Source organism: Enhydra lutris, unplaced genomic scaffold (assembly GCF_002288905.1).
Source record: "Enhydra lutris kenyoni isolate GAN:26980312 unplaced genomic scaffold, ASM228890v2 scaffoldscaffold14, whole genome shotgun sequence".
Taxonomy (NCBI): Eukaryota; Metazoa; Chordata; class Mammalia; order Carnivora; family Mustelidae; genus Enhydra; species Enhydra lutris.
Genome location: NW_019154098.1, coordinates 42,474,031 through 42,608,626, shown reverse-complemented (window position 1 = coordinate 42,608,626; position 134,596 = coordinate 42,474,031). Strand labels below are relative to the sequence as shown.

General features: G+C 38.8%; 2 protein-coding genes across 3 annotated transcripts in view; both read right to left on the bottom strand.

The window, feature by feature from the left end:
• LOC111146624 (RAD54 homolog B (S. cerevisiae)) overlaps nucleotides 1-269 on the bottom strand; it is a 92,419-nt gene extending 92,150 nt beyond the window's left edge. The window contains exon 1 of the mRNA XM_022502260.1: nucleotides 138-269. Coding sequence (XP_022357968.1) covers nucleotides 138-269 — 132 coding nt within the window. The remainder of the gene's footprint in view (nucleotides 1-137) is intronic.
• A 13,551-nt stretch (nucleotides 270-13,820) lies between these two features.
• LOC111146589 (vir like m6A methyltransferase associated) lies at nucleotides 13,821-73,911 on the bottom strand. Of its 2 annotated transcripts, XM_022502207.1 has the most exons (24): nucleotides 73,800-73,876; nucleotides 64,199-64,314; nucleotides 60,122-60,208; nucleotides 58,980-59,028; nucleotides 57,321-57,489; nucleotides 54,056-54,178; nucleotides 53,007-53,279; nucleotides 50,012-51,152; nucleotides 45,485-45,976; nucleotides 44,319-44,473; nucleotides 41,400-41,482; nucleotides 38,594-38,687; nucleotides 37,912-38,456; nucleotides 37,131-37,366; nucleotides 36,399-36,651; nucleotides 33,389-33,606; nucleotides 29,748-29,880; nucleotides 22,221-22,373; nucleotides 21,581-21,741; nucleotides 20,940-21,036; nucleotides 17,887-18,053; nucleotides 17,101-17,432; nucleotides 15,064-15,207; nucleotides 13,821-14,168 (listed from the first exon to the last, which is right to left on the bottom strand). In XM_022502207.1, exons 1-24 carry the CDS (start codon nucleotides 73,860-73,862, stop codon nucleotides 14,014-14,016), a joined length of 5,439 nt encoding a protein of 1,812 aa, XP_022357915.1. In that variant the 5' UTR covers nucleotides 73,863-73,876; the 3' UTR covers nucleotides 13,821-14,013. The 2 variants fall into 2 exon arrangements, with proteins under 2 accessions (XP_022357915.1, XP_022357916.1); XM_022502208.1 differs by lacking the exon at nucleotides 22,221-22,373 and having other exon boundaries at nucleotides 73,800-73,911.
• Nucleotides 73,912-134,596: the final 60,685 nt, after the last annotated feature.

The following is a 134,596-nucleotide window of genomic DNA, read 5'->3' as shown; positions in this document are numbered from 1 at the left end:
CTAAGGTTTTTGGAAAACTTTGTTAAAGATACTAAAAATTCCTTCAGGCAGTAAGCGCTATTAACCTCTTAAATGACATTTTTTTTTAAAAAATGCGTGCTTCTCTATATTACGTCTTTTTTTGTTTTGTTTTTTACCTCAAATAATTTTACATCTGGACTCTTTGTAGTCTCTTCATCTAGACTTGGATTACTTCTCCCTGGTGGTATAAATTTTAGTTTTTTGAAGGGATTCCCCTGCAACTGACTTGGTGCGGCAGATCGTCTCATATTCAGCAGTATTGACCTAAAAAAATACCCAAAACAGAAATCACCCATGAATCTGATAGAATTAACTCCAAACTTGAAAACAGCTCATCACTACAACCGTATCTTTAAAAATATAAGAAAATAAATCTGTAAAAAACCTTAGAAAACAAGTTTCGCAGCTAGTGAGATTTTATTTTCATCACAATGGGTTACTGAAAAGAATCTAAGGCTTAAATTGAATGGGTAAATTGGAGCATATGGATTTTGATAATACAATAGATTAATGATAATGTAGTCTTTGACGGGTGCAACCATTAAACTTCTAGGAGCAAGAACATAAATAAAACAGCCAAGAACCAGCAACAGACCTACTTTTTCCGCTTCCAACTACCGTAAGTAGCGGTCACACTCCGTGACTTAAGTCGCTCCTTCGACTTTGTGACCCCGCTAAATGTGCCTACAGACATCATCTATTAATTAACCGGCTAATACCGTGCAGAATAATGTAGATTAGTCCTGGTGCAAACCCAAGCACCACAGAAGGAAAGCCGGCGGACCGCTGAGAGACCACTGCCCATAGTCTCCTCTCCCTGGGACCTTCCCACCACAAACGCACCCCTACCGCCAGCCTCCGCACCAGCCACCCCGGGGCCAACAGCGAGGACGTCCCCCACACTTCAAGTAGCCATCCCCCGTTGCCCCCGCCGTTCCACCGCCTCCCTTCCCTCCTCTCCCAGAGGCCTGCTCCGGCGCCTCTCTCCACATTGTCCCGCACGACACCACAGGCTGCCGCAGCCTCACAAGGCTTCCCCTCCAAGGACATACCGCAAAGATCCGACAAAGGCCGAGCGCCCTGCGAGAAAGAACTCGGGTAGACAGAGAACCCCTCACCACCGGAGGAGGTTAAGGCTCCCGCCTTGGCGCAGCCTATAGCAGACGAGCTAGCCGCGCATGCGCACTACCTTTCAGTGGGTGCGCCTCGCTCGGGCTAGCCCAACTCTGATTGGACTACCTTAACTGCGCATGTCTCTGCGTTTGCCTTTAAGCCTCTGTAGTTAGATTCAGATTTATGGTTCAATTACTCTTAATCTCACAAAACAAACTGAGGGTTGGGGGGGAGGGGGGCATGGGGAGGGTGGTTGGGTTATGGACATTAGGGAGGGTTTGTGCTATGGTGAGTGCTGTGAGGTGTGTAAGCGTGACCATTGACAGAACTGCACCCCTGGGGCAAATAATACATTCTATGTTAATTTAAAAAAATAATAAAAATTTTTTTAATTCAAAAAAAAAGGTATTTACTTGGAAAAATATTTGTTTTTGTTTGTTGGTTTGTTGCCTATTGTCACATGCTGTAGGTGCTGATACAGACCTCATTTTAGAACAGATGATGTATACTTCTTAAATCTAAGAACATCTACATGGATGTGTTTAAGCAAGTAGATGGTCTGCATAATAGTATGTGCTTGGAAAAATAGTATGCAAATATACTTTACCAAAAAGCTCTTAAATTATGCAGCATTTTAGGAATGAAGTGACTTTAGAAACATTGCTAAAATAATATAGGCCTTTAAAGTACCTGGCACAAATAGGTAAACTAAGGTTTTAGAAGTGTTCTGACACCTTTTAATACAGTGACAAGGCAGAGAAATATATGGGTCAAAAGCCTTTTAATATAAAGTTCTCTCCAAGGGCACCTGGGTGGCTCAGTGGCTTAAGCCTCTGACTCTTGGTTTCAGCTCAAGTCATAATCTCAGAGTCCTCTCTGAGATCTCAGAGTTCACGCTCTCTCAAATAAAAAAATAAATAAATAAATGAAATCTATATTTTTAAAAAAGTATCTCCAAACCAGATCACTGTCTGTATTATATATAAAAATATTCCAGTTTAAACAAAACACTTAGAAATGCATGAGTAGGGGCATCATGACTCAGTGGGTTGAGCTTTGGACTCTTGGTCTCAGCTCAGGTATTGATCTCAGCATCCTGAGTTCAAGCCCCACCTCAGGGATGCTGGGTGTGGAGCCACTTGAAAAAAAAAAAATGTGTGAATAGAATAATTTTCATAATTTAGCCTGATTTTTAAAAGCCATTAATTCTAGGTTTGCCTAGGTGTTTCAGTTGGTTAAGCATCCCACTAATGATTTCAGCTCAGGTCATGATCTCAGGGTCTTGAAATCAAATCCCACAATAGAAGCTCACCCTGGAGCCTGTTTAAGACTCTCTCCTCACTTTGCCCCTCCTTGCTTATGCTCTCTCTCAAAAAAAAAAAAAAAAAAAAAAAAAAAGCCAGGGCACCTGGGTGGCTCAGTGGGTTAAAGCCTCTGCCTTCAGCTCAGGTCATGATCCCAGGGTCCTGGGATCGAGCCCCACATCGGGCTCTCTGTTCGGCAGGGAGCCTACTTCCTCTTCTCTCTCTGCCTGCCTCTCTGTCTACTTGTGATCTCTATCTGTCAAATAAATAAATAAAATCTTTTTTAAAAAAGCCATTTATTCTAAAATATATGTGAAGATTTGGGGCACCTGGGTGGCTCAGTAGGTTAAGCCTCTGCCTTCGGCCAGGGTTATGATCTCAGGGTCCTGGGATCGAGCCCCACATCGGGCTCTCTGCTCAGCGGGAAGCCCGCTTCCCCCTCTCTCTCTGCCTGCTTCTCTGCCTGCCTCTCTGCCTACTTGTGATCTCTCTCTCTGTCAAATAAATATTAAAAAATAGATATATATATATATACGTGAAGATTTAAGGAATATTAAATTTTACTAAACTGTGGTAGACTGGGTATCATTTTTTTAGTATTTATTTTATTTTATTTTTTAAGTAAACTCTATGCCCAATGTGGAGCTTTAACTCAGACCTTGATACCAAGAATCACATGCTCTACAACTGAGCCAGCCAAGGGTCCCGGTATCATTTTTTTGTATAAAAAATGTGACAATTTTGGTATTTTTGCAAAATTAGTGTTTTAAATAAAGATATTATGAGTTGTATAACAGCAAACTTTGGGGTTAATTTTCTACAATGAAGAGAAGAACAGGGGCACCTGGGTGTCTCAGTTAGGCATCTGCCTTTGGCTTAGGTCATGATCCCGGGGTCCTTGGATGGAGCTGTGCATCATGATCCCTGCTCCACGGGGAGCCTGTTTCTCCTTCTCCCTCTGTCTGCTGCTCCCCCTGCTTGTGCTCACTCTCTGTCAGATAAATAAATAAAATCTTAAAAAAAAAAGATAAGGACAAACAGCAAAATTATAACTGATTGGCATAATATAAATGAAGTATGGTCCTATTTATAACACAGCAAATAAAATACTTTTCTTTGAAATGGCAAATTTCAAAAGGTTTATTTGTATTTTATAGGAATTATTTATGAGAGGAGAAATCAATCACACTTTTTATTCTAACAAAAATAATCATCATGTTTATTTTACTTCACTTAATTATTTTGAGGTAGTAGATAAAGATGGGCTAGGAAAAAAGGATAGTCTAGAAAGATATCAGTCATTTTAGTCAGAAAGAATACAACTATTTCTCAATACTAACATATCTTATTACATAAATAAGTGATTTGTAATTTTCCACATTTCAATAGCAAAGTCTACCACTTGCATCCAATGATAAAGAAGATAAATGAGTGGGCGCCTGGGTGGCTCAGGGGGCTGGGCCTCTGCCTTCGGCTCAGGTCATGATCTCAGGATCCTGGGATCAAGCCCTGCATCAGACTCCCTGCTCAGCAAGGAGCCTGCTTCTTCCTCTCTCTCTCTGCCTCCCTCTCCCCTTACTTGTGTTCTCTCTCTGTCAAATAAATAAATAAAATATTTAAAAACTTATTTTTTAAAGATTTAAAAAATTAGTTTTTAAAGAATTTTAAAAATTTATTTGACAGATCACAGGTAGGCAGAGGCAGGCAGAGAGAGAGGGGGAAGCAGGCTCCCTGCTGCGCAGAAAGTCCCATGCAGGGCTGGATCCCAGGACCCTGAGATCATGACCCGAGCCGAAGGCAGAGGCTTAACTCACTGAGCCACCCAGGATCCCCTAAAAAATAAATTAAAAAAAAAAAAGATTTTATTTGTGAGCACAAGCAAGAGCAAGGAACGTGATGTGGGACTCAATCCCAGGACACTGGGATCATGACCTGAGCCAAAGGCAGCTACCCCTTTTAATTTATTTTTCAAATAAATTTAAAAAAAAAAAATGAAAGCCAACGGGCACCTGGGTGGCTCAGACTGTTAAGCCTCTGCCTTCAGCTCAGGTCATGATCTCAGGGTCCTGGGATCGAGCCCTGCATTGGGCTCTCTGTTTAGCAGGGAGCCTGCTTCTCCCTCTGCCTCTGCCTGCCATTTTGTCTGCCTGTGCTCGCTCTCTCTCCTTCTCTCTCTGACAAATAAATAAAATCTTTATTAAAAAAAAAATTACACCTCAGGATGCCTGGGTGGCTCAATCAGCTAAGCCGCTGCCTTCGGCTCAGGTCATGATCCCAGGGTCCTAGGATCAAGTCCTGCATCGGTCTCCTTGCTTGGCAGGGAGCCTGCTTCTCTCTCTGCCTCTGCGGCCACTCTGCCTGCTTGTGCCTGCACGCTCTCTCTCTCTCTCTCTCTGACAGATAAATAAGTAAAATCTTTTTAAAAATTACACCTCAAGGATACTTGGGCAGCATGAAGCAATGCAGCATAGTTAAGAACATCTTAATGTTTTTAATTAATTGGAGAGAGAGCGTGCACACGTGAGCACAAATGGGGGTAGCGACTGAGGGAGAGAATCCCTCAGCAGGACTCCCACGAGCGCAGAACCCAACCTGGGGCTCAGGACTCAATTCCACAACCCCTGAGATCATAACCTGAGCTGAAACCAAGGGTTGGATGCTTAAGCGACTGAGCCATCCAGGCACCCCAAGAACATACATCTTAAATATTAAAGAAGTAGACAGAAGAACTTAGAATATAATATTCAGAAATGCAATTTCCAAAGCAATCTGTAGTCAAGTACGGAAGCACAAAAAAATGTAACTAGATTCTACACATATAGTCTAGTACCACAAAAGTAAAGACAAATTTTATTTATAATATATTGGGGAGGGGATGTCTCTGTTATACATAGCTCTTAAGCAATTTCTCTTCTGTTCCCCACCAAACTGAAAAAATACTCATTGCTTATTTCTCACTTCTCAATCATGCAAAGAACAGAATTACGGATTTTGTTTACCTTCCTCCAAATTCACGCTCCAAAAAAAAACTGCCATCACAGAAGTTAGAAAATCTTTCAAATTGTCAAATCTAGTCATTTTTCATCTTCACCTTTTGAGATCCTTTTGAAACATTTGGCACTACTTACCACCACCAAACTTCAGATATCTTCGGGTGCTTCAATCTTTTCCGAAATGTTTTTTTCTCATTCTGCTCCCAAACAGCTGTCTCTCCCTTCTCCCACCAGAAGGTTAAGAGCAGTAACTGCTTTGTACCAACTCATGCCATCTAATGGCTTAATAAAATTCTAGAGTTATTACAGTATCTGAGAAATATCTTTCATATTCGATCCTTCCATTTCCATTACCAGTATCTTAGCTGAGGACATTACTTTTCATTTGGGTCACTGGATCCAAACCTGGTTATCAGAATCTCCTGAAAAGCTTTTTAAAAACAGATTGGGGGCACCTGGGTGGCTCAGTTGGTTAAGCCTCTGCCTTCAGCTCAGATCATGATCTCAGGGTCCTGGGGTGGAGCCCTCTGTCCAGCTACATGCTCAGCAGGGAACCTGCCTCTCCCTCTCCATCTGCCCCTCCCCTCCTCCTTCTTGTAAATAAAATCTTTAAAATCTTTAAAAAATAATACAATCTTTTAAAAAAGCAGATTAGGGTGTCTGGGTGGCTCAGTGGGTTAAAGCTTCTGCCTTCGGCTCAGGTCATGATCTCAGAGTTCTGGGATCGAGCCCCGCATCAGGCTCTCTGCTTAGCAGAGAGCCTGCTTCCCTCTCTCTCTGATTGCCTCTCTGCTTACTTGTGATCTCTCTCTCTGTGTCAAATAAATAAAATCTTTTACATAAATAAATAAATAAAACAGATTAGTAGATCCCTGCGCTACCTCAAATAAATAAATAAAATCTTATTTAACAAAATTAGTAGGTCCCTGGAATCTGCAATTTTAGTGACCTTCCCAAATGACTCCTAAATTTAAAAACCACTGATACACATCAGTGGGTCTCAAACTGTAAGGTGCATCAAATTTTAGCAGAATCACATACAGGGCTTGTTAAAGCACACATTTCTGGGCTCCGGTTTCAATGTCTTAGGTCTGGGATGGTGCCTGAGAATACACATTTCTAACAAATTCCCAGGTGATGCTGAGCGCTGGTCTGAGGACCACTCTGAAAACCACTGATACAGATCTTTGCTGTAATTGCTTATTTGCTCTTTGCTCTTTCTGCTCAGGCTCTTCCCTCTCTAATCCATCCTTGCTGCACCAGAGGAGCTGTCCTTGATTATGATTAATTTATGGAAAACACCTCTCACAGTCACTGGTCACAGTCACTGGTCACTAGTAGATGCTTATAAAGGTGTGCCAAATTTGAAAATGCAGTTCATATTAACAACAAAAATATTTTATTCTTATGGCTGAGCATAGCAAATAATAAGTCCTTCTGTAATTTAGCCCCAATCTCCAAATATACCTTCCCTCCACTTCCTCTGCCCCCCATCCCTGCATCCTACATTGGCCAAAGTAAACTACTCACACTATTCCCTGCATATTCATATAATCTACCACCTCCTTATATGTAAAAATTATTACAACATCCCCCTAAGTGTCCCAGGAATTATTAGAAACTGGACTATCTTCACTTAGAATCTATGTTACAAGACCATTATAAAAGTGTCCCCAAACATAAAGTCTATTTAAAATCCATATCAAAATGCTTTAGTAGAACTGGGTATTTACTCTAAAGATACAAATGTAGTGATCTAAAGGGGCACGTGCACCCGAATGTTTATAGCAGCAATGTCCACAATAGCCAAACTATGGAAAGAACCTAGATGTCCATCAACAGATGAATGGATAAAGAAGATGTGGTATATGTGTACAATGGAATACTATGCAGCCATCAAAAGAAATGAAATCTTGCCATTTGCGACGACGTGGATGGAATTAGAGGGTATTATACTTAGTGAAATAAGTCCATTGGAGAAAGACAACTATCATATGATCTCCTTGTTATGAGGAAGTGGAGATGCAACATGGGGGGTTTTAGGAAAAGAATAAATGAAACAAGATGGGATCGGGAGGGAGACAAACCATAAGAGACTCTTAATGTCACAAAACAAACTGAGGGGGGTATCTGAGGGAAGAGAGTAGGGAGAGGGTGGTAGGGTTATGGACATTGGGGAGGGTATGTGCTATGGTGAGTGCTGTGAAGTGTGTAAACCTGGCGATTCACAGACCTGTACCCCTGGGGCTAATAATACATTATATGTTTATTAAAAAACTTAAAAATTTAAAAAAATAGTAAAAATGCTTTAGTACAGCTACAAATTGGTATAACTCTATTCCCATAACTTCCTCATTATTTCTCAAGCAGGCACTAATTTCTAGGACTTCAGAAATAACAAGTATGTCATATTTAGCATGTTTTTTTCCATGCAGTAGCGGTTCTCATTTAAAATGATATTGCTTACACATTGAAAAAGAAAAAAAATCAAATACATACTTTATTTAATCTTCAAAACTTAGTGAGGTAGATAAAGGCAGATAGATTTAGGACCAGAGGTTAAAGTTTATTAAAGTTGCACAGCTAGTAGATAATAAAGCTGGTTCTCAAATCCAGGCTTTCTGGTGCCTAAGAAATCTAGCATTTAGCAGCATGTCCTATTACAGATTTACTTGGTAAATTTACCATCTCAAATCAAAGTAAGCTTTTATAGTAAACCAGTTCCAATTTCTAAAATAGAGTTATCAAACTCTTCAGGATGGAACCCTCTGGCCATATTTTGCCCTGATCTTGCATTTGGCTCAGATAATGTTATTAATTGCCACATGGGAAAATTGTTTACACAATAATCCAGATTTCTGGCTTCTCTTTAAAAGAATCAGAAGCACATCCACTAGCATAGCTACTATCAAAAATAATTTTTAAAAAACACAGAAAATAACAAGAGTTGGTGGGGATTGTGGAGGAACTGGAATACTTATTGATAGAAATGGAAAACTGTGCAGGTACCATGAAAAACAGCATGGCAGTTCCTAAGAAAATTTAAAAGGGAATTATCATATGATCCAGCAATCCTACTTCCGTGGATATACCCAAACAAATTGAAAGTAGGGTCTTAAGCAGATATTTGTACATCCATGTTCTTAGCAGCATTATTTGTAAGTCAAAAAGTAGAAGCAACTCAAGTATGCATTGACAGATGAACAACAACAAAAAAACGTATATACATACAATGGAATATCATTCAGCCTCTAAAAGGAAGAAAATTTTGACATACTAAAAGATGGATGAAACTTGAGGGTATTATACTAAGTGAAATAAACCAGTGACAAAAGACAAATACCACTGAGATGATTATCTAGTCAAATTCATAGAGACAGAAAGTAGAATGGTGGTTTCCAGGGGCTGGAGGAAGAGTGGCCTGAGTTAAATGGTATATATAGTTTCAGATTTGCAAGCTGCAGAAGTCCTGGATATTGGTTATACAACATAAATATACTTAACACTACTGAACTGTGTACTAAAAACCAGTTAAGACGGTAAATTGTGTTTGACCACAAATAATATTCTTAAATTATAACATAAAATTTAAAACATTTTTTTTAAAGAAGTCAGAAGATGGGACGCCTGGGTGGCACAGTTGGTTAAGCAGCTGCCTTCGGCTCAGGTCATGATCCCAGCGTCCTGGGATCGAGTCCCGCATTGGGCTCCTTGCTCATTGGGGAGCCTGCTTCTCCCTCTGCCTCTGCCTGCCGTTCTGTCTGCGTGTGCTCGCTCTCTCTCCCTCTCTCTCTCTCTCTCTCTCTGACAAATAAATAAATAAAATCTTTAAAAAAAAAAAAAAAAGAAGTCAGAAGATGCATCAGCATTGGACCTACTTTCTTTTAACACTGCAGGCAGTCTCCAGGGCCACCTGGTTCAACTCTCCCAATTTTCTCCATGGTACCGAGGCCAAAATGCCAACTGACAACTCCTCCAGTTTTCACTGTCTGTTCTTCAGCCGGTTCTCACATTTCTGTTACATCCCAGCCACTGCTAGTAGTTGAGTTTGCATCCTTTTCTCTAGCTTATGAATCTACAGGACCCTTATAAAATCTTGTTAATTCCTAATCTATCCTATGAATTTAAAAATAAAAATCACAGGTTTTCACCTTAACTAGTCTTTATACAAAAACAATTCCAAAGATGTTATTTATAGTCTAACATACAATTCTAATGTCTTTCTTTTTTTATTTAGCTATTTTTAAAATAGTTACTTTAAAAACTCCAGGTTTAAATGCACTGATTGGATTATTCAAAAACTCTTGAGTTGTTCTATGTTTATAAACTCATCTATTAACTTTACTTTAAAAAAAATGTTGTTTATATGTGTACTTCCTCCATTAGATTGTGATCTTCTGGAAGGCAGAAAATAGATCTTATTCATCCTTATATTCCCTAGGTTGTCCTAGGGTGTATGGAACACAACAGATACTCAGGAGACACCCTCATTCCTACATTCTCAATCTGCAAGTTTTTGTTTTTGTTTTTAAGATTTTATTTATTTGTCAGAGAGAGAGAGAAAGAGAGAAAGAGCACAGGCAGGCAGAGGTAGAGGAAGAAGCAGGCTTCCAGCTGAGCAATTAAATGGGGGTGCTTGGCTGGCTCAGTTAGTAAAGCATGCAACTCTTGATCTTGGAGTAGTAGGTTTGAACCCCAAACAACTGGAACCAAAAATACAACAGTCCCCTGATGTGGGACTCGATCCCAGGACCCTGGGATCATGACCTAAACCGAAGGCAGATGCTTAACTGACTGAGCCACCCAGATATCCCAGGTTTTTGTTATTTTTATATAAAGCAGTAAGACTAAACTAATGGGACTTGCTACTTACCTTTAACATATGGATTACTACCATATGTGAAACTACTACCACAAATACTATTTTTAAGAAGTACGGCCATGTTAAAGAGCATTTCTTTTTTTTTTTTCTTTTTGTTAGTAATCTCTACACTCATATGGGGCTCAAACACATGACCCCAAGATCAAGAATCACATGCTCTTCTAAGCCAGCCACGTGCCTTCCCTTTTTTCTTATTTTTTAAATATATTTTAAGCAATCTCTACACGTAACATGGGACTCAAACTCACAAACCCGTGATCAAGAGCCATATGCTCTACTGACTGAACCGGCCAGGCACCCCTCTTTTTTCTTATTCTTTTTAAAAGATTTTTATTTATTTGAGAGAGAGAGAGAGAGCGACTGCACAAGTGGGGTGGAGGGGCAGAGGGAGAGGGAGAAGCAGACTCCCTGCTGAACAGGAAGACCAAAGCAAGCCTCGATCCCAGGACCCTGAAATCATGACCTGAGCCAAAAGCAGACACTTATTCACTTATTTTTAAGAAATACGAATCATTCTATCAATGATTTAACTCATTTACTCAATAACTTCTTGTATTATATATTAAATAGAGGAAGTTTTTATTCCCGAAAGTATTCTCCATTTTCATTAATTTCTAAATACCACTCAAAACTTTTCCTGAAGTATCTTATGTAAAACAAAGTAGTTTTGCAAATAACACATATATCCATTCTACCAAAGTACATCTAAATTGATTTTCTAATATTTATTTTTGAAGGTATGTGGTATTCCATATAGATCTAAATATGTATGACAGCAGCCATCCCCAAGTTACCTATCTGGCTCACTTCTGAAATGAAGAAACAGAGTGTTAAGCCTTTGGAATTCCATTTCTATATGATAAATTAATTTCGATCTTTAATTTCATTCAACTTAAAAAGTAGCTTCATTCCTCTCCAAGACATAAAAAAGAGGTAAAGAATTGGGAGCTAGTCATCCTGGTTTTAAATTCTGTTTCTATACTTTTGAGTCAAGCTCTCAGCTTTCTCCATCTATAAAATTATAGTATACCTCCTTTGTTAGATTGTTATAAAGACTATGTTATATATGCATGAAAGGGATAGTCAACATGTTTATCTAAGACTCTTAATTACGGGGCACCTTGGTAGCTCAGTCGTTTGAGTGTCTATTCTCAGCTTGGGTTATGATTTCAGGGTCCTGGTATGGAGCCCGGCATAGCACTCCCTGCTCAGCAGGGAATCTGCTTCTCTCTCTCCTTCTGTTCCCCACCCTTCACCCCTGGCTCCCACTTATACTCTCTCAGATAAATAAAATCTTTGGAAAAAAAAAAAAAACTTAATTACTCAGAACATTTTAAACTTCCTATATTAATTTGCATTTGTTAATAAATTATTACTTTGGCTGGCCTGAATTATTGGGCATTAACATTAAGGCAAAGAGTGGAAACAGGGCACTTGGGTGGCTCAGTCGTTAAGTGTCTGCCTTCAACTCAGGTCATGATCCTGGGATCCTGGGATCAAGCCCGGCATAGCACTCCCTGCTCTGCGGGAAATCTGCTTCTCCCTCTGCCCCTCCCCCTGCTTGTGTGCTCTTTCTCAAATAAATAAAATCTTAAAAAAAAAAACAAAAAAAAAAACAGTAGAGGGTCACCTGGCTGGCTCAGTCATTAAACATCTGCCTTGGGCTCAGGTCATGATCCCAGGGTTCTGGGATCAAGTCCTGCATCAGGCTTCCTGCTGAGCAAGGAGCCTGCCCCTCCCTCTCCCTCTGCTGCTCCCCCCACCTTGTATTTTCTCTCGATCTCAAAAAAATAAATAAAATTTTAAAACAAAAAAAAACCAGTAGAAACAACTCTGAGATTATATTCAACTTAAAGCTAAAAAAGCCAAGTTAATTATGCATCTATATTTATATATCCATGTTATTATTTAATGCAGTTACTTTATTTAAAAAATGCAATTACTTTTAAAAACAACTATTTTTCCATGTATTTATGTCAGACATTAGGAACGAACTTTGAATTTTATCTAATGTGGAAAATGCATCTTCAGAGAGAATGAACTCGTTAGGTTTCAGGATTGAAAGAGTTTTAGAGGGCGCCTGGGTGGCTCAGTGGGTTAAAGCCTCTGCCTTCGGCTCAGGTCATGATCTCAGAGTCCTGGGATTGAGCCCCACATCGGGCTCTCTGCTCAGCAGGGAGCCTGCTTCCTCCTCTCTCTCTGCCTGCCTGCCTCCCTGCCTACTTGTGATCTCTGTCAAATAAATAAATAAAATCTTTTAAAAAAAATTAAAAAAAAAAGAGTTTTAGGTTATCTTAGATTTTTTTTTTTTAAGATTTTATTTATTTATTTGACATACAGAGATCACAAGTAGGCAGGGAGGCAGGCAGAGAGAGAGAGAGGAGGAAGCAGGCTCCCTGCTGAGCAGAGAGCCCGATGAGGGGCTCGATCCCAGGACCCTGGGACCATGACCTGAGCCGAAGGCAGAGGCTTTAACCCACTGAGCCACCCAGGCGCCCCTATCTTAGATTTTTTTTGAGGCCATTAGTTATGAAAAGATTTCCATTACCTTTTGCTTAAATCTTTAGAGCTGAGCTTTCTTTTCCTGAGCTTTTATTTTCCAAACAAACATGCTTTGTACTCTCACAAATAGTTTGGCAAACAGTGATAAAGGGATGGCATGAGATTCATACACTCCTTTGTTGTTTCAGAACTCTATTTTTTGCCACTTATATAGGCTAAGTGTGTTAAGATAGCTCTTGGGGAAAATATGGCTATTTTCTCAAAGTTATAAACTTCATTTCTGTACATTAAGTCCAGATTTTATTAGATGTTTCTGATTCTCAAAAGACCATTATTAGACTATGTCTCACTTAGGCTTTATAAAATAGCATAATAAAATAGCATAAGTAGGTATAAAGCTGAAACACAAAGAATATACATCTTTCTTTCCCCCCCATACATATTTCTTTCAAATGTCAAGAAGAGTGTCATGCTTCTTTCGGTACAGCCAAAAGATTTCTAAAACTGTACACCAGGGCACCCTTGTAAATTAATATAGATGCCACACGATATTTTAAGTTTTTAAGAGAAACATATCTGTTAGACATAACACAAACTACTAGCTCAAGATACTTTATATTTTCAATATTTTTCCATGACAGTATATCTTTGCAAGACCAGGTTTTTAATAGTTGTGATAAAAAGTACTATGCGAACAGCATAGTGGAAGAGAAAATGATACTGATGGTGTCCAAGCTTATTCCAAGGTTTGTTTGTGCAGTGTTCACAGTTACTCATGGTTATGACAGAAATTGTTATTAAGTTGTTTGACCCCAACTGTTAATAAACTTGGCTGTGAAAAAGTTACTGAAACACTAAAGGGCACCATGAGCTGAGAAAGTTACCGGGGGCATGTGTGGCATAGGCAAAAATACACTAAAACCGAAGTCACTTCATTGTTCATTTTCTACCTAAAAAATTCTGTAAACAGTTATATATGAAAGGGGAAAAAAATATATACAAACGTACATACAAAGTTTGCATTTTTATTGAAATCTTGTGTTAGGTATCAAACAAAAACTGCTTTCTTCAGATAAAAATATTCTCTCAGATGTCTCCAGATAACTGCTAAGTTTAAGTTGGTCCTTTAATGTCTTATTTTACTTTTATCGTCCTCATGAAATGTTCATATACACTCAGGATGTTCCCAAAAGAAATTTTATCGTGTAAAGGATCGTACATGACGACCTCTACCACTGCCTCCACTAACAAACTTTCCTCTTGAGCCTCCACTGCCGCTATTTGCACTTGCCCAGGAAGGTCCAAGACCCCCACGACCTCTGGAAGCACGGTCACGAGGACTTGGGCGGTAGCCTATAAAAGAAAAAATATAATTTTTAGTCATAACATCCTTTCCTTTCCCACTATAGAAATAGTAATCTATAAAACTGAACTCAAATTAAGACAGAAATTACTCATTGCCCCTTGAAAATCCGTGTGCTGGTTCTGTGAATGTGGTGAAGATTGTTGAACTGTCCACTTTAAATAGGTAAATTGTATGATATGTGAGAACTGTATCTCATATAAAGCTGTTATAAAAAAGAAAGTGCTTTGGAGCGAAAAGCTACTTCTGATCAGAAGAGTTCCGGACTTGATATAGTAGTGTTTTAGGAAAAACAGGTTACATGCTTATACACAAAAGACAATATTGTAAATAAAAACAGAATATAGTATATGAAGGTATCTCTATTATTAAAATACACTGGTCAAAAAAGTACCGTAAGGATTGGCTTTCACTACTGAAATATAAAAACAGAGCATGGGATGCCTGGATGGTTCAGTCAGTGAAGTGTCCAACTCTTAATTTCAGCTCAGGTCATGATCTCACAGTTGTGAGATTGAGCCCCTGTGTTGGGCTCCGGGTTCAGTACAGAGTCAGCTTGAGATTCTCTCTCCCTTTCCCTCCGCCCCTCCTGCTCATGCTCTCTCCCAAATAAATAAATAAATAAATAAAATCTTTTAGATTACAAAGAACAGAGCACATAACTATGAAACTGCTCAGATTATACGTAGTTCAGAATCCAATGGTGATTATTCCTACAGGAAATACACGTTGGGCATTCATTTGCAGATACAAAATTAAATTCCCTTTAGAATAGTAAGTCTATATTCGAAAATATTTTCTCCCAAAATGAGAGTATATATGACATCCAACAATTTGAAAAGAAGGATTCACCTCTCTCAGAATATCAACTAGAAGGATGTATACCTGTAGAACTAAGTGGCCGTAATGGTGGAAGAGGGCCCCTGTTAAAGTTGCTCTGGCCACCTCGACTTTCATTGTAAGTTCCTCGAGGAGTATTCTGAGCACTCCAACTGGAGCCTCTTGTTCCCTCCCGACGACTGTAGTTTCCTAAACACAGATAACACAGTCAAGATCTACTACTTCAGTTATTACAAAAAATTCAACACTTGGTGCACCTGAGTGACTTAGCTGGTTAAGCATGTGCCTTTGGTTCAGGTCATGATCCTGGGGTCCTGGGATGGAGACCCATGTATAACTTAAAGTATAACTTCTACAAGTATACTCAGATAGTTTCTAAAAGTTTGAAGCATTTTTAAACAAGAATAATGTTTAACAGGGGCACCTGAGTGACTCAGTTGTTAATCGTCTGCCTTTGGCTCAGGTCATGATCCCAGGGTCCTGGGATCTAGCCATGTGTCAGGCTCCCTGCTCAGTGGGAAGCCTGCCTCTCCCTCTCCCACCACCCCTGCTTGTGTTCCCTTTCTCACTGTGTCTCTCTCTGTCAAATAAATAAATAAAATCTTAAAAAAAAGTTTAATAAATCACAGAAGCAAGTCGCAATAACTAAAAGCAGCCACCTTTAACAATCCATAAAACAAGTTCTGTAGGTTTTTTTGTTAAATTCCATAACTGTAGCTTTAAAAAGAGGTAAGATTTGTGTTTAAAGCTCTGCTGTGCAGTGGTCTCCCTAGGTCCCATATGGAGGATGGCATTTTGAAATAAGTATGACACAGGTGTACAACGTTGGAAATGGAATTCAGTAACAGATAAAATCTTGAAGCAATTTAAAGGAGATTAAATGGGGGTGCCTGGCTGGCTCAGTTAGTAAAGCGTGCAACTCTTGATCTTGAAGTAGTAGGTTTGAACCCCATGCTGGCTGTAGAGAGTACTTAAAAATAAAATTAAGGGGGCGCCTGGGTGGCTCAGTGGGTTAAACCTCTGCCTTCGGCTCAGGTCATGATCTCAGGGTCCTGGGATCGAGCCCCGCATCGGGCTCTCTGCTCAGCAGAGTGTCTGCTTCCTCCTCTCTCTCTCTCTCCCTGCCTCTCTGCCTACTTGTGATCTCTGTCAAATAAATAAATAAAATCTTTTAAAAATAAATAAATAAATAAATAATAAAATTACGGGGAAAAAAGGATTAAATATAACATCAAGAAGCAAGTAGATAAGAGATTCAGTGGTGAACTACACAAAAGAATCCCAAGAGGGGTGCCTGAGTGGCTCAGTTGGTTAAGCGGCTGCCTGCAGCTCAGGTCATAATCCCAGGATCCTGGGATTGAGCTCACGTTGGGCCTCCTGTTCAGCAGGGAGCCTGCTTCTCCCTTTCCCCACTGCTCATGCTCCTGCTCTCTCTCTCTCTCTCTCTCAAGTGAATAAAGAAACTCTTTAAAAAAAAAAAAAATCCTAAAAAAATTGTTGGTAAGTGGAACTTACAGATACTATTCAGAATGTATAGATACTTCTCAAAAAGGATAAATACAATTCCCAATGTGAAGGAGAACATAATTAGCCAAGTGACTTCTTTTAAACTTATCACTAAACAGGCAATTAATTAAACATTAACTTAAAGATTTTTTCCTATCCAATAAAGTACTCTGCAAATAGTTAACCACTGGTATGAGGTAGTAGCTTAATTGTAATAACTGAAAAATACTTCATCGGAATCATTTACATCTAAATCACTTCTATTCAGGGACGCCTGGGTGGCTCAGTTGGTTGGGCAGCTGCCTTCGGCTCAGGTCATGATCCCAGTGTCCTGGGATCGAGTCCCACATCGGGCTCCTTGCTCATCAGGGAGCCTGCTTCTCCCTCTGCCTCTGCCTGCCATTCTGTCTGCCTGTGCTTGCTCTCTCTCCCTCTCTCTCTCTCTGACAAATAAATAAATAAAATCTTTAAATAAATAAATAAATAAATAAATAAATAAATAAATAAATCACTTCTATTCAATACTCTAATATGCCAATACTCTCACCCATTAGAAAAGAGATGCTAAAAAGTCACCTTTTGAAGCAGGTGGTGTGAAAAACCTATTCTGACTGTGAAAAGCACCCCGTCCTCCTCGATTGCCTGAAAATCCACCACGAGAAGAAATCTTCTGTGATACTTTGAGCGGCCGTTTGGGTGGGGGTATTCCATCTTGAGGGACCACTTCTTTACTCTCAGCGGCAACAAAGTCATCCACATGCATAGATGGTGGTCTGCTTGTGTTCTGTTTTCTCTGACGAAAAATATCATGGGGTCGTATACCCTGTCCAAATCCTCCCCTGCCCCTTCCTCTTGGTGGCGGCACAACATGGGCTCGTTTGGCAGGTTCAATGTATTCAGATTTCCCACTATTAAAACAAAAACACTCCATGAAAACTTTTTTTTTCATATTTCCAGTGAATATATAAGTTAAAGTTTGTAATACTGAAAACTCCATTTCAATTATTTCTTCATTCAGCTGTGTTAATGGTGCGAATATCTCTTACTCTCCAGGGATACACAACAAAACTAGCTAAGAATGGTACTCACATTCTATAGCTATGATCAACCATTATTTAAAATAATACAGCTCACCACTTGTTCAAACCTTCCAAAGTCTCATAAAGTAGAACAAGGTGACAAATATACTGGGTATATCCTGGTCAAAGTATTATCTTTAAAAAAAAATTCCAAACAATATTCATGACTCATGTATTACATCACCTTCCTTTTTTCTCTATAGTTATGTGGCTATCTTAAAGTACATAACAATAAATAAGCTTCCATGACCACAATCAAGATCTTCAGTATAATAAATTTTACCTTGAAGTTATAAAGGTCTCATGTTTGTGCTTCCCAAGTTTGAATCCTTTAGTGGTCTTAGTTCTCCCTGGAGATGATGGCTCTGACAAGAATGAGCGCTCTAATTCTGAATGCAAGTCAAAGTCACTACAGCATTTTTCAGAGAGCTCAATTAAGTCAACCTTCACCTGCAGTAATAAAAATTAAACAAAATGAGAAATATATCTTAAATTAATTACTAATGTAACATTCTATTATAGAAATTCATATTTCCTATAGATCATATTTAACTCTCATAATAAATAAATTATAGGTCTGCTCCTTTCCCTCATCCTTTCTTTTTTTTTTTAAGATTTTAAGTAATCTTTACATCCAACATGCATGCTCTGCCAACTAAGCCAGTCAGGCATCCCTTTCCTTCATCTTTTCAAAAAGCAACATCATTGGTAGTTAAAGAAAAAAATCTTAGGAATTCAGATGCATTTTGGGGTGGGGTGGGGTGGGGTGGGGTGGCATTTCTCCCCAAAGAAGGGATGTCTGCTGTCTGACAGGAACTTGGGATTTATCTATATAAATTAACAAAGTAGCATCTCCAAAACTCTTCCAAAACAATCTGAAAATAACATACTTTGTAAGCCTCGTATAGTCACAATATCTGTAATAAAAGGATTCTGTGCCACAGTTCAAGTTCCCTGCATTAAGTGAGGGTCTAACCTAAGTTTACTTCCAAAGAAATAAAAATTGTGTTTACTTAAGTTTTATTTAAATTTAGCAAACCCAAGACCCCAAATTTTCCAAACCATGTAAAGTTATAATCTTCATAGCAAGATAGTTGTGTTTCGACATAAAAGTTATGAAACAACAACTTTTTTTTTTTTAAAGATTTTATTTATTTATTTGACAGAGATCACAAGTAGGTAGAGAGGCAGGCAGAGAGAGAGGAGGAAGCAGGCTCCCTGCTGAGCAGAGAGCCCAATGTGGGGCTTGATCCCAGGACCCTGAGATCATGACCTGTGCAGAAGGCAGAGGCTTAACCCACTGAGCCACCCAGGTGCCCCTGAAACAACAACTTCTAACACAAATATTTTAGATCTGTGATACTAAATATGGTAGCCACAACCACGTGCCTATTTAAATTTAAATTAATTAAAATTAAATAAAAAATAAAGTTCAGTTTCTTAGTTATATCAGCAACATTTCATTACTCAACAGTCACTTAAGATTAATGGCTACTGGGGCACCTGGGTGGCTCAGTGGGTTAAGCCGCTGCCTTTGGCTCAGGTCATGATCTCAGGGTCCTGGGATCGAGTCCTGCATCAGGCTCTCTGCTCAGCCAAGAGCCTGCTTCTCTCTCTCTCTCTCTGTCTGCCTCTCTGCCTACTTGTGATCTCTGTCAAATAAATAAATAAAATATTAAAAAAAAAAAAAAAGATTAATGGCTACTATACTGGATAGTGCAGGTTACTGAATATTTCTGTTACTGCATAAAGTTCTATTGGACAGAGCAGTTCTAAAAAAATCATTGAACAATTTACACTAAAAGAGAAATTAAGTTTTGTTTTTAAATTTTTAAGTAAACTCTACACCCAACATGGTGTATGAACTCATGACCCCAAGATCAAGAGCCACATGTTGGAGGTGCCTAGGTGGCTCAGTTGGTTAAGAGTCTGACTCTTGATTTTAGCTCAGATTATGATCTCAGAGTCCTGGAATCGAGCCCTGTGTCAGGCTTCCCTGCTCAGTGGGGACTCTGCTTCTCCCTCTGCCACTCCCCCTGCTTGTTTCTCTTGTTCACCCTCTCTCAAAAAAATAAATAAAATTTTAAAAAAAAGAAAAAAAAAGAATCATTAGGTTCTACTGACTAAGCCATATGGGCACCCCAAGAGAAATTAATTCTTTAAAGCAATTTAAATAAAATTTTATGCAATATTTTTTTTTTTTAAAGATTTTATTTATTTATTTGACAGAGAGAGATCACAAGTAGATGGAGAGGCAGGCAGAGAGAGAGAGAGAGGGAAGCAGGCACCCTGCCGAGCAGAGAGCCCAATATGGGACTCGATCCCAGGACCCTGAGATCATGACCCGAGCCGAAGGCAGCGGCTTAATCCACTGAGCCACCCAGGTGCCCCTGCAATATTTTTTAAAAAGGGAAAGTAGCCTTCAATATATTAAATAGACCTTAAACGTAAAGTAAACAATTCTTTTAGTCTCATATGCAATGAGACACGATAAATACTAATACTCTTTGGACCAGAGAATATCCAAATATATTTATTTTTTTGATCAAGAAAAAAAAATTCATGGTACAGTAATATGTAACAAATCATCCTCCCTAATACAGTCTGAGAAGCATAAATCAGAGTGCTTTAAATTTTAACTGTTTATTTATACTCTTACCTGTTCACAGCATTATGTTCAAGAATATGAATTCCCATTTGTACCTATATTATTTTAACAAGCAAGTTCTTTACATTTCCCCCAAATTAAGAGCCAACTGCCAAAATACTATTCCTCTCCTTAAACCCCAAAACAGTATGAACTGTAATTTTGTGGGATACTTTTCTCTATTTTATACCCTAAAAATACAAGAAAAATGCTTCAGGGTACTTTTAGCAAAAACATACTTTTTGCGTTAAAAAAATCTCATTCTGGGACGCCTGGGTGGCTCAGTTGGTTAAGCAGCTGCCTTCGGCTCAGGTCATGATCCCAGCGTCCTGGGATCGAGTCCCGCACCGGGCTCCTTGCTCAGCAGGGAGCCTGCTTCTCCCTCTGCCTCTGCCTGCCATTCTGTCTACCTGTGCTCGTTCTCTCTCCCTCTCTCTCTGACAAATAAATAAAATCTTTAAAAAAAAAAAAATCTCATTCTTAAATATACAATCACTAACTAGAAAAAACTGAGTGTTCTGGATACCATTAGTGGGTAACTGATACAAAAATAATGCAGTACTTGTCCTCACATGGGCTTTTAACAGCCATACACTATCTAACTTGTTTTAGTGCTAACAATACACACAAAAAATGAAAAAAATCAACAATAACTTTTTTCTAATATTTAATAATAAAATTACTTATACCAAATCCAGATCTGTATCAATCTCTTCAGCCTGAAATGGAGTGAACCACATGGATTTCAACTGATCATCCATGACATCAGCTAGCACATATGCAGTCCTAGAACGAGAGAGGTATTTGGTAAAACATAGAATTCCAAAATCAAATATTTTAGCTTACCTTCTAAGCAAAATCTGTGGAAGGTACAATTAAAAATGGTACCCTCAAGACCATTAGTAAAATAAGTACTTAAAAACCAAGTTTATTATATTGTACCAACACATACAAAACTGTATTTAATTTTTCCAAATAATTCCATCAAACTGAATAGTCATGCTTCAAAAGTACAGTGCTCCCAAGATCAAGAGGCATATAACCTCTAGAACAGGGATCAGTAAACTATGGCCCCCATTCTGCAACCCTGCTTGTATACGGCTGATAAGCTAGAAATGCTCTATTTTTTAAAGTTTTTAAGTTTTTAAAAAAGCCATAAGAAACAAACAAGATGCTACAGAAGAATATGCAACAGAGGCCAAACGTCACCTACAAAGCCTAGAATTTTTACTATCTGGTCCTTTACAGAAAAATAGTTTGCTGGCCCTCTTTAGACCCCAGTCATTAAATAGACATTATCTACTTAACCAGAAAACATTGTTTATTTTACCTATTGTTAAACAGATTCTGGAGAGATTCTGGAGCTGAAAGTACTGGTTCTACATCCTGGTCACCAAGGGGTAAAGGATCGCCAGATGACTCCAGCATCTGCTTAAGTCCAACTACATTGTCCAACAAAGAATCCAGATTGTCATCATCTTTTGAATGTTCCTAGATACAGACAAAACCAGAGTAAGATGACGCAGGTAAAACTTGAACATGCCCATAATCTGATTCTTTAGTAGAAAATGTTATATTTTTTGATTACTAAGAAATTTGGAACACCATCAAAAACTTATCAACTTAATATTAAACATGTTCAAATAAAACAAACATGAAAAACATTTGTCCTTTTATTTCTGAAGAAGGGTAGCAGGGGGCACCCTGCATTCAAACAATAGATAATTCAAAAACTATTGCCCTCTTCCTTAAGATTCATATTAGTATGGAGAATTTCACCCCAATTATTAATTCAAAGAGTATTTCAAACTTTTTAAGTACCAACTGAGGGTTCACTATTTAAAAAGGCCACTATGAAAAACTTGTATAGTCAAAAAGAGAAGATAAATTTATCTTGGGAATGAACTGTTTTTATCTTGTTTCTATTTTTTTCCTTTTTTTTTTTTTTTTTTTTTTTTTTTTTTTTTTACCAAAACAAGCTTCTCTAGTTCAAGGAACAAATTTTCTGGACTTTCTTCTTTGCTTTGTAGAAGCTGTTTTAACTCTGCAGCATTAATACTCATTGTCCGTGATGGATGAGCTCCCTCTACTTCCATGAGACCACTATCATCTCCACAACATCCCTGTAAATGTCACACACAAGTTAAATTTGTGAGCAGAGAAATTTGCAAAGATGCTTCCAAACTTATTCAGATATTTAAGCCATTTGCTGCAATCTTCCCCTCAATATTTTGGGTTTTTACATTAATACAAATGGCTAGTTTTAAGAAAGTCAGCTCAAGGCTGAAATACGTCTCTTTGAATAAGACTCAAAAAATAAACATGTAAACACACATACTCAATTTACTAGCAGCAGATTTCTCAACAAAAACATCCAATGCAAATACAATGGCACTTGCAGGACATGTAATATACTGACTGATACTCAATAAAATGCCTACTATAATAAAGAACTGATGGAACCTAAATTTATCTTTCTGGAGTTAAGGCAAACAACTAAAGAAAACAGTAACTACCATATTTAAGGCTATATGCTGTCATGAAAAAAGTTAATATTTCTTGCTTTAAAAAGTAAACAATATAATATAAATAGTTTTGGCATGACAATAATTTAATATTAGAAAATTCATCCAGCAAACCAAGTCTTGGTTCATGAAAATAAATCTATCCACATCGTCACATATGCTAGAACACTTAAGTAGTTCCAAATCTTTACAACACAATCTTATTTTATTATTTTTATTTAGGTCTAATTAACACACAGTATTATATTAGTTTGAGTATACAACAGTGAATCAGTATTTGTATACACTGAGAACTAATTACTACAATAAGTCTAGTTACCGTCTGTCACCATACAAAGTTAATACAACATTACTGAATATATTCCCCATCCACTGCCCATTTTATTTTTTTAATTTTTTAAAGTTTATTTTTTAGTAAGTTCTACACGTGCAGCTTGAACTCACGACCCCAAGATCAAGCGATGCATGCACTTCCAGCTGAGCTAGCCAAGTGCCCCATATTAAATGGCTCAAAATGAATATGGTCTCTTAGAAGAGACTATATACACATATCTAGATGCAGGATTTAGTATTTTTAAAAAGGCATTAACAGTAAAAATTTTCTTTGTGGAGTTTCTAACATTTGCCTTATAACTGAACATTTCAATCAAAATTACTCTTTTTTTTTTTTAAGGATTTTATTTATAGATTCAAGAGACAGAGAGAGAACACAAGCAAGGGGCAGAGGCAGAGGAAGAGGTAGAAGCAGGCTCCCCACTGAGCAGAGAACCCAAGGAGAAGCTCAATCCCAGAACCCTGGGATCATGACCTGAGCTGAAGGCAGATACTTAACCAACTGAGCCACCCAAGCACCCCAAATGAAAATTATTCTTGGGATGCCTGGGTGGTTCAGTCAGTTAAACATCTGCCTTTGGCTCAGGTCATAATCCTAGGGTCCTGGGATTGAGTACCGCATCAGGCTCCTTGCTCAGCATCAGCAGGGAGCCCGCTTCTCCCTCTCCTTGCTGCTCTCCCTGCTTGTGCGTGCTCTCTCTCTCTCTCTCTCTCTGACAAATAAGTAAATAAAATCTTAAAAAAAAAATTCTTCTTAATAGATTCTCACTCAAACTGACTATGTGCCAGAAGCACACCTGTACCTTTCATAAAACACTAGTCACTATTGTGTTAAGGAAGAGGGTATACAGTTTTGATGAGAAATTCAATAAAGTGTTATCTGTAAGAGTTTGATTTGCTTTGTTTGGAGGTAAGGGTAAAGGGTAGGTTGACAATGGTCTAGCCTGTTTTATTTTTTTAAAAATTAAGGTAAAGGAGTTAAAAATAATCAGAGTGCACTAACAGAAACAGACTATACAGGGTTCTGTTTAAAGGAACTATCTCATAAATGCTGATAAATGGACAAATTAACAGACTAAATATATTTTATAGAAATAAGTATATTAAATAGATTACAAATTATCAAAGCATCTGCTTCTTTCCTCACTGTTATTCGTATCACTTTCACCAAGAGAGAGTTTACCGTAGCTGAGTCAGAAAATATTACAATGGTCATTATTTTTAAAGGTCAGAGAAAATGAACTAAAATAATCTGTTAAAAGAAAGGAGAAGAACTTATGTCCATCCAAAAACGCACACATAGATGTTTACAGCAGTTTTATTCACAACCACCAAACCTTGGAAACCACCAGAATGCCCTTCACTAGGTGAATGGATAAATAAAATAAAAGATAGCCACACAATGGAATATTAGCGCTAAAAAGTAAAGAGCTATTAAGCCATGAAAGATATGGAAGACTTGCTATATACTGTATGATTCCAATTACCTAACATTCTAGAAAAGGCAAAACTATGGAGAGAGTAAAAAGATCTGTGGTTGTCAAGGGTTAAGAGAGAATAGATGAATAAGAGGAGCACAGAAAATTGAAGGCAGTACAATTATTCTGCAGGACACTAAAATGGTGGATATATATCATTATACATTTGTCAAAAACGACAGAATGTTCAATACCAAGTGAATCCTAATATAAACTATGGACTTTGATATGGATTATGATAATGTGTCAATGAGGATATTGGTATGGACTGTGGTAATGTGTCAATGTAAGTCCATCAGTGTACCACTGTAATGCAGTAGGTTGGCAGGTTGATAGTAAGGGACATTAGGGGATAATAGGAGATAGTGGGAAAGACTGTGCAGTAGTAGAGGAGCCTGTGCATGGGGGAGATGGGGGAACAAAGAGTATATGGAAACTTTCTGTACCTTCCACTCAATTTTGCTGTAAACCTAAACTGCTCTAAAAAAATCTAAAAAAAAAAAGCTAAAAAACGATGAATTAAAATATTCAGAACAATGCAAAATTTTCACCTCTCCATACTATCTCTTTTTCACTATTATGAGCAGAAAGAGTTTTGAACAAAAAATGCATTTTATACTTTAATCCACTTACTTTATACTAAAAGCCGTCTCACAAAATCTAGGGTCGAATTTAGCACAATTTGAAGTATTCTGTATACACAATACTATCAAAAATAGTAATAAAGAATTTTTAAGAAGATTTTTAAAAACCATACTATATAAAATTATTTCAGGAAAATGAAAACGAAAATTCTATCAAATTTGTGATACAGTTTCAAATCAAATTCTATTCATTTGTCAAGCACAGCTATTTGTATTAAACACATGCTTCATATTAAATATACTGCTTGTATATTAAGTATAATGTTAATTATAAATATATTTATATAGTATAATTATAAATAAATATTAAATATAAGACTTGTATTAAATCATACAGGACATTGTATCAATACTCTGGGAAAAAGATGGAAAGACATGCTTTCTGACCTATTCAGAAAGAGGGGTGGGAAATGGTAAAAAGGCCTGTAAATGATCTATGAAAAAGAAATATAATAACAAGTTTTAAAGTATACAGAAAGAAAGTGATCTCAAAGGCATCACAAAGAGGGATGAATTAAACAGGCATTATGAACAGATTAGTTTTATCGAGAGAGAGAGAGAGAGAGACCAAAAGCTAAGAAAAGCAGCACAAGGAAAGATGCGTACATGTATGAGATTTAAGGATGATGGCATAGTATAAAATGTTTTCTAAGGAAGAAGTTGTAGCAAAGGTAGCTTTTTGGCCATACAGTAAATAGTGTTGAATGCCATGCTAAAAAGTTTGGAATTTATTTAACAGATACCAAAAGTTATTGTAAGACGGAGGGACATGATCTGAGGTCTGATTTACAAAGACATGAACTCACAAAGAGCTCTTCAGAAAATATGAGAGAAGTTAATGTTTGGAAAGAAACTGGAAAGAAGGCTGATGCAATACTCTGCAAGAAAATATCAATAAAGGTATAAGAATTAATTTTTAAAAACCCATATATAAATTCTAGAGTGAAAAAGTACAGTAACTGAAGTAAAAAACTGAGTAGAGGGGTTCAACATTAAAGATAGGTCAGCTGAGATGATCCATTTTAAGGAACAGACAGAAAAAAATGAAGAGCCACAAGCAAAAACCTCAGAGACCTGCCGGGTACCATCAAGAGCATCATCATACATATAATAAGAATCCAGAGAAAGAGTCACAAAGAATATATGAAGAATTAATAACTGAAAACAACCCAAATTTAATGAAAAACATTAATCTATACTTCCAAAAGGATCAACAAACTATGAGAATAAACTCAAAGAAATTCATACTCAGACACATCATGATTAAACTATTAAGAACCAGACAGAGAATTTTTTTTTTTAAAGATTTTATTTATTTGACAGACAGAGATCACAAGTAGGCAGAGAGGCAGGCAGAGAGAAAGAGGAAGAAGCAGGCTCCCCGCCTAGCAGAGAGCCTGACTCGGGGCTTGATCCCAGGACCCCAGGACCACAACCTGAGCCGAAGGCAGAGGCTTTAACCCACTTAGCCACCAGGCGCCCCAAAGATAGAGAACCTTGAAAGCAGCAAAAGAGAAGTGACTCAGCTAATAAAAGGGATCCTCAATAAGATTAACTGATTTGTCATCAGAAACCAATGGAGGGGCACCTGGGTGGCTCAGTGGGTTAAGCCCTGCCTTCAGCTCAGGTCATGATCTCAGGGTCCTGGGATCAAGCCCCGCATGGGGCTCTCTGCTCAGCAGGGAGCCTGCTTCTCCATCTCTCTCTGCCTGCCTCTCTGCCTACTTGTGATCTCTCTCTCTGCCAAATAAGTAAATAAAATCTTAAAAAAAAAAAAAAAAGAAAGAAACCAATGGAAGCCAGAATTTAGAAGGAAGACATATTTGAAATGCAGAAAGAAAAATGCTATCAACCAAGAGTTCTATAACTGACAAAACTATCCTTCAGAAAGAGGGAGAAATAAGGCATTCCTAGATTTTTTTTTTTTTAAAGAGAGAATTCACCACTAGCAAACTTATTCCACAAAAAATACTTAAGGGAGTCCTTCAAACAAATGACACGAAGGGACATTAAATAGCAACTTAAATCCACATGAAAAAATAAAGAATGTCAGTAAAATATATATAGGTAAAAGGCAATACTATCACATATTCTTTTTAAAGACTTATTTATTTATTTGACAGAGAGAGAGAGAGAGAGAGAGAGAGCGAGCGCACAGTAGGTAGGCGGGGGGAAACAGGCTCCCTGCTGAGCAGAGAGCCTGATGCGGGACTCAATCCCAGCACCCCGAGATTATGACCTGAGCCGAAGTCAGAGGCTTAACCCACTGAGTCATCCAGGCACCCGATACTAACACATTTTTATTTGTAACTCTTCTCTTCTCCTATCTGAACTGAAAGAAAACAAAGTAAAGCAATGATGCTAAAACTGTGTTGAGGGGTTCATAATGTATAAAAATGTAATTTGCATGACTATAGCACAAAGGAAGGGATTAAAGCTATACTGTAGCATTTTTTATATACTACTAAAATTATGTTATATTAATGTGAAGTAGACTGTATTCAATTAAGATGTTAAATGTAATATGCAGGAAAACCACTAATAACTAAAAAAAAAAAAAAAAAGCAAAAGAAATAACAAAAAAAATTAAAATGAGGATGCCCAGGTGGCTTAGTTGGTTAAGCGTCTGCTTTCGGCTCTGGGCATGATCCCAGGGTCCTGGGATTAAATCCCTATTGGGCTCAAGCCCGCTTCTACCTCTGCCTGCCATTCCCCCACTTGTGTGTGTACACACTCTCTCTGACAAATAAATAAATCTTAAAAAAAAAAAAGTTAAAATGGCAAAGTAGTAAATATCTATTTAACATAAGATACAATAAAGAGGAAAAAAGGTTATATAGGAAGTAAATAACAAAACACAGACATAAATCCTATCAGTAATTAGACATAAATAAATTGATTATAACAATCAAAAGAAATTGGCAGAATGTAAAACAAACACAACCCAACTGTATGGTATCTACAAGAGACACATTTTTATGTATGTATGTGTGTAGGCTCCACACCTAACATGGGGCAGAATTCAAAATCCTGAGATAAATAGTTGCATGCTCCATCAACTAGGAAAGCCAGGTGCCCAAGAGACACACTTAAGATTAAAAGATACAAACAGACTGAAAGTAAAAGGGTAGAAAAAATATATACCACACAAACAATAAATAAAACAGAGCTAAAGTGGCTGTACCAGTAATTCAAAATAAAGGTTTAGACATAAGTTATTACTACACATAAGTTATTACTAGAGATGAAGAAAGACATTTTATAATAGCAAAAGCATCAATCCATCAGGAAGACAAACATGGACATATATGCACTTGACAATAGAGCTCAAGATGCTGGAAGCAAAAACCTGACAGAAGTAAAGGGAGAAATAGACACTTCAACAGTAACAGTTGGAGACTTCACTCCCCTACTTTCAGTAGTGGGGAGAACAACTAGGCAGAAAATCAACAATGAAACAGAAGGCCTGAACAACTATAAACTAACTACTCCTAACAGGCATGTACAAAATGTGCCACCAAATAGTGGAAGAAGACACCTTCTTCTTAAGGGCACATGGAATATATTCCAGGAAAGCACATACCCTATACTGTAAAACAAGCCTCAATCAAGTATGATCTCTGACCACAATGGAATGAAGTTAGAAATCAATTACAGAAGGAAATTTGGAAAAGTCACACCTATATGCAAATTAGACACACCTCTAAATAATCAATGGACTAAAGAAAAAATTACAAGAGGGATTAGAAAATCCTTAGAGATAAACAAAACCAAAAACATGACATGCCACAGTATACAGAGGAAAATTTGTAGCTATAAATGCCTACATTTAAAAAGAAGAAAAATACATAAATAAACAGAAAATCTCAAATTAATATAACCTAAACTTCCACCTGAAGAAATTAGAAACTGAAGAGTAAACTGACCTCAAAGCAAGTAGAAGGGGAAAAAAACCAGTAAGGATAAAAGCAGAAATAACCAAGTAGAGAACAGAAAAATAATAGGAAAAAAATCAAAGAAGGGGCGCCTGGGTGGCTCAGTCAGTTAAGCATCCAACTCTTGATTTTGGCTCAGGTCATGATCTTGGCATCCTGGGATCAAGCCCCGAGTCAGGCTCCAAGCTCAGAGGGAACTGTGTTTGAGGATTCTCTCTCTCTCCCTCTGCACCTCCCCCCATTCATGTGTGCACTCTCTAAAAAATAAACAAATAAATCTTTAAAAAAAAAAAAAAATGAAGACACTATGGGTAGTAGTTCTCTATTTAAGCTGCCACATCAGAGTATTCAAAAATTAATGATGCTTAATAAATTTAAAAAGTTTAGTAATTTCTGCTCTTAAACACCTTTTTTATACATCAAAAACTTGCATTTATAGTGAGATAAGGGCACAGAAAAAAAACACTAAGTTCAAACTTCCAAAATACATCCTAAGATACTTTTGAACACAAGTGATTTTTTTAACTTACGATGAACTCTGTAAATTTAAAAATACATACATATACATATATGTACACTTACCATTGTGTCAGAGTTAAGAATCTGTCTCATAAATTCCAAAAATGAAGATGCAAGTTCACCTGTGTCCTTACTAAATGTGCTGACCACTCGTTTCAGTAAGCTATGCAAAGCATTACTGTTTTTCCTTAAAGAACTGTAAATAAATAGAGAGGATATGTCTTGAAATTTTAATGTATAAATCTCATATAAGAAATAAATTATTGCAGCGCCGCGGAGCCTCGGTTGGCCTCGGATAGCCGGTCCCCCACCGTCCCAGCCGGCGGGCCGCTGCACGCGCCCCACGTGGCGTGGCGTGGCGTGCCCTGCCGCCCATCGGGGCCGGGGTCCGGTGCGGACAGCCCCTTGTTCCGGGAAATGGGGCACGGCCGGAAAGGGGGCCGCCCCCTCGCCCCTCACGCAACGCACGTTCGTGGGGAACCTGGTGCTAAACCATTCGTAGACGACCTGCTTCTGGGTCGGGGTTTCGTACGTAGCCGAGCAGCTCCCTCGCTGCGATCTATTGAAAGTCAGCCCTCCACACAAGGGTTTGTAAAATTATTAAAAAAAAAAAAAAAAAAAAAGGAAAGAAAGAAAGGAAAGAAAAGAAATAAATTATCTCCATTCAGTCCACTGTTCAAAAAATGTTTTGGTGTGGCTATGTACATAAACCATTTAACAAGGCAGTACCTAGAGATACAACCTTTTAAAATTAAGCTTCAAGTTCTTAAAGAAAACCAAAAGAAAATATTTAGCCCAAATATAAAGATATAAAACAGCACAAGAAAATTCAAGGTTCCTTATTTTTACACTTTTTATAGCCTGAGGATTTCTCTAATATAAGGTTATAGGGGTCTCAGAAACCTGACCAGAAAGACTGATTTACATAATAACTACAAAAAATAAGTATCTTTATGGCACTATAATCTGACAGAAGGAAATCAAGGGTATAGACTAGGGATCTACAAACTTTTTATGTAAAGAACCCAATGGTACATATTTTATGCTTTGCAGGCTATGTAACAACGCAGTCTGTTTCTCTCTATACACGATAGCAGTCTCAGTTACAACTATTCAACTGCTTGTGTAGTGGGAAAGCGGTCATAAACAATACATAAATGCTGACTATGTTCCAATAAAACTGTATTTACAAACACTGGTGGTAGGCTGGATCTGGCCTGTAGCCTAACTCCTGATACTGCAAGATTTAAGCATAGCAATCAATCATGACAACATACAGTCCTGATAAAATTATTCTACATACTTACACAGCTCTTTGTTGATCAACAGAGAATTTCAAGGGCAAAGTATTCTAATATTCAATTGTGTCCTTTAAGTTGTAATACTTCATAATTAGTCAAAATGAAAATAAGACTATATTAACACTAAACATGCAGTGTTTGTATTTGAAAAATGTGGTTGGATTCTGAGATGCCATCGTAGAAGACTTTGGTAAAGTAATATAAAAGAGAGAAAGATAAAGACTCTTGCTCTTGAAATCTTTATAAAATAATGAAATAGATAAGGCACAAGAGGAATGATATTAAACACAAAGACAGATAATATGATTAATGAAAAAAGCATGGGTTTAAAATTAGACTACAACAATTACTAGCTTCTACATACAACTTTAAGCAAATGAGCCTTACAGGATCTATCAAAAACTGGAGTTCACTACATTACCTACTAGAATGTCTAAAATTTAAAGAACTAACAATACCAAAATCTGGTATTTTTGTTGCTCAACTTGTAAAGAAGTTGTCTATAAAAAAGTAATGCACTGAAATTTTAAGGTGATGGAACTGCTCTGTATGCAGTTGTGATGATAAACACATGACTCTATGCATTTGTCAAAATCCATAGAACTGTAACAACATGAAACATGAATGAGGTTACAAGGAAAGAGAGAAAACTAGAAACAACATCTGATATTGGAGTCAAAATGTCAGTATACACTCATTTTAAAAAATACATACATATAAATAAATACATACAAAAATAAATGTTGATGTGTATATGAATAAGTTAGGACACATGCATATATTTCTTTACTCTATCCAATGAAAAGAACCTAAATCAGTGATACAAGTTGAACAAAATGAATAACAATAGCATTAGATTATCATATAAAGAAAAAATTAATGTCCATAAGTCTATATTGATATAAATCCTTAAATAAGTAAACAAATGAGGGAAAAGTGATAATTCTTCCTTACAAAAAGATAATTAATAAATTAAAAAGGAATAAGAGAAATAGGAAATTTGCATTAGGACACCACAGTAAAAACTGCCACATGCCAAGATTCACTGATGAGTACGAAACTTAGTGGACAAAAGGTTTAAGCAGAAATAAGATATTTGCATAGTCTCAAAATACATTCTCTAAAATATTTAGTAATTAAAAGTAGAAAGTTATTAGGTTTACAGAAGAGAATCCTGACAGCACCTCAGTCAAGTGATCAAGGTGATTATCACCAAGAAATACTTGAATGGATGGTGATAACATTTACTGGGATGAACAAGACAGAAACACGCTTGAAGCAAGAATATCAAGGACTCTGCTTTAGGTCTATATAGTCTGAACTGTCCATTAAACAACCAAGCAGAGATGTCAAAAGATGGATGGATTATCTGGAGCTTAACAGAAAAATTAGAGCCAGAGGGAGAAAAGGGAATAGATTAAGACAATTTAGGAAAAGATTACTCACAGGCAAAAGACCAGAAACATAAATCCAACAAAGCCAAAAACATCACATAAAATGCTATGTCAAATGTATGCAAAGGGTATTTGTAAGAGCCAAGAATAGAGGAATCAAGGAAAACTTTTTTTTTTCTTTCTTGGAGGTGAAGAATATGAGTTTTAAAGGATATACAGTAAATATCCAGGCAAAAGGAAAAAGGACATTCCAGAAGTAAAATGTAAAGACTATAGTGAGAGACTGGGGACAGGGCAGGAGGAGAAGGAAAATTTGGATTTTCAGCAGGTGCTACCCACTGAGAGAGAATATAAATGAGGAGACAGGTAGGACCCAGCACCACACAGTATTTGGAACGTAAGTTTTCAGCCAATGTTATAAGAATGAATGAGAGGCACAAACATATGTCTCTTCTTCCCTTCTATCTCATAATCCTATGTACTTCTACAAATCCCCAAGGAAATCTCCATAATATCCAGCTACCATCCTAGAGAAGAAAAAGATGAGGGCATGGACTGAGAGACTGGAGCAGAAATTATACTTGAAGTTTACATTATCTCAAATTAATTTTATCTTAGCCATTCCTCTACAGAATAAAAAACACAGAATCAGTACTTTTAGCTTTAGGGTCCATAATATCATACCACCATCACATCTGAAGGACTAAAGGTAAATGTATCAACAAAGCAAACAGAGTGTGAATTAACATCCTGGAACAGTAAGATTCCCTTCTTAAATACTGTAAGTTGCCCACATTAATTTGTCCATCTACTCAGTTTATAATTTTAATCTTAAAGATTTTATTACTAGCACACTTCACTGCTAACAAATCTATTCCATAGATACAAATTTTTCTGTATGAAAGAAATCACATCTTCAATTTTCTATAATTATCTATGAATTAATCAATTTGGGGAGGGGTGATAAGAGTAAAAAATTAAACCCAAGAATGTATTAAATTAAGCATACCTTTTTAAATGAAATAATCCATAATCATGCTCTGCAAGAAACATCATTGTTCTGACACATGTCAGTAAACAGTTGTAACTGCTCTCAGAGTTAGCTAGCACAGCTAGTAAACAGTCACAAATTGAGGCCATCAGTTCTTTGTTCGGTAGAGAATTGGAGAGCTGCTCCAGTTCAGAAATAGAACCTTCAGAAGAGTTTGGCAAAATAAGAGCAATGTCCTGTGAGGGAGGAGAGGAGTAGAGGAAAAAATTTACTTTAATTATTATCAATTAACATTTTTATATTAGAAATACATACCAATTAAACCTTAGGAACTGCCTCATCAAAATACTGTTACCTTACCATCCTAAATAGAAACTCAAACACAAAAGAGTCATTTTGCTCTTCTATAAAAGGTAATACAAAGATATACACCTAAAGAAATAAAAGCAAGTATTTTACTTTAGAATATTTTTACTTTAAAAGAACATCTCATTCATTCATGGCTCAAATGTGGGGCCTGAACTCATGATAAGATCAAGAGCTACATCTTCTACCAACTGAGTCAGCCAGGTGCTCCTGGAAGTTTTTCTTTCTGCATCATACTAAGTATAGTTCCTATTTTCAAATGGTTAAGTGAACTACTTTTGGTACTAAAATATTTTAAATCATTGTATTATTGATTCATTTGAGTATTTTTTTAATTTATAAAGAAAGTATTCAGTGAAATAAAATTTTATTTTATTATTTGAAAGAGAGAGTGAGCAAATGCACATGAGGGGGTGCGCAGGAGATTAAGAGGAAAAGAATCCCAAATAATCTCCCTACTGAGCACAGAGCTGGACTGGGGTGGGGGTGGGGGGTTGATCTCATGACCTGAGCCGAAACCAAGAGTTGGATGCTTACCCACTGAGCCACCCAGGTGCCCCTCAGTGAAATAAATTTTAATAAGCATATCCATATTGGGGTGCCTGGGCCAGTCAGTCACTTCAGTGTCTGCTTTCGGTTCAGGTCACAATCACGGGGTCCTGGAATCATGCTCAGCAAGGAGCCTACTTCTCCCTCTGCCTGCTGCTTCCCTTGCTTGTGCTCTCTCTCTCCCTCAAATAAATAAATAAAATCTTAAAAATAAATAAATAAGTAAACATACCCATACTGCAATTTAAAACATCCCAGAAAGAAATGGAGCAAATAAACATTTAAACAGTTTTCCAACTAAGTATTTTCCTCTAGTTTTTATATATTTTCAAAATTCAATTTTTTAAAAATACTTTATTTATTTGAGAGAGAGAGAGAGAGAGAGAGATTACAAGTAGGCAGAAAGGCAGGCAGAGAAAAAGGGGGAAAGAGGCTCCCCGCTGAGCAGAGAACCTGATGCAGGGCTCGACCCCAGGACCCTGAGATCATGACCTGAGCTGAAGGCAGAGGCTTAACCCCCTGAGCTACCCAGGTGCCCCCAAAATTCAATTTTTTTAATGCTCAAGCAAGTTTAACCAACAATAAAAATTCCCACCACTCTTTTATAGAAGTAAATAAAGTAGATTTTACAGAAATATTTTGGGGTATATCTCATTACCTTTAATCACTTCAACATACTGCCCACTAAGATTCAACATGGGTTAAAACTATAAAACAAAGTTTGAATCAGAAGGAAAATATATAAGATGAGGCCAAGAATGAGGTTTATGTGAACAGGGTAGCTAGGGTGCTACAGTGTCATTAAGATTAGTCACAAAACCTGAGGTGGATTATATAACAAACACCAGTCAAATGGACATTTTAATGTATAAGGACTTCAAATATCCTTTCTACCAGGTCCCAAACTATTTTTAACCAGATTCTCTTTTTGTGAAAACAAGTCACACCAAAAAAGCTCCTTCTTGACATAAGTGTTAAATGGAACCAAACCGGATTTTTGTCAGCTGAAAAAAGATAATCTTCCAACATGGGATCCTATTAAAAATATTCTGTCTCGGGTGGCTCAGGGGGTTAAGCCTCTGCCTTCAGCTCAGGTCATGACCTCAGGGTCATGGGATCAAGCCCCGCATTGGGCTCTCTGCTCAGCAGGGAGCCTGCTTGCCCCCTCTCTCTCTGTCTACCTCTCTGCCTACTTGTGATCTGTCAAATAAATAAATAAAATATTAAAAAAAAATATTCTGTCTGAAAAAAATTACATCTGATGATCAGACAGCAGGAGCATTATGATAATCGAAAGTACCAACATGTACAGAAGTCTTGATCTTGGGCACCTGGGTGTCTCAGTCAGTTAAGCAACTGACTCTTGGTTTCGGTTCAGGTGGTGAGGCTGGAGTTCTCGGATCAAGCCTCACGCTGAGCCCCATATTGGGCTCCACGCTTGGCCCAGAGTCTGCTTGAGGTTCTCTCCCTTTCCCTCTCCCTCCCCCCTACCCCCTCCCTACTTGTGGGTGAGCTTTCTAAAATAAATAAAATCTTAAAAAAAAAAAAAGAAGAAAGAAATCTTCAAAGATCTCAATCACAATGGACTTTAAAAGTTAAAACAATTATCATTAACTCATGGAATTATAAACTGGAAGTCAATAACATAGACAGGCAGAGATTACTCCTTTTAGTGAACATCTGTATGCAGAGTAGTCTGAAACACACCAAAATTGTAGTCATCTCTGATACCTTCAAAAGTTGTCCAAACAAGAGAACATGGTATTATTAATTCAACCAATCACAAAGCTATAGAATTCAAGAATGAAACTGTGTATAAGTGAAAGGAAAATGCAAATACCAGACATAACCAACCCCAAAGAATTCAGTAGCCAATAAGGATGCAATCTCATGAAGAAAAAGAGACCTCAGAGAAACCTGAGAGGTACAAACCCAAAGAAAGCTATGAAGCACCAAACTATTTTATGGTTGGTTCACTAGTCAAACTGATCTCCCTAAACAACAGGATTAGTAAAACAGATGAGATCTCTGTATTCACAGCCAAGACTTATTATCAAGAGAAGCTTTTAAACCACACACAAACACAAAGAATTTATAAGATAACCATAAATACCTGATCACAGAGAGACTGCAAAATGGATGTGATATATTCAACACACTGTTGGCGAATAACACTGTCTCCAGGAGACCGCACCAAAGCTAACAGATCCTGGAATATCTCTGCATATCTTTCGTCACCTTTAATAGTTCCATTAATTAGATGCAAAATAGCTAATTTACAAGCTTTGTGTGAAGCCAGAGCATCAAGAAGAGCAAGCAACCTGGTGGTTTGGCTAGTATACTGTTTTTCTTTATCTTCTGAAGTGCTGAAATAAAATCAATACATTTAGTAAACAAAATTCTTAATTTTAGCGCATTATTTAACTAATATTTATTTTTCAACACATATCATGATACAAATCTTGTATAAAATCTTGTATAAAACATTTTATTCCTTGGATATAATGACTTCTCTGGAATTTCACAATTACTGTAAAAGTTTTATAAATTCAGATTTCAGTATCTTTTTTTAAATCAGAGTATTTTATAGATCACCTTTCAAACACCCAAAATCAAGACTTTCAAGGTATCTTGCACATGAAATAGTTTTCTAATTAAAAATAATCTACATATATTAATATACATACACACATAAATATATATATGTATATGTATATGTATATATTTATATGTAATATAGATTATCTGAGCATTCTAAACCCTGGTTTCCAAATTCTAAGTGAAAAAGATGTATCTGTGTCAAGAAAAACTTGAGGAAAAAATTTTTAATGCAAAATGAAAATACCTTTGTAAGTCTTCTACAATCAAATCCAACACAGTTCTCATAATCAGAAGTGCAGTTGGTGAGGCAAGGTCACACAATTGAACACAAATACGCCGTAACATATGTTGAATGGGCTGGCAGGTTGTGCCAGAGAAAGAGCGAACTATTTCTTGGAGCAACTTTGCTTGAACATGAAGGTGCATGCTCCACAATTTTCGGGTGTTGAGTGCCACTGATATATCATGTGGCTCAATAACCTGTTAAAAAAGTATATTGTGTGTGTACGTAGATTTTTTTAATATTTATTTATAGTCACAAAAACTGTTCAGGAAGAACTGTTATGAAAAGAACATCTTTACTACATGCTTAAAACATTCTTCTATTATACAATTAAACATTTGCTTGAATTCAATGCATCTAGAAAATCTTATTGTTCTCAGGTTAGCAGTCAGTAGTGCAGAGTCCATTGGTGAACCAACTTAGTTAATGGCAAATTCTAACACATGATAAAGGGAAAAAAAGGATTTAAAAATAACAAAAGTACAAGTATACAGAACAGCATAATAAAATTCACATTAACAAAAATTTATTCAAAATGTTGCCCCCATATTTCTTTAATGACCAACTTGCTTCAGTTTTATCTCACCCTCATCCAGTTATTTTATGTCTTTTTTAGGGGAAGGGGATGAGGGTTGTGAGTTGTTGTTGTTTTTTTTTTTTTTTTTTTTTTAATAAAATCATCGGCTTTTTTAAAAGTGTTACTGCAGTCATTTATAAGATGCATGTTATATGGAAGTGATACCTGAGTTGTTTGCATGGGCAATGGTAGAGGCAGCAGCTCTGAAAGTAGTATGAGTCCAGAAAAAAATCCTTCAGGAACCTTCAAGATTGAAGAAAGAACTTCTTTTAACATTAAAGACCAAGTATTATTGGCCAGAGTCTCTTCTGAGATTGTGAGTTTTTCATTAACTCCTTGTGTAAAAGTCAGTAAGATATCAATGATATCATTTTGAATTTTCTGTTCATCACTATCCAAACGACCTGAGAGAGGAATAGAGCACAGGAGCATGTGTAAAGTCACAAGTGCTGAAGGAACACGCATGTCCTTAAACTCAAAGGATCCACCTCTCAGGAGCTCCGTTAACATAGTTTTAAGAAGAGTGAGCGTGCAGCGAGCCATTGAAATAGTAGTAACTCTGTGAAGGGTAGTCCCCATGTTGACATGGAGCCTCCAAGGCTGAGTCAGAATACTGTTCAATTTTTGTAGAACCCGAATAAAGGTGTCCATTCCTTCAGCAGAAAAAAGCTGAATAACAGCAAGATTCCATTTCAGGTCTTTCTGTTGACCTTTATATAGGATAAGGGGAGAAAAAACTAATTACTTACATGTTAATAATTAGTTAAGATTTTTGAATATTTTATTTAATAAACAGCAGTTACACTAAACTTTAAAAATAGTTTTTAAAGTATAATAGCCATATTACCTTCAACAGGAGGTGGCGGACATGCCACATTACAGAGAACACGCAAGGCAGTGGTAAGGCCAACTCCTTCCGGGGTCATCAAATTATCAATATTCTTTAAAAACAAAAATGAACAGAAAAGTTTAATTTCTTGATGCTTGGATATGAATCAAGAAAAAAATTCCCAAGAAGGCATTAACTAAAAATATGAGTTTCATGTTAAGCACTTACACCATTTTAAGTTTCCCAAATAAATTTAAAACATGAATAAAGCTAATGAAGTTTTTATAAAGGTTATTTTATAAAATTAATAATTGCAAAGTTCAAGTGTATTAAAAAGTACAGATTAAAATGAAAGTAACAAATGAATGAGTACAAAATGAATGAGTACAAAAATGAATGAGACTCCCTGTATTAAGAACTTAAAATAGATGTTTATTTTAAAATTTAAAAATAAAAATTAAAAAAAAAGAATTTAAAATAGTTCTTTTTCATATACCTTCTAGATACCCTCCCCCCAAAAAATGAAGCAATGACTGATTTTACAAAGCCCTGTGGGTACAAAACCTCTTTAAAACTGAGGAGACAACAGGGAATGTTTTAGCACTACGTAACACGCACTCGAATGCAGATACCACAAGTACCGCCACAACAGGAATCTAGTTGTGATGACCAGTTAGGGCATGGTTAAAGGAAAAAGAAATACAGTTGCCTATGTCCTTAGCACCTGCCCATGCTACGTTTCCTGACAACAAATAGTTGTTTAAGTTTCTTTGTTTTTGTAGTTTCCACAGAGCGGCACAGATGGTTTTGAAAAAATTCTGAAGGAGTAACATTTTTAGGGGTGCCTGGGTGGCCAGTTGGTTAAGCATCTGCCTTGGGCTCAGGTCAGGGTCCTGGGATCAAGTCCCACATCAGGCTCTCTGCTCAGTGGGGAGTCTGCTTCTCCTTCTCACTCTTCCTCTATACTCTCCCCCACCCTCTCTCTCTCTCTCAAATAAATAAATAAAATATTTAGGAAAAAAAAAAAAAGAAATAAAGAACATTTTTAAATGTTACTATTACAGCTCCTAACCCCCAGAGGAGAAACTTAAAAAGAAAAATAAGAAAATTCCTTTCCCCATACATTTTTTCTAATTTCTTCCTTGCTATCTTTCCACAATTCCACAAGTTACATAAAGCAGCATGGAGCACAGTGAGAAGTTTCAATCTCAGATCAACTATTTTTGGTATATCTTAGAATGAGAATCACTTATTATTAACTATAATTAATGGATAAGCATTTACATAAAAATCAAAACTCTTCAATTACAGCATGTAATTTAAATTTTGGGAGCTAAATTTTTTATTGGTTAAAAACTTTTACCCAAGCATATAATCTTTATTGGACACCTTACACATTCTTCTGACCATGCACAAGTACCCTGAACATATGACCATCTAAATTTACAGGATCTAGTGTACTTCTGCCAAATAAAAGATGAATATATGAGAAGCTCTAGATGACATCTGAGGCACAGAGTAAGCAACACAGAAGAATATAATGGCACCACAGGAGGTAAAAGTACTCTTAGGAAAGATGAGTAAAAAGAGAAGATAAGGGCTGACAAGTCAGTAAAGAAAAATCTAAAGCACATAAACCCAAAAAGTACTTGGTCACTATTTTAATAATACACATTTCAACTCCAAAACCAAGATGTGGTACACACACACACACACACACAAATACACACAGCTCATCTGTTAAATGAAAGAGGAAATAATTCAAGGTCCAATTCTATCTCTCTAGCTTAAAATTTTTTATGCACCTATAACCACCTTTAGTCCTTCTTCCTATGCTACACTAACTTTTAAAACTAATTAACAATGCAACAGTTTTGATGAATTTTTAAATTACTAATTACTTGAATTGTATATGAATTTTTCAAATGTACTATTATGATACAGGATTTTCAATTTTTATGACTATTTGTAGATATGACCATCCCAAATTAACAAATTTAGAACTAGGGGGCATCTGGGTGGCTCAGTTGGTTAAGAGACTGCCTTCAGTTCAGGTCATGATCCCAGGTCCTGGGATCGAGCCCCACGTCGGGCTCCCTGTTCTGCAGGGAGCCTGCTTCTCCTTCTCCCTCTGCCTGTGCTCCCCCAGCTTATGCTCTCTGTTAAATAAATAAAATCTTTTAAAAAAACAACAAAAAAATTTAGAACTAGCTCCCACTGTAATTATCTAAAATTGACTCTTGTTGATTTTCACCTAAATTCTGAAGGAAGCTCTTTTTCACTAAGGTTTAACTGATACAATTATACATCAAATTATCAAAGCATTTAACTTTAAAAGGCTGTTGTAAAGATCATCAAAATGGTAGTTGTTATTACTCAATTTGAGAAAAAAAATAGGACAGATCTGGTAGCGGAAGCAGTAGAGTACACAGGGTTGTATGCAAGTGTATTCACACATACACTCCACCACACATACCAATCTGTACCACAAAGTCTAGCAAATCAATCAAGTATACTTAAAAATTACTGCATTATCTACATAAATGATTTAATGCAATATTACTGTATTTGGAGCCACACAGTTCCATAAAATGAAGGCACTTTTAGGGGTCCCTGGGTGGCTCATTTGTTTAAGTATCTGACTTGGTTTCAGCACAGGTCATGACCTCAGGTTTGTGATATGGAGCCCTACACCACACTCCCCATGCAGTGGGGAGTCTGCTTCTCTCTCTCTCCTCTCCTCTTGCTCATGTGTGTAGGCTCTCTAAAATAAAACAAATTGTCTTAAAAAAAAAAAATCAAGGCACTTTTAGGTTTTACTTACCTGTTTAACATATTCAATTAGGTTTGGGATGCAGTTAATTTCAAATCTAAGGTTTTTCAGAGGTTCAAGCCACTTGCCAAGTTCTTAAAAACAAAAACGTCATTCATAATATAATATTTTAAAATAAAAAGTCTTTATAACAAAGGAAGTAAAGGTATTCTTTTCCAAAGAACATTATCAGATTCATATTGGTTTCAATAACCTAAACTTCATACAGGGATAAACTTATGTCTAATTCTCAAAACAAGCCTTAACGTGAAATGTAAATGGGCTACCTTTCATTACAGGCTTAGAAATAAGAAGTGACCATTCTTAGTTACTTGGTTTCTAAAAACTTAAGTGTTTTCATGCTTAAACAGGACCATCAACTTACAACATTAAAAAAAGTGTATAAAACTGACTACTTATAAACTGACATAATAAAATAGTGTTTATTTACCTAATGCCGCCGCCACTTCCCATACCCTCAAAAAACCATGGACAAAATGTATTAATTTCTAACAGGATCAGTCCCATGAGAGGGAGGTTGGCTGAGTGATATTTCTCTTAGCAGGAATTTTAAATTTTGCCAATTTCCTAATTTACTTTTATAAAATTAAAAGTAATCACTATCATCCCAAAATAACAAACTTTGCTTAGAAAACAATCACAAATGAAATATATCATTTACCACAATTGAATTCAAAACTCTACTAGAAAAAAATGAACAATCAAAAAAAGCAGAAACAGATTCATAAATATATAGAGAACTGGTGGTTGCCAGAGGGGAGGGGTATGGAAGGATATGCAAAATGGGTGAAGGGGAGTAGGAGGTAAAGGTTTCCAGTTAAAGAATGAGTAAGTCACGGGGATGAAAGGTACAGTATAGAGAATATAGTCAATGGTGTAACAGTACTGTATGGTGACATGGTAGCTGTACTTAGGTGAGCACAGCATAACTATATATAATTGTGGAATCATTATGTCATTCAGAAAGAGCTGTGGAATCCCTGTGCTGTACGACTGAAACTAATGTACATTGTGTGTCAACTATATTTAAAAAAAAAGAAAACTGGGGCGCCTGGGTGGCTCAGTGGGTTAATCCTCTGCCTTCAGCTCAGGTCATGATCTCGGGGTCCTGGGATCAAGCCCCGCATCGGGCTCTCTGCTGGGCAGGGAGCCTGCTTCCACCTCTCTCTCTGCCTGCCTCTCTGCCTACTTGTAATCTCTCTCTCTGTGTCAAATAAATAAAATCTTAAAAAAAAAAAAAAGCTTTAAAAAAAGAAAACTGAGTGGAATAACATAGGAAAAAAAAACTCTCCTAGAAGCTATGCTATAACACCCATACTTTATTACCAAAACTATTTTAAGAAAAGCATTCTAATGTAAAAAAGTGATATGCTGGGCACCTGGGTAGCTCAGTTGGTTAAGCCACTGCCTTCGGCTCAGATCATGATCTTGGAGTCCCAGGATTGAGTCCCACATCAGGCTCCCAGCTCTGCGGGGAATCTGCTTCTCCCTCTGACCTTCTCCTCTCTCATGCTCTCTCTCACTCTCAAATAAATAAATAAATAAAGTCTTAAAAAAAAAAAAAAAAGTGATATGCCTTGGGCACCTGGGTGCCTTCAGCTCAGGTCATGATCCCAGGGTCCTGGGATAGAGCCCCGCATCAGGCTCCCTGTTCGGCGGGAAGCCTACTTCTCCCTCTCCCACTCTCCCTGCTTGTGTTCCCTCTCTCGCTGTGTCTCTCGCTGTCAAATAAATAAAATCTTAAAAAAAAAAAGAAAAAAAGTGATATGCCAGTTCCTGACACTTTTCAGGAATAACTAAAGGAAACTGAAATATAATAGTCATGTCTCTCCTCGGTTCTACAGTTCTCCATGAGGATTATTACAACTATGTATATCTGAGTATTTTTCAAGTGTGTTTTTAAATTAACTCTTTCATATATACAGCATATATTGCCCCACTGAAAGATACAAGAAAAATAATAAAACAATTATGTGTACCCATCACCTAGAATAAGTAGTAAAGAATTGATATCTTTGAAGATGCTGTGTGCCCTCCTTTTATAAAGGCACACTACAGGGAAAAAAACCTATTCCCTTCATGAGAGGTTGAGTTTAACTCATACTTTTACTGGTGGTATCACACATAAAATCTAAGATTAAAAAGAAAAAAGTCAGGGGCACCTGAGTGGCTTAGTCGGTTAAGCATTCAACTCTTGATTTTGGCTCAGTCAGGATCTCAGGGTTACGAAATCGAGCCTCCCCCTCCAGCTCTGCACTTAGCGGGACTCTGCTCAAGATTCTTTCCCTCGGGGCACCTGGGTGGCTCAGTGGGTTAAAGCCTCTGCCTTCGGCTCAGGTCATGATCCCAGGGTCCTGGGATCAAGCCCCACATCAGGCTCTCTGCTCAGTGGGGAGCCTGCTTCCCTTCCTCTCTCTCTGCCTGCCTCTCTGCCTACTTGTGATCTCTGTCTGTCAAATAAATAAATAAAAAATAAAAAAATAAAAAGATTCTCTCCCTCTTCTTCTGTCTCTCCCCCACCACCCCTCCCCACTTACAGGCTCTCCTAGAAAAATAAAAAAAAGAAAAGAAAAAAGTCCACACACTATTTACAATATTCACTCAATGTTATCAAATTTTTTACTTAGTAAGGTTAGAAAGAAACCAAAACAAAATTTAAAAAACTGTGATTAGATACCTTCAATTCTTCATGACTACTAATATAGGGTTTGCCATAAACTTCATTCAACATAGATTTATATTTATACATTTTAGAAAATAATGTTCATATTCATTATCCTTCACTTTTGAGGATAGCATATATATGTCAATCAATGACAAATGATTTCTAAATTGTATTCAGAATTTTTATGTTCAAAGGCTTTTTCCCTTCACATATCATAAATGCTTAAATAACTTCAAGTACCATACCTTGTAATTTAGCATTATTTTCATCTGCTTTACAAAGCTTCAAGAGAGATGCTGCATGCTGTTCTAGCATTTGGACATCACTGGAAGACTGAACCACCACCAAAATAAGTATGCATGCATAATTATAAGCTACTGACTTCTTAGACTTGGAATCACTGAAACAAAATAAGGTTTTAAAGTTTTTGGTATGAAACAATTTTTCCAGGAACAATTTTTAAACATTTTTTTCTATTTGGCTTTAAAGAGACCAAGGAATTTTACAATGAAACATGACTAACTCCCTGAAGACAAGAAACACTTCCAATTCACTTGAAAACACTACTTAATAGTATATAAATGAAGCATAGGCATCACAATGGAAAGTGAAATTCTTTTAAGATCAGAAGAAAAATGAAATATTAAACAGGTATACTTCATTAGCAATGAAAGATTCGGAAGTATACTTCAATGGTCTCCTTTAAAATGTTTGTTCACTCTTGATAAGTAGGAATAAGTGTCATGAATCAAACTACTGCCATCCTCACTGTCTTCTACCTTAAAACTGCTGAGGTAGAGGTATGTATGGAAGCCACTGCCTTTCATAATTCCCCCAAAAGACCTGTCACTCAAGGAGTCATATCAAGACCCTATTGTGAGGCCAGTTACCTGGATGTCACTGCTTTGTATGACATGAGCCAGAAAGAGCACGTTTATCTCCTCAGACACTAAACATCAATCCTCTGCCCTACCGGGCAGCTATTAAAAACTAGGCATTCTAAATCCCCTGCGCCCATTTAGTCAACGTATTTCTGAAACCAGAGCACCATAGTTTAAACATGAGGGAAAATTCAAGACAGCAAGATAGTACTCATTACTCTGCAAATATATATTACGGTGCCTTAGGATTCCCCTACACACAAATTAGCAAGGGTTCTACAGTTGTAATCTAGTCAACATCCAGGGGAAACTGCAAGAAGCTTCTAAAAGATCCATTTTGTTGCTTTACAGGCATATCATATATTTTACAAATTTCTATCATTCTAATCCTTAATTAACAAATTATGTATTATGTCAAAAAATAATTGTAATAATTTTTACTTTCAAAGCAATATCTTTTAAGAAACTAGCCCTTTACTGATATAGTTTTCCAGTATGAAAGAAAATTTAAGGAGTAAAAAGAAAATTACCCTAAGGCTTCTTTGGAATAGTACTCCATCAGAGTAATAAGACTTTGGAGATTTTTCTCAAGACTGAAAACATGGCCAACAGCTGATCTTCCCACAGGATTAAAAGTAATCAAATAAAGATTGTGAAGGGTTCCCAGGAGATCTGAATGGTCAGTTTCTTCACTGGCTGTGCAACGCTGAAAATGGCTGAATAGTTCTGTAATACACTGTAATGTCTGTGTTGAGTCCTGTAGCCACAAGGCAAATGCATCGTCAATAACACCATCAGATTGAAGACCCTCCTCTTCATCTTGATCATAAAGGTGACACAGAGCTCGGATCAACAAATTTGTGGCTTCATATTCCGACATAAAAAAAAGAAGACCCTTCTGTGACTGTGCAAGAAACTTTAAAACATCTTTTGTGGCCTGCAGCACACCAGGGTGGGCACTTGTTACTGGAATTGACAGAAGCAAGGTAACCAACTCCAAGAAGTGATGACTATGAAGATACCTGTAGAAAAATTAATTAATATGTGTGACATCAGTGAAAAACATTCTTCATTTACTCAGTATTCATTAGACAGGAGAGGTGTAAAAATTTTATTGGCCATAATCCTTACCCTTAGCAATATACTACTTTGACTAAAAACATAATGTGGCAGCAAGTCTTCTTTCCACTGGGTCAAGTAAAAGTAAAAGTTATGTGAGGCTTTTTTCTAGCTAACATTCAACAGATATTTGACATATAACCGTTAACAAGTCTTCTCTTTCTAGAAGCAACCATGACTTCAAATTCTGGGTCTTCTTTCCAGATGACTTACAAAATGTTCCTTTTTCACTATGGTCCTACTCTACCCATGTACACCAGTATATCTGAATTAGTGCACCCAGGAAAAATACAGTACATATACTATAAAAAATAGTTTATTCATATTTACTATAGGCAGTATATCTGAATTGGTACCTCTAGAGAAAACATTCAAATTATCAATTTTTAGTATTTGAAGAATTAATACTCCCATACACAGCACTTTTATCAAACCCAAGAACCATTTTTTAGCATATACAGTCTTAGCAGAAAAAGTGTGAGCTTACTCAAGACCCCAAAACAGACACAAATGCTACTGATATAGAGTATTTTCACTGTCCTAAAAATATCGTGCTCCACCCATTTGTTCCTCTCCCTCCCCCCTAACCACAGCAATCACTGATCTTTTTACTGTCTTCCTATTTTGCCTTTTTCAGAATGTCCTATATTGGGGATCAAAGAGTTCGTAACTGCCTCTTTTTTTTTTTTTTTAAAGATTTTATTTATTTATTTGACAGAGATCACAAGTAGGCAGAGAGACAGGCAGAGAGAGGAGGAAGCAGGCTCCCCGCCGAGCAGAGAGCCCGATGCGGGGCTCGATCCCAGGACCCCGGGATCATGACTTGAGCCAAAGGCAGAGGCTTTAACCCACTGAGCCACCCAGGCGCCCCACGTAACTGCCTCTTATATTACTCCTTAAACTCAGGCTTCTGTTTAAGAATAATAAACACCCCCCAGTAACTTTTTGCCTATGAAGGCAAACAGAACCCTCAAGAAGACAAAAACCCATGACTACTGTGCTCAAAGAGTATCTTTAACCACCTTGTGGAGTGTTCAGAAAATAATTAACACTGCAGGCCTCAGACTACTTATATTCTTAAGAACGCCTTCTTACAAGACAGGCCCTTGGTTAGTGTCTGGGAACTTGGATTTGAGGAGAATTCCAATCACCCAACAGATAAAAATGCTGACTATGCCTAAACTATTTATGCAAACAATATGGTTTATACTGAATACCTGCTTTCCTTCTGGGAGGCTGGGATTCTGTTACACAGTAGATATTGGGGGCCTATGTGGCTATCCTCCAATAATAAGCTTGGATTTGAGATTCTAATAAGCTTCCTCAGTATGCAACATTTCACACACATTCTTTGCTGGGGGAATTAAGCAGGTCCTATGTGACTCCATTGGAAAAGGACTCTGGGATTCTCTGGTTTCCTCAGGTTTCTCCCCATGGACCCTTTTCCTTTGCTGATTGTGCCTTGTATCCTTTTGCTGTAAAAAACCACAGTTATGAGTACAGTACTGAGTCCTTTGAGTCCCACTGGCAAACCCTGAGAGTAATCTTGGAGACTTAGACAGAGGGCATTAGAGCCTTGTCATCACTTCAAACTAATCCTTCCAAAATCCAAAATTATTTCTCCTTTCAAAATTCACTGCCCCTCCTAATTTACCAGTTTCTGTCAATAAAACCTCAGTTCCAATAGTTACCCTAGCTAGAAACCTCAAAACATTTTTAGTTCCTTCTCACTCTCTCCTTAGCTATTAGGTCCACTTGCCAAGTCCTAGTAACTGCTCTTTCACAAACTCTCACTATTAGCACAATTCCCTATAAATGCTACTATATTAGGTAAGTACTTAACACAGTACAATCTAGGCTGGCTCATCAACTTAATAACTCCAACTTCTTTTCCACTGCAATACATCTTACAACATGTAACCTTAGAATACTACTTTGATACTATCAGATCTACTACTCCGAAATAGTCAAGATCCTCCCATATTCTAAAAACAAAATCCAGGGATGCATGGATGGCTCAATCAGTTAAGTGTCTGCCTTCGGCTCAGGTCATGATCTCAGGGTCCTGGGATCAAGTCCCCAATCAGGTTCCTTGCCTAGCAGGGAGTCTGCTTCTCCCTCTGCCTGCCATTCCTCCTGCTTGTGCTCACTCTCTCTCTCTCTCTCTCTACGGAAATAAGTAAAATCTTTAAAAAAATAAAATAGGGGTGCCTGAGTGACTCAGTCAGTTGAGTGCCTTTGTCTCAGGTCATGATCCCGGTCCTGGGATCGAGCCCCACATCGGGCTCCCTGCTCAGCAGGAAGCCTGTGTCTCCCTCTCCCTCTGCCTGACACTCACCCTGCTTGTGTTCTCTCCTCCTCTCTTTCTGGCAAATAAATAAATAAATAAAATGTTTTTTAAAAAGATAAATAAATAAAAACAAAATCCAAATTCCTTAGCACAGCATTCAAGGCCCTTTACTTCCTCAAGTCTGATACCTGAATGTACCTTCTCCAGTTACAGAGGAGAAAATAATACTTAATAAGCCTTTAATTACCAGTTACCTTTCAGAGACTGAAAGCATTACTCCCCTCCTTAGAGTCACTACCCTAATTTATCCTCAGTGTCTGACCTCGCCTCTTACCTTACTTCAAATGAAGTGATCAGTGCAAAGTGCCTTGGCTCCTTTACTGTCTCCATATTACAAACGTATCTATATTTGTACACACAAAAGATTTCTTTTCTTCTATTCAAAACCAAACCCCCACACCTGTACTCTTGATGTCATCTCCAACCAGACCTTTCTCTAGCGTTATCATCTTTTGTTCTTGGAAGAACTCAAACTAAGGCAAGATCTAACAGTTCAGTTAAAAACAGGAATGGATAGATACAGATTTTATGAACAAGCACTCTATTTTCTGTTAATGCAGTATGCTCCAAATCAAGGCAAAAATCAATCACAGAAATAAGGAATAACATATTAAAAATGCCATTTTTCCCATTAGCTAGAAAATTATTTACAGGCAAAACGTAAAAAAAAAGTATCAAAAATTAAAACAAAATTTAAAAATCTACTGTGGGCACTGATCTTAATAATGGCAAAACTCTATCAACAAATAGAGTTAGACAGGGGCATTTGGCTGGCTCAGTTGGTAGAGCATACGACTCTTGATCTCATGGTTGTGAGTTCATGCCCCACAATGAGCATAGGGCCCACTTAAAACAACAACAACAGAGTTAGAGATCATAAATAAGTGGTAACTGAAACTTAAAGATATTTAACCAGGTCTGTAAAATTAAATTAGTAAAATATAAGTTTAACTTGCAATGTTAAGAGAGATAAAATACAAACACGTTCACACAGAAAAGCTCTCTTTCCTGGGCCATCCTCTTGTACCACACCACCTTTCCAGAAACAACTCTACAGTTCCTCATTTATTCTTGCTCACAGACAAGCTTATCCAAGCAGTGTTGCTGACTTTGACGATCACTATCTTTAGCTTAAAATGCTTTTACTACTTTAAGTGCTAATAAAATATAGCTCTCCCACAGTAGTATACTTCTCATTTCACTACAATCTATTTTGAAATACGGGGCGCCTGGGTGGCTCAGTGGGTTAAGCCTCTGCTTTCGGCTCAGGTCATGATCCCAGGGTCCTGGGATCGAGCCCCACATCGGGCTCTCTGCTCGGCAGGGAGCCTGCTTCCCCCTCTCTCTCTTTCTGCCTGCCTCTCTGCCTACTTGTGATCTCTGTCTGTCAAATAAATAAATAAAATCTTAAAACATATATATATATATATATATATATATATATATATATATATATATATATTTTGAAATACAGAATATCCTTACACAGATATGCACTGCTTACAAATTAAAAAAAAAAAAAATCAACCATATAAAACTGCCTGCAGTGATCTGTGAAGTGTGTTTTCCCAAACCAAAAATGTCTTACCTAAAGAGAACAGGGTATGGATCATCCCTTTCTGGAGGTCCAGTAATACGTGCCATTGTTGGGAAAGATTTAACAGGTGGCTGGATCATTGTGTGAGGTGCAGTTTCCATTAAATGAAAAACTTCTTCTAGGAGATTAATAAGCTTTTCTATTTCCCCTTCACTTATATTTGAGGATTCCAAAAGATCCATATCCATTGAAGCCTCTACCTCATTTTCATATTCTGGGTTTGTTCTCTCAAGTCCAGTATCTGTGTCATGATCAGTTTCACTGTGGTTAGGAACAGATGAAGTCTTCTCTGCTAAATGGTCACCAAGTCTTTTAATCTCTGACAAGATTTCATAGAAATGGCACTTCTGAAGAATAGCCGAACCAGCAGTGACAACTCTCACAGTCTGATCTAAAAGTATGAGCTCCAGGAGTTTTTGATAGCCACTTTTTTCATTCTGCCTACCTCTTAAAAAAGCTTCCATTCCTTCCGTCATACTAATGACACTGTCCAAAGCTTTAAAAGCATTTAACTTAAGGGAAGATGAGACATGATCAGCAAACAGAAGCTCAAATAATCCATTGATTACTCCTGCTTGTAGCAATCCCATGACTCCTTGAGACCCACATTCTGCTAGTGAGGACACTAATTTGGTCCCAGCTTTGAGTTGTCGAACATTTAAGGCAATGGGCTGGCGAAGAGCTACCTGTAAATTTAAAGCTTGCATGGTCCAGTCGACCAACTGGCCAAGAGAGTCTTGTTTTGTGTTTTTCAACTGCAAATAACTTAATCCTTTTATTATTAAACTTGGAATTTCTTCTAAAGCTGTTACCCATTTTGCACCTCTATCTTCCTGATACAAATCTAATAGTTCAGTTAACTTCACTGAAGCTTCCACTGCCCCTGAATTTTCTTTATCTGGACCCTGATCTTTCATTCTACTGATTTCAATTTCAAAAGAAGTCTTGTAGGGACAGCTGAAGTATAAGAGTGGTACAAGCTCCCTATCATATGGATCATATGTCATAGGAGGAACTGAAGCTAAGTCTTCAGGAGTGTATTCAACATCAAAATTCGGATACTTAAAGGTTTCACGTTCCAAGTCAGCAATTCCATCTTCATCACTGGAAATTTGTTCATAACCATCATCCCCTGAAAATCAGTTCAAATGATATTTAAATATTACATCACTGTTGTATAACGCCAAAAATCTAATCCAAAAATATTTTATTTAGTAATATGGCAAAAATATAAAAATTAATGATTTTCCAACAAAATTAATTTCTGCCCCAATACCTTATCAACAATTATCAACATCCTGTAATTTCTAATAAAATAATTAATGAGAAACTTCATAAGCAAAGTCTTCTATCTGTTAAACTTTACAACTGACTCTGCTGCAGATACCTTTTCCTCACAGAAATAAAATTAGAAATGTCATAAAGTAACAAAAATACCTCTTCAAAAGGGAAGAAATTAACCTTGCCCTCATGAGACTATTTTTAAGCATTTTTAACATGGAAAAAAAATTGATGGAAAGACTATTAAATTTAACTAATAATGCCAAAACCAAACCAAATATTTTCAATGAAAACATTTTAAGTTTTTTTTAACATTAATTTCATATTCCTGAATTTTTATTTCTCTTCGTTTACCTATCACACAGTTTCCTAGGTCTGTATTTTATTTTTATGGAAAAGCTGTTCACTTAAAATGCTTGGCTGGGCCAAAACAAAGCTTTCTTATCATTATACAGATGCAACCTTTTTCTCTAATTAAAAACAAAAATTAGATTAGAGAGAAAACCTGGTTTTACTTTTTAACATTGCTATTGCCTGGCTGTGGGGAAACTGGCATGAGTCATAACAGTCTATGTAAGAAAAGGAAATGTTTCTAGAGTATTCCTCCAGCATCAGCCATCTTTTGACTTCTTTTGCTCAAAACAAGTTAGCCTTAGCCATATACTCATCATATCTGAAAAGATAAGGGCTTACAGAGGCCTAACTCTGGTATAGGCCAAATATCTTCTATTAAAAACTAAATTAACTAGTCTCTTTGTCTCACCTTTCTACAAAAATGATTAAGAAAACAGCCTGCCTGAAATCTAGCTACTATTTGCCAGTCAAATACAATAAATATAAAAAATATTATTTGCTAATCTGGGAATGGGAGAAACTAAAAAAGTATCACTAACCTAACTATTCCTCTTCTGCAAAGGGCCCCTGTGATACCAAAATCTATTTTCACGCAGAATCACCCTCATCTTCACTATTTTAGAAAAAACAAGGCAGTTTCTATTAAGCTTTTCAATGGGCAAGCACCCTATTGCTATATGGGGTATGTCATTTTACATAAATGCTTTAATATTACATGCTATTTATTAGACAAAGTAAGAGTCAATTGGCTTGAATATCTCTCACTTTTTGCTTTAAAAGGAAAAATTAAGCCTAGTCAAAGGACTGCATCATGCTGTCATACAACCTGTATAGTTGAGATTCTTTTCCCCTGAACTTCTAAAAATGTAGCATTTTGCTAAAATATCTAGGTGGCAGATATCTTTAGGAATTCCATCCAGCTTACAACACCACGCCCTACTCTGAAAACAGCCCACCAAATCTCTAATCATCAGGTATTTGCAATGTGATCTCGCTTCCCTGGCCAAAACTTATAGTACCAAGGGGCAACAGATATTTTAGCAAGTCAAACAATCTTTCTCCCAGGAAAATGCAAATAAGACTGAGCTACAGCCAGAAAGTTCAGGCTAGTTGGTTAAAAAGAGGAGATTAAACCTGTGGGGTGAACTGGGAAATGACAGTTAGCTGACAGAGAGAAAATGAAGTGAAACATAAAACAAAAATAGTCAAGTTTTGAGGCCCAGCTACATTCTATCCTTTGAGTTTCTTGAAAGCCATTTACCTTTGCTCTAAATTCTCTTGCATTGCTCAAAGCTACATCAAGTTAATTCCTTGTACCTAAAACCAAAGAGTCCTAATAAATATAACCCACCTTCACCTTCTTCATCCTCTTCACCGTCTTCCTCTTCATCATCTTCTTCTTCCTCGGGGATACTGTCTACCGTATGGCGATCATCCTCATCGTCATCCTCTTCTTCCTCTACATCCACATCATCTTCATCATCTTCTCCTTCTTCTTGCTGTTCTTCTTCTACCTCTCCTTCATCAGAATACTGCCCTTCCTGGGGAACAGAATTCCGATCAGGAGAAATGGGTTCAAAGTAATCTTCTCTATGAGAAGCATCCTCTTCCTTATCACCAGACACTGAAAAAATGAGATTTAAGAGACAGATTATTTTAACAGTTTAAATAACATGAGGTAGCAGACTGGATACTGCAGTCACTTAATGACATTTTAGATGATTTAGCTCATCCATACCCTTTTTAAAAAAAATACCCTTTTTAAAAAAGTGGCAGAATTACCTCCTTCTAAAAATATTAGGAGTATGTATTGCTTAATTTTATACAGTGAGAATTAATAAAGTACACTATTTTATGTTCTAACACTAGAAACTAATCCTTTTCTTTTCAGCCATTAATTATACAGGTTATTAACTCTTCCAATACATACTGCTTATTTTTAACTGGTACTCTTCTGTATGTATTACTACAGCACTTTCTTTTTTTTTTTTTAATATTTTTATTTATTTATTTGACAGACAGAGATCACAAGTAGGCAGACAGACAGGCAGAGAGAGAGGAGGAGGCAGGCTCCCTGCTGAGCAGAGAGCCAGATGCGGGGCTCGATCCCAGGACCCTGGGATCACGACCCGAGCTGAAGGCAGAGGCCTCAACCCACCGAGACACCCAGGCACCCTTAGCACTTTATTTTCAAAGCAATGTTGGTACAGGTTCAAATAAATGAACCGATTTTTAAAATAAGTTCACCTGCCAACAGAAAAACATAAGGAAATACTGCGCAGGAAAAGGGTTGGGGGCATTCATTACAATTTGATTACCTATATCTACTTTTTTCCTTTAATCAAAAAGCACTATAATACTAAGCAAGGTTGGGGGGCAGGGCACTGATTTTATTCATACCTGGCAAAGGTATGGGATCATCTTCATCATCATCAGGTGGAGGTGGTCCTGGAGGAGTTCTTGGTCCCCTTGGCTGTGGTCTTGGGGGGCTTCCATTAAACTGATCTTCTTTCTCCCCATCAGCTAGTTTTAGTAGAGACAGAAAAAGAACTTTCAAATTATTAAAGTGAAATGAATGTATGACAAAAATGCTGTTAATCATTTGAATTTTTCATCTTCAGAATTTACTGATAAACTTTTCCTTCCCAACATCTAACAAATTTTACTAATTAATTTATATTACAAAAGTTAGAATTTCTGACTGCCCACATACTAAAATATACTCTTGGGCATTATTCCAGAGAAATGAAGACTTATTTTCCTCAGGAAGATGTACACAAAAAGCTGTTCATAACAGTTTTATTTGCAAAAGTCAAAAACTGGAAACTACTTAAGGGTCCTTCAGTGGTTAAACTTTGATATATCCATACTAATGTAATACTATTCAGCAACAAAAAAGAATGAACTATTGACACACACAACAAAGTGGATGAACTTCAAAGAAATTATGCAGATTGGAAAAAGCCAATCTCAAAAAGATACCTACTGCAAGGCTCCATTAATGTAATATCCATGAAATAATAAAATTACAGAGAGAATAGATTAGTGCCAAAGGTTAGGGATGGGTGGCATGCAGACAGCTATTAAAGAATAACACCAGAATAATTTGATGGTACAAACAAGTATCTTTTTTTTTTAATTTAATTATTTTTTTTAAACATATATTTTTATCCCCAGGGGTACAGGTCTGTGAATCGCCAGGTTTACATATTTCACAGCACTCACCATAGCACATACCCTCCCCAATGTCCATAACCCCACCCTCCCTCTCCCAAACCCCCTCCCCCCATCAACCCTCAGTTTGACAAACAACTATCTTGATTGTAGTGGTGGTTACGAAAAGCTATACAAAACATAAAGCTGCATACAGCTACACAAACACACACACACAAAATTGGTGAAATCTGAATGAGCTATATAGAGAATTTTGTTTTGATATTGTTCTACACTTGTAAAAGATGTTATCTCTGGGGGAACCTGGGAAAAGACTGCATAGGACCTCCTCATGCAGTTCTTTGCAACCTCCTATGAATCTGTAATTATTTCAAAATAAAAAACTAAAAACATACTTACATTCATATACAGAAAATATATGAGAACAAGTGTCAATTTTATTTTTTTTTTAAGATTTTATTTATTTATTTGACAGGCAGAAATCACAAGCAGGCAGAGAAGTAAGCAGAAAGAGAGGAAGAGAAAAGCAGGCTCCCTGCTGAGCAGAGAGCCCAATGTAGGGCTCGATCCCAGGACCCTGGGATCATGACCTGAGCCGAACACAGAGGCTTAACCCAGTGAGCCACCCAGGCGCCCCACAAGTGTCAATTTTAAAACAAGTCAGTAAATTAAACAAAAATTCTGAGTAGTCACTATATATGTTAGGCACTGTGATTAAGACAGATGTGAAAAGACTAGAAACACAAACTCAAGTAAAACATACTCTCAGTCCACAAGGAGCTCAAAGTCTGGTTAAAAAAAAAAAAAAAAAAGACAAAGGAGCACAGAAAACTGAAGGCTTAAAAGAAAAAGTGATGGGGCATCTGGGTGGCTCAGTGGATTGAGCATCTGACTCCTGGGTTTCCACTTAGGTCATGTTCTTATGGGTCATGAGAACAAGCCCCATGTCGTAAGGAAGGCTCCATGCTCTCAGCAGGAGTTTGCTTGGTATTCTCTCTCTCCCTCTCCCTCTCCCTCTGCCCTTCTCCTTACCCCACCCTCTGCCCCATGCTCTTACTCTCTTTCTCTCTAAAATAAATGCTAAGTCTTTAAAAAAGAAAAGAGATGGGGCGCCTGGGTGGCTCAGTGGGTTAAAGCCTCTGCCTTCGGCTCAGGTCATGATCCCAGGGTCCTGGGATCGAGCCCCGCATCGGGCTCTCTGCTCAGCAGGGAGCCTGCTTCCTCCTCTCTCTCTGCCTGCCTCTCTGCCTGTGATCTGTCAGATGAATAAATAAAATCTTAAAAAAAAAAAGAAAAGAGAAAGATTAACTTCACCAAATAGGTAAGATTTAAGAAAAGAGATGAAAGGGACGCCTGGGTGGCTCAGTCAGTTGAGCAACCAACTCTTAGTTTTGGCTCAGGTCCTGATCTCAGGGTCATAGAATGGAGCCCTCATGGGATTCTGTGCTCGGGAGAGTCTGCTTAAGATTCTTTCTCCCTCTGAGACAAACCATAAGAGACTCTTAATCATAGGAAACAAATTGAGGGTTGCTAGAGGACAGGAAGGTGGGAGGATGGGGTAACTAGGTGACAGGCATTAAAGAGGGCATGTAATGTAATGAACACTGGGTATTATATAAGTACTAATGAATCACTGACCTCTACCTCAGACACCAATAATATATGTTAATTAACTGAATTTAAATCTAAAAAAAATTCTTTCTCCCTCTCTCTGCCCTCTCCCCTCTCTAAAATAAATAAATTTTTAAGAAAGAAAAGCAAGGAGAAGAAAATACAGTGTGTGACTATCAGACACAAAGAGCTCATATCACACTATTAAATCATGCTTAAGAGGAGGTCATTCTATTGGCTCATAAAATGTTCATTGTAAAGCAAAAGACTCCCCCCTAGTGACCTCAATTATAATTTCAAAATGTATTCCTGAATCTCCTTATTTCAATAGCGTACGGTGAATAATACTGGAATAAGAAGAAAAGATGCAGGAGTCCAGCTGCCTGCTTTATAGAATGAAAGCCACTGAAATTTAATAGAGTTATTTTTCTTGTCTCCAGTTAATGAGCAAAAGTTCTCAAAAATGGGGAAAAATCTGTATTTAGACATCTAACCAAACCTAAAATGCACGCCTAGAAAAAAAAAAAATCAAGACGAGTATTCTAAGAATATATACCAAACTTACTCCCTATTCCTTAATTCCTTTGACAATAATTTCGATATTAAACCACAAGTAACCACTGGGTTACATTTACATGTCTTAAATTTTAAAAAACCTCAGGTTAATTCAAAAAGCATTCTAGGAAGCTAGAGGAAGAAAATAAAATGTAACCACTTCAACATAAAAAGAAACTCCTATAGGAAAGAACTGGGAGACCAACAATGCTATCTTCTCAAGTTTTAAGGAAGGTTCAAAGGGTGAAAGAGCTAGTTGAATTACCTTTTCCTACTATAAAAAAAAATTAAGTGTCACTGACAAAGACAAATTCAAAATTCTCACCATGTTTTGGATTCCTTTTCAAACTTGGCTGTGGCTGGGGAGGAGGCGGAGGTGGTGGTGGTGGAGGTGGAGAATCTCTGTCATGACTTATCACTCTATCCACTGATCCATATATTGCCAGTGTCAGACAATTATACCAGCCTCTTAACACCAAACCATCGGTATTCACCTAATTTGTTGGAGGAAAGTATCTTTCAAGTTAATGTTTTAATATGCCAAAAGTAAACTGATCTCAAACTACTTTGTGGTTAAACTGAAGTCTTTAAAAGTATGCTGAAACTGCAAAGATCAATACTGGTGGCAATTTACCCAGAGGCATAGCTTTGATATGGCCCTCCAGACTTGCTATACATAAACCTGTCTCAAGACTCATCTCCCCTGATACCATATGTCAACTCTGTTCAAAAAGCATAACCAGATTCTCAATCATGAGAATAGAAATGAGAACAAAATTAAGTGGGAGTTACTGCCAATTAATAAATTAAACCCCAATAGTTAAAGAAGTCACGCAAGTACACAGAAGCACAAATTGTGCCCAGTCTGAAGAATTATAAAGTCCATAAAATTCTATAGCATTCTTTTCACATGCCCAACTTAGCATTGTACTTAAAAACTACTTCTGGGTTACCCAGAAGTATTAAACAAAGTGTTTTTGCAAAGAAACTTGCTCCTAAAAAGATCAAAGACTTTATCAATGCCATCAATCCTCAATATTTTCTTTTGTTTTTCAATACTTATCTACATTAAGTGCCATATTCTCACAATGACTATGACAGGTGGCCATAGTGAGTATTATCCACAGGTAAGAAAATCAGAATGTCAGTAGAAGAAACTGAACTAGAAACCAAAGTCCCTGTTCTGAGTTCTTTCCACTCTACCATGTGGAGTAAAGATGAAGTAATAAGTAGTACTGGGGCCCCTTCTAAAGGCATAATAAGGAAGAAAGAAATTATTATTTTCCTTGCTAACTCTAGCAAACTACAGGTAAAGGAAAGCTCGGGGCCAGAAGAAAGGCTCAAAGACAATGCCCAGGGATCAACAGATTCTAAACAGAAGCCCCACTGGAAGACAAATAAAGAGATAAGGCAGGTAATTTTTAATCTAAACAGACTGCACAGGATTAAATAACACCTCCCCACCAAAAAAAAAAAAAAGGCTGAGTAGTCCCCATATAAGATCACAATTATTTTTACATTATCTGATTGCCCATGATTTAGCTCTTCTAGATGCTTCCAGAATGGCATTTTGTATATCAAGAAATAAGGCATACTTCTGATATGAAAGCAAGAGATATAAAATATGTATTTGTTAAGAAACCTAAGGCACAATGGTGTCTAATAACAATTTACCTTCCTGTTATCCTCCTAACTTGCTCACCTAAAGGAAAGAAGGGAAATCACAAATGCTAGCCTCTTCCTGACCCACATTAGAATTAGAGGAAGAAAGATCTTTATGGGTAGACAATAACATTACATTGTCTTTGCTCCATTTTAAAATAGCTTCTAGACACAAGAGGAATCAGACAAGAAATGATGTTATCCCGCAGCACTAGAACCAAATAGGCCAATATTCTGCATCACTGGTTCATTTAGATCAAAACTTTCAATGAAAGTGAAAACAAACAGTAGGAACAAGATGAAAACTGACTTCTGCAATTACCTTTGAGTTGGGTCTAAAGATGATAGAAGTATTCTCATCATATTCCAGGCTGCCAAAAGAGTAGGAATAAATATATAGGCTCAAACACTGAATATCACAGTTCATGAAGAAGTCTTTCTAAACCTTTATGTTTCAATAAAACCAAATGCTAGATTATTGTTTTAATAAACCACAAAGTATAGGTTTAATTTATACCCCCCAAAAGTTAATCTAGTATAAAACAAACTCCCCAGAGATTCCAACTTAACTGGTTTGGGACAGGCATAGGTATCAATACTTTTTTTTTAAAAGCATCCCAGGTTTAAAAGAAAAAAAAAAAAATGCATCCCAGGTAATTCCAATATATAGCCAAAGTAGCCTTATAGCCTTCCAAAATTGTATAATGGGACCAAATAGAGAAAAGTACCTATTTTTACCAAGTAGGTACTGACATAAGAAAAACATTCTATAATATTAAAAATTAGCTGCTTCAGATTATCTAGGTTCCCTTTGTTTTTTTTCTTTAAAAAGTTAAATTACCAATATAAGTTAATAATAACTGAGTGAAGGATCAATTAAATAACAAGTAAAATCTAAAAAACTGTTAATCCCTGGAAAGGGATAGAAATTCTTCCATTTTTAAGCCACCTTTAAATTTTTTATTTTATAAATGAGTTCTAAGTAAACTCATTTAATGGTCAATTATTTTGCAGATAGTAAAACAACTGGTTTTAATAATACCAAGCATGTAATCCAACACGGGGGTTTCTATTAACAAAATTCTCCCACTTTACAAAATATGACTGGAATTTTAAAATTATGTAGCCGTGTGATGTGAAAGACACAAATTATTAGCTTTCAATGTGTTTACACAATTCTTCTAAAGAAATGTAAATGCAATTATTTTCCAAGTTAGAAGGTTATTTTCAAATCATTTAGTATGTATAAGAAATGTATATACCAATAAAAAGCAAACAAAAGATGGCTAATGTTTCACACATTTAAAATTTTTATTTTGTAAAGAAACTCAGCATCTTCCTAGGAGTTTGACATTTCTTTAATAATGTCAACTGGTCAAATAAATCCTTCTCTTTTATCTAAAAAATACAAGGTTTGCCTACTAACTCCTGCGTTTCTGGTGAGATTACCTGGTAGGTACATACCTTCCCAACCTATCGAAAACTGGGGCACTTGGTTTGCTTACATTGTTAAAGAATAAGTCTAATTGAAATGTGTGCGGAGAGGTCTCCCTGTGAATGAAACAAAGTTGAAACATCAGCCTTTGCCAATAATCAGTTCCTACATTAAAACAAAAGACAAATTAAGTACAAATTTAAAAGCAATTCTAGAATTATATCTTATGATTTACATAAAAATATAGTTATTTATAATATTTTCTTTAATTTTATTCATATCCAATTCTCAAGTAGACAACTTCACTTTGCATATTACTGAAAGTGAAGTTTTAATAATTTAAGTATCTTTAGCCTGCTACTTGGACCATTCTAATACATGTAAATATTTTTAAATTTTAATGTATTATAAAGGTAAATGCTAATTAATTGTCACATCCAATTTTATAATTCTTTATAGCATGACTCCCTTCCATTAGCAAAAATAATCAGGAGTTAACTAACTTCAAGTTATATAATTACAATTTGATTTCAACTTAACCCACATTAATACAAGATTATAATAATTTTAGCATCAGAGCCCTAAATTGTGATTTAAAGCATAAATTCCTATTTGTATAGCAAAAATTTACATAAATTTTTTTTATTCTTTTGTAGATTTATATAGTTAAGAGTAAACCCTATTTAATTTGTGTTAGAATGAAATCTTACTTGAGATATATTCCACCCTTGGCTGAAATTCCTTAGACTTAACTGAAAACCTTTATTTTTAAATACCACATACTTTGTTGTTTATTTACAAGAAATCCAAATGGTAAAAAGCATAGTGCCCAGAGTATATCAAACAGGTTCCCTCATGCACTGATAGAAGTAAAAACAGGTGCAATCGTTCTAAAAGGCAATATGGCAATAAAATTCAGGAGAATGAGAAAATGTTCACACCATCTGATCCAGAAATACTTTTTTCTAGGAAGTGTTTCTATGGAAACTGTTATACAAAGATTTTTTTCAAGAGGATGCTCATAACACTCTTACTTGTAATTTGAAAAGTAAAAAACACCTAGTGATCCCCACAAAGGAAACTAGCCAAATACAGTACAGTAGTACCCCAGATTAACAACTAATAATAAAATAGAACAATTACAATAATATACTGTAGTAAGTTACATGACTGTGGTCTCTCTTGAAGTATCTTATCGTACTGAACTCACTCTTCTTCTTATGATATGACAAAATGTCTATGTGATGAGATGAAGTGAGATGAGTGACATTGGCATTGTGACTTAGCATTAGTCTACTACTGACCTTCTGACATGTGTCAGAAGGAGAATCATCTGCTTCTGGACTGTGGTTGACCGCAGGTAACTGAAACCCGGAAAGTGAAATGGTGGATAAGGGGGCCTACTGTACAGTCATTCTTTAGATTATGCAATCATTAGAAACCATATTTTCAAATAATATTTAATGATGTGAAGTAGTCCTGATGTAATTAAGTAAAATAAAGAAATACACAAAATAATGTACAGGTGGGTCAGAGTAGCATAATTTTACCTTACCCAAATTCAACCATCTACGTGCTCAACATCCCTAGCCTTTCCGTCATATCCTTCTTCAAACTAGACCCTGGCCTTCAATACCTCAAGGACAGGAAAACGGGCTCAAATACAAATTCTTTACTTCTGAATCCCCAAAGACTCAGGTGCTAATGACTAAAAGGTGTTTTAAAGAATCAATGGTGGGACGTCTGGGTGGCTCAGTCAGTTAATTGTCTGCCTTTGGCTCAGGACATGATCCTAGGATCTTGGGATTGAGCTCCACATCAAGGAACTTGCTTCTCCCTCTGCCTGCCTCTCTCCCTGCTTCTATGCATATGCTTGCGCTCTCTCTCCCTCTAACAAATAAATAAAAATCTTTTTTAAAAATAAAAATAAGAATAAAATAAAATAGTCAATGGTAATTTGACTGCACTAGACTTTCATCTTAAAACTTGACTCTAAAACCTAACCTCACGTAAGATACCACATTTACAAAAAATAACAACAAAATAAACAAACACACATATACATTAAATAACACAATGCATCAAATGTAATGATTTTCTCAGGATGGAAGAATTAAAGGGATTTTAATTTTACCCACACATTTCTGAGTTTTATAGTAAGAAAAAAGACTACTGTAAAGTATACTGTGCAAATATCACTTGATCTCTAACATTACTTCCTAACATCTTACATTTGCATGACTATATTAGTACTTCATTTTATTGTTCTATAACACATTAATCATGTATAAAGTTGTTCCTGATAATTTCACATCTGGAATTATTAAAACATGAACTGCCATTCACCCCCAGCTAAGAAACAGAAGAGAGATAAGAGGATGGAATATGTAACAATACTCTTACCAACTGCAGCCAATGACAGAGATCCATTTTGCCTGCTATGCTAGTCAGTGTCCAAGATAGCCCCCAAAGACCCCTCATTTCTGGTATTCACACCTTTGTGTAGTTCCCTCCCACACTGTACCAGCAGAATATGTAATCAACAGAATATGGTAAAAATGACAGTATGCCATTTCTGATATTAAGTTAGAAGCATGCTCACTCTCTCTAGGATCACTGGCTCTGAAAGAATCCATGTTGTGACATGAGCAGCCCCAAGGAGAAAATCTCCTGACAAGGAAATGACGCCTCTTGACAATAGCCACGAGTGAGCTTTTAAGCAAATTCTCCAGCCCCAGTCAAATCTTCTGAGACTGCAGCCCGGGCTATAGCTTGACTATAGAACATCATCACAGAACCTGAGCCAACTAATTCACTTCTGGTTACCTGGCCCTCAGAAATAGTGTGAAATAATAAATGTTTACTATTTTATGCTGCTAATTTTGCTGTAATCTGTTATGTAGCAATAGATAACTAACAGAACTTCCTTGACCAGAGGCAGTACAGAGAAGACTATTAGATATACTGTCATTCTTCCATCTTTCCCATTCTATGCACATCTCCTTTAAAGGAAAAAACAGGAAGAAATTATAGGAAAACGTAAGTTTTAATTTCCTTAACCATGGAAAAAAGATATAAAGTAAATGATTTCTCATTATAAACATTAAATATTCTTACTGTTTTGTGTTTGTTTACTTTTGAATGACCTGAAAACCTCTGCAGATTCTGTATCTATTTCTATAAAAGGCCAACTACATTTCATAACTATGAAGAAATGAGCCCTTATCTTTGAATCTGTACCATAACACTGACTACTAAGTAGCTGGTTTAACTCTTACAAGTTAGCAAAAATCAAGCTATCACAGCATGCACATAATGAAATGTGGTATTGAGACTATAAGCTAAAAACTCAAATAAATGTATTACATATATTCATGCTTCCACAACCAAAATTTGGCTTATGCTTCCAATTCATGTAATTAAAATATGATAATAATTATTCATGTTACAACAAAGATCAAATTCCTGTTTTAGGTCAGCTGTTAAAATTATCAACAACACATCAGGGATCATGTCTTACATTTTGCTTATTCCCACAGAGCCTAAGAAAGAGAAAGCATCAAACAACTACTTGCTAATTACAACTAAAGGATAATGTGAATCTAAAATTTATAGAAAGACACATATATCAGGCTAAGAAGATTGCCATTAAGTCATGAAAACTAATATTATAAAATAATATAAAAGATATATTTCTAAATATTGAGACTAATTCTTATTTATCTTCAAGGAAAAAAAAACAGGTTAAAAATAATTCATCTTAAAAAAAAACCTTCATCTACCAGATTGTGCCACCCTAGAATATTTTAGAAAATATACTTATTTTACCAATTAAAAAATAAATGAAGATAAAAAATAAATGAAGAAAAAAATTTCACTAGTACTTAGACCAAAAAAATTGCTCTTTTCAAATTTATGATACATGGATTATACAGAAAGCCTATAGTCAATTACAATGCAACATAACATAACTATAACTGAATAAGGTTTTAGAGTTTTTTGGTTTTTTTTCTTACTTCCAAAAGATTACCTTAAATTTTTATATTCAAGAGTATGTCTAAGACAATCTTTAGTCACAAACACTTTTAAAAACAAAGTTGACTTACCCGTATGCTCTATTATCTGGCAGGCTGCTATGGGCTCTTACTCCTGGGGGTATGACTCGGACTTCATTGATATAAACCACACATGGAAAACGAACTACATCTATATGAGAACTTTGCTTTTAAAAAAAAGGGAAGAAGAAGTACATACTGTAAGCAAAACACTTTTGTCTATTCAAAATTTATTCGTCTTTGTTTCTTTCAGAATGTCACAAATATTCTTAAACTTCATATCATTAAAACAGTGCTATTACATTATTTATGATATTGTAGAAATCACTATTTTGAAAATAGCTGATGATAAAATTTACATAGTTAAATCCCTCCATATGTGTATTAACATTTTCTGCAGCATATCTGCCTCTCTGCTGATGTTCTGCTTGGGCCAATAGAGATCCACAATCCCTTACTGTGAAAGATGCCTTTCAGAATCCTGACTTACTGGGTTTTTAGAAAGGTCATATAATACAAATATGGCACAGTACTTAACACCTGCTGCTTCTGGGGTAGCACCTTGTAATCAAAGCATTAATATTTCTTTAACTGCATGTATAAACATTCACACTAAAGACTATAACTATTATGTCAGTTCAAATCTGATTCCATGGCCAAATGAATTCAGGGTAGATTTTTCTGCCACTTTTGAATTTCTGAATTATAGAGGAGAGACTGTGAATATATGCTTAAATTAGCTTAATTTAAACTTACATACCCCTAATATCAAGAGATCAAAGGGAGGCACTTAATAGTTGAGCTAAACCCTTCCTGAAATTTGAAAAAGAACCCACAAACTGTTTATTACAATAAAGAAATGGACAGCATAAATTGTATTTAGCATACATTTATTTCTATGTATTATTTGACACAGTATCAGACAACGATAGCTTTTGTGACCAATAATTTTTTTTAATTTTTTTCTTTTTTAAGATTTTTAAAATTTATTTTACAGAGAGAGATCACAAGTAGGCAGAGAGGCAGACAGAGAGAGGGGGAAGCAGGCTTCCCGCCGAGCCTCTGAGAGCCCAATGTGGGGCTTGATCCCAGGACACTGAGATCATGACCTGAGCCAAAGGCAGAGGCTTAACCCACTGAGCCACCCAAGTGCCCCTGTGACCAATAATTTAAAAAGGAATTTGTCACGCTGATTTTGGACTTACATCAACTTTTCCTAGCAGTTCAGCTGACTATGATTACTTAGAGATCAAAATTCATGAGAAGAATGGTTCATGTTATTTGTAACCAGCAAGACTGAATCCTGAGTCTCTCTTAAAGCTGCACAGAATATCATGCATATCAACAGACCAAAAGACTATCCAAGTTAGTTTTCCCTAAAATGTGAGAGAAGATGACTTCCCAATTTTGCATTTTTAAACTCAGAGATCATAATTATATAGGCATAGAAATCTTGAATGTATTTAAAAACTCTCAAAGATATAAAACAAACAGGATGAATGCAAAATGAAGCTGACCGCTGTCTTCCAATACCCACTTCCCTCTTATACTAAAGAAGCCCAAACTGGGCACAAGTTAACTAAAGACCGGATTTCACAGACTCCAGAAGCCATTGTGAATTTGTGATCACTAAATTCTGATAAATGGAAAATGAAGAAACAAATAAATAAATTCTGACTGATGGGACAGAAATGGAAATGAAACAGGCAATTCTGAATCATGTATTTAAAGGGAAGGTTCAGACTTCAAAAACTCCTACCTCTTCCAAAATTCTGCTGCCTTTCTAGAACACTGATGGTATGGTAAAGCTACCTTAAACAATACAGGCAATACTCTAAGGATGGCAGAGGAACAGTATAGAAGGAACCTGTGGAGCTGTCACATTAGCCCTAAATAGTTACAACTAACTAGCTTGAAAGAAAATCCCATTTTATCAAATCCACTGTTATTTTGACATTTGTGACAGCAGCTGAACTTGTATCCTAATTATTATAAATATACTGTAGATATTCCACAGATACTATAATAGATTTACATAAAAGAAATGAGCACTTTGTCTCAACCTTTGGTGCTATGATTCCTTCCTGTAAGCAGCTTCTTCTATTTTTTTTTTTTAAGATTTTATTTGCTTGGGGCGCCTGGGTGGCTCAGTGGGTTAAGCCGCTGCCTTCGGCTCAGGTCATGATCTCAGGGTCCTGGGATCGAGTCCCACATCAGGCTCTCTGCTCAGCAGGGAGCCTGCTTCCCTCTCTCTCTCTCTCTCTGCCTGCCTCTCCATCTACCTGTGATCTCTCTGTCAAATAAATAAATAAAATCTTAAAAAAAAAAAAAAAGATTTTATTTGCTTGAGGGAAAGGGGCGTGTCCACAAGTGAGGGAAGGAGCAGAGGAGAGGCAGAATCTCAGACTCCATGCTGAGCGCAGAGCTATCTATGCAAGGGATCGATCTCACGACACTGTGATCATGACTGAGCTGAAACCAAGAGTTGGATGCTTAACCAACTGAGCCACCCAGGTGCCCCTGTAAGAAACTTCTCTACTTATAAATGGTACAATATAGACGCTCCTTTGCTTACATGTTATAAAGTCTCATTAATATGTACAAAGGAGGGGCGCCTGAGTGGCTCAGTTGGTTAAATGGTTGCCTTCCGCGCTCCGGTAATGATCTCAGGGTCCTGGGATCTAGTGCCACATCAGACTCTTTGCTCAGCAGAAAGCCTGCTTCTCCCTCATCCTGCTGCTCCCCCTGCTTGAGCACTCTCTTGCTTACATTCTCTCTCTGACAAATAAATAAAATCTTTACAAAATATATACAAAGGAAACTTAGAACAAATTTCATTAATTGTATCCTCCTCTACCCTGCCCTATACTGATTAATTAAAGGTATCAGTAGTTAAGGTGTAATTGCTGTGGACCTAAAAAAAAAACAAACTTCAGATTTTATGAACAGCTTTTCAAAATCTATTTTGTTTTTAAGTAGAAAAGTTTCTGCCTTAGTTGCTACCCCTTTTATTTAATATTTATTTCTAAACATTTATTAAATGTCTATTATTGGGGCACCTGGGTGGCTCAGTGGGTTAGATCTCTGCCTTCAGCTCTGGTCATGATCTCAGGGTCCTGGGATCAAGTCCCGAGTCAGGCTCTCTGCTCAGAGCAGGGAGCCTGCTTCCTCCTCTCTCTCTCTGCCTGCCTCTTTGCCTACTTGTGATCTCTCTCTGTCAAATAAATAAATAAATAAATACGTAAATACATAAATACATAAATAAATGTATGTCTATTATGTTCCAAGGAATACCAGGTCCCAAGGACACCAAGATAAAAACATAATTTGAGCCATTAAGGAAGAGACCATCTATTGTGGCAGACATATTATTGCTATGATATAGACTCTACACAGGATACTGTGCAAAGTCAAAGGGATACTTACCTAACTCAAGTTGTGGGCAAAAATTCGTGGGGAGGAAAAGAAAAGTATCAGGAAAGATTTCTCAAAAGAAGTAGCACCTGAGCTAAGTAAGTCTTAGAGGAAAACAAGAATGAGTGGAAAAGAAGGAGGGAACAACTATCTAAGCAAGGGGAGATGCATGCAGGTAAGGAATGCAAACAAGAACTTGGAAGGTTTAAGAAACTGTAAGTAAAGTTCACCATGGCAAGAGGGCAAAATGGAGGGGAAAGAGAAGGAGGGCAGAGTAGCTAAAACAATCAATAAAATTACAAGAAATAATTTTTTTTAAGTTTTTATTTATTTAGGGGCACCTGGGTGGCTCAGTGGGTTAAGTCTCTGCCTTCGGCTCAGGTCGTGATCCCAGGGTCCTGGGATTGAGCCCCATATCAGGCTCTCTGTTCAGCGGCGAGCCTGCCTCCTCCTCTCTCTCTGCCTGCCTGTCTGCCTACTTGTGATCTCTGTCAAATAAATAATTAAAAAAAAAAAAGATTTTATTTATTTATCTGACAAAGAGAGAAAGCATAAGCCAAGGTGGGGGTGCGGGGGTGGGGAGCAGCAGGCACCTCCCCCTCCACTCATCCTCTCTCAAATAAATGAAACCTTTTTTTAAAAATCTGTGTATTTCTCTCCATTACTGCTGTCACTTCTCGAGTTCTAGACACTATTTACACTAATCTTGATTACAGCAATAGGATCCTAACCAGTTTTGTGCTTCTTTCTTGCCCCCTTCCAACCCATTCTCCTCTTGCACTATGGTCCTTCTAGAAGGTGAATTTATCACTCCCCTGTTCTTTAATGTCCCCAGGCCAAATTCCTTGTCTAATATACAAGTACAGAGGCTCCTGGGTGGCTCAGTTGGTTGGGCAACTGCCTTCGGATCACGTCATGATCCCAGAGGCACAGATTGAGTCCCACAATGGGCTCCCAGTTCCATGGGGAGTCTGCTTCTCCCTCTGACCTCCCCTCTCATGCTCTCTTTCTCTCGCTCTCAAATAAATTTTAAAAAATCTTTAAAATATATATATATACACATATATATGTACGTATATGTATATATATATATGTATATATGTACACATATGTATATGTGTATACACACACACACACAAAGTACAGTCCCTTATCACTCCAAATTTATAGCTCCAACATACCATGCTCTTTCTCACCTTCATGCCTCACTCTTGCTAACATCTCTGCTCCCACACTCCTCTGTCCCATCTCCTTTTAGAGATAAACTTTCTCTTGAAAGCTGTGCCTGAGCAAGTCTAAACAGGTGCCTCTCCTTGTGACTCAAAAGCCTCCTATCAAACTAAATTGTAATTGCTTCTTTTCTCTCCCCCAATAGAGTGGTATTTCAAGAAGACAAGAATGAAGTCTCAGTTTACTATTACACTCATAGTGCCTAGCATCTTCATTTAATGCATAACTTTAAAAAAAAATTTTTTTTATTTGACAGACAGAGATCACAAGTAGACAGAGAGGCAGGCAGCGGGGACCGCGGGAAGGTTTAACCCACTGAGCCACCCAGGCACCCCTAATGCATGACTTTTAATAAGTGCTTAATAAAAGCTGATTGAATTGTATTTTCAGAAAGTCAAAAAATATTACAATGAAGTAGGGGCTTCAGATTATCTTGAGGCATACATTAGTCGGTTAAGTGTCTGACTTCAGCTCAGGTCGTGATCTCAGGGTTCAGGGACTGAGAGCCACATCAAGCCCTGCAGCAGGCTCCCCACTCAACAGGGAGTCTGCTTGTCCCTAATTGCCCCTCCCCCCGCTCCTGGGCACACTCTGTCTCAAATAAATAAAATCTTTGGAAAAAAAAAAAAAGATCGGGACACCTGGGTGGCTCAGTCAGTTAAGCGTCTGCCTTCGGCTCTGGTCAGGATCCCAGGGTCCTGGGATTGAGTTCCACATCAGGCTCCTTGCTCAGTGGGGAGCATGCTTCCCCTATGCCAGCCACTCCCCCTGTTTATGCTCTCTCTCTCTCTGACAAATAAAATCTTAAAAAAATAAAAAAATTTTTAAAAAAAGATATCTAGAGGAGTACATAAACCTAGGAACACAGGTTGGCAATGGGAAATCATGAGATATTTACAATTATGGAGGTAATAGAAATTGTGAAGAATAAATTGGTCAAATTCCAGGACTCTGAACCACATTTACCTTCAGAAAGAGTTCCTGTGTCACAGTATAGCTGTATCCCCCTCCGCACTCTTCTATCCCTGAAAATATTTTCTATTTTCTTTTTACACTCTCCTTAAAGGTAAGCTAAGGCTATCTTATCCAATCCTATCACTTCCATTATCATTTTTATTCAGATGAGTTCCAAAGTGGTTTCTTAAAGAAACTCTAAAAGTAGGACTGGGGTGCCTGGGTGGCTCAGTGTGTTAAGTGTCTGACTCTTGGTATCAGCTCAGGTCATGAACTCAGAGTCATGGCTGACTCTGCACTGACTTTGGAGCCTGCTTGAGAGTCTCTCCCTCTCTGTCTCAAAATAAATAAATAAATAAATAAATAAACACTCTCTTTACCCTTTTCCCTCTGCCCTCCACCACCCGCCTGTTCCCTCTCTAAAAAAAAATAAATAAAAGAAAGTGGGATTTTCTAGCATCAATCACTCCTGTAAAACTATTATTTTAATCCACAATTCCACTCTAGAAAGTAATAATTAATGATGCATTGGAGTGCCTGGGGTGGCTCAGTCAGTGAAGTGTACAACTCTTGACCTCAGCTCAGGTCTTGATCTCAGGATCATGAGTTCAGTCCCACACTGGGCTCCACACTGGGCATACAGCCTACTTAAAAAATAAAAATAAAAATAGAAATAAAAAAATACAGACATCACTGTAAAAAGTTAGAAACCTAAATGTATGAGAATATATAAATAACAGTCTTGAAGAAATATTATGCAGCCAAAAAGTGGTATAATATACAATATCTAGGGAAAGAAACAGGATTGCTAGAGGACAATAATAAGAAAGACATACTTTTTACTGTATAACCTTTTGTACCTTTTGAATCTGTGCCTCATACATGTGTTACCTTGTCATAATAAAAAGATAATGTTTTAAAATAAAGTATACTTTTAAAATGTTATATAAGCACAACTCTTGATCTATAAAGATGCATGACACATTGTTAGGTGAGAAAAGAACAGTAATACAGTATGGGTATGTTAATGTGGGTGATGGTGTATACATTTAAGTATATATGTATCTACTAGAGGACCTGGAAAAAAAATTTAAAAAGCTGTTAATCATAGCTCGGACTAAGAAAGGTGGGATTATGAAAGCCTTTGCTTTTCTGTACTTCCTCGTTTTTCTAGAATGAATTTAAGATTTACTAAAATAAGTTATTTAATTTTTAAAAAGTGACATAAAAACCACAAACACAATTTGAATTCATTTAGAATTACCAAAACCTGTTTCAGTGTTCCTCTTGGGAAAGTAAGTATCTTTTTCGCCAGATTACAAACTCCTTTGGAAGCAAGGGCAATGGATTTTGGGAGTTTTTTGTTTTCTTCTTTGTATTGCCACTCCCGCAGCTTAGCTCACCTTCAAAAGTATTTTTCATAAGTAAACTGTTAAAACAGATTCCCAGCTTCCTATTGAGCAAAGCTCTCTGGTATACTACTAAACACACCAAAAACTAAAATTATCTTGTTCCCACCACACCCAATTCCAGACATTTCTATTTCTATCAATGATCCCACCAGTTCTCTAGTCTCTATAACTAGGACTCTATCATTTTTAGCTACTCTTTATCCCTCACACAATCAGTTGCCATGCTGTCAATTCTATATTCAAAATTTATCTTGTGTCTATCCCCTCCTACTTAGTCCCACTGAGACACAGCATGGCACTGCTTTAGAGCCAGGAAATATGCACTGAAATGCCTTAATCCAGCTACACCACTTTAGGACAGTCACCTAACCTCTCACAGGAAGTCTTCTTATCTATAAATAGAGGATAAGAATCTCTCAAAATTGTTGAAAGGTAATTAGAGAAAATATAACTAAATTACCAAAGCACTGCGTCTTGAACAAAATAAACATTCAGTAAATGCTGGCAATGATTACTGCCTATCTGCTAACCTAGAATTTACACTACATCTCACTTTTTTCTTCTTGATTTGCTACCTCTAATTTTTCTGAAACATTTTAGGTATTACTGATCAATTAATCAATTTAATGTATTTACTAGTCAATTAATTTACCTGCTCAAAAACTACCTATTTCCTACAAAATAAAGTCCACACTCCTTTGCTGAGCATTCAAGGAATTCCATGATCTGGCTTCAAACTGCCCTTCAGCTATCACTTCATACTAGGACTTTTGGCATTCTCTAAAGAGGACCGACTACTCCAGGAGAATAAATGCCCTGCTTTCTTATCTACAATTGTAGAACATTTCCTCTTCCATCAAGGACCTAGTTCACAGCCTTGATGAAGTCTTACCTGATATTCTCAAATCAAGAGTGATTTCTCCCTCCCCTGAAATCGCATAGCCTTTATTGGTAGCACCTAAGGAAGCTAAAGAAATATTGACTCAGGTCCTAATACGTCAGACACAAATCGGCACTTTGGAATAGGGCGCCTGGCTGGCTCAGCCGGTAGAGAATGCAACTCTTGATCTCAGCCCCACATTGGGTGTACAGCTAGCTTACTTTTAAAATAAAAGAGAGAGGGAGAGAAAGATGATAAAACCCAAGGAATTCCCACTGCTTCTTCATGTACTTAACGGATTCTAACTTGAATCATAATTTTGTGGACCTAACCTGGAATACTTAGTTATAAACTCCCTAGGAACAAACAATTCAATGTTCCATATCCCCCACATACCTTTAGCCTTCCTTCAAGACTCAGTTCAAATGGGATCTCTACTAAGCCTCCCTCAAACACTGCCCACACTGGTCCTATCCTCTCCTGATTCTCAATGTTGTCTAAGAATGAATGAAGAAACACTAGATTCTTAATTTTATAAGTGAATGAATGCTGATTTTTCCAAACAAGAATGCCACTAACTTATATGTTTCTTTCATTTTTAATAGTTCTCTTTTACTGTACACATGACAGGTCTGTTTTGATCCAACTACTAACTCCAAGAGTTTTCTAAAGCCTAGCTGGAAGTACAGTCAGACATGTATCGTCGTTGAACAAGCACAACTAACTGAACCACAAGAAATGAGACCACAAATGCATTCGCTGTTTGTAAGTTTCCGAAGTCTTGATTTTTACACACCTATAAACCATTCGCTGAAACAATTAGAAGACCAAAGTTGTCAACTTTTTATTTTGCCAAACAAAGCATGAAGATACAGCCACTACTCACTATCATCATTCTCTCCGAGGAAAGAAGAGTTCTCTAAGTTTACACTGAAAGAGAAAAGTGAGTTCTGGGTGGTTTTAGTCTCTCTATGGACTTCGTTAATGTTCATTGTTGTCAGCTTTCGGGAACCTTTAGTTAACCAGCTATACTCAATTTCATTATCACAGGGTCAGTCATACGTTCAAGGGAGCTCAAGTTATTACAGAATGATTACTCCGCAAGACCCCCCCACCCTTGCCGCTCACAAACGACAACGCAACTATGCTGTACAGTTTGACTACAATTCTCTCAGTTCTCTCTTCGTAAGTCCACGCAAAGGACGTTCCATGTAAGTAATCCATGCCTTACTGTGTGAAATCTTTCCAAGAGCTAAGTCTTAAAGTTTCAGGGACAACTGGAGAACGCCGCAATCCTAAACCGAGTGAGTGTCACATCTGGGCAACACAACTCCTGCAAGGAAGGAGACCTAGGAGAAGGGATTTAGGAACCACAAAGCCTGCGTGACCTGTTCAGTCACCTGTACTGTCAAACTCAAGCTGTCCGAGACCCCTCCCAAACAGCACCTGAGGTAAACCTGAGAACCATGACCCTTCTCAACGCCCAAAGCTGACAGGAACAACAGCACAACAAAGGAGCAAGGCAAGCTGAGCGGCCGACTTGACCACAGAGAAGGGGAACTAACGGAAAGCAGGGAAACCAGGGGGCTACCACCGCCCTCCCTCCGACGTGGTTGCCCACACCCAAGCTGGGGGGAGGGGGCTGGCATGTGAGGAGTTAAAGCGGCAATCGGCAGGAGGAAAAGTCGAGGCACGCCTAATGACCTTTTGTAAGGGTCCTCAAGTCGAGAAGCAGGATCGGAATCAAGTCGCGAAGCCTTACCTCAGCGCTAGGGTGTTTAAAAGTATCTAAAAATAGCAGCTCCATCGCCGAGTCTACCGCCATGTTTGCCGCGGGCGGGGGACAGGGGGAGGACTTCCGGGGCAGCGCTCCAACCTCGGCGACAGCGGCTCAGGAGAGGGAGAGACCGCAGCACTTCCGGTGACCGGAGCTCTGGCGCCGCAAGCCTGGGCCTATCCGGAAGAGCGGTGCTGCGAGAAGTCTCCGTCCCCGCCTTCTCCAGCGCGGCGGAGGGCGCCCTCGGAGCACAGAGCCGGGCGGGGGAGAAAAAAGGAGGGGACTACGGCGTCGCCAGTGGTCCAAACCCTGTTCTACCGCGTTTCAGAGCCACGACGGCCTTGGGGTGGGGAGGTACCGAGCAGTCTTGGGGAGGGTGGAGGAGAGGTAGGGAACGCCGCCAACTCTGGACAGCCGGCCGAATGCAATCTACTTTCCAAGCCAGCAGCCTTTCCAGAGCGGACAGGAAGAAGGATCGATACGCGAGGCTGAAGTTAGATTTTTTTTTTTTTAAAGAAAGAAAAGAAACTGTTGTCTCAAAACGGAGAGATTTTGCTTTTGTTTTCTCATCTGCAAATGGGAATAATAATGCCTAACCCACTGATTTATTGTGAGAACTAATTGAAATAAAATTGGAGAATTCGTATAACGTGAAATGCCATGAACACAGAAATATAGAGTGAAAAGTCTTACTGCCTCCGTGTTGATGAGCACTGGAGCAACAGGAACTATTTTGTAGTCTAAACCGACACAAGTGCTTGGGAGAGTGATTAGGAATTATTTAGTAAAATTACATGTGCCTACCCCGCTTTTAGGATAAGTCTCCCATATGGACCGCAAGAAATGCCTGCGCATACAGTAATGCTAATGATAAAGCTTAATAGTTGCAAAAAATCTGTTCATTGACGTTAACAAGAATAAGTAAATTGTGGTATATGTATGCGATGTAATAGAATATAGCAGGTAGAAAAGAATGTACTTCATATCTACTAACGTGGATAATACGGATAAACATGGGAAAAACAGGGCTAAGCAAACAAGTTGAAGAATATGTAGTGTAAAATACCATTTATATAGTTCAAAACATGCAAAATAATACAACTTTGGGGGGAAATGTATATAAATTATAAAATTACAAAATGCGTTGGAATGATAAACACTAAAATTTAAAGATAGTGGGAAACGAGCGAGATGACATCAAGAAGTGTACAGGGCCTTCAAATGCTGTTTGATTATGTTTCATTCTTTAGGTTGGTGATGGTTTGACAGGCATGCCTCACATTATTGTTTGAGCCTTTTGGTATGCCTGAAATATTTAATAATAAATTATTTTTTTTAATTTTTTTTTAAAGTAAATCTTCATCCATCCCCTTCCTCAGCACGTTTCCTTCATTAGCTAACGGTTCATATCTTTTACTATTTGCTTTCTCAAAGAACTAGTTCTTGCTTTCATATTTATTATTCTCAGCATTCTTCTGTTTTCATTTTTTTTTAAAGGTTTTATTTATTTATTTGACAGAGAGAATTCACAAGCAGGCAGAGAGGCAGGCAGACAGAGAGGAGGAAGCAGGCTCCCTGCTGAGCAGAGAGCCCGATTCGGGGCTCGATCCCAGGACTCTGAGATCATGACCTGAGCCAAAGGCAGCGGCTTAACCCACTGAGCCACCCAGGCGCCCCTCTGTTTTCATTTTTTAAGATTTATTTATTTTGGGGGGGGGCGGACAGAGGAGAGAAAGAATCTGAAGCAGACTCCACACCCAGCGAAACTGGACCCCAAGGTGGGACTCAATCTCACAACCCCAAGATTATGACCTGAGCCAAAATCAAGACATGGAAGCTTAACAGACTGAGACACCCAGTCACCCCATTAATAGACTATAGGTTGTTTTAGAGACTTAGGGTTGTTTTAATTTTACAGTAAATTGAGCAGCTAATACCGGCGTTCCCATATATTCCCCTTTCCCACTGTTCAAAGATTCCCTAATTATTAATGACTTGCTTTACTGTAGTACATTTATTACAGTTGAACCAGTATTGGTACATTATTATTAGCTGAAGTCCATAGTTTACATTAGCGGCCCTTTGTTTTGTGTTGTACATACATACTACATGTGTATTTTAATTTTAAGATTATCTCTGGAAGAATTATATAAGAAACTGGTAATAGTTGTTGCCTCCAGGAGGGGGAACTTGATGGCTAAAGTACAGAAATAGAGGTAATCTATCTCCATGTACATGTATTACCTATTAGCAAATTTTGAAAGATGAGAAGTAAAGAAAATTTGAACAAACAATTCTTTCAAGAAATTTTGTTACATAGAACAAAGAAATGAGGTGGTTGTGAGAGGGGGTGCTGGGGTAAGGAAAAAGTGTGTTTAAATGGGAAATAACAGAGCATGTAGACTGGTGGAATGAAGCAATGGAGAGAGAAACAGTGATGACAGAAAGAGGGAATATCTGAGGCAGCAAAATATTGAGTAGGTATAGGGGGCAGGGTACCTTGTAGCCGAGTAAAAAATGACCTTTGCTCAAAAGAATGCTTGCTCTCTGTTGACCAGGGGCAAGATGGAGTCCATGGGTATACATGCAAATAGCCGTAGCGATTTAGTATGTAGAAATGAGGAAGTTCCTTTTTGATAGTTTTCTGTTATCTCAGTGAGATCATCCACTATGATTGAGAGGACAGTCAGATGTATAGAAGAGATAAAGTATTAACCAGACTTCTAGGAGAGCCTAGAATCCCTAATTGGTTGTCTATAACCTCACATAGTGTGTAGGGCCCCAGATTCACTTCTCCTTCCTCACTTTTTCATCTTGTTCCTGCCACACCACTTGATGTGGCATTCCCAGCCATTCCCAGCTAGATATGGTTCCCTTAATACAGACGTATTTCACAACACTGTGTCCCATGCCTTACACGGTTTCATCTACTTTGAATATTACTCCCTTGATATGTCTTCCAAAAACCTACATACAGTTACATGAGGCGCCTGGGTGTCTCAGTCGGCTAAACATCTGACTCTTGAGTTCAGCTCAGGTCATGATCAGGTTGTGAGATCTAGCGCTGTATCCGGGCATTGCACTGGGCATGGAGCCTGCTTAAGATTCTCTCTCTCTCTGTCCCCGCCCCTAGCCTGCCCTGCTCACTCACTCTCTCTCAAAACAAAAACAAAACCCTACATACAGTTACAATAGCATCCAAAAGAACAAAATACTTAAAGAATAAATTTAACCAAGATGATGAAAGCCTTATACACTGAAAATTATAAAATACTGCTTTAAAGAAAATTAAAGAAGGCAAATAAATGGAAAGACATTCCATGTTCATGGATCAGAAGATGACAGAAGATGTTAAGATGACAATGTTACCTAAAGTGATCTACAAGTTCAATGCAACCCCTATCAAAATTTTGATGGCCTTTTTTTCAGAAATGGAAAATCTGATCCTCAAATTCATACTGAATTTCAAGGGACCCCACATAACAAAAACAATCTTGAAAAAGAAGAACACATTTAGAGGACACATGAATCCTCCAAATTACTAATTCAAAACTTACTATGAAATTAGAGCAATCAGGGGCGCCTGGGTGGCTCAGTGGGTTGGGCCTCTGCCTTCAGCCCAGGTCATGATCTCAGGGTTCTGGGATTGAGCCCCACATCGGGCTCTCTGCTCAGCGGGGAGCCTGCTTCCTCCTCTCTCTCTCTGCCTGCTGCTCTGCCTACTTGTGATCTCTCTCCCTCTGTCAAATAAATAAATAAAATCTTTAAAAAAAAAAAGAAATTAGAGCAATCAGAACTGTAGTAATTGCATAAGGATAAACATACACACCAATGGAATAGAATTAGAGGCCAGAAATAAACCTTATGTACATAGTTAATATATATGTCAAGGGTGCCAAGGCCATTCTACAGGAAAAGAATAATCTCTTCAATAAATGATGCTGAGACAACTGGGTATCTACATGCAAAAGAATGAAGTTGGGCCCTTACTTCATCCCATATACCAACACAAAAATAAACAAAAAAAAAAACCCCACCTCAAGATGGGTTGAGGACTTAAATACAAGAGTGAAAACCATTAAACTCTTAGAAGAAATCATGGGTAAATCTTCATTACCTGATATTGTTCACCAATACATCCTTAGTATCTGGCACACACTAAACACTCAAAAATAGTTATTGAGTGAATTGATTTCTTATTTCCTATTATTTCTACTTGCTATTTTGTTGTTTTTTTTTTTTTTTTAGATTTTATTTATTTATTTGACAGAGAGAGATCTCAAGTAGGCAGAGAGGCAGGCAGAGAGAGAGGAAGAAGCAGCCTCCCTGCTGAGCAGAGAGCCCGATGTGGGGCTCGATTCCAGGACCCTGGGATCATGACCCGAGCTGAAGGCAGAGGCTTTAACCCACTGAGCCACCCAGGCGCCCCCTATTTGCTATTTTGAATCACTTAGAGAATTACATATTGAACACATGTTATATATCATGTGATCAGGTTGTACAATTATTCCTCTTTCATTTTTAAAGGTATTTTCTCAGTCTTTTTTTTAAAGATTTATTTTATTTATTTTATTTGTCAAAGACAGAGTGAGAGAGAGCACAAGCAGAGGGAACAGCAGGCAGAGAGAGAAGCAGGCTCCCTGTAGAACAAGGAGCCCCGTGTGAGACTTGACCCCAGGACCCTGGGATCATAACCTGAGCTGAAGGCAGATGCTTAGCCTACTGAGCCACCCAGGCGTCCCATACTCTCATTTTTATCTGTCTTGCTCATCAGATTATCAACTCCTGCCCCCACCCCCAACAGGGCTCTGTAAACAGTCCATCCGTAGCTACTGCTATTTGACCGGCCATAGTGTCTTTCCTTCTTTAATTTCCACCAACCTGCAGCAAACAGAGCAACTTGAAGAAAAGCAAAAATTGCCTTTAATGTGAAAAGGAATTTATGTGAATCTGAGTGCTTTCCAGGAGGAACTTGACAGAGAGGCAAAGAGGTGGGAGAGAGCTAACCAGCCCAGGACAACTCAATGTTGCATTTATTTGGTAACAGATGAGCTCCTTTCTGAGCTTACTGACATACAGGCAAGTATACAGAGCAGGCTGAGGATCTGAGGGAGCTGCCAAGCATTTCAACCTCTCCAGAGACCAAGTGTATCAAGAAAAACTGATTGGGTAATCTGGCAAACTGCCAACTACCAGCCATCCATCCACCAGCAGGAACACAAAGAGTCTTCATTTTCCTCCCTCTCCGAGCACACTGATTAAAAGTAACAGCTGCCACCCTTTCTCCATGAGACTTGATTATTGTAATTCCCCACAGCCAAGGGCTTGCTGTGAAACTTCCGTATCATTCTTCAAAATGTAGTCCAGAGACTACCTACGAATTTGAGAAACATGGATTGTAAACTATTATGTACACAAACTATCCCGAAATAAGCACACCGATTAGTGCCAATTGTTCTGAAAGATTTAATGAGCGCAGCTTTTTTTTTCAACTTTTTTTGCAGCTTCATAAAGGCATAACACTCTGGGTACTGCCTATTTTAAAGACTGGCAAGCAGCCAAAAGTTTGTGGTTTAGTTCTACCCTTGGGTACATTGTCTACACTATGTAGAATATAAGCCATGTATGAGGCACTTCTCCTTTTTTTTTTTCTTTTTTTAATTGCTCTACTATGTTTAGCAGATCCACAGTCTCTCAAAGCGTGTTCCCTTAAGAAGCCTATGGAAGGGACGCCTGGGTGGCTCAGTTGGTTAAGTGGCTGCCTTCAGCTCAGGTCATGATCCCAGCGTCCTGGGATCGAGTCCCACATCGGGCTCCTTGCTCTGCAGGGAGTCTGCTTCTCCCTCTGCCACTCTGTCTGCCTGTGCTCACTCTCTCTCTCTGACAAATAAATAAATAAAAATCTTAAAAAAAAAAAAAAGAAGCCTATGGAAAAAAGGTTTCTGTGATCAAAAATAATTTGAGAAGTTCTGTATACCCTGTCTCCCTCTTAGCATTTCAACAGGCATATTTTAAGCTCTAAGAAGTACACAAAGAAGAAACTTTTCTAACTTTTTAGGACTTAACAATTAGCACTTGCAGCTTAGTCTAAACTTGCTCTTAACAATATCAACGGATTCTATACCCTTAAGAGCTAGTGACATCAGCCTTACGGATTATTCTTTCTTTCAGCACTTTCTAATAAAAGCCTAAGTACAAAGGCTAGGAGGATTTGAAGATGGCTGGTAGAATGAAAGGAATTGGCTAAAAACTTACTTTTATATAAGAACTTTATATTAGTTGATGAATAAATATTACTTTCCTCTCTCTCTAGAACCACTTACACCCCCACATCAGAGATTCCGCCCCATCTAAATCTTCCTCAGTTTGTGCAGTAACCATAATCTGGTCTCCCAGTTAATTTGACCAAGGATGGTCACCTGGCACAAAGTAGTTTGTAGAGAGTCATTGATTGGCAGCAATCTCTCTGACTTATGTGGCCTGACTCAGAAAGATAAGAGATTGGAGTAAAATTACCAGCTGGCAGTGAGACAGAAGGATGCACATTCATGGAGCAGAGCTAAGCCAACTTACTGACAAAGGATTAAACTGGAACAAGCGTTGATGGTCACCTGTGCTGAGGTCCCAGGGCGGAGCTAGGCCCAGCCATATCACTGCTCTTGTTTGAAATTAATGCTTCTTACTGTAATCCCATTCCATTTAAATAGTTTGAGTGGGTCTCTATTTCTTGCAAACTGTTCTTTTCTTTTTTTAAGATTTATTTATTTATTTGAGAGAGAGCAAGCATGAGCAGGAGGAGGGGCAAAAAGAGAGAGAGAATCCTCTAGCAGACTCCCCACTAAGCATGGAGACTCACACTGGGCTACATCTCATAACCCTGAGATCATGACCTGAGAGGAAACCAAGAGTTGGACACTCAACTGAATGAACCACCCAGGCATCGCTCTTGCAAACAATTCTACATTGAAACAACTACTTAGCAAGTGTTCTTCTGCAATCAGTGGAATGTATGCAACAAAAAGAAATATGGCAATGACCTTAGTTGAACTAACAATAGAGTTACAGAAATAAAACAAATGTTAGAAAGATAACTGATCATCTAACACTGTTCATAAAATTATAGACTATAATATAAAGAGATCACTGGACTTAGAGTAAAAAAAACTGAATTTTTGAGACCCAGGACTCTGTCAGAGTTTTGATAGGGAAGAGATGGCACATTCAAATGTTTAATTAAAAAATTTTTAATGATATGGGGCACCTGGATGGCTCAGTTGGTAGAGCATATGACCCTTGATCTGGGGGTCCTGATTTCATGTACCACGTTGGGCATAAGCTTACTTAAAAAAAAAAAGAATAAAAAAAAAGAATGAATGTTTAATGATATTTTTAAAAAGAAACAAAGAACATTCAATGAAACTTTTGAGGTAGTAAGGATGGTTATTGATCACCGTGATGGTATACAGTGTAAATTGTCAGAACTCAGCAAGCTATACACTTTAAATAGGTGCAGTTTACTGAATGTGAGTTATGCTTCAATAAAACTTAAAAAAAAAAAAAAGAAAAGGATGCTTGGGTCACCTGGGTAGTACAGTCTGTTAAGCATCTGACTCTTGGTCTTGGCTCAGGTCATAACCTCAGGGTCACAAGCACAGAGTCTGCTTAAGTTTCTCTCCTCCTCTCCCTCTGCCCCCTAAAATAAATTAATAAATCTTTTTTAAAGGATATTTAATGAAGGAACTGTTTATTGAAGTGTGAGCAAAGTCAAAAGTAAAACATCTATGGACATGCAATCCTGAGAAGCCCTTATCACCCTAGGGCTGAAGGAGTACAGAGAGGAGACTTCATAGGAAATCATCTGAACTATAGCCGTAAATTTGGGGCCAGGAGTCTACAAACTATTCATTACCATCTAGGAAGAAATAAGAACAGAATTTGAAAGTGGGTGTTTAGAAACTCCTATACCTATTTAAGACTAATGTTTGTTGAATCAAACAATATAAAACCTGGGGAATACATTTTATAGGTCTTTGGGTTTTTTAATTTCACTTTTCTAGTAATTCATTTTGTTATTTTTTTAAAACTATTGGTCAGTGGTGGGATGGTAATTTAAAAAGATCATTCAGGGGCGCCTGGGTGGTCAGTGCGTTAAAGCCTCTGCCTTCAGCTCAGGTCATGGTCTCAGGGTCCTGGAATCGAGTCCTGCATTGGGCTCTCTGCTCAGCAGGGAGCCTGCTTCCCCCTCTCTCTCTGCCTGCCTCTCTACCTACTTGTGATTTCTGTCCATCAAATAAATAAATAAAATTTTAAAAATTTAAAAAAAATCATTCACCACTGATAGTTTGAAAAACACCAGTCTAGAGGAATTCAATCTCTGATAAAACTTGAGCTCTGCATGGAAAATGCTGGGGAACATGCTTTCCTCAGTCTCTTTCCTTCCACACTGATCTCTCTGTCTTTGGAGAGTGACTTAGGCTCAGTGAACCTTAGTTCAGCTTACCCCCCAAGAAATGGGGACCACCAGGCCACCATTCACTTCTCCTACCACTCTCCATTTGCTTCCTTAAGGCAGAGACTTGGCAATCATATTTTATTCTCTTTATTCCCATCCCATCCAGTCAGTCCTGATGGGCTCACAGCCATAATGACATTTATATGGAGCTCCTCCTCTCCATCCCATGTCCTACCTGCTCTGAGTTCCTCCACATTTGTCCACTGAGCTACAATAGCCTTCTGACTGCTCTTACACTACTCCTCTTTGAAAAGAGAATTATACAAAAGATGTATTAGAAAGATTAGTCTTCTTGTGGTGTTTACAGTTAATTGAAATAAGAGGATAGTAAAGGCAAAAAAGTCATTAAGAAAGTTACCAAAATAAATTATCTGAGGCGGTTAAAAGACTTGGATTGTTGGCAGGAGATAAGGAACGGAAAAGAATGAAAAGAGACTTTAAAAGAAAGTAGTTATAGGGCGCCTGGGTGGCTCAGTGGGTTAAAGCCTCCGCCTTCAGCTCAGGTCATGATCCCAGAGTCCTGGGATCAAGCCCTGCATTGGGCTCTCTGCTCAGCAGGGAGTCTGCTTCCCCCTCTCTCTCTGCCTGCCTGTCTGCCTACTTGTGATTTCTATCTGTCAAATAAATAAATAAAAATCTTAAAAAAAAAAAAAAGGAAGTCGTTATAAAAATTTGTTAAAATGATGGTCTCTAATGATTAGCATGTAAAGGCATGCTACTTAACGTTTACTGATTACTTCACATTCAGAAATTCTGGTTGGTACCAATGATAGAAATAAAGATGAAGCAAGATGGTGACATAAAGAATTCATCTGTTTTCCTACAGGGTACTACTGTTATTATTTAAATATAAAAAGTCATGCTGAAAATTAAAATCTCAGACAAACGGTTTCACATTTTGGACTCCAAGACCTAGTTGCAGTATCTACTGCCACCTGCTGGCAGAGGGAAGACTATCATCTCATAATTGTGAAACCTACAAATGTTTTAGTTAACATTATGTAGTCATCTAAGTATCAAGCATCTGAATGGTAATAGAGGTTCAATTCTTTATTATATACCCCAATTGCTGTATCACTCCCAGCTCAAGGAGCCCTATGAATTTGTGACTGGTTGATCAGGCATGATGCCTTATCCCATTTTCATTCTATTTGTGTGAATAGTTTTAGGATTTCCTTAGATTCCCTCACTTCGAAGATTGAAAGAGTGGAAGTTTGCTAGTTACTTTCACAATACTGTAAAAAATAATGGAGAACAAAAACTTGTTGAAAAGTAAGGATGTTTTTCTTTTGTTTGTACCAGACATCCGTTTTGTTCTACAAGTTGATTTTTTAAAAGATTTATTTATTTGAGAGAGACAGAGAGAGTGTGTGTGTGTCAGGGGTAGGGGGTGGGGAGGAGCAGAAGGACAGGGAGAGAGAAACTCAAGCAGACATCGAACTGAGCCCAGAGCCCAACCCGGGGCTGGATCTCACCACCCTGAGATCAGGACCTGAGCCAAAACGAAGAGTCAGATGCTTAACCGACTGCATACCACCCAGGTGCCCCAACAATTTGATTTTTAAAAAATTTTGATTCAGGGAGCCTGGGTGGGTCAGTTGGTTAAGCACCTGCTTTCAACTAAGGTCATGGTCCTGGGTCCTAGGATCAAGCCCATGTCGGTCTCCCTGCTCAGAGGAGAGCTCGCTTCTCCCTCTCCTTCTGTCCCTCCCCCCTGCTCATGCTCGATCTCTCTTTCTCTCTCTGTCAAATAAATAAATAAAATCTTTAAAAAAATTTTTAATTCAGTACCATAAAGTGTTTACTTTTGCTGTGTTGTAGTAATATGTTTTAAAATACACTGGAGTGATCATACATTTAAGTGAATATTGATAGGTTAATATTGGTAATATTGGATCTAGAGGCATATCCTTAATCTATTCATGCCCTTTGACCCAATACTTTTCATTTTGGAAGTTTTTCTTAATGAAATAACCAAAAAATGTGAAACAGCTTTATTTACAAAACATGTATCACATCATTGGTAAAACAAGAAATTGGAGATAATATAAATGTCCAATAAAATAGTAATTATAAATGATGCTGTAATCATAAAATGAAGTATTTTACAGCCATCAAAATGATATCATGAATAACTTAGAATCACATGGGAAAGTGTGTTTGTTTTGGAAAAAGTCATGTAAATGAATTATTATTATTTTTAAGATTTTATTTATTTCTTTGACAGAGACAGATCACAAGTAGGCAGAGAGGCAGGTAGAGAGAGAGGAGGAAGCAGGCTCCCCGCCAAGCAGAGGGCCCGATAGAGCCCGATGCGGGGCTCGATCCCACGACCCTGAGATCATGACCTGAGCCAAAGGCAGAGGCTTTAACCCACTGAGCCACCCAGGCTCCCCATGTAAATGAATTATTACAACTATATAAAACTAAACAAAATGTTAACAATCCATACATATTAAAAAAAACTTAGAAAGAAATATACCAAATGTGAGGGTTGTTTGACTATGAATATCATTTTATTTTGTTTTTTTTCTATATTCTAACCAACCATTCTTTATGGTGAATTACTAAAATCCCATATGGTGTTAACTGGCCTCCTTAGTGTATTAGGCAGCTTGTCAGTCTCATAAAATGCCACAAAGTCCCTAACAAATACTATGTATTCAATAAACATTCATTCCTTTTTTTCTACCTAAGCACTCCTGAAGGTGGAGAGAGAGTATGTGTATTGCTTTATATTTTTGTTCTTACTAATTTACAGAATATTTTCATCTTTTCTCTTTGATATTTCCAAATAAGACCCTGTGCTTCTGAATCTGTGTCAGAATATTAGCTATAAGGGGGTGCTTGGGTGGCTCAGTTGTTTAAGCATCTGCCTTCTGTTCAGATCATGATCTCAGAGTCCTGTGACAGAGCCCCCTGGCAAGCTCTCTGCTCAGCAGGGAGTCCAGTTCTCCCTCTCCTTCTGCCCCTCCCCCCACACCCGCTCATGCTTTGTCTCCTCTCAAATATATAAATAAATAAATAATCTTTTTGAAAAAATACTAATTACTTGTGATTTGAGAATTTCTGTTTTTTTTTTCCTGAGTCATGAAGATATCTATTAGAAATTTGGAAGCACTATGAAAATGTGAATGCTCTTGACTCATTGCTGTATTAAAAAAAAAAGACAAAAAGCAAAAGAAAACATTATGCTAAGTGAAAGAAGCCAGGCAGAAAAACCATATACTAAATGATGCCATTGGTATGAAATATCCAGAATAGGTAAATCCATAAAAATCAGAAAACAGACTGGTAGCTGCCAGGGATTGAGGTAATTGCCAGGGGAAGGCGAATGACTGCTTCATGCGGACAAAGTTTTTTGAGGGATGATGAAAATGTTTTGAGGGTAGTAAAATGTGGTTGTGTAACATTGTAAATGTACCAAAAACCACTGAATTCTTCACTTTAAAGTAATTAATTTTATATTATGTGAATTTTGCCTAAATAAATAAATAAAACCAAAATGCCTAGGAAATTGCTTCTGGGTATTGAATGAAGGTAGCTTCTTCCATGGAGAGAGAAGGAAGCAGACAGGAGATGAGGCACCTAGACAGGCTGCTTTGGGCCAACTCTTTGGAGCTAGAATGAAAATATCACAGGACAGGGGGAATAAGGACAGATTAGATGTGCTAACTGTGGAAATGTCTTTGTAAAACAGGCATCTATAATGTTTCCAACTTCTATATCTATTTCCCACAATTTTGAGTAAAATTATTTGGAAAATTTGAAACTTAGACTATTAGCTTCTTCAGAATCAAGAACTGTCCTAACTCGGAACCCTTCTTGCCTGGTACGGAGTAGGTTGATTTGTTGCTGATTTGATGAAGTTGGAGCAGGGTGTTTTGATGACACTTGCACAGGAGTGTGAAAATGAGAACAGCACACTTTTGGAACATTGTTGTCATAGCAACAATAAACAATTACAGATCCCAGTGGAAAGTAAAACTGAAAGTCGACTGCAGAGAGGAAAGAGAGGAGTAAATCTTCCTTTTACAGTTAAATAGATATTTATTTTCTTAAAAGGGGTGGTAATCCTTTATAGTGTGTGTCTCACTGTGGAAGCAAACTATCTAATAACAGAAAACCAAACGTAAGGGGCACCTGGATTCCTCAGTGGGTTAAGCCTTTGTCTTCAGCTTGGGTCATGATCCCAGGGTGCTGGGATTCCACATTGGGCTTCCTGCTCGGTGGGGAGACTGCTTCCCCCTCTCTTTCTGCCTGCTTCTCTGCCTACTTGTGATCTCTCTTTCTGTCAAATAAATAAATAAAATCTTTTTTAAAAAGAAAGGAAAAAAAATAAAAACTTAAGGGGCACCTGGGTGCTTCACTTAGTTGGGCATCCGAATCTTGATTTCAGCTCAGGTCATGATCTCAGTGTTGTGGGATTGAGCCCCTCTTCGGCCTTCAGTCAGTGGGGTCTGCTTGAGATTCTGTCTCTCCCTCTACCCCTCCTCCAGCTCCCACACACGCGCATGTGCTGTCTCTCAAATAAATAAATAAATAAATAAGATCCTTTAAGAAGAAAACTGAACTCAACTGGCTTAACAATAAAGGAAATTTAGGGGGTATTACATAAAATGTCCACAGGGAGAGCTTGCTCTAAGCTCCCTGAGGACTGGTTTCTCACCATACCTTCTGCCTTCTTTGTTAGTGCCTTCCTGATAAAACTGGCTCTCTTTGCATTTCCAGAAGGGTAGCCTAAAGTTCCTAGGATGGCTTGCTTGCTCACCAATATCCAGCAGGAAGAAGCCAGCACAGTTCTCCCACATGCATTTCCAGGAAGAACTCTGATTAGACTGGACTCTGATATCTGCCCCCTCCAACCAATCACCAAAGTCTGTTGGATGGAACACACTGAATTGCTTAGCCTAGGTCATATGTTTCATCCCTGGGTTGAGGGGCAGAATCAGCCTCCCTAGAACCTTCTTAAGTTCTGAAAATGGAAACTGAGGATTAGAAGAAGGGAGAAGAGGAAAATGTTGCTGGGAAAGCAACTGACAAAAGTGTCCACATAAACTGCCTTAAAATTACATTGTAAAATCCATCTTACTTTTGTGGTTTAAATATTAGTCTTATGGGATGCTCCTCAAAAAAAAAAAAAAAAAAAAAAAAAAAGTCTGGCTGGCTGGCTGGCTGGCTCAGTGGGTTAAGCCTCTGCCTTGGCTCAGGTCATGGTCTCGGGGTCCTGGGATCAAGCCCCGCATCGGGCTCCCTGCTCAGCGGGGGGCCTGCTTCCCAACCCCCACCCCGCCTCTGCCTGCATTTCTGCCTACTTGTGATCTCTCTCTCTCTCTCTCTCTTTCTCTGTCAAATAAATAAATAAGTAAATAAATAAATAAATAAATCTTTTTTAAAAAAGTCCTATGAGCAAATACATTTGACAAATAGTATATATTGTAACCTCCTCTTAGAGGTTCTCATTGTACGTAAATATAATGAAGGCTTTGAGAAATGCTTCAGCGGGAAGGCTATTGAATTTTGTTTGGTCAAGTGTTCCACAACCTTCTTTGACTGAAGAAACCTTCTTCCAAGGAACACCTTTAACAGCCATGGAACATATTGTGGAAAAGATTGTGTCAAGGTAAACATCTGATGTCTTCAGACTTGGCTGTCTTCAGTGGCTGCAGTTGGTATGTACTTAGTTACCAAGTCAATTACAGAACCATATGATGTCATATCATTGTGTGTTAAATATACTCAAATTTAAAGAAAAAAATATGTAAAGACCAAGAAACAAAAAAAGCAAGTATAGAGCCAGGAGTGAATTTAGCAACCATAAGATTAAATGCTGTTTTACAATATTTTAGCAACTTGAGATGATTGTTTCATAATTTCACTAGCCTTTTGTCTGCCAGAGATTGCCGTGCCAAATCTTTTTGTGTCTTGTTTTGATACTGGGGTTAGAAAGAAATGAATGAACATTAAATAATTATCTCTGGGAGATGGGAGGATGGGGTAACTAGGTGATGGACATTAAGGAGGGCACGTGTTGTAATGAGCACTGGGTGTTATATAAGACTGATGAATCACTGAACTCTACCTTCTGAAACTAATAATATACTATATGTTAAGTAATTGAATTTAAATTTTAAAATAAATAAATATATAGCTATTTCTGGAAATGGCAAACTGTTGAGGGCACTGTCAGTTGTCAGTGTAAATTTTAGACTCTAAAAGTAAAAGAGTTCCAAAATCACAAGAGAATGACACCCAGACTTCCTGAGAGTCCCAAAAAGTGTTCCCTATTAAAAACTCTTTACCTCACCCTATCCCTATTTCACAAAACGAAGAGGTCTCATGCATGTCTCTGTAAGAAATCTTGTGGAAATAACTCTGTAAAATTAAGCTTAATGTGTGTTAAAAAGCAAAATTCAGCTGAATAAACTTAAGGATCACACTGGCTTTATGCATGAATCAGGCAGCATCCCATATAGCAAATAGAAAGAAGCTCCAAATTGTTACACAAAATAGGGGACTTCTACAGACAGAAGGGGGCAGGGGCAAGGAAAGAATGGATTACCTCATCTTTCTTTGGGGAAGGGGGTGTTGGAGGGGTCTCTCAAGTGAATTACCTCACTACTGCTGACCAGTAAATTCCAGACTGACCAGTTAAAGATTATATTCCTGGGGGAGGTTGAAACTGCAATTAGGTTAGGTATTAAGTTTCAGTTTGGTGACATGGTCTTGGCACAAGTGACTCCATTTTGAGCCTGTTGTCTATTTTTTTTTTTTTTTTGTAAACATATGCCATTATTATTTGGAAACTTCTTCCCAAAATATCTCACTGATTTAGAGGGCATTAGAGAAAAAAATCCAAAAGTGAGTAACGTATAAAAGAAATGTGGAAACTATGATTCTCCATCAAAAAGCAGAAGAAATGTAGACACAGACAAAATTCCCTTTGAATATCCAGTGAAGAGTTGAATGGTGTCAGTTTCCCAGTGTGATGGTGGTTCATAACCTAAATGGCTCTACAGCATTATAGGGTTATTTATACTCTTCCTGCCTTCGATCCCCAACATCATGATATCTTCAGTTATATATTCATATAAAATGCCCAATTTCACACTAAACTCTGGTTTCAGAGACTTCAAAATGTATCACAGTAGGCCCATCCTCAAGTCCCCAGCTAGGTATACAGCCTTTTACATGACAGCTGCTGATTTGTTTATTTCCTGCACTAAATATGGCTGAGTTGATAGGCCATCTGGCTTTAGGTTTGTTTTTTTTTTTTTTTTTTTAAGATTTTATTTATTTATTTGACAGACAGAGATTACAAGTAGACAGAGAGGCAGGCAGAGAGAGAGGAGGAAGCAGGCTCCCTGCTGAGCAGAGAGCCCGATGTGGGGCTCGATCCCAGGACTCTGAGATCATGACCTGAGCTGAAGGCAGAGGCTTTAACCCACTGAGCCACCCAGGCGCCCCTGGCTTTAGTTTTTTTATTGATTGAAACAATCCTTTAAAATCTGTATTCTTATTCACATCCCTGTGATCCAGAAAGAGCAAAGATGATCACGTTAGGCAGACCTTCCAGTTTCTTTTATTTATTATTTTTGAAAATATTGTCTAGAACCCCAATATGCATGATGAACAGTTTCAGATACTAAAATTCTAATTATTTAATGCATTTAGTATTTTTAGCATATGTCTCAATCATTATCCTTTATGTAACAAGCATAAATTTATGTAATATCTCTAATGCACTCTGGAATTTAAAAAAAAAAAAATCGCATGTGGGATGCCTGGGTGTCTCAGTCTGTCAAGCATCTGCCTTTGGTTCAGGTCATAATCCCAGGGTCCTGGGATCAAGCCTGCATTGGGCTCCTTGCTCAGCAGGGAGATTGCTTCTCTCTCTGCCTGCTGTTCCCACTGCTTGTACACTCTCTCTCTCTCTCTCTCTGACAAATAAATAAATAAAATCTATTAAAAAAAAAAACAACCCACCTCTAGTTCAAAAACCCGAGAAAATTCAAGGAAAAATTAAAACTACAAATTTAAAAAGAATTTTTTAAGTGACTGATCAAATTACAAAACTGGATAAAATATATAGGAAATCGATCTTTCAAAATACATATTAAGCATGATATGATTTAATCTTTTTTCCTTTGAGCTGTTAGTAAAACCAGAAAAGACTTCCTTTTAGTTAAATTTTTACCTTTTTAAAAAAAAGTAAAAGGTGCTGTGGGGCACCTGGGTGGCTCAGTCAGTTGAGCATCCGGCTCTTGATTTCAGCTCATGTCATGATCTCAGGATCATGGGATGGAGCCCTGCATTGGGCTCTGTACTCAGTGGAAGTCTGTCTGAGATTCTCTCTCTCCCTCTCCCTCTGCACCACCTATCTCTCTCTGTCTCTCAAATAAATAAATAAATCTTTAAAAAGTCTTTATGGGCTGTGTCACCATTAGGTTAAATAAGCTGTTCTGTGGGATGCCTGGCTGGCTTAGTTGGTAGAATATGTGACTCTCGATCTCAGGGTTGTGAGTTTGAGCCCCACACTAGGTGTAGAGATTACTTAAAAAATAAAATCTTGGGGTGCCTGGGTGGCTCAGTGGGTTAAAGCCTCTGCCTTCGGCTCAGGTCATGATCTCGGGGTCCTGGGATCCGGCCCCGCATCGGGCTCTCTGCTCCCGCGGGGAGCCTGCTTCCTCCTCTCTCTCTGCCTGCCTCTCTGCCTACTTGTGATTTCTCTCTGTCAAATAAATAAAATCTTTAAAAAAAAAAATAAAATAAAATCTTTTTTGAAAAAAGGATAAAGAGGCTATTTTGGCCAGAAAGGATCACAGAATATTAAATCTTTATGCAAAATGTTCTAAACATTAAGAGGGGTATTAAGACTGAGATTACTACTTTATCCATATAAAAAACCCACATATGATAAAGTTATTGCTGAATTATTGAGTACCACTTCTACATTTGTCTTTATGTTTCACTAGACTATGATTTTGATGAGAAAAGATATTTGGGTGTGTCCCTGGCTGGCTCTGTCAGTACAGCATGCAACTCTTGATCTTAGGGTCCTGAGTTCAAGCCCCACATTGGGCACAGAGCTTCCTTAATAAATAAAGAAAAGAAAAGAAGTTTTTGTATTCCTCTTCTAGAGTTAATACAATTAGGTGGTTAGTTGGTATCTAATTAGCATTTGTTAAATGAACAATGAGTTTTAAGGGCACACACAAACAAGTGAAAATGAACCTTGGCCAGAACCTCTCCAAGGTAAAGAAAGACCTAGGTCACTTGGATCTGGGGCAGCTGCTGATACAGTAAGAATTGAAGAAATGTCAAAAAAAAAGCATTGTACGAATTGTAGTATATTTTCAATGCTTGTATTTAATACATTAATTATTTTTTTAAAAGATTTTTATTTATTTATACGAAAGACAGAGATCACAAGTAGGCAGAGAAGCAGGCAGAGAGAGAGGAGGAAGCAGGCTCCCTGCTATGCAGAGAGCCTGATGCAGAGCTCCATCCCAGGACCCTGGGATCATGACCTGAGCCGAAGGCAGAGGCTTTAACCCACTGAGCCACCTAGGCACCCCACATTAATGCTTTTTAAATACAAAATATAGGATACAATATAATTAATTATATCACAAAATAATTAGGGGACTTATTTAAGAAGTATTTGTAATATTCCATAAGCTGCATGGTCTGGTAATAGGAAAGGAATTTAAAGTTACACAATGAACTTCCTTTTTCCTTATAACCATGTATCTCTATAGAGATCATTCCCATTGCGAAGGGTGAGGCCCACTGTTGAGTCTGTGTCCAGGGCCATAAACCTGCTGGACCTACCTATTGAAAGAATATCCTGGTATTAGAGAATCAAAAGATAGTCTTCATCATAACCATCATGACCAACAACAAGGAACACTTGAAACCATGAAATTGCAACTGTTTGACATTTTTTGACCTGAAAAACCCAGTTTCAGCCTAAAACGATGCCCTAGGAGACGAGTTCCTGAGGACACAAGAAAGTGAAACATACACATACAGCTCTCCAAGGGGTTTGGGGTAACTGGATTAGAAGGAAGCTTCTATCTCCCTCACAGAATCTAGCCTAGGTTTGACAAAGGATGGAAACTACCAACAGGAAAAGGGCAGGTGGGTCTCCTAGTCTTGTTTACCCCACGTCATTGTCCCTTGAATATCTTCAGTGCTGGTCTTTGGGTTCACTCCTTGAAAATTCTGACCCCTTCACAGGTGTACTCCTCCCTTCCTTTTAACTCTGTGACACTCACAGATGCCTTTCTTTTATTCACAAAGGTAGCTAAATTTCTGTGCTCAAGAAATGGCAAGAATTTGGGACACCTGGCTGGCTCAAGTGGCGAAACATGTGACTCTTCATCTCAGGGTCAAGAGTTTGAGACTCACACTTGGGGGTAGAGATTACTAAAAAAAAAAAAAAAGTAAACAAAAAAATGGCAGGAGTGAGTGAATTAGGGACAAAAGATCAGGGAGAAGTGGGAAGAAAATTAGGAGACAAGAGTTGGGGTGGGCATTTTTGAAACCACAAATGGATCATTTTTTTACAGTCAAGAAATTGAATGACAATAATGACCAGAAAAGAAAGAGACAATAACAAATTTTCTCTACTGAACTTTATATATGCGTTCCTATAAATAAAAAATAAAAAATTAAATAAGATAAATATTACAGTACAAAAAGGAAAATCACAACCGTTTATTTGAAAGATTTTATACATACCTACCAAGCTGAACTTTGATCCCTTGATTATACCTTAACATAATAATATTTTGTGTAAATAATTGTCCAGTAACTGAGTAAATTTTAATAAAATTGAACCACCTGCAAAAGGGAGAATGAAGTGATTCAAATGCAGAAATGAAGTAATTCAAATTCTGTTTGTCTATATAATTATTACTATCTATAAAGTATTATCATTATTTATTTAAAATCTACTGTTTGAACACAGAATATGTAATAACACAAAGGTTGGAACTGAGCGAGAAGGGAGCTAAGATCATTCTGAGCCTCTATGAACTTACTCCTGAAATGAATGCGTATAGCTGAGTCCGTGTGTTCTAGGAGACCACTGCATCACTGAATTCTACCACTTTACCTCGATGTAGAATACCAGGTTTATTAAAGGATAACTAATAAAAATGTGTCAGTTTGAGGCTATTAAAATCTTTCATCAGTAACCACGGCAAATCTTTAGAACCAAGAGCAACTAAAGACTTTTTAGATGAGTAGGTTATTGCTTGCATTGGTTCAGAATCACTGGCACATAATGATAGTGAAAATCAAGCCACATTTAGTCAATTTTATTTTTGTTTTAAAAATGCAGACTACAGGGGCACCTGAGTGGCTCAGTTAAGTGTCTTCACTTAAGCCTTCAGCTTAGGTCATGATTCCAGGGTCCTGAAATACAGACCCACATGGGGCTTCCTGCTCAGTGGGGAGTCTGCTTCTCCTTCTCCCTCTGCCCCTCCCCTCCACTTGTGCTCTCTTTCTCTCAAATAAATAAATAAAATCTTTAAAAAATACAGACTACAGGGGTACCTGTGGCTGGCCCAGTCAGTAGAGTATGTGACCTTTGATCTTGGGGTCATGAGCTCAAGCCCCATGTTGGGCATAGATAGGGTTTACTTATTAAAAAATGCAGACTACACACTCCTTTATTACAAAAAGAAATATTAATAATAAAATTTCAACTTGTTTGCTCTGTTCTACAGTTAAATTTGCTATTCACTATAAAGTCTTTACTAAAGACTTAAAAGCGGGGCGCCTGGGTGGCTCAGTGGGTTAAAGCCTCTGCCTTTGGCTCGGGTCATGATCCCAGGGTCCTGGGATCGAGCTCCGCATTGGGCTCTCTGCACAGCAGGGAGCCTGCTTCCTCCTCTCTCTCTGCCTGCCGCCTACTTGTGATCTCTGTCTGTCGTATAAATAAATAAATAAATAATCTTTTAAAAAGACTTAAAAGCGACAATTGAGAAATCAAGTAGAATATGCACAACCAGAGAACATGATCTACAAAATCCCTAAAGTGCACAGCACACAGTCATAGCCAGTTCATGCCCACTGTGGGCTGAATTGTGTATTCCCCCACCCCTGCAAATTTATATGTCAAAGCCCTAACCTCCAAAGTAATTGCATTTGGAGACAAGGCCTATAAGGATGTAATTAAGGTCAAATAAGGTCATAAGGATGGAGTCCTCATCCATAGGATTGGATGAGGAGAAGAGAGAGATGATGTCTCTCCACACACATAAACCAAGGAAAGCCCGTGTGAGGACATAGGAAGAAGGCAGCTGTCTGCAAGGCAGGAAAAGTGCTCTCACCAGGACTGAATTTGTGGGCAACTTGGTCTTGGACTCCCCAGCCTCCAGAACTACTGGGAATAATTTTCTGCTGTTTAAACCACGTAGCCTGTGGTATTTTGTATGGCAGCCTTAGCAGACTAGTACACTGTCCCTTATAGTGAATTCTGCCTTTGTCCTTAACGGGAGTTGATAGAAGAGGTAGCTTTAATCACGGGGCATATTCAGCCCATGGCAAGTAAAGCAAGAACTTCTGGGGCCTTAGAATGCCCGACTGGAGATGGCTATAGACTTGGTGAGATGGGCTCCATGAGGAAGTGGGTGCCTCCGTGCCAGCTTTCCTTCTGCCCCAGTTTATGAGTCAATTTGTGTCTATAGGTACAGCAGCACATATGTGCACTCGTGTGTATTTTGTTATGCTTTCTAATATCTTTGGAATCAAGACATTTTAAATATATCATAGAGTGAGTCCAAGAAAAATGAAGGGGGAGGCATTAAAGAGAATAACCATAGAAGCAAGCAGAGCAGGTAATAGACCAGAAAAGAAAAGGAGAAAAGGAGATGAAAAGAAGTGGTGGAGGAAACACAGATTAAATAGCACACCTTCCCTGAGTGCACAACAACTGGTGACGTGAGGGTGACTGGAGAGTATGCAGGGTCAAGAAAAATTCAACCGAGAATAAGAAAGTTGCAATGAGGGGCCCCTGGCCCCCTATATTATTCATTTCTTTAAAAAAAAAAAAAGCTTCTAGATTAAGGGCACCTGGTGGCTCAGTCAGCTAAGCATCAGTCAGCTAAGCTAAGATCTTGGTCTCCTCAGATCTTGATCTTAGGGTCGTGAGTTCAAGCCCCAACTTGGGCTCCATGCTAGGTATGGAGCCTACTTATAACAAATAATAAAATAAAATAGGAGTGCCTGAGTGGCTCAGTCGGTTAAGGGTCCAACTTTTTATTTCAGCTCAGGTCATGATCTCAGGGATGTGAGATCAAACCCCATGTCAGGCTCTGCGTTGGGTGTGGAGCCTGCTTGAGATTCTCTCTCTCTCTCTCTCTCCCTCCCCCTTCCTCTCTCCTTTTCTCTCCCTGTCATAAATAAATTCATTTATTTATTTACTTATTAAAATAAAAAATAAAAAGTTTCTAGATTTAGAAAAAAAAATTCCCCAGGGGAGCCTGGCTGGCTGAGCTAGAGAAGCATATGACTCTTAAACTTGGGGTTGTGAGTTCAAGGAAGGAAACAAATAGGGTCCACAATGGAGAACAGATATGATGGTCAGGGAAACCCTGAGGAAGAAGGTAGCCCTTAAGCTGAGCCTTGAAAGATAGGGAACCAGGGGCGCCTGGGTGGCTCAGTGGGTTAAAGCCTCTGCCTTCGGCTCAGGTCATGATCCCAGGATCCTGGGATCGAGCCCCATATCGGGCTCTCTGCTCAGCGGTGAGCCTGCTTCCCCCCCTCTCACTCTGCCTCTCTGCCTACTTGTGATCTCTCTCTGTCAAATAAATAAATAAAATCCTTAAAAAAGAAAAAAAGAAAAGAAAGATAGGGAACCAGTGCTGTGAAGGGTGAGGAAAAAATGTTACGGAGGGGGGAAATCTGTAGGAGGGTTGAACTGAATGCACACAGAGTGAGGTCAATCTGTGGCAGCCACGGATTGCTTCCTCAAGGTACACATTCTCCAAAGAAAGCCAACTCATTTCCCCACAGAGGACTTCCGTGGTGAGACGTCATCCACCTTGGACCAGCTCCTGTCCCAATGTGTGCACAGCTCCAGCCACACTCACTGATTACGTACATCAAACAAAGAAAGCTGCCATGAAAATCACCTTCGCTCTGACTCTTCCCCTGCCCCTGCTGCTATGCTTCCACACTTGAGTTTGGTCAGGGCCTTCCAACAGTCCGCTTTTCTATGGAGGAAAATTCAAATTGAGCTGTAGACATTATTCTCACGTTTAAGACAAAATTACCAAAAGAAAAGCAAAAGCCTGAAACAATCTCTATTTTCTTAGTGTGAAGAATTCCCCAATAGGAATGTCTATTTTAAGGAACTTGAACAAAAGGCCCTGAGGGCTGACTGGTAATTCTGCAAATGACTCTACCGGCTGCACACGGCCACCAGACCGAGGCAAACCGCTAAGGCTCCATCTACCATTTTTTCTCAAGGAGTCATATATGTCTTTGACTTGCTCCAACCTAAACATGTATCTGAATGAGGGAACCAAATTGCCAAACAGTCCTGTTTTCCTCACATAATATAATGCCTGGGAGCCTTTTCTATTTATTTACTGCTCCACCAAAGCAGCTAAGGGACCAGTGTGACAAAGTGAGCATCTAAACTAAAGTATCGTCCTGCAAATCCAAATTTTAACCACTACTTGTATGAAGACATTGTTAAATTCAAAGAGGAGGTTATAAAATTTCATTATATATATATATATTTCATATATATACATATACGTATACATATATATACATACACATAAAACAGTTTATACACAAACATAAGTACATATACATATCTATACACTATACATAGATACATACATATATATGATATAGATGAAATGTAAATTATTGAAAGGATATTACCAAAATGTTACAGTTGTCACTCTTTGGATGATGGGGTTATAAGTGATTTTTATTTCTTCGTTACCTTTATTTTCTAAATTTTCTATAACAACCAGGTGGTATTTTGGTAATAAAAGTGAAAGTTTGGGTTTTTAAAATTTTAAAGTTTTTAAAAATTTAATTCTCCAATATATTAACCCTATGGAAATCCCATACATTGTATTGTACAATGCACAACTTTGCGTTTTTCCCAAAGTCCTAAGTCTTATTAAATAGTACTTTCTTGGGACTGCTCTATGAAAATAACCAAGTGATGATAGTAATTCCCACTTCAGGCAGAGGTTTGGGAAGAGAGATTCAACCTCCTCCAGGTCTTTGGAATTGAAGCAGACACAGAGCCAGTTCTGGGCCCTAAGTTGTCCCTCATTAGGAAAAGGTACTTTAGTGGAGCCCATTCAGGGCTGGCCACAAACCACCTACATTTGTGTATGTGTGGTAAAATAGACATAACATGAAATTTGCCATTGTAATCATTTTTTAAGAGGAGGGTAGGGGCAGATGGAGAAAAAGAATCTTAAGCAGGGTCCATGCCCCATGTGGAGCCTGACTTCACAACCCTGACATCACGACCTAAGCCAAAATCAAGAGTCAGTTGCCTAACTGACTGAGCCACCTACGTGCCCCTACCATTGCAATAATTTTTAAGTATGCACTTCAATGGCATTAAGTACCTTAACAATGTTGTGCAACCATCACCACTATCTGTTTCTGGAACTTTTCCATTATCCCCAACAGAAACTCTATTCCCATTAAACACTAACTTCTTGATTCCCCTTCTGGCCCTGCATACTGCTGTCCCCACCCCTGGCAACCACTTTTCTACTTTCTCTCTCCATGAGTTGATTACTCGTGTAAATGGAATCACACAATATTTGTCCTTTTGTGTATGACTTATTTCTCTTAGCATAATGTTTTCAAGGTTCATCCATGTGGTAGCATGTGTCAGAATTTCCTTCCTTTTTGTGGCTAAGTAATATCCCATTGCATGTATATACCACATTTTGTTTATCCATTCATCGATTGATGAACATTTTGGTTGTTTCCTCCGCTGGGTCATTGTGACTAATACTATTACAAACATTGGTGTACAAGAATCTGTTCAAGTCTCTACTTTTAATTCTCTGGGGTATATACCTAGGAGTGGAATTGCTGAGTCAGAGGGTAATTCTGTGTTTAACTTTTTGAGGAACTGCCAAACTATTTTCCATAGCAGCTGTGCCATTTTATATTCCCACCAGCAATGCACGAGGGTTCCAATTTCTCCACACCTTTGCCAACACTTGTTGTTTTCCATTTTTGCTTTGCTTTTTTCCTTTCATTATCATGACCCCACTGGGTGTGAGAGCCACCCACATTTTATATGTCCTATGTATCCTTAGAAGACACACTACCAATAAATAATTATGCTTGTTTGTTAAGATTTGTCACGCTAAGTAATATTTGGCCCAGGGAAGTTGAAAAGCCAAGTTTGCTGTTTACTTTCCCACATGAGGACGCCTCCTAAACACTTTGTGTAGGAAAACAGGAGTGGAACTAGCCGGCCATGGGAAAAGTGACAAGTGGAGACAAAAAGAGTTGAAGGGAAACATGGAAGAGAGCAAACATGGAGCCCAGAGGAACCAAGAAAGGCAAAAGGACACAGTATGAACATAAAAGATAAAAAAAGAAGAAAAGAGAAAGATTACAGAGTTAAGGAGGGGGGAGCAAGGAGACCAAAAATCAAAGGAGATTTTACGCAAACAGAAATATCACTAACTGGGGCGCCTGGGTGGCTCAGTGCGTTAAAGCCTCTGCCTTCAGCTCAGGTCATGATCCCAGGGTCCTGGGATCCAGCCCCACATCGGGCTCTCTGCTCAGCAGGGAGCTTGCTTCCTCCTCTCTCTCTGCCTGCCTCTCTGCCTACTTGTGATCTCCGTCTGTCAAATAAATAAATAAAATCTTAAAAAAAAAAAAAAGAAAGAAAAGAAATATCACTAACTGTCAGTCACCTGGACCAGGCCTGCCTCCAGAAAAGCCAGTTTGGCAGCTTAGAAAGAGGAGAGGATCAAAGTCAAAGTTTTCAGATTTGAGCATTAAAAAACATATCTGGGCATGACCCTTTTACATTTTGATCTTTTTTGGTTACTTTGTTAATCCCCTACACTGCTTTGAGTGATTTCTGAAATTAACCAGGGCATTTCATAATCACAAAATTATTCAGGCATCTGCAGTGAAACGCCTTCCACCAGTTTTCAAAAATAGATGTCTGGGTGTGTGCAGTCAGGTAATTATCAGACTTGTATGTCTCCTATGCCATTCTATCCCACAAAAGCATTTTGTCCATCAATGACACACCTTACATTTTAAAAGATTTAAACATTTTTTTTAATTTCCTATTTTTTGCTAGATTGTTAGATTTTAATAGAAGCCTTCTATTTTAACTACAAAGAAGGAACTTCTGGGGCACCTGGCTGGCTCAGTCTGTATAGCATGAGACTCTTGATCTTGGGGTCAGGAGTTTGAGCCCCAAGTTGGGTGTAGAGATTTAGTTAAAAGAAGAAAGAGTTAATTTCTAAACCTCAAATAAATTAGAAGTATATGTAACACTTTTTGTTGCAAAAATTATCTCCTTTTTCCAATGACTCGTTTCCTCTATTTCACACCTGAATTTGGTGGGCTTAAAAGAGATTTTTTTTTTTAAAGATTTTATTTATTTATTTGACAGAGCAAGAGAGACAGCAAGAGAGGGAACACAAGCAGCGGGAGTGGGAGAGGGAGAAGCAGTCTTCCCGCCAAGCAGGGAGCCAGATGCAGGGCTCAATCCCAGGACCCTGGGATCATGACCTGAGCTGAAGACAGATACTTAAGGACTGAGCCATCCAGGCGCCCCAAAAGAGATTTTTTAAATCTTAAAACACTTAATGAAAAACATTCTTCCTGAAAAATATGTTTAATTCTCTTGAAATGTTTGTCATTTAAAAAAAAAAAAAAACTAAACAAAGGCGTGCCTGGGTAGCTAAGTTGGTTAAGCACCTGCCTTCAGCTCAGATCATGATCCCAGGGTCCTGGGTCAGGCTCCCTGCTAAGCAGGGAGTCTGCTTTGCCCTCTGCCCTTCCCCCCACTAGTCCACTCGATCTCTCTCTCTCTCTCTCGCTCTCTTAAATAAATAAACAAAATCTTAAAAAACTAAATAAAGAAATAGAAAATTTCTAAATGGAACCCTAATCTCTTATGCTACATTCCCAAACTAATTTAATTTCTAGGCATGACAAACTGGACATCCGTGGAGACATTCAGGAAAACCTAGTGTGCTCAAGGACATAATATAGGTGATTTAGTAAGACAAAAATCCCTCTGAGTCAGCACTGGGACAATATTGTTTATACTTAAAAACACAGATAAGGCATAATCTCAAGCTGAAATTTTAAGGTGTCAAGTAAGCATTAGCTCATCGATTAGTATGTGACATTTCACAACATATTTATTTACAACTCATTTTCTCTTTCTTAATCTCTCCTAGGGTCCTTTTTGATATCATCAACCAATTTTTCTATAGCAGAGTATTAACGAAACACTGCTTATCAAGCCCCTTTCATGAACATCACACTGACAGACATCGTGAGAATTGGAAATGAGAGAAGGCGTATTTTTGGTGCTTAGAGAAGTGACTTTTTTTTTAAGATGTTTATTTATTTATTTGACAGAGATGACAAGTAGGCAGAGAGGCAGGCAGAGAGAGGAAGGGAAGCAGGCTCCCCACTGAGGAGCCTGATGCGGGGCTCAATCCCAGGACCCCGGGATCATGACCTGAGCAGAAGGCAGAGGCTTTAACCCACTGAGCCACCCAGGCGCCCCTGAGAAGTGACTTTTTAACAATGTTTCACAAGAGCTACGTAGCCTGTGTTTGTGTATGCATGTTTTGGCTTCTGTTATAATTATTTAAATGCTTGTCTCTCCAAATAGAATCTACATGTAAATTCCCGAGGATAGGAATAAAAATTATCCAGAAAGCTGGTTTTATTCTTCCATGGAGCCCTCTTAATGCAAGAAATATTTGTGGATATGTATAAAGAGATGGGCCACAACTTACAATATCATGAGGTTCTATAGTTTAATAGTTAGTTTTAGGGACTCAGCACAAGATTTCCAATCGGTAGTTCATGGGCACATGGCTGGCTCAGTCAGTAGAGCATGCAACTCTTGATTTTGGGACTGTGAGTCCAAGCCCCATGTTGGGTGTAGAGATTACTCAAAAATAAAATCCTTTAAAAAGTAAATAAAATAAATAAAATTGGTTGTTCAATGGCCAAACTGGTAAAAATGGGAGTGTAGTAGCCAAACCCACAGCACTGGAATTTGAATATTTTTTTAATATTTTGTTTATTTATTTGACAGAGAGAGAGAGAGATCACAAGTAGGCAGAGAGGCAGGCAGATGGAGAGGGGGAAGCAAGCTCCCCGCCAAGAAGAGAGCCCATTGTGGGTCTTGATCCCAGGACCCTGAGATCATGACCTGAGCCGAATGCAGTGGCCCAACCCTCTAAGTCACCCAGGCACCCCTGGAAATTGAATTTTAAGACTATAGAGGTCTCCCATGATGCCTAGGTGGCTCAGTGGTTAAGCATTGACTCTTGATTTCTGCTCAGGTCATGATCTCAGGGTCTGGGATTGAACCCCATGTGGGGCTCCCCCCTCAGCGCTCAGTGGAGAGTCTGCTTCAGCTTCTCTCTCCCTCTACCTCTTCCCCACCCCGTGTTCTCTGTCTCTCTCAGATAAATAAATAAATCTTAAGGAAAAAAACAAACTATGTAGGGGTACCTGGCTGGCTCAGTCTGTACAGCACGTGACTCTTGATCTTGGGGTCGTGAGTTTGAGGCCCACATTGGGGATAGTGCTTACTGGGAAAAAAAAGGGGGGGTATAAACTTAAATTAAAATAATCGGATTCTTAAATAAATAAAATGTAAAGTGTAGGAGAGGGGAAAAGTATCCATGTGGATACTTTTGGTACAAACAACAGGAACCAACTCTGGGGGAGCCTGATATATAACAGAATACAATCAGTGAAGCAGTGAGACAGAGGGACACAAAATATACTAGAAGAGCACAAGTTGGAGAAAGGACATAGAACATTCCTAAGAGGTTATTTCACTTAAGGTGACTTGTAGAGAACAAACCCATTCGTAGGCAGACAAGAGGAGAGAAGCCATCCAAAAAGAGGTGGCAGCCCTTGTAAAGGTGGGGAAATAAGAGGTTGTCTGAGACATTTGGTGAATGGCTGCAGTTTAGTATGGCAGGAAGTAAAGGTTCAAGTATTCCTTCACTGATTCAATATATTTATTGATTAATTATATTTCTTTTTAATTGTTTTATTTTTAATTTTTTAATTTTTAATTTAAAATATTTTATTTTTTATTTTTTTAAAGATTTTATTTATTTATTTGACAGAGAGAGAGAGACAGTGAGAGAAGAAACACAAGCAGGGGGAGTAGGAAAGGGAGAAGCAGGTGTCCCCCTGAGCAGGAAGCCTGATGCAAGGCTCAATCCCAGGACCCTGGGATCATGACCTGAGCTGAAGGCAGACACCTAACAACTGAGCCACCCAGGTGCCCCTAAAATATTTTAAATTAATAGTTTAAATTAATAGTTTAATATTTTTTAAAAGTTTAAATGAATATTTTAATTTTTATTAATTAATATTTATTAATATTCTGAATTAATATTAGATTAATATTAAGACCAAGAGCTTACATTAATAAATATTTGAATTAATATTTAAATTAATGTTTTAAATTAAATTATTAATTTCAATTAATAATTTAAATTAATATATTTATTGAGCATTTCCTATGTGCTAGTGCAATGAATATCTTTTTAGCTACCAGGTATCCATTTTCCCTTCCTAACATCATTGTATTCCTTTCAAGAAATTACCTCACTTTCATCAGGGAACTACAAAACAAAACCACAATGAGATACCACCTCACACCAGTCAGAATGGCTAAAATTAACAAGTCAGGAAACGACAGGTTTGGAGAGGATGCGGAGAAAGGGGATCCCTCCTACGCTGTTGGTGGAAATGCAAGCTGGTGCAGCCACTCTGAAAAACAGCATGGAGCTTCCTCAAAAAGTTGAAAATAGAGCTACCCTACTACCCAGCAATTGCACTATTTGGTATTTACCCTAAAGATACAAATGTAGTGATCCGAAGGGGCACATGCACCCAAATGTTTATAGCAGCAATGTCCACAATACCAAACTATGGAAAGAACCTAGATGTCCATCAACAGATGAATGGATAAAGAAGCTGTGGTGTATATATATACAATGGAATACTATACAGCCATCAAAAGAAATGAAATCTTGCCATTTGCAACAACGTGGATGGAGCTAGAAGATATTATGCTGAGTGAAATAAGTGAATCAGAGAAAGACAATTATCATATGATCTCCCTGATATGAGGACGTTGAGAGGCAACATGGGGGGTTTTGGGGGGTAGGGAAGGAAAAAAATGAAACAAGATGGGATCGGGAGGGAGACAAACCATAAGAGACTCTTAATCTCACAAAACAAACTGAGGGTTGCTGAGGGGAAGGGGGTATGGAGAGGGTGGTTGGGTTATGGACATTGGGGAGGGTATGTGACATGGTGAGTGTTGTGAGGTATACAAGTCCGACGATTGGCAGACCTGTACCCCTGGGGCAAATAATACATTATATGTTAATAAAAACAATTAACATTTAAAAAACTAATTTAAAAAAATGGTTAAGGAGCACCTGGCTGGCTCAGTAGGTTAAGAACCTAACTCTTGGGGCGCCTGGGTGGCTCAGTGGGTTAAAGCCTCTGCCTTTGGCTGGGGTCATGATCCCAGGGTTCTGGGATCAAGCCCCGCATCGGGCTCTCTGCTCCGAGCCTGCTTCCTCCTCTCTTTCTGCCTGCCTCTCTGCCTACTTGTGACCTCTGTCTGTCAAATAAATAAATAAAATCTTAAAAAAAAAAAAAAAAAAAAGAAAAGAAAAGAAAAAAGAACCTAACTCTTGGTTTTGGCTCAAGTCATGATCTTGCGGTCTTGAGATTGAGCACCCTGTCAGGCTCTGTGCTTAGTGGGGGAGTCTGCTTGAGATTCTCTCTCTCTCCCTCTGTCCCTCCACCCTGCTCTCTGTGCATGCCTCCCCTCTCTGTCTAAAATAAATAAGTCTTAAAAAAAAAAAAAGAAATTACCTCACTTCCATTGGCAGGTTATATGGGACTTATCAGGGGCCTTGCTGTCATGCCTAGGCAGGGGCATAGCTATAATTGGATATTCCTTCTTGAACTCTGCCCAAAGAGACAGAAAATAGTTGAACTTCATTCCATTTGTTCCAGCTTTGAGATTTTCTCTCCACTTCTGTTTCCTGTCTCTCAAGGATAGCCCTGTGCCCTTCCTACTTCTAGTCTCGCCATTCTTCCCATTGGGTCTATGAACTGATATCCCTTCTCTAAATCCCCTTTGGTTTAAGTTGATCGGATGTCAGTCTTCCACTGTCGATAGAAGACTCTAACCAATATAGCCAGTTTCTTTGTTAGCAATGAAAATGCACAACTAAAAAAGATGTGGTTCTTAAAATCAGTCAAGCAATCAATAAGATGTGGTTCTTATTCCTAAGGAAGCATTTTTTCCAGAATAGGTACAGGGAGTAGTGAGGATTATATCAATCAATATAACTGAGTTACATAAAAGATAAAATGAGAGCATATGGAGAACAATCCTAAGTCAGTCTGAGAAGATCAAGGAAGGCTTCAGAGAAGAGAAACTCTTGCTCTTTCTCCTGAAGAAGTAGAAATTTATGGATAGAGAAGTGTGGAAGGACGTACCAAGAAAAGAAGGAAAAATCATGCTTCTTTGGGGGAAGTGCAAGTATATTTTGGAATGTGGAAAAGACCATATAGGATTCAGATATGTTTGGAATTTATCCTATAAATGGTGACAGGTCATTCACGAATTTTAGCTAGCAGAATAATATGGCCTGATTTATATTTAGAAATATAACTCTGCAGGGGCGCCTAGGTGGCTCAGTGGGTTAAAGCCTCTGCCTTCAGCTCAGGTCATGATCTCAGGGTCCTTCGATCAAGCCCCACGTCAGGCTCTCTGCTCAGCAGGGAGCCTGCTTCCTCCTCTCTCTCTCTCTGCCTGCCTCTCTGCCTACTTGTGATTTCTGTCAAATAAATAAATAAAATCTTTTTAAAAAAAGAAATATAACTCTGCACACTATTGAGGATGGAGTGGAAGAAGGTAAGAGATGAGAAGGTGAAAGTGTGTGAGGCGGAGGGCAGCGAGGGGGAGGAGGGAAGTATTGGACTGGAAGCAGAGGCTAGAGAAACAAAACGCACAAACTCAGCAAACTGCAGCAGGAAGGACTGAGGGCAGACATATTTCAAAAGGTAATTGATAGACTTGAAATCTGTTGTCGGTAGGAATTGAGAGAGGGGTGAGGGTGATGGTCTGAGATGAAGAACCAATCAGTGGTAACTGGTAATAACCAAGCTAGGGCATGGAGGGAAGAGGCAGGTTTGGGAAAAGATAATGTGGCTCCTCCAGGAGGTAATCTCTGTATGTTAGGCCTAGAGCTCAAGAGATATGGATGTGGGAGTCCTCATGAGCCAGTAATTAAAGGAAAAGAACTAGATGAAATTGCCTGGGAGAGTATGTTTAATGAGAAGAGGGCCTCGATGGAAGCTTGATGTGATGTGCAGCAAGCCTTCAAAGATGACCCCAAGGAACCACACCTCCCACTCTTCACGCCCTTGTCTAGTCCTTCTCACATTGACTCTGAACGGGTGGTGTTCCATCGCTTGATTGTGAGGATAGCTACACAACAACACACATTTGCCAAAACTCATCAGATAGTACACCTAAAAAGGGTAAATTTTACTGTATGTTAAATACACTTCAATAAACCTGACTTAAAAAGTTAAAAAGAGGAATAAAACAAATGAGAAACTATGTGATATTCTAGTTCTATTATCTCCAGTGTCCTTGTGAAGCAGAATTTTAGTGAGGGGAAAATAAGGTACAGTTGTAGTTAGAAGGTCGTACGAAAGGAATGTATCACGTAGAAGAGATATATTAGAAGTCATGTAAAAATCTTATAGCTCTGAATTTGAGTTGAAAGTATCAGTATGACTCAGGAAATATTTTATCAAAAAAGGAAGGAAAGATGGGAAGCCTGGGTGGCTCAGTGGGTTAAAGCCTCTGCCTTCGGCTCAGGTCTTGATCCCAGGGTCCTGGAATCAAGCCCCGCGTCGGGCTCTCTGCTCAGCGGGGAGGCTGCTTCCTCCTCCCTCTTTCTCTGCCTGCCTCTCTACCTACTTGTGATCTCTATCTGTCAAATAAAATAAATAAAATCTTTAAAAAAAAAAAAAGAAATTCTTTTTTTTTTAAGGATTTTATTTATTTTATTTGACAGATAGAGATCACTGGCTCAGTCAGAAGAGCTTGAGCTGCATGTTTGGTGTAGAGATTACTAAAAAAAATAAGAAGAAGAAGAAGAAGAAGAAGAAAAAAGCTTCTGGGGGAAAAGGCTGGTCTAGGACTAAGAAAATGTATATGATGAGTCTGGAAAATCACATTATACCAGAGAAAGAAAAAAAACTAACAAAAATTTTAAAAGTCGGGGCACCTGGGTGGCTCAGTGGGTTAAGCTTCTGCCTTCAGCTCAGGTCATGGTCTCAGAGTCCTGGGATTGAGCCCCGCGTCCAGCTCTCTGCCCAGCAGGGAGCCTGCTTCCCCCTCGCTCTCTGCCTGCCTCTCTGCCTACTTGTGATCTCTCTCTCTCTGTCAAATAAATAAATAAAATCTTTAAAAAAAAATTTTTTTTAAAGTCAAGAAAGCTAATTTGAAGACGTTCCTGTTGACCAAAGATGGGCCATTTTAAGTATCAATACAGATAAAAATATATTTAAATCCGTGTGTTTCATAATAATGTTAATGAAACATTTGGTCATCTTGGAAGGATGCTTGAGAACCAACTCTTTACCTTGAAAACTGGTAAATAAAAAGACTCAAGAATTGATCTTGCCTGAGGTGCCTGGGTGGCTCAGTAGGTTAAGTGCCTGACTCTTTTTTTTTTTTTTTTAAGATTTTTATTTCTTTGACAGAGAGAGATATTGGAAGAGAGGGAACACAAGCAGGGGGAGTGGGAGAAGGAGAAGCAGGCTTCCTGCTGAGTGGGGAGTCTGATGGGGGACTCTATCCCATTACCCTGGGATCATGAGCTGAGCCAAAGGCAGATGCTTAATGACTGATCCACCCAGGCAACCAGGTACCCAGTGCTTGACTCTTGATCTTAGCTCAGGTCTTGATCTCAGGGTTGTGAGTTCTAAGCCCCACATTAGGCTCACTTAAAAAAAGAAAAAAATGGATCTTGCCTTTCCCATGGCTGTGTCACTAGATGGCCAAATAAATAATGATAGAAAGTATAGACACATCTAGATGCATCTCAACAATAAAATTAAGAAGAGATGATAGAATTGGAATATCATCATTTCACAACCCTTGATGAATTAGGCTGCAGTGGTTGTTGGCAACACAAAGAGAGAGCCACCCGGACACTATGTGTTTCCTTAGGAAGAAGACATCACCAACAACGAAGGACTCTTCCTCCCCAAGAAATCGAACTTTAATATCTAGACCCAACTATCAGTTTGCAGGAAGCATAGAGGGCAGAGGTTAATGATAAATAAATACATATTGAAGTTATAGTCAACAAGAGCCTGATTCCAGGAAACTCTACGGATAAGAGATCTAGTTCTGTTTTGTTTTTAAGATTTATTTATTTATTTGAGAGAGAGAATTTTTCTGAGAGAGAAAGAGCAAGGAAGAGAGCAAGAGAGGGAGGCTTAAGCAGGCTCCACAGTCAGCATGGAGCCCCACTCCGGGCTCGATCTCATAACCCTGAGATCACAACCTGAGCCAAAACAGAGAGTTGGGTGTTTAACTGACTGCACCCCCGGGCGCTCCAATCCAGTTTTTTTAATACATAAATTGCAAGGGGAGAAAAGAGGTGAAGGGAAACTTTAAGATTTAAAGAACTGAAAGAGGGGCGCCTGGGTGGCTCAGTGGGTTAAAGCCTCTGCCTTCGGCTCAGGTCATGATCCCAGGGTCCTGGGATCGAGCCCTGCATCAGACTCTCTGTTCAGTGGGGAGCCTGCTTCCCCCTCTCTCTCTGCCTGCCTCTCTGCCTACTTGTGATCTCTGTCAAGTAAATAAACAAAATCTTTTTAAAAAAATAAAAAAAATAAAGAACTGAAAGACATATTTTACAAAAAAATAAAACCTATTGTGTTTAAGGACGCATAGTTGGACAATAAAACTGCAAATAAAAGAAGGTAACAATTGGGCGCCTGGGTGGCTCAGCTGGTCAAGCGTCTGCCTTTGGCTCAGGTCATGATCCCAGGATGCTGGGATGGACCCCCATGTCAGGCTCCCTACTTAGCATGGGGCCTGCTTCTCCCTCTCCCTCTGCCGTTCCCCCTGGTTGTGTTCCCTCTCTCGCTGTCAAATAAATAAATAAAATCTTAAAAGAAAAAAAAAAGAAGGTAACAATGAATGTAAAAGTCAGGAGTGGTTATACTTTGTAGTGAGGGAGACGATTTGTGTTTAAGAAGGGCCTACGAATGGCTTCTGGAGTGACTGGCGAGGTACTGACTTTTTTCATGGAGGGTGATTACTGCAGTGTTTGCCTTATAATCATGTATTAAACTGTGGATTAGTTTTATGCTTTTAAAAAAATCTGTTATAACTAAAAAGTATTATACATTTCAGGTGATGCAGTAAAGGTGTCTGCATCCCCATCTCCTAGAACAAGAAGAACAATATGAGAAACACACCCATGTGATCTGAATGTTCCCAGCGGTGATCTAGAGGGGACACTGAAAACATCACTGGAATAAATCTGAAATATTGTTACCACTTAACTTGGGATTTCACCTTTATGGAACTGACGAAAAGCACACAGCATTTTTTTCTTTTTTAAATAAAAAATCATGGGGCGCCTGGATGGCTCAGTGGGTTAAAGCCTCTGCCTTCGGCTCAGGTCATGGTCCCAGGGTCCTGGGATCGAGCCCCGTGTCGGGCTCTCTGCTCAGCAGGGAGCCTGCTTCCTCCTCTCTCTCTGCCTGCCTCTCTGCCTAGTTGTGATCTCTGTCTGTCAAATAAATAAATAAAATCTTTAAAAAATAAATAATAAATAAATAAATAAATAAATAAATAAAAAGTCATGCCTTGCTAGAACCGACCAATCTGGAGTGACTAATTTTGTGATTAGTCACAATCACTAATTTTGTGATTGTGCAACTTGTGCTTAACAACTAAAAGATGAGCCTCCAGCTCCAAGACCTTCCAGCTGATGTTTCCTGGAGTTCAATGCCCCAGCTGATGAACTTCTCCTTCTGAGAAAAAGATAGTGAGGGTAAGTTATTTTGTTACCTGCATTTTATAGGTAAAATGTCTCCTAAAATGTAAAGTGACACAATCACCTGGAAAACGGGCAGTTTTTTTTTTTATTTGACACAGAGAGAGAGATCACAAGTAGACAGAGAGGCAGGCAGAGAGAGAGAGAGAGAGAGAGGGAAGCAGGTTCCCTGCTGAGCAGAGAGCCCGATGCGGGACTCGATCCCAGGACCCTGAGATCATGACCTGAGCCGAAGGCAGCGGCTCAACCCACTGAGCCACCCAGGCGCCCAGGGCAGTTTTTTTTTTTAAGATTTTATTTATTTATTTGTTAGAGAGAGAGAGAGCATGAGCACAGGCAGACAGAGTGGTAGGCAGAGGCAGAGGGAGAAGCAGGCTCCCCACTGAGCAAGGAGCCCGATGTGGGACTCGATCCCAGGACGCTGGGATCATGACCTGAGCCGAAGGCAGCCGCTTAACCAACTGAGCCACCCAGGTGTCCCGAAAACGGGCAGTTTTTAGTAAACTCAAATATATGCCCTGTGACTCAGTGAATTCTAAGTAATTTCCCAAGAAAAATTAAAACATACATCCATGAAAAGTTGTACACAAAGAGTGGCTTCATTCACAACAGCCTGGAAAGATCTGGGAACAGTATGAACAATAGGAGAATGGATAAACAAATTATGCTACATCTATACAATGGAATTCTATTCAGCAAGAAAAAGAACAATTAGATGCAATAACATGGATAAATGTTGAAAACATGCTGAATGAAGGGAGCCTGGGTGGCTCAGTCTGTTAAGTGTCTGACTCTTGATTTTGGCTCAGGTCATGATCTCAGGGATGTGAGATTGAGCCCCACATGGGGCTCCATGCTGGGTGTGGAGGCTGCTTAAGATTCTCTCTCTCTCTCTTTTTCTTCCTCTGCCCCTCCCCCACTTACCTCTCTTAAACAAACAAACAAACCAAACAAACAAACAAAACAAGCAAAAAATATGCAGAATGAGGGGCACTTAACCGGCTCAGTTGGTGGAGTGTGTGACACCTGATCTCTGGGTTGTAGGTTCAAGCCCCACATTGGGTGTAGAGGTTACAAAAAAAAAAAAAAAAGAAGAAGAAGAAGAAAAAGAAAAATGCTGAATGAAAGAAGCCAGACCCCACCCCCATACATATTGTATAATTCCAGTTATTCGAAGTTCAACAACAGGCAAATCTAATCTGTGGTCATAGTCAAAATTGTGGTTATTGCTGGAGCATGAAGAAAATTATCCTTCCCAGGACGTTTTCTGGTTTAGGAAATTACATGTTATAAATCCCTTAGTTTGAGTAATTTTTATTAAAAGAAAACTAGTTTCTTTCCACCCTCACTTAGTAAACGTTGGACACTTACAGAATATCCATTAATTTGAAGAGTTACCAAATTCTCATGCCAGCCCTGAGAGAAACTGCCATCCTTGTCGTGAACAAGGGACAGGGAGGAAAAAAGAGAGAACATACCATTGATGGGATAATGGGGATAGTGTGACTTGAATACAGAAATATCTTTGATTTTTCACAGAAATATCTTGACTGTCACCTTGTCACCATGCCACGGAGACAGCCAGTTCTCCTGAAGCCCCTATGAGTGGAGAGATTCTCCAGCACCTGTGTCCTTCTGGGAATGACGGAAGCTAGCTGCAGTAGAAATCCGAGTGCTGTGGTTCCAATCAGAGATGTGTTTCCAGTTTCAGCTACTAGGGGGCAGAATTGCAGCGGCGGTAACGGTGGAGTGTTTCCAGAAATGGAGAAGCAGGAGGCAAAATTAGTCATCCAGCCAGCAGAAAGCCAAGCAAAGGTACAGGCCAGAAAAGGCACAGGAAATATGGGCTCAGCAGAGCTGGTAGGCAAGAATGAGGGTGTGGACAGGCCAGGAGCGTAACGCTGAGGTGGCAGTAGGCTACTGAAAACCACTGAGACGCAGGCTGAGTAGGGCTTCCTCGACCCCCAGAACCTGACTTTGCCTCTGACAAGAGTTGCCAAGGTGTAGTTTCTGCAAACAAGAATCTGTAAGCCCAGATGTTCAAACATTTATTAAGGTTGGGGGTAGGGGGTGGATTCAACTAGGGAAGAACAGATTTCTGAGGGAACCTCCCAGGAAAGTTGGAAGGGATCCAGAAGCAAGTTCAGACAGAAAATGGGGGTGGCCTATAAAAATAGAGGTATGATTTTTCAGGGGAGTGGTGAAGAAATTCTCCTCGGTCAGTAAATTGATGATTAAAATCTTTCCAGCTTGCTTTTTCCTGATCCTAAAGCTTTCATCCCAATTAAAATGTAATGCCCAAGAAAAATGAAATACTTGGAGTACCTGTCAATCATTTATATTGTGGTATGAATAAGTGATTTATTAGGCAAATGTTAATTGAACATCTACTTTATGGTGCTAGAGCTTGTATTCCAATGGAGCTGGACCAGCAGTAAACAAGTAAACACATAGATAAAATTTCAGATAGTGAAAAGGCAATGGGAGAAAAGATGTCAGGTAACAACAAAGAGAAAGACCAGGCAGGTTGAAAATCCTCAGAAAACTGTCTTGTGCTCCCTCTCTGTCAAATAAACAAATAAAATCTTTAAAAAATAAAATAAAAATAAACAAGAGAGTGGTCTGAGCTCATTTATCTTTTTTTAAAGATTTTATTTGTCAGAGAGAAAGAATGAGAGAGAAAGAGAGCACAAGCAGGGGGAGCAGCAGGCAGAGGGAGAAGCAGGATCCCCACTGAGCAAGGAACCCCAAAGACTCCATCCCAGGACCCTGGGATCATGACCTGAAAGGCAGACACACTTAACCGACTGAGCCACCAAGGCATCCCCTCATTTACATTTGTAATAGTGTTCAGTGGAATGTCAACTCTAAGGAGGCAAGAATGGAAGCAGAGAGACCAATTGGGGAGCCACTGCAATCATTTCTGATGAGAGAGATCATGGTGACATGGTCAGAGAAGCAGCTGAGAGACAGTAAGAAGTGGAGAGGCTCCAAAGGTATTTTTTTTTAATATTTTATTAACATATAATGTATTATTAGCCCTAGGGGTACAGGTCTGTGAATCGCCAAGTTTACACACTTCACAGCACTCACCATAGCACATACCTTCCCCAATGTCCATAAACCCACCACCCTCTCCCTACCCCCCTCCCCCCAGCAACCCTCAGTTTGTTTTGTGAGATTAAGAGTCTCTAATGGTTTGTCTCCCTCCCGATCCCATCTTGTTCCAAAGCTGTTTTATAGGTGGATGAGGTGAGCAGAAGCACAGATGACTGCCAGATGATTCGCTTGAGCAACCGCATGGGTGGCGGGGCTGGAACATGAAACGAGGAAGGCTGCAGAATGAGCTGATGGCATAGGTGGTGGTCAAGAGTTCTATTTTGGACATGTTAAGGTTCAGATGCCTAGTAGATATCCAATGGAGGTATGGAGCAGGCAGTTCTGGAAGAAGGTCGGATGTGGAGCTGCAGATGCCATGGGCTATTAGTATTTGTGCTGCAAGGGGAACACACCATATGAATGGTATTGAAAACCACCTGCCTCAATAGGATCACGGAGAGACTGAACGTAGCCCAGACAGAGAAGGAAGCCCAGTGGGGGCTCAAGCAAGGGGACTTGAGGAGTGAGGCATGGGAGGTGGAGCCTGCAAAGGAGCTGAGTTGGAAGAATCTGAGAGGTTGGACAGCCCAACGTTGCCGAAATCAAGAGGTGAAAGTATTTCAAGCCAAGAGGGTGTGCCGCCAAGTCTAAAGCTGCTGAGTTGTTGAGTAAGAGAGAGAAGTGACAATGACCTTGATAAATGTAGTTCTGGGAAGTGAGGTTGAAAACCCACCAGAAACCAGCTTTTGACAAAGAGGAAAACTCACGAGGACAGATCTTCCAGGAAAGAGAGGAATACCCTGAAATGTCAGAAAAAGTCCATCAAGGGCACTAGAAATAGAAGAGGTTCCCAACCTGGCTGAATGTCAGAATCACCTAGGAACTTAAAAAAATAGAACAAGTTTCTGGTCCCCTCCCAGATTTACTGAACTTGTAGGCATGGGAATTTGAATACATGTATGTAAATTATTTTTGATTTCGTTAGTTTTGAATTTAGTTTTTACTAATGGAATCTATGTATTTTATAAAAAATGTTCTTTATTGAGGTATAATTGACAATGGAATCTATATTTTTTTAAGAAGCTCCATCAGGGATGCCTGAGTGGCTCAGTGGGTAAGCTGCAGCTTTCAGCTCAGGTCCTGATCCTAGGGTCCAGGGATCAAGTCCCGCATCGGGCTCCTTGCTCAGTGGGAAGCCTGCTTCTCTCTCTGCCTCTGCCTGCCACTCTGCCTGCTTGTGCACGCTCTCTCTCTCTGACAAAGAAATAAATAAAATCTTTAAAAAATTAAAATTAAAAAAATATAAAAGCTCCATCAGTAATTCTGATTTAGCTAATGAGACAAGAAGGTGAGCTGGGCAGGAATAGTCCCACCAAAATAGAAGAAGTATCTTCTGGTTTGAGTCGGGGGAGGCAGAAATTTCAAGTTTTATGTTTATCTCCCCTATATGTTTTTGTCAGCCTTTAGAGCTTGCTATCACTTGTCTTCTGCTGAACTTCAGTAGAACACAAACTGAATATTTTTTTTTAAAGATTTTATGTATTCATTTGAGACAGAGAGAGGGAGAACACAGAGGAGGAGTGAGAAGGAGAAGCAGACTCCCTGCTGAGCAGAGAGCCTGATGTGGGACTCCATCCCAGGACCTGAGTTGAAGGCAGACATCTAACCAACTGAGCCACCGAGGTGCCCCCACAAAATTAATATTAACAGAAAAACTCAGAAACAGACTTCCAAGCTTAGACATCCTCTTCCTTTTCATGAATAGGAGGGCTCATGACTGTGATTAGAGGTATTTTTTTCGGACATTGAAATTGGGTTCTGTACTAGATAGTGGAGCTGTTTTTAGCAATTTTGACAGTGTTATGTAAATTGCAAGTAGACTTTTAGGCACTTACTTTACCATCAGAACAAGTTTGAGAATGCTTGAGAAAAGCCTTGAAAGCTTCATTCACTCTCCCTGTCCCTCTTCCTCTCTTATTAAACCTCTCCCTCTGTCCTTCCTCCTCTTCCTTCCTCTCTCCCTAGCTCCCTCCCCACCCCACCACCTCTTTCCCTCTCTGCTCAGGTTATTAATTTCCTCAAGGGAGCCCTGAAAGCTAAACTTGAGTCCCCTTTGAGTTCGGCTGGCAGGAAGAAAATCCCAAAATGGGAGTAATTTGATATGTCTGGAAGCAGGAAAAACAAAATTTAAAATAGAAGCTTCCTTCCAAGAGGCAATTATAATAATGTCTTACCTGTATATGTCACTTTACAGTTCACAATACATTGTTATGTTTATTACTTCATTTGATCTTTATTATCACTCCTGGAAGAAACTATGCTCTTACCAACTTCCCACGATTAAGACAAAACAAAGCAAAACAGATGAATAAATGAAGGCATAGAAGGGTTAAGACCCTTTCCAAGATCCATCAGGTAAAAAAGTACAAACTTCTAAGTGACTTGCTCACAATCACAGAGTAAAAAAATCTATGAACTCAGCAATGAAAAGGAACAGACTACTGATACTTGGAACAGTTGGGATGACTCCCTAGGGAATTATGAGGGTGAAAAAAGCCAACCCCTAAAGTTTACCCTATGATTTCATTTATATAAAATTTTTGAAATGACTAAGTTTAAGAAACACAATACTGGTTGCCAGGGGTTAAGTATGCTGGAACGAGGTAGGGCAGGAGGAAGGTGGGTGTGGTTATAAAACAACACAAGGGATTTTTGTGGTGACAAAGTTGTTCAATATCTACACCGTGATGGTGGATGTGGAAACTTCACGTGTAAGAAAAATGCATAGATCTAAATATACACGCACATGAGAACAAGTAAAACAGGAGAAATCTAGATAAATGGGCTCCATCACTGTCAACATCCTGGTTATAAAATTTTATAATAGTTTTGCAAAATGTTACCACTGGGAGAAACCAGGTAAAGGGTAGACAGGATCTCTCTGTTTAATTTCTAACCACTGCACATGAATCTATAATTATCTCAATAAAAACTTCCACTTAAAAAAGTGAATGAGTCAGGGTGTGTCTGTTTCTTGCCTGTGCATTATTTACCTCCCCTAAGAGGAATGGAATGACACATGACCTTGTTTTTGGAATCCCCAGTTTGATTCAGTACTCTGAGTGACTGAGTTGGCCATGGGGGTATATCCAAATTTTACCCTGATTCTTACATTAGGCAAGGAAATAGTTTCCCCAGAATGATTAAACTCCCAGAGTGTTTCCTACATCAAGCAACCCAAATTCTGTACCAAGCACTGCAATGTTTCAATTTATCTGAGCCAGTTATATCAGTGCACACACACTCTTGAGTTCTCCCTGACTTTTTGGGCTCAGCTGCTGGTGCAGGACAATGTTAAGAGTAGAGAAAGGAGGGATCAGTGACAGAGCCTTAGATGTGGGGGGTGGGACAGTGGGGGTTATGGTGAGGATGGTGATATTCTCTCTGTGATTATGTGTACAACAGAGCCCAAAGGGGAGGGTGGGCCTCTGATGTCTACCTATTCCAGGCCTCAGATTTTATTTACCCTTTCCTTCTCCTGTTGCTTAATTTCAGCTGTTTCTTTCTATCCTGCTGTGCCTGTCCCCTGCTGTCTTTTGTCTCTTTTTCTTGAGTTTTCCTTTTTCTTCTTTTTTTGCTATATTTTTCTACTATGACCACATTTTAAATCTTTTTTTTTTATTTTATTTATTTATTTGACAGACAGAGATCACAAGTAGGCAGAGAGGCAGGCAGAGAGAGAGGAAGGGAAGCAGGCTCCCTGCAGAGCAGAGAGCCCGATGTGGGACTCGATCCCAGGACCCTGGGATCATGACCCCAGCCGAAGGCAGCGGCTTAACCCACTGAGCCACCCAGGCGCCCCTATGATGACCACATTTTAATTAACACACAGTTTGGGGTTTTTTTTTTTTTTAAGATTTATTTATTTGTTTAGAGACAGAGTGTGCGCTCGCCAGTGGGAAGGTGGGGCAGAGGGTGAGGGAGAGACAATCTTCAAGCAGACTCCACACTGAGTGTGGAGCCTGATGAGTGGCTTGACCTCTTGACCCTGAGATCAGGCCCTGAGCCAAAATGAGCAGTCAGAGGCTTCATCAACCGAGACACCCAGGTGCCCCAATACGCAATTTTAAAATGTTAAACAAACAGTAGCAAGAAAGACACTGACAGCTAGTACACGGCTTGCCGTAAGGTCACATGGCTTTCACGCTCGTCCACAAGCATCTCCACTGCAGAAACAGCTTCCGGGTGCAGGAGTGTTTTGTTGAGGGTAAAAAAAACCCAAGTCCCAGCCTGGGCTCCACCAGTGACTGCCACTTGACCTACAACACTTCATTTCCTCAGCTTCAAAACCAAAGGGATGGACTCAGAAGTTCCTCTCTAAATCCCTCAAAGTTTTTTCTGAGTTTAGAGAAACAAGCGTTCCTGGCTAGGCATGGCGGAGCGCTGAAAAAAGACTGGTGAATGTAGGTAGAGAGTGAGGCTTTGGAAGGTTGCTTCATTTGGAGCCTTTCCCAGAGGCTGGGTATTCCTGTGGGCCAGGAAGTTGTGATCCAACCATGTGCCATCAACCCGAGGCTGTAATTCCACTTAGCCTCAGCAGCAGGCAAGGCGTGTAGGCACCGGACCACAGAGAGGGGGCGGTTAATCCGGAGAAGATGAGGGATCTGACTTGAGCAGGATGACTGTCAGACTAGAAAGGGAGGTGATTTGTTTCAGGCAAATGGATAAAGGTTTAGGTAGGGTCATTCAAACAATGGCAGGGAGAAGAAAGAATCGGCTCTCATTAGGGACAGAGGGAAGCATAGAAAATGTAAATAGGGGCGCCTGGGTGGCTCAGTCTATTAAGCGTCTGCCTTCATCTCAGGTCATGATCCCAGGCTCTTGGGACCGGGCTCCCTGCTCCGTGGGGAGCCTGTTTCTCCTTATGCCTTTCACCCTGGCTTGTACTCTCTCTCTCTCTCTGTCTCTCAAATAAATAAATAAAATCTTAAAAACAAAAAAAGAAAGAAAATGTAAATAGAGTCAAGCAGTGGAAAATACTGAAGAAAGAAACTGCCACTTCCAAGGTCGAGTCCCATGGCAACACCAGGACATACATTTGTTGTGCTCTTAGTATGTGCCAGGCACTTTCATGGGTGCTGCCTCATTTAATCTTCACTGCAACCTAACAAGGTGTTAATATCACCATTTCATACCTGAGGAAACGGACACTTAATGGAGGTTAAGTCACAACGTGGGACCTTGCACAGAGCCACCATGGAAGCTGGGTTGTCTGAGTCCTAAATCTAAACGCCCAGAACTGGTGAATGCTTCTTTTTAAGTACTTTTAGCCGCTGCTGAGCTACTACCCAACCGGAAGTCCCCAATCTCACCTTGCCGCTGGCCACACTCGTCCGTATGCTAATGATAGCTCCAGGAATGCTGTATTGTGGGGATGGGGGCGGGGAGCTCTGGCCCAGGTCTTTAGTCAGAAAATCCTGAATGTGCATCCTGACTCCATTGACTTGGTGCCTGTGGGTGAGACGAAAACTTCACGAAGCTCAATATTTATTTCTTTAAAGCGGGAGTAATACTATTAAAGTTCTAGAGTTGTTCTGGGAATTATAGGTAAATAAATGAGAAGCTCCATGCTTAGCACATTACAGATGCTTCATAAATGAAAGCTATTAAATTATATTAGTGTGAGCCCAAGCAGGGGTTCTCCAGCTTGGTTGCCCACTGGAACCACCTGGGTAGCTCTAAAAATGCAGAGGCCTGCACTGGCTCCACCCGCCCCCGAGATTCTGGTTTAAAAGGTGTGAGGTACAGTCTGGGCCTGGGAATTCACAGACACTCCAGGTGATCCCAGCGTGGTTTGCAAGACTCGAGCTCTTGCTTCAGAATCAACTGGAGGGTATGTTACAACACAGTTTCCTGGGCCCCATCCCCCCTGAAATCTTAAACCTTTCGGACCACCTTCACACCTTCCAGCTGCCTTAATGAAAATCACATTTTTATGGAGTCCCTATCACGTGCTGAACATTAATACGAGCTGCTTTATGGGTAGCGTGTCTCTTTGCCTCCCCACAACAACCCTGTGATTATTTTTCATCTTACAGATGAAGAGTCTGAGGTTCAGAGGCTAAGTGGCGTGTTCCAGGTCCCACCGCTGCTCAGTGGACAGAGTCAGTTCGGGCTCCCAAATGCATCCTCTTAGTCAAGACCCTCCAGGGTTTCTTTTCCTCCTAAAACAACTGTTCTTTGATCTTAGGGAGACCTCCAGGCCTTAGCCTCTTTGTCCCAGTCTCTCAGCTATCATCTTCTCTTCCTTCCTTCTTCTCTATCTTCCCGCCATAATGAAAGTAGAGGCTGAGAATTTGCTTTTCTCACAAGTTCCCAAAGTGATGGTGATGCTACTGAACTGGGGACCACGCTTTGAGAACCACTAGCCCTGAGGTGGGGAAGGGGTTGAAAGGTGAAAGAGCACTTGTTTTAAAATCCCACACCCAGGGGCGCCTGGGTGGCTCGGAGGGTTGGGCCTCTGCCTTTGGCTCAGGTCATGATCCCAGGGTCCTGGGATTGAGCCCCGAGTCAGGCTCTCTGCTCGGCAGAGAGCCTGCTTCTCCCTCTCTCTGCCTGTTTCTCTGCCTACTTGTGATCTCTGTCAAACAGATAAGTAAGATCTTTTAAAAAATAAAATAAAATAAAATCCCACACCCAGAAATCATAGTAGGTCTTGAGCAGCTCACAAATCGTTCACTCCGAAGAGCAGAACAGGGTTCCAAGCTTGAGTTTCATCGCCTGATGAATGTGCTGGTCGTAGCTGTTGGGAGATGTGATTCAAGTGCCTAGGATCTGCCAGGTGGCATTGAGTGGGCAACTGGGAGCCCTTCTAGTACGTGGCAGAAGGGCCACCTAAGACCCAATATCTGTGGAGCAGGGAGTCCAATTGGGAAATACAAGGTTCTTATAAATCCTTCACACATTCAGGGAGTCCCACACAATGGCCTTCTCTCTCGAAATCTGTACGTGTGGGTTTGCCTTTATTATCCCTTCCTGCAATGTTTGCAATTTAAAAGAGAGTGATAGGGAGCATGAAGTTAATCAGAAAGAATTGAATTACTTTTAAGTGTCACTGTCTAGAACTAATAAAAGTGCCTTTCATTGTGGAGGAAGAGAGCTGAGCAAGAAGTCTTCAGAGTTCTTGGGGGTAGAGCCTTCCCTTTGCTCAGTTTCCTTGTTATCTCAAAAGCACTGTGGGATTTAGAGACAAACTAGCCCAGAGTGGTGTTTGGGGGTGGGGGGGGGTCACTGGAGAGGAGTGAAGGAGGGTTTTAAGAAAGCAACCCAGGAACCACTGAGGTCAGTGCAGAGGCCCCTGGAGTGATTGAGATGAGCATCGAGGGCTTGAATGGGGCAAGAGGAAGGAGAGATTAAAAGGAGGGGCTGGACAGGAGATTTTGAGGAACAAGAATCTGCAGGGCCTGGTGATACACTGAATGAGAGGGGTGACAGGGAAGGAGAAAGCTCTAGCATGGTGCAGGATTCTAACTAGCGTGGCCCAGCTGGGAGTTTAGAAACATGAGTGGCTTTGTAGGTAGAAAATAATCAGTTTTGTTTGGAACATATGGAATTTTTTTCCCATGTATTTGGAACAGCCAAGTGAAGATGCCAAGTAGCTAACGTGTATCGACCAAATATACTAGATATTGTGGGAAGGGCTTTATTAACCTTGTTTCTCAATTCTTCTGGAGAGGTGCTCTTGTTTTCAGATGAGACAAAGAATGACTGGATTAAATAAATGGTCTAAGGGAGGTGGTGGGGTTAGGACTGAAGCCCAGCTTCTGAACTAGAGGATACTGTGAGGAGAGGTCTCCATGAAGACCAGAGATTTGGCAGCCATTGACAAAACAGGCTATCGATAAGCCATGGTGGTGGAGGGAGTCAGTGTTCTGAGGAGAAGGAATCCATGCAGGCCGTCGAGACCACCTGGTCAGAGATCCAGGAGGAAAATCAGGACCAACTGTTTCCTGAGAAACCAAGCAGAAATCAGCGATACACCTGTGAGAGACTATGTAGGCAGGGACAAAACAGTGGCCATGGCACTGAACAACTTCTCATTGGTGACCTTTGCCAGGGTAAGTTTCAGCAACGTGTGGGTACCTAAAGCTACAAGATGATTGCCAAGTGGAAAGGGACTGGGAAAAGAAGAGGAAGATACTATTTTTTTTTTTTTCCTTTGAGGTAGTGGCTTAGAAGAGCAGGAAAAAAACAAGGCTTTACCTTGAGGAAAGCCCATGAAAAGGTTTCCTTAACAAGAGGGAAGGTTTGAAAAGACAATTAAAAAAAAAAATATATATATATATATATATGTTTATATATGTATATATATAAATTTAGTCATCTAATCTTTTATATCTTGAAATCACTTAAGCATGCTGAAAAGTACAATGATGTAATGAACGTCAAGGCATTCTCCACCCACCTTGGTCATATCTTAAGGTTTTGCCACATTTTACATACATATGTACATTCTATGTTTAAAAAAGTAACCATGTCATGCTTGAGTTTTCAAATGGTGGATATTGTTACCTGCCTTCTTAGAGTCCCCTGAGATAATGATCTGATTTACTTTTACTCCTTAAGTGCCATGGCCCTTTGCCTTTTGTGATGTCTACAGTACAAACCTGCTTAAGAGGGTGGGGAGGGCTTGGTTCTGTCTGTCTAGCAGAGCTGGGTTACACCCATATTCAAAAACAGGATTAACCTGTACATATTTTTCTTTCTGCTTATTCTTCTCAAGCTTTTAGAATTAAAACCACATAAGCCTCATACTGACCAAAGGGTACAGACTTTCATTTATAAGATGAAGAGTTTATAGCATGGTGTCTATGGTAATAATAATACATTATATACTTTAAATTTACTAAGAGTAGATCTCAAGTGTTTTCACTACACACACACACACAATAGTAATCATGTGAGGGTAGGTTATTAGCTTAATTGTGGTATCATTTCACAATGTATATGCATATCAAGTCATCACATTGTACACCTTAAATATACAGTTTTTATTTCTCAATCATACCTCAATATAACTAGAAAAAATAAACACATTAATCTCATAAAATAAGCAAAACTGTAAAACATATCCCTATCTTTTTTTTTTTTAAGATAGTAGAATAATATAATGCAATATGGGGATTGTACAGTTTTTGGAAGTCTGGAAAATTCTTCTAAGAATATTTCAAGTAACCATTTCCCCCAAACAGAAGTATCTTCATTAATTTTACCAATTTTAGTTATTGTAAAAAAAATCAATTAGAAATGTTTTAAGTAAAAGGAAAGATTTAATTCTTATTTTATCCACTAGAAACACTGTTAAACAGCTTTATATGCATCTCCCAAGACTTTTTTTTCTTTTTAAATTGGATTGCATATACATACCTTCCATAAGCTGCATTTTTCTTTCATCAATAGATTTTGGCCATCATTTATGTCACACATAGAAAATTATACTGTTTCTATGCCCCATCAAATTTAGACAGTTTCTAAATTTTTATTCTTAAAGTATTGTGTGGTGAGGGACACCTGGGTGGCTCAGTCAGTTAAGCATCTGCCTTCGGCTCAGGTCATGATCCCAGGGTTCTGGGATTGAATCCCATATTAGGCTCCTTGCCCAATGAGGAGCCTGATTCTCCCTCTGCCTGCCTCTCCTCCTGCTTACGCACTCTCTCTCTCTCTCTCTCTGACAAATAAATAAATAAAATATTAAAAAGAAGTAGTCTGTGGTGAGGGGAATCTGGGTGGCTCATGCAGTTTAGATGCCAACTCTTTTTTTTTTTTTAAAGATTTTATTTATTTATTTGACAGAGAGAGATCACAAGCAGGCAGAGAGGCAGGCAGAGAGAGAGGAGGAAGCAGGCTCCCTGATGAGCAGAGAGCCCGATACGGGGCTCGATCCCAGGACTCTGAGATCATGACCTGAGCCGAAGGCAGCGGCTTAACGCACTGAGCCACCCAGGCGCCCCTAGATGCCAACTCTTGGTTTCAGTTGGGGTCATGGTCTCTGGGTGGTGGGATGGAGCCTTGTGTCCGACTCCATGCTGAGCGAGGAGTCTGCTTGAAATTCTCCTTCCTTCTGCCCCACCCCCACCCCGTGCACACACACACTCTCTCTAAAATGAATAAAATAAAATCTTAAAAAAATATATTTTTTCAAGCTTTACTATAAGGCTGTGATCACCAAGACAGCATGGTACTGGCACAAAAACAGACACATAGACCAGTGGAACAGAATAGAGAGCCCAGATATGGATCCTCAAACCTAAGGTCAAATAATCTTCTACAAGCAAGAAAAAATATACAGTGGAAAAAAGACAGTCTCTTCAATAAGTAGTGCTGGGAAAATTGGACAGCTATGTGTAGAAGAATGAAACTTGAACATTCTCTTACACCATACACAAAGGAAAACTCAAAATGGATAAAAGACCTCAATGTGAGGCAGGAATCTATCAAAATCCTAGAGGAGAACATACACAGTAACCTCTTCGACATCGGCCACAGCAACTTCTTTCGAGATATGTCTCCAAAGGCAAAGGAAACAAAAGCGAAAATGTACTTTTGGGATTTCATCAAGATCAAAAGCTTCTGCACAGCAAAGGAAACAGTCCACAAAACAAAGAGGCAACCCACAGAATGGGAGAAGATATTTGCAAATGACACTACAGACAAAGGGCTGATATCCAAGATCTATAAAAAACTCCTTAAACTCAACGCACACAAAACAGATAATCATGTCAAAAAATGGGCAGAAGACATGAACAGACACTTCTCCAAAGAAGACATACAAACGGCTAACAGACACATGAAAAAATGTTCATCATTAGCCATCAGGGAGATTCAAATCAAAACCACATTGAGATACCACCTTACACCAGTGAGAATGGCCAAAATTAACAAGACAGTAAACAACAAGTGTTGGTGAGGATGTGGAAAAAGGGGAACCTTCTTACACTGTTGGTGGGAATGCAAGTTGGTACAGCCACTTTGGAAAACAGTGTGGAGATTCCTTAAGAAATTAAACATAGAGCTACCTTATGACCCTGCAATTGCACTACTGGGTATTTACCCCAAAGATACAGATGTAGTGAAAAGAAGGTCCATCTGTACCCCAATGTTCATAGCAGCAATGGCCACAGTTGCCAAACTGTGGAAAGAACCAAGATGCCCTTCAATGGACAAATGGATAAAGAAGATATGATCCATACACAATTGAGTATTATGCCTCCATCAGAAAGGCTGAATACCCAACTTTTGTATCAACATGGACGGGACTAGAAGAGATTATGTTGAGTGAAATAAGCCAAGCAGAGAGTCAATTATCATATGGTTTCACTTACTTGTGGACATTGGGATATGGAGAGGAGAAGGGAGGTGGGGGAAATCGGAGGGGGAGACAAACCATGAGAGACTGTGGACTCTGAGAAACAAACTGAAGGTTTTGGAGGGGAAGGGGTTGGGGGTTGGGGAAGCCTGGTGGTGGGTATTAAGGAGGGGAGGGCATGCATTGCATGGAGCACTGCGTGTGGAGCATAAACAAAGAATTTTGGAGGGGTGCCTGGGTGGCTCAGTGGGTTAAAGCCTCTGCCTTCGGCTCAGGTCATGATCTCAAGGGTCCTGGGATCGAGCCCAGCTTAGGGCTCTCTGCTCAGCGGGGAGCCTGCTTCCTCCTCTCTCTCTCTGCCTGCCTCTCTGCCTACTTGTGATTTCTCTCTCTGTGTCAAATAAATAAAAAAAAAAATCTTAAAAAAAAACAATGAATTTTGGAACACTGAAAAAAAATTAAATTAAAAATTTTTTAATTGGAAAAAAATATATATTTTGTGGTGAGGGGCTCCTGGCTGGCTCAGTTGGTGGAGGGTGAAGATCTTGATGTCAAGGTTAGTTCCAACCCTGTGTTGGGTGTAGAGAGACTTTAAAAACAAAATATTTTTAAAAAATAAAAATAATCTGTGGTGAACAATCTCTCACTTTTGGAACATTCACATTTAAACACTTCTTTAGGGGCACCTGGGTGCCTAAGTCAGCTAAGTGTCAGACTCGGTTTTGCCTCAGGTCATGATCTCAAGGTCAGGAGATAGAGCCACGCTGGGCTCCATGCCACAGCAGGGAGGCCTGCTTGATATTCTTTCTCCCTCTCCTTCTTCCCCTCCCTCTATTCATATGCTCTTTTCCTCTCTTTCTAAAATAAATAAATATTTTAAAAAATTAAACACCTCCTTAGCAAAAATATCTAAAGTTCAATGATGGGTCAAATGGTAGCCATAAAAAGACCTTGATGTTTCTAAATGGCACTCCAAAAAAAAATTCTACTACTTTACACTCCCAGCAATAGTGCTTGAAGTGTTCACTTTCTTTGTTGTTGTTGTTCTATTAATCAGTTGTTAATTACATATTTCTTTCTTTGCTACATATATAATCATGGTTTCTCTCTTTGGTTACCTGGAGTTTGATATCCTTACACTATCGTAAGCAGGTGTTTTCTTCTTTAGCACACTTTTTTAAAAAAAGATTTTATTTATTTATCTGACAGAGAGAGACAGTGAGAGAGGGAACACAAGCAGGGGGAGTGGGAGTGGGAGAGGGAGAAGCAGGCTTCCCACCGAGCACACAGCTTGATGCAGAACTCAGTCCCAGGACTCTGGGATGATGACCTGAGCCAAAGGCAGATGCTTAACAACTGAGCCACTCAGGTGCCCCTTTAGCACATTTTATAAGCTTGTGGCTTAATATAATGTTTCTGTCATTAAAAACATCTTCGAGTTACCTTATCTTTCTTCTGTCCACGATTCTGTCAATTTGAATGTCTTTTATTAACTCAGCTAGTGGCTTCTCAATTTTTTTTTCCCAAGGCAAACTGTTGATTTGTCATCAGTTATAGATTTGATTCATTCATTCAGAGAATAAGTAGGGGGAGGGGCAGAGGGGAGAGACAGAATCTGAAGCAGACTCCTGGCTGAGCACAGAGCCTGACCTAGGCTTGATCCCACAGCCAGGAAATCATGACCCGAGCTGAAACTACGAGTCAGATGCTTAACCAACCAAGCCACCCAGGCACCCTGATACTTCATCAGTTATAAAATAAAGACAAGGGGCACCTGGCTGGCTCAGTTGGTAGAACATATAACTATTTATTTCGGGGTTGTGAGTTGGAGCCCCACCTTGGATGTACAGATTACTTACAAATGAAATCTTTAAAATAAAATAAAGACAAAAATAGAATTGATGAGAAAACCAATATAGTTCTTTAAAAACAAACAAAACTGATTTTTCAAATCTCCAATTTTATATAAAATATGGCAAAATATTAAGGATGACAGAACTGGGCTGTAAAAGAAATACTTTCTTTCCATAATCCTTAGAGACTTAATTTACCATGACTCTTTCTTAAAAAAATTTTTTTTTACTACTATGAGCATTTAAGAGCAAAGAGGTTTTCCTCTAAATACTGACTTAATAGGATCTGATATGTATATTTTAATTTTTGTTTAGAAAACATGATGGTGTGCCTGGGTGGCTCAGTTGGTTAAGCCTCCAACTTCAGATTTCTGCTCAGGTCATGATCTCAGGGTTGTGAAATTGAACCCTGTGGAGGCTGCTTAGGATTCTTTCTCTCCCTCTGTCCCTCTCCCAATCCCATTTGCATGCATGTGTGCTCTCTCTCTTTCTCTAAACAAAAAAATTAAAAAAAAAAAAAAAGAAAAGAAAACTGATGATATTGTGAGCTGGATTTGCTTCATTTAAAAAAAAAAAAAACCTTAAAGATTTTATTTATTTATTTGAGAGAGAGAGCATGAGCAAGGGGAGAGGTAGAAGAAGAGGGAGAAGGCCAAGCAGACTCCCTGCTGAGTGAAAAGCCCAATGCAGGGCTCAATCCCCGAACCCTGAGATCATGACCCAAGCCAAAGTCAGATGCTTAACTAACTGAACCCACCCAGGAGCCCCAAGGATTTGCTTTATTTATATTATTTTTTATTTTTATTTTTTTAGAGAGAGAGAAAGAGAGAGAGCAGACACAGTGGGTGGCGGTGGAGAGGCAGAGGGAGAGGGGCAGTGAGAATCCCAAGCAGGCTCCACGCTCAGCAGGGGGCTTCACATAGGGCTCCATCTTGGGACCCTGAGACCATGACCTGAGCTAAAATCGAGTCGGAGGCTTAACTGACTGAGCCACCCAGGCATCCCTGGGTTTGTTTTATGACTTAGGTTTTATTTAAGAGTATGTGTGGGATGCGTGGCTGGCACAGTGAGTAGACGATGTGACTCAATCTCTTGGTCATAGGGTCCTACCCATTTTAGGGGTAGAGATTACTTAAAAAAAAAAAAAGGTTAAAAGAGTATATGTGTGGTACATATATATAGACACATATGTTCATGTATTTATTTTAAAACATATTACATTAAGAATGTATTTAAAATTTTGTTTTGCCATTGTCAAAGAATGCCATATAGGGAAAATAATGTCTTGAGAGTGTGTTCCCCAAATTCTACCAGTAAGATCTTTTCACATGTAAAGTCTACCATGAATTTTCTAGCTTTATCATTTCCTTAATTCTTTTGAGTATTACGGGAGTGACGTTTTAACTTTTCAAATATACTTTCCTATTATGGTTCCTCTTTATCTTTCACTCTGTCATATTTCAAAATGGGTTTGGTGGCTCTGCGGATTTGGCTCAGCCAGGCAGTGGGAACAATGTGTACAAAGAAGTGCCATATGACCCACCAGTTGGGTTACTGTGAAGGGTTTGGCATGGCTGGAGGATAGAGAGTAAAGAAAGGAAAAGTGATGGCCAGGAGAAGGGGAGAAAAAGGAAATCAAGGCTTCTGAGAGTTCAGTAAGATCAAAGAACGGTCACTTTAGGAAGAAAAGAGGCTCCGTGAGGTCTTGATTCAAAGGATGCACTTGGGAACCCAAACTGGCTCTATCCACTTACCAGCTGTGAGACCTGAAACGGGTCACTTAACTTCTCTGAGCCTCAGATTCCCCATGTGTAAAATGAAAAATAATCACGGCGTTATTGGGAGGATTAGATGAGATATACTTTCTATAAAGCAGCCCAGTGTTCACTACATAACAGCTAGTCATTAAAAATATTATTTTCATTAGGAGAGCTGGAAAGCTTGGAGGTTGTCAGAAAGATTTAAGATTTCAAGGTAGAATTATTTTTAAATAGAAGTAAATGTTTCCTAATTTTGTTTCTTAAGGAAACTTCCATATCATTATAGCACTTGCCCATTGTGGCATGTATTTACATTGTGTTCGAATTTTCCCTAGCACAGACAAGGGGCTCTGTGATTTGGGGTGGGGGCCCATTCCTGATCATATTCTCAGTGCACCAGGCATTTTGTCACTCCCATCACATTTGTTGAATTGACTTTGGAAATTATTCCCAAAGAGGCTAACAGTTGAGGTAAACAGAAAATCTCCAAGAGAGAACTTTGGGTCAGGAACTACATACTTAGCTAGGATTTGATTTCTGTTCTCATTAATTATGCAATTACAAGTCTTACAAAAACATATTTTCACAAGGTGCAGGTCCGCTTCTTGATGGCTGCCTGTTTATAAAATTGACAATAAGCACAGTGATAGTTTATTAAACACTTTAAAATAGGGACATCTGGCTGGATCAGTCGGAATAGCATGCCGTTCCTGATCTTGGGGTCATGAGCTCCAGGTGAGCTACACACTGGGTGTAGAGATTACTTAAATGAATAAGCTTTAAGAAGAATTTTAAAAGTGCAAACAGAACAGTTCTCTACTGCCTTATTTACACACAGAGTGAGGGAGCTGCCTCTTAAGAAGTCAACCCTTCCGGGGCGCCTGGGTGGCTCAGTGGGTTAAAGCCTCTGCCTTCGGCTCAGGTCATGATCCTGGGGTTCTGGGATTGAGCCCTACATCGGGCTCTCTGCTCGGCGGGGAGCCTGCTTCCTCCTCTCTCTCTGCCTGCCTCTCTGCCTACTTGTGATCTCTGTCTGTCAAATAAATAAATAAAATCTTTAAAAAAAAAAAAAGAAGTCAACCCTTCCTGTCTCAGTAAGAAGTAATAGAAAAAGCAATCAGTCGGAAGGAAGAGTTGAGTTCCCAAGCCAGCCTTGCTGCTTACGATCTGTGTGAACTTGAAGGAATCATCTAACCTACCCAAATCTCATTTTTCTCATCTGTGACATGAAGATAATACTTGCCCTGCCCTTTTTTCTTTTTAATAGATTTGAGTATCAAATGGAGTATTGCATGCAAAGTCCTTGAATATCATATAGTTCTATTCAAGTGTAAGACAGTATTCTCACATTCACTGGAACCTGGTGTAACAGCTTTCTAAAAGTTGCTGCTAACAGTCCAATGGAAATGCTTTAACCCATCACTGGTTGCTATGACACATATTAAAAGCATTCATTGCTACAACCGTACCTGGCAAAAAGTAAACGCTTGATTAATATTTGCTGAATGAAGGAAGGAAGGAAGGAAGTTGGGCAGGTAGTTGCAAACAGTGGGTTTTTTGGCTTTCGAACTGTGTGGAAGTAGAGCAGAGTGGTTGTGTGAATGAAGCATGATGATCACCTTAGGCTTTCAAAGCAGGGTTTCCAGAGTGGACAGAGCTGGTTGGAGCAGTGAAAGATGGAATTGTTTTCCTCCTCTGTTTTGTTCCAATTGGAGCACCCTCTCTTGTAGCTTTTGAGTAAAATAATGGGGTACAAAAAGACATAGAGAACAACTAAATGAGACCTAAGAATCGGCCTTTGGTTTTAAACAACTTATTTCTATAAACCTTGTTATTAAAAATAGTAAAAAAAGGAAAGAAAAGAAGAAGAAAAGGCATAGGGGAGAGAGGTTGAATCAGCATCTTTGTCTGATAATACTTTTAGTTAGCAAGACACCATCAATTCACCAAAATATTTAATGACAATTAAAAATGGCACATGCTTTCAGTAGGTAGTACCACTCTTACCTCCCATCTGGACTGCTTCCTCTTCTGTGTCTCCTAGCCAGATGGGAATTGTAGGTCGCTCAAACCTGGTGTTTTTCCTTGTCCATGCCTCTGCTCAGCCACCAATAATCTTTCATTCCAGCTGCCTGTCAAGGTCTTAAACGTCTTTTAAGGATGTCAAGAAATGAATTATTGGTTCAACAGGTATTTATTGTGTCCACTGAGTACCTACAATAAGTAAGGATGAAGAAAATTCATAGTCTAATTCTAGTAGGAGGAGAAATACACACAAATGCATAATTTTAAAGCTGTATGATGGGTTTTTTTAATATAACAGCTTTATTGACATATAATTCACACACCGTAAATTTCATCCTTTCACAGTGTACAGTTCAGTGGGTTTTAGTATATCACAGAGTTATAAAACCAACACTCCTATCTAAATTTCATCATCCTCAAAAGAAACTATATATTTTTTTGGTTTGGGTTGGGTTTTGTTTTTTTTTTTTTGAAATGCCATGTTCATTAACAAAAATTCCCCTCTCTTTCCCAGCCCATGGCAACCACTAATCTACCTTGTGTCTCTATGGATTTGCCTATTCTGGGCATTTCATATAAACTGAATTATATAATATGTGGTCTTTTTTGACTGGCTACTTTCATTTAACATAATGTTTTCATATTTTATCTAGGTTGTGGAATGTACCAGTATTCCATTCCTTTTTATAGCTGAGTAACTTTCCAAAGTATGAACGTACCACATTTCCTACAGTTAGGTCTATGATCCATTTTGAGTTAATTTTTCTGTAGTGTATGGAAGAGGTCTAACTTCATTCTTTTGCATATGGCTATCCCATTGTCCCAGCACCATTTCTGAAAAGACCATTTTTTCCCTATTGAATGATCTTGATACTCTTGTAAAAGATAAATTCATCATAAACTAAGGGATTTTTTAAAATTCTCAATTCTATCGATCTATATGTCTATCCATATACCAGTACCACATTGTCTTGATTATTATAGCTTTGTAGCAGGTTCTGAATCCAGGAAATGAAAGTATTCAAACTATTTCCTTCTTCTTCAAGATTGTTTTAACTGTTATGGTTCCTTGGCCTTCCAGATGAATTATAGAATCAGCCTGTCGGTTTCTGCAAAAAACGGCCACTGGAACTTTGATAGGGATTGAGTCCATAAATCAACCTGAGGAGTATTACCATTTAAACAATATGAATCTTCCAATCCATGAATATGAAATGTCTTTCCATTAAGTCTTCTTTAATCTATTTCAACAATGTGTTACAGTTTTCAGTGTACTAATCTTGCACTTCTTCTGTTAATTCCTAATTATTCTTTGTGATATGATTGTAAATTCAATTGGCTTTTTTTTTTAAAGACTTTATTTATTTATTTGACAGAGACCACAAGCAGGCAGAGAGAGAGAGGAGGAAGCAGGCTCCCTGCTGAGCAGAGAGCCCGATTCGGGGCTCGATCCCAGGACCCTGAGATCATGACCTGAGCTGAAGGCAGAGGCTTTAACCCACTGAGCCACCCAGGCACCCTCAATTGACTTTTTAAAGATTTTATTTATTTATTTACTTTTAGATTGAGAGAGAGAGAGAGAGAGAGCATGAGTGGCAGACGGAGAGGGAGAAGGAAAGAATCCCAAGCAGACTCCCCACTAAGTGTGGAGCCTGATGTGGGGTTCAATCTCATGACCCCAAGATCATGACCTGAGCTAAAACCAAGAGTCAGAAGCTTAACCAACTAAGCCACCCGGATGCCCCAAATTCAATTGTTTTAAATTTCATTTTGTTCATTGCTAATGCAGAGAAATATGATTGATTTTTGTATGTTAATCTTGCATCCTTCAACCTTGCTGCTAATTTTTCCAAAATTTTTGATGGCTTCCTTAGGATTTTCCGAGTATAATATCGTATCATCTGTGAATAGTTTTATTTCTTCTTTTCCCCTCTAGGTTCCTTGTGTTTTCTTGTCTAATTTCTTAGGCTAGAACTTCCAGTATAGTGTTGAATAGAAATAGCAAGATGAGACATCCCTGTTTAGTTTTTAGTCTTTCATCACTAAGTATGAGGTGAGCCGGGGGGTTTTCAACAGATACTCTTTATTGGGTTGAGAAAATTCCTTCTATATCTGGTTGATTTTGTTTTCATCATAAACAGTCTGGGATTCTGCCAAATGCTTTTTCCATGTTTATTGAGATGATCATGTGGTTCTAGTCCTTAACTCTATTAATAATGATACATTACACTGATTTTTTTAAGTGTTGAGCCAACCCTGAATTCCTGGGATAAGTTCCACTTGGTCACAGTGTATAATCTATTTAATATATTGCTGGATTCAACTTGCTTGCCTCTTTCTTTCTTTCTTCCTTTCTTCCTTCCTTCCTTTCTTTCTTTCCTCCTTCCTTCCTTCCCTCCCTTCCTTCTTTCCTTCCTTCCTTCCTTCCTTCTTATAGGCTCCATGTTGGGTACAGCTTGAAGTCATGACCCTGAGATCAAAACCTGAGCTGAGACCAAGAATCAAATACTCAACCAACCGAGTCACCCAGGTACTCCAATTTGATTTATATAATCTGCTTTTTCTTCTATGTGGTAGTTGCTGCTATCATTTTGAGAATAGCAAAGGTAAAGAAGGGCTTTATGCCAAAGAATAACAGAGCCTCTGACCAAACCATGGGAGGAATTTTGCTAGCCAACTCTCGGTCAGTAAAGATGACACGTCAGGGTGAAGAATGTAGCTGAAACCTATGTGTCCAATAAGGAAGGTGGGGAGCTGATGGAGTAGGTACAACAAGCTGGAGGAGATAACAAAGCATAGAAAATGGGCTAGCCATATTGGTGACCCAGGGGTTTAGAAAAGCATTCTAACTGCTCTTAAATTCTAAAAGCTCCTGGGGGAACACCTGGATGGCTCATTCAGTTAGGCGTCCAACTATTGATTTCAATTCAAGTCATGATCCCAGGGTCATGAGACTGAGCTCCAAGTCAGGCTCCCCAGGGAGTTTGCTGGAGATTCTCTCCCTCTGACCCTCCTTCTGCTCTTTCTCTCTCTCTCTCTCTCCCCCAATAAATAAATAAATTAATTTTTAAAAATTTAAAAAGGAAAGAAAGAAAAGCATTCCTGGGGCACCTGTCTGGCTCCATGGGTGGAGCATGCAACTTTTGATCTTGGGGTCATAAGTTCAAGCCCCACATTGGGGGCAGAGATTACTTAAAAATAAATTCTTTAGGGGAACCCGGGTGGCTCAGTGGGTTAAAGCCTCTGCCTTCAGCTCAGGTCATGATCCCAGGGTCCTGGGATCGAGCCCCGCATCAGGCTCTCTGCTCTGCGGGGAGCCTGCTTCCCCCTCTCTCGCTGCCTGTGTCTCTGCCTATTTGTGATCTCTGTCTGTCAAGTAAATAAATAAAATCTTTTAAAAAATAAAATAAAATAAAATCTTTAAAAAGAAAAAGGAGGGGTGACTGGGTGGCCCAGATGGTCTGCATTTGGCTCAGGTCATGATCCCCGGGTGCTGGGATAGAGCCTCAAGTCAGGCTCCCTGCTCAGTGGAGTCTGCTTCTTCCTCTCCCTGTGATATCTCTCGCTTTTGTTCTCTCTCAAATAAATAATAAAATCTTAAAAATAAATAAATAAATGAATGAATGAATGAATAAATAAATAAATAAATAGGAAGAAAAAGAAAAATGTTCCTGCCTAGACTATTTGCCATATCATTTTTCTTATGCTTGCTCTGGGCCAAAGCCATGCTCTTAATAGGTCCACACCACACCATTCAGCTGAGCTGTTGGAGCTCTGCCTCTGTCATCACAGTTCAAGCTCCTTAACAGCAGAGTTCGTGTTCTGTGTATCTGTATATTCCACAGACAGATTTACCAATATCAAAAGCATGCCCCCATTAAAATTTCTTTGGACAGTTTTAAGAATGGCTCATCCAAATTCCACCCCCCACCTGCTGCCTCCATACCAAAACTCTTTTGCGTTCTCAGTGCGTCAGGCAGTCGCTGTGGAGTCAGACTCCGGGATAGCAAGAAGAAATGGGTCAGCATTAGAGGGGGATGCTCAAGTCCTTTCTGTCCTGTACATTGCATGAGGAAGAGCTCTCAACCAAGATGTCTTTTCCCCACCGAAACCTTAACGAGAGGTCATTTTCACCAAAACCAGCCACCCAGGCTTCTCTGAGTTTCATGTAGGAAGGCTGTCGCACTCTCAGAGGGAGCACACTTTCTGTGTAGTCATGGACACAACAGGGAAAGAGCACTGGGATAGGAGCCAGGAGACCAGAGCTCTGAGAACAGCCCTGCTGCTAATTAGCCAGGGCACCTGGTTTGGGCAAGTCACTTATTTCTTTGGCCTCTTGTGAAAAGAAGGAGCTGGAATAAAATGTACAAAATTCTCTACCAAATATGATCATCTTAATCTTTGATGACAGATTTAATGCTTATTTTTTGACTGCCGTGTTATTTACGGTATGTTGTAGAATCTTATATCCTTCATGGGTCTCAAGGATACCTCATAATTCATGGTTATCTTGTAAGCAAGCTGTGGTATAAAATGCAGGCTACTTGATAAAATTTAAGGTGTGCCATTACTACAACTATTAAATCAGCTTACTGTAGCCTCCTTTTGTGGCTTATGATTGGTCATGTGTATGTGTAACCCACCTCTCACGGGGAGATAGGTTTTGCTTTGTGACAGTCTGCCCTGTTTTCGTTGATTAGTAAGATTTCTAGAGTCTAAACATGGCTCATGTTAAGTACAGCATAGTGGCTGCATGGTCTCTGGAGTCGGACTCCCTAGGTATAAAGC

What these genes read in the sequence shown, in the direction of transcription:
- LOC111146589 (XM_022502207.1), bottom strand. Translation starts at nt 73,862, where the DNA reads ATGGCGGTAGACTCGGCGATGGAGCTGCTATTTTTAGATACTTTTAAA. An exon ending in TTAAACACCCTAGCGCTGAG is followed by an intron (nt 64,315 to 73,799) that starts GTAAGGCTTCGC and finishes TTTTTTTAAAAG; the next exon opens with CAAAGTTCTCATATAGATGT. An exon ending in TTCTTAACTCTGACACAATG is followed by an intron (nt 22,374 to 29,747) that starts GTAAGTGTACAT and finishes TGACATTTACAG; the next exon opens with GGATGTTGTGGAGATGATAG.